Source organism: Anolis carolinensis, chromosome 2 (assembly GCF_035594765.1).
Source record: "Anolis carolinensis isolate JA03-04 chromosome 2, rAnoCar3.1.pri, whole genome shotgun sequence".
Lineage (NCBI taxonomy): Eukaryota > Metazoa > Chordata > Lepidosauria > Squamata > Dactyloidae > Anolis > Anolis carolinensis.
The window spans coordinates 257,589,891-257,734,069 of record NC_085842.1 but is presented as its reverse complement, the minus strand read 5'-3'; the positions used below and the strand labels follow the sequence as shown (position 1 = coordinate 257,734,069).

The following is a 144,179-nucleotide window of genomic DNA, read 5'->3' as shown; positions in this document are numbered from 1 at the left end:
ATAATAATAAAAATAGAGTAAAATAAATGTAATAGTAGCAACAATAATATGAAAAATAATAAATGTAATAATACCAATAATAATAGAGAAAAATAATAAATGTACCATATATTCTTGAGTATAAGCTGACCCAAATATAAGCCAACCAGGACCCTCACCTGAGTATAAGCTGAGGGGGGCTTTTTCAGTCTTAAACAAAGGGCTGAAAAACTAGGCTTATACTCAAGTATATACAGTAAATGGTCAGTGTAGATGGTTCCTGTATTCAATGACAAACATGACAGAGATGAAGGTTACTCGTTCAAGTCTTTCTGTGGTGTAAGAATTAGACATAAATGCAGTACCCTACATCAAAGAAGAAACTGTTCCAGTTGCCAGAATTCTCAGCGTACCTATGTGGCCAGAGAGAAAGAAGCTAGAAGCACTTGAAATAAATAGGGGTATGAGAAGGGAAAATTTGAGGAAAAGAGAGTATGGAAAGAAGAGTACTATAATCATTGTAGCGGGGAAAAGGAGAGTTGAAATGTTAAAAGATGATGTAACATTGTGTGTCTCAGTGTGCATGTGTGTGTGTGTGTGTGAGAGAGAGAGAGAGAGAGAGAGAGAGAGAGAAAGAGAGAGAGAGCCAAGTTTGAATAGGAACCTGAACGAGTGTACACAATTTGCCACATTTGATAGTATCTTGCTTATTCCCATTAAAGAGAAACCCACATATATACCATGCAGCTGTGGACAAGTCTACATAGGAACCACCTAATGCAGCACCCAGATACGAATAAAAAAAAAAATGAAAGGCACTGCAGACTAATTCAGCCAAAGAAGTCAGCTATAGCAGAGCACTTGATGAACCAACCTGGACACAGAATATTATTTGAGAACACAGAAATGCTGGATTAATCTGACAACCATCATGTCAGACTACACAGAGAAGCCATTGAAATCCACAAGCATGTGGACAATTTCAACAGAAAGGAGGAAACAATGAAAATGAACAAAATCTTGCTACCAGTATTTAAAAAAACACTAGGATCAAGAGAGGAAATAAAGAACACCACCCAGAAACAGGGGAATTCCAGACAGCTAACAACAAAATGCCAGTTAAACAAAGGATGCCTCCAGGCAAACAACAGCCAGGCTACCTCTATGCAAATACACTCCACTGGCTACAGATGCAGGTGAAAAATCAAGATAGAAAGCTACTAGAACATGGCCTTACAGCTCAAAAAACTCACAGCAACCCAAAACTCATATACTCTGCAAGTGATGCACCTTTTAGTGTAGGGCTGCTGTTGCCGGTCAGCTAATGTTGCCAAAAGAACTATTAAACAAAAAGACATTGCATAAATCAGTTCCATTTAGATTGCAGTATCATATCCTGTGTGTAAATCCTACTGAACTCTGGGATGTACTTATAATTAGATACATATAGGATAGCATTATAACAGTGCAAGAATGGTATTTGGTAGAAGCCAAAATATAATACAAGACTGAAAAGTAATTAGTCTGCATAACTTCATAGTTCTCTCCATGACTAGCAGAATTTGGTAAGGCATACGTATATACAATTTTGCACAATACATTCACTTTATGCAATTCAACATTGGGCAAAGAATTTGAGTAAGCTTGGCTGAAGGTTTTGACTTCCTGCTGACTACAGAGTATACATAGCTATAAATACGTTTTAGTCTGTCAGTTTCATCTATATAAGAGGCAGTTATATATCTTTGGTATATGCTTTGTTTTTTAAAAATGTGATAATCCTGCTATTATTTCAGCCAGCCCCTTTTAAACAGTCTGTTATGGTTGAACCTTCTGGCTCCGGTACTGGGAGACGGGGTCGTAAGACTCCTCGAGAGTCAGACTCTTTTGAGGAGCGTGAAAGGAAACGGCTCCGGGACTTATTTGCAGAACCAACAGATGAAGACTCATTTGAGGGTTTTACCGAGGGAATGGAGGAAGAGATGGTTAGCTCAGAGGAGGATGACATGGAGTGGACTCGTGTGAGGGAGGATTTGGGTGTCACCGGCAATGATAGCATGGGAGGCGATTGGCGGGTTGCAGAATCAGACCCATGGACGGGCTGGAGGGATGGAGCGGGATCCGCAGCTGGGGATGCTGTGGGGCGTAGTCAAAGGTGTTTTAGCTCTGATGAGGATGATGATGATGAGGCACCTGGAATTAGGATAGCAGCTGACAGCGATGAGGAGTTATGAACTGGGATAAAATGGGGTTTAGGATCAATGGCTAATTGCGTTGGGCAAGGTAATCTGGACGAACGCTTGGGCTCTTGTTGGGGAACTTCCTGAAGACGGGTGTGATTTGTTGCTGGATACGTAAGTTACCAAGGACACTGGGCATAGACGGCGGGAGGAACTGTGTGGGGTTTTTCTGTGCAACTTGTGTTTAATCTTGATAGCTTGGACCTCCGTCGTCTTTTTGACGGACATTAATTACCTACTCTGGATTGACGCTGGACTGACTGACTGACTACGACCTTGGACTATCCCTTCTGTGGCTATCGGTGGAACTCGTGGAACTTTAGACGCCCGCACTTGGCTTTCGACCGCGGACCGGACTGGGACCCTGCTGACCGCCATGATCCTGATTGATGTGCCTGGACCCGGATTTCGCTCGTTGCACGGAGGAGTAACAGCCTGAGTTACTCATCTGTAGCCTTTTGGTAGCAGAGAGGAATCTGCTGCCAGCTTTTGATGTTCATTTTGACCTTTGTTTACCAGCTTTTGTTTGTTTAAACTGCCAGGCTGAAGTAAGCACTTTTTAGTTAATCCGGATTAAACTCCTGTTTAATCCGGTTTATTCCTTCGAACCGTTTTAGTTCAAACGGAACTGTTTCTGTTATTTTTCACACTGAAGACAAGTGTTTGCCTAGTCCTTTGTTTTCTACGGGCAATTTTGTGTTCTGTAACTTTAATAAACTGTGTTGTATTCTATTTGGTGGCGTTCTGTCTATGACACAGTCTTTACCATGGTTCTTGAGACAGAATTCAGATCTGACTATATGCCAGCATGCGGCTTTCTTGATAAATGAAAAACATCATAAATGGGGGGGGGGGGTTACCCTCCCTTCCTCTTCTCCCCCTTCCTCCCCGTCATTGTATGAATCATTCTGGATTGACAACACGTCTGAGACTGAGATCCTGCGAAGATTATATTAGCAACTTTGCTTGCCCACAAGCATTATTAAATGCGACAATATTAGATACATATGTAGAGCGTTCATTCTTCCCCTGCCACCACTCAAGGGGAAATCAAAGGAAAGGAAAAGTGTTTTGTGGTTTATTGGAACAAGCCCTGGGCCTTTGCAGCAGATGCTCATCCAGCCACGCAGTGGGGATGATTTCATAGATGAGGTGAGCTTATTCACCAATCACACACATTGCTTCTCCCTCCCCTTTCAGCACTGAGTCATCACTCCTTGACAGTATGTTTTTCAGTGGCAAAAAACTAGAATACTATACATTTGCTCATGACCTTTCTTGTCGTTAACAAAAGTGCTTTTGCTATGTCTCCGTTCCCAGTTTGTACTTTTTCAAATGTGGGGTTATTTTTTATAATTTTGATAGCTGTCATCAAAAGAAAGTTGCTATCTTTTAAGATGAAAAACAGATTAACTCACATGCAGCATTTCTTTCTCAAGTAATCCTGCTGTTTAAATGCAAATCAAAACAGCAAAATGCAAAAGCAAGCAAACAGAAATCTCTTTCTATTAAAATACGATAATAGGGGCCTCTTCCTCTCACTCTTGCTTATTTATTGTTTGCATTTTTCAAGAGATAAGAAATGAATTTGCATCAAAATCAAAGCAACAAGCATGACATAACAACCTGTAGTGAAATTCCAGACTTTGCAACAGAATCCTTTCTTCAGAATGGCCAGTGTGGGCGTGTCCGGCTGAGTGATTATATACATACATACATACATACATACATACATACATACATATAATCGTGTGTATATCTGCATAAGAAAACTTCATTAAAGTCACTGGGGATAAGTCCTAGAAATAAGGTTCAGATCATAGGATTAAATTATTTTATTTATTCTATATTAAACAATAGGAACCTACATCAACAAGGTCATTATAAAAGCAACACTATGAAAACAGGGGAAATAAAGTCTCTAAAACAGAATCAAAATCCCATTCAATTTGTTTCCAGCCTCATGAGTTTGATTTCTGATAACATGCAGTAGAAGGCACTGATTCTGCATGGTTTGGAAGGGAAGCAAAACAACAGGAGCCACAAGCCAATTTGGATCCTTTCTTCAGTCAAAATGAGAGGATGGAAATTGTTGAACTCATCTGTGACACTAGAACAGCATGACACACACAAACTAATCACTGTTCACAGTTGGTGTGTGATGATGTATGTTGTTTGCTTCTGTGTCTGCCTTCTGCCGAGCTGTGATCTGGGTCAAGTGGTTTAATCAGGATGGATTGATGTCCGAAGGATGCTGTTCTGGGGCCAGTGGTCAGTGACCTTCTTCCACCTTGCTGCTTCTGCTTGTTCTATGATGCATGCTTTCTCTATATGTAGAGAGAGGGGGAGGGGGGAGAGAGAGAATCCCAGCTGGGAAGGAGTTGTTGCACAATATCTGAATGTGTGTTTTGTATCTTAAAATATTAGCGTCATTACCTAGAATATCAGGCCCAAATCAGATGTGACCTTAGGAGCACAGTAGATGACATGTGACCAGCAGCGAATCTTGTGGTTCTTAAGAACAAATCAGCTTTATTTGGCACACGGTTTGATGGAGTATGGCCCATTTCAGTAGGATGAAAGCTCATGTTAAAAAATAGCATTCATCTCAAAGTTGCCATGAGGGTGTAACCCTTTCTTATATTCTCTGCAACAGATGGATATCTTTTTGGTAATGTTAATACGTGGACCACTTGAGTTTTATATCTGCAGACTGTGAACCAAGGTTCATACTCTCCCACTGTCTTTTGTCACCCCACATTTTCATTCATTTTTCAGCTTCTTTGGTTTCTCTCTCCTCCTCCTTCTCTTTTCCACGTTTATCCTCAGTTTATTCTGATTTCTGCAAACTGAGTTTAAAGTACAAAAGTAACTTTCTGCATAGGTAACTCAGTTAACATGCCCACAAAGGGTGAATCTAGATGACTCACCAGTCTGTTGTAAACAACTTGTTTGGCATTTTGCAGATAAATTGTTCAGATCCGCTCTAGCTTGAATGCTATCATTATTACAGATCCAGTGGATGTAAGTTGTCCAATGTTTATGGATACTTTCAATTTGCACAGCTTGGTGATGCGGACAGGAGTCTTTGAGAGGCGAGAGCAATGCCGTGTGGGTTACCTTAGATCCTTTCCCTTCCTGGCTTATTTTTTAAAAGCACGAGGGGACTGTCTGGATAGAGGGACTGGTTCATGTCCTACTAAAACAAGGAAGAGTTCCAGTATTCTTAGAGAAGAGGTTATTAAGTTATTACTTAAAAAGTCCTCCCTGGATTCCACCATTTTGAATTATGAACTGCATTTTCTCCAATATTCTATTTCAGAACAGGATATTGGGATATGTGTTATCTCAGCTCCATGGATTCCTGGATGAGACAGATTATCCATATCTATTTAAATCTCGTTTCAAGACAGCCTATGGGATAGGGACAGCTTTGGCCACCTTAGTGGACAACCTACACTGGGACCTAGAACAGAGAAGCGTGTCCCTGTTAGTTTTGCTGGTCCTCTCAGCATCGTTCAATATCTTTTTTGGCCACTTTACTGAAATGGGACTTGGAAGCATTGTTTTACAGTGACTCCATTTCTTCATTGAGGGGGAAATCTGAAAGTTGGTGCTTGGAGAATGGAATTGGAGATCTAATGTCATTAGTATACCGGTAACAAATATCTCTACTCGTCCTTCCCATTTCAATCCAAGGAGGTTGTCCTGCTTCTAAATCAGTGCCTGTTACCAGTAATGGACTGGAGAAAACAAACCAATTGAACTGTATTCTACACAAGGCAGAGATTGGGTCAGTCAAAAGGTAGATCTGGAAATAAGGTTTTAGACTGTGCTGGATGGGGTTACTCTCCTTAAAGGTACAGATTCATAGCTTGGCTGTCCTACTGGACTCAGCCCTGCCCCTTAAGTTTGGGTTTCAGTGGTGTCCAGGAGTGCCTTTGCACAGTGAAGGCATGTGCACCAGCTGCACCCATTCCTAGAGACGTCAGATCTGGCCTTGGTGACACATGCTTTAATTATACCCATTTGAATTGCTGTATCAAGCTTTACGTGGAGGCGCCTTTGAAGAGTGTTTGGAAATTTCAGCTTGTCCAAAGATCTGCAGCCAGATTGTAAACTAGGGTTGGCTACAAGAAGCACAAAACTCCCTTGTTGTAACAACTTCACAGGCTGCTGGTTTGTACTGGTATTATCTTTAAAGCCATATATGACTCAAGCCTAGGTTATCTGAAAGACTCTATTCTCTTGTATCAACCTGCCTGAGAGCCTTCTCTCCCCTACCACCTTCACAGGTATACAGGAGAGGGCCTTCTGGTTGGGCGTTCCTAGACTTTGAAACTTCCTTCCAAGAAAGGTTAGACTAGCAACTTCCTTATTACCTTTTTCTCAGGAAGACTACATTGGTTTGTTTTTTTAAAAAAAAAAAAATTAGCAGGCATTTAGAGACTGAACGTTAAAGGGGACTAAGCCTTACAAAATTGTGCCTAACATCATTATATTTCTATTTTTAAAATTGCTGGATGTCAAATTGGGGAAAAGACAAGATACAAATAAATATAACTATTACTATTATCACTCAGTGGAGGTAGATGGCAGGAAGGAGTGGAATCTTTCCCTTCTCTGTAGACCAGTGGTTCTCAACCTGTAGGTCCCCAGGTGTTTTGGCCTACAACTTCCAGAAATCCCAGCCAGTTTACCAGCTGTTAGGATTTCTGGAAGTTGAAGGCCAAAACTTCTGGGGACACACAGGTTGAGAACCACTGCTGTAGACTCAGGCAAAAGCAAACTGCTGCAGCATGTGTTCTTCACTAACAATCTTTGCAATCTTGATCTTTGCCATATTGTTGCTTCACCACCTATATTCTAGTTTTAATCTGTGAAATATTGGAGGTATGCCAGTTTTACTACTACGATGCAACCCCTCCCACTTCTAAGGGCAATGCTAGCATAAGGGTCTTCCATATGATAACAGCATTTAAACATGTTGTTCCTGAGTTACAAACAAAATAGTGTCCCACCCACACAAAACCTATTTCCTAAGGCTACCATGCCATCAATGTCATATTGGTATTTGCAGAGCAACAGCATTTCCTCCGGGAGCTAGTTTCTCCCTATCTCAGTTTCTGCTTTCAGGTCACGTGTTCATCCCTCAAGCATTATGGGCAGATTTGTTTCAAAAGCCTAGATTAGATTAACCACAGATCTGGCACAGTATAATGCAAATGCACATAATTGGGGCAAATGAATTTAATTGTTCTACTTTCATCCGCCCTCAGCAGCTTCCTGCTTGTGGCCTATAGATTACCTGACTTGTTTGGCAGAAACTGTGGTTTTGTGTGCTACCGCTTAACTCTAACTCAGGTGGTTTGTGGCCTATAGTAAAACTCTTATTGAGCAGGGCCAGCATAAGACAGTTTCCTCCCATCCACACTGCAGAATTGTAGCATGATGACAACAGTTTAACTGGTCTAGAATTCCTATGGAATTCTGTATTTTATAGTTTGTTGTGGCACCAGAGCTCTCTGATGGAGAAGGCTATATATCTTTAATACTACATATCCCAGAATTCCATAACACTGAGCCATGGCAGTTAATGTGGTGTCAAAGTGCTATAATTTTGCAGTATGGATACAGTCTTTGTCAAAAGACAACATAGCATTTCATGTTTCATATACAGAGAGACCAGTTGAACCAGCAATTGAATCATGGTGACAGTGCAACAGGCGACAGAGAACTCATTGCTGGTCATATGTTGCACTCTACTTTTCCCTCTAATACCTTGCTACTGACGCCCATCCCCAAGTATGAGAACACAGAAGTCTATGTTGTTTCTATGGGAGATTATTTATCAGTAGCAGATAACATCTGTGTCTCTTGAAAATGAAACTTCAAGATCACACAGTTTCAGTAACCATGTTTCTAATAATGAATACTTTTTAGGTATCTCTTTAACAATACTGAAGAACTTCCAAAAAGTAGTAGGCAATGAAATCTCTGCAATTGCCAATGCAGATGTCCATCCATAATAAGATGTACCTCTGGGCCCAACTTGCATGTTCATTGCTTTCAGTGCACGGCAACAACTGAACGTGGGTTGAGATGTTATTCTTAGTGTGGTTTCTGTGGTATGGATCTTTGCAACAAACAATGAGGGCACCGACACTTTGCATGGTTTATTGAGCACAATGCAAGGATTATTTCAATGAGAACAGTAATGACATTGCAACAAGTTATGTACAGATTAGCCTTGAGATCCAATGTCCTTCTCTATGTATAGGTGCTTCATCTGAAAAATGTTCTTTTCTGGCCCATTCAGCATGACTAATTCAGGCCCACCAAACTAGCCTATGCACTGCTTCCTTTCTCCCTCTCCACTCACAGAAAGCCCAAGCCCTTGCTGAGGTTAACGACATTGCTAAGACTTAAATAGACTTATCCTAGCACCTTATCACTGTAGAGTGTAAAAATTGCATCTTGTGAGGATTACCTACACAGACATACAAACTTCAATTTATAAGACATAAACTGCACACCATGTGGAATTCCTTCTTAATGCTGGTGCTTAATACAGCATAGGGAGAAGCTGTTCGGTTATTGGGTACAACCTTTCCCTTCCCTCCCGATAAGAACTCGGGTACTCTCTTCCCCTGGAGAATTTGAATAAGACTTGTTCTGGAATGTCTTCTAAATCTCAGTCTGCACTTTTTGTAACTCTGCTGTAATGTAGCTCATTTCTAGTTAGAGTTGCATTGCTTCTATTTTTAAAAATTTTGGTGCTATGTGAAGCATGTTGTTCTGAGAAGCTGTACAAATACCCTCCTATTTGTTTGAGGTTATTATGACATCAATAATGTTCAATGCTCTACTTGCTCTTTTCTGTGTCATGGAGATTAGATTGGTTGCATTCAAAGCTTGTTTGTTCTGTGCTGATTCACTAAAGAGGTGAAAAAATTGTAAAAAGAAATTCAAGAAATCAATTCTGAATGACAGTATCTTCCTTCACTAAAAGCAAAAGTTGTATAAGATGGACCTGAGCAGAGTATTAAAAATTAGTAGAACTAGTTTTATAACCCACATTTAGACACATCTCAAACCACCCTAATCAGTAGGATAGTTTTTCAATATATGTGTGTGCTATGAGTAGCAATTGAATAACAGTGACTAACAATTTCTGGTGACTTCATATGACTTTTAAAGAGCATTTTAACTTCATTTTCAGATCTGTTTGAGCTAACTTCAACCTTTACCACCTTCCCAAAATGACATATTGCAAAATTTCCTTTGCATTATTATTAATGATCAATGAGATTTTGGAGCTTTATACCTCTAGAATTACTTTTTAAAAGTAAATGTACAGGTTCTAGTTTCCTATTTTTTGAGAAAAGAAACAAATGCATAGAAAAGAGGTTTATTTCTTTAGTCCTGAAAACAAACGCACATGCAACATGTCCCAAAAGACCCTGTCTTGAAAATAAAGGGAGCCATTATAAGAAATGGTTGATCACATGGCTTCGAACTACGCCCGTCCTGGACAACACTCTCCACATAGTCTTCAGGTCCATGTGAAGAGTGGAACACATAGTGGAACAGCTTCTATGCTTAGGTGATATTCTTCATTTTACATATTGTTACATCAAACTGCTTGGCTTCAGTGCAGTTGTTTAGTTATAACACACCCTGACTTCATAATTCATAAAGGAAAGGGGCCAAGAAGTGTTCCTTATAAGATCCTCTTCAGAATCATAATTTCATTTTCTTCTGTGTTCTTGGATCCACCCATCCCACAAAAAGAAAAATTGGAAGTGTAACAGCTATAGAACACATAGATGTTTTAATTATCATACAGTGGAAAAACAGGTACAAGATCCATGGGTGTTGTGTACATTCTCATATGCTATACTTTCCTGCCATGTAGTTTTGGTTCCTTTGTCCCTTAAAAAGAAGTAAGGAGCTCCTTCCCCTTATTACAGTATTAAGTTTGGATGGCAGCAACTGCATTGCTACAGATAGCAGCCCTGGTAGCCTTCGTATCTGTTGGACCATTATGCTTCCAGTGCTCATGATGGGTGGGGATGATGAGACTTGTAGTTGATGACATTCTGTTTGAATAGGAGGTGTCCCACACCTATCCTGTTCCCCTAAGATAACAGGTGTGATTTGGAGCATTTGCCGAAGAAGTAGTACATGTTGTAAGCATACCCAGAACAGGCTGATCCTGACAGAAGCCTATTGATAATGGCAGCATATGGCAATTTAAATTATACCGCTAAATTTGTGGATCTCTGGAGAAAAACTGAAAGGTGCTGATGAACATCTGGTTCAAAACTGCTCATCCATTAGGAACGACGTTCTTAAATGCTCTGTGTCCTCTGGCAAGGAACACATAGAAATAAAGGGGAACTAAAGTGTCAAAGAGAAAATTACACACCGAGGGGGCATTTAATGAAGCATAACATATTTAGGTGTTTATATGCAAATATCAGAATGGCAGGATGAGTAAGCTAAACGTCTGGTGTATATAGCCTGGTGATAAAGTGGAAATAAACTAACTTGAAAAATGAGACACTGTCATCTGTTGTGTAACAGGTAAATGCTGAACTGGGAGATCTAGGACTCTGATTCCACCTAAACTCCCATGGCTCAATCCTATGAAATCCTGGGATTTGCAGTTTAGAGAGGGGACCCTAGAATTCTTAGTCAAAGAGCTCTAGTGTTTCATCAAACTACAACCCCACCAGATTCTGTATGATGTAGCCATGGGAATAAAAGTGGAATCACAGTATTACAAATGTGTAGTGTAGATCAAGGTTTGAGTTCACATGACATTGGCCAGTCACTTTCTCTCAAGCTGTCCTATTTATCAAGGTTATTGTCAGGATTAAGAAGAGAATAGAGGAATTCCTCTAAATTTCCTGATCTTCTGGGAGAAAAGGCAGGGTATAAATGTAACAAACAAATAAATAAAAATACTGAATGTGAGCTCTACAGAAAAGTAAGATTCACTGTATTTAACACACACACACACACACACACACACACACACAAACCCCAAAGGGAATGTAAGATTGGATCCAACCTTTGCAATGTATAAAATGAACCAATTGAAATAAATGGGACCTATGTAAGTCAGTGAGGGCCTAATAGAGTCAAGGCACTAGGTCCCATCTGATCTTGAAAGTTAGGCAGGGTCAGCCTTGTATAGTTCTTTGATGGGAGACCAACAATGAATACTAGGTTCTGCAGGTTATATTTCAAAGGAAGGAATTGACAATATTCCTCACCTAAGAAAATTCTGTAAAATCTATGGGATTGGCACACAAGTCTGCAGGTGACTTAAAGGTGTGCACACACATAAGACACATTAAAATTCATTCAGTTCACTGGATTCATTCTAAACACATGAAACTCTCAATCAAACCCAGTGTTTCCAAAACATTTGATTTTTTTCAAGAAAAAAATAACCGAAGAAGCTACAACCTCACATTAAGTTGGACTTAATTAAGTCTGCTAAAAATGTTGAGCCTAAATAAGACTAACTCAAATGGATTGTGACCAAAAAATATATTTTTAAGATGCAGGAAATTACTTTGGAGGAATAGTTTACTTTCAAATTGTCACCAAAATCCTATAAAATATAATAAACAAGTGGATACAGAACCCACTTAGTTAAGAAGGTGAAAACCCTTCAAGAAGTAAGGGAGTGAATTTTGTAACAAAAGTACAATATGCCATAATGTAGTCTTTGACCCTCCAAATATTTTAGCCAGGAAGTCCGTAAGCGCAGCATGACTAATGAAAAGGGTTTGTGAGTGTTAGAAAAAAAAATATTTGGAGAGCAAAAGTTTATCCCAGACATGTCTTCAGCTAGTTGAAGTCCATTTCTCAGAGATACTCTCTATGACTGCTTTGTGAGGATCCTGTCCCAACTAATTTCAAACTCTCACTTCATATGGAGTCCTGACCATCTGTCTATTATTTTCAAGGGGCTAAAGAAGGTGCTCAAAAGAGTAGCCAGGGAAGTGTGCTTCTTTCAAACTAATCATCTATGCATAAATCTGAATCTGATTTAATATTTATTCTCAAAAGTGGAATTTTACCTAAATTTTTAAAAGAGCTCAGATCTGTTTTACAGTATTTACTCATATCCTTTTGTCAGTTCTCCATTTGATAATAATCCTTTTGTGCCACTAAAAACATTCCCAGACTTTGTGTGGATGCGTATTTATTTATCATGTCAGAAGCAAACCGAGGGTACAGTTGTAACGTATTTGAAAAGACAAACAAAGCTAAAAACTTGGCAGTATACGAAATGTCCTTTGACCAGTAGCTGGCCACTTGGAGTGTCTCTGGTGTTGCTGTTAGAAGGTCCTCCATTGTGCATGTGGCAGGGCTCAGACTACATTGCAATAGGTGGTCAGTGGTTTGCTCTTCTCCACACTCGCATGTTGTGAACTCCACTTTGAAGCCCCATTTCTTAAGGATGGTTCTGCATCTCATGGTGCCAGAGCTCAGTCTGTTCAGTTCCTTCCAAGTCGACCAGTCTTCTGTGTGCTCAGGAGGGAAGACCTAAAGAGGACCTAGAGATAACATTTTAAATTGGATGTATTTGGATCCAGCAAATCCAGTGGATTGTCCTATTTTCTGAAATGCCTTCAGGTGTATCATTTTGTTTCCCTCCTAGAGTCTCCTGGCCCATGCTCTACTAGTTTTTATGTTGGCATGAATGGTCTGATGGGGGCCTTGAATTGCCCTTGAGCTGTCCCTCACCCGATTTGGATTGTCTTTGTGCATGAATCATTCCACAGCTTCATAGGTGAGTTCATTTTGAATCTTCAGCTAATTTCCAACTGGGACTTATTAATGTGTCAATCAATTTTCAAACATTCTGTCTTTTGTCAGCTCTCCAATTGAGAATGGTTCTTATGTGCCACCAGAAACAAACATTTTCATTGGACGTGATCCCGCTAGTTGGCTCTTGTGTTTTTAGGAACTTAGAAAAGGTATATTTAGGAAAGGTAGCTGGTTTACAAACAGCAGGGCACATGAATTTCGATTCAGAACATTGATTTATTGAAGAGTATATAAAGAACACAGTATGTAACACAGATTATGCAGTCACTGTGCTACGGAGGATTTTTCTTTCTTCTCTTCTCACTGAGTCAACCACAATGTTTCCCCAATGACTTTATAATAAGAGGTAAAAGTTTACTTACATAATGGTTACTTAAAACTGAGGTAAATGAACTTTATTCTAAATTTGGCACTTGTCGTGTTTTCACTGCAAATGAGCAAATGAACTGCCAAGTATGTACTTGGGAGCAAATGCACTAAAGATCGTTAGCAAAAAAAATCCTACCTATCTATAAGGCTGCTTTGGTTATATGGCCTTGCCACTGACAAATCATTTTAAAAATCAATATGTTTTGATCTAGATCCTCCACTTAATATAACACTTATAAGTAAGGGAGGTGTATGGCATCTATTCATGGGAGTAAGTAAAGCATTTTATCCTTTCTTTGGGTCTGGCTTACCTGAACAATAAACAAGATAGTATTTGCTTCTTGGTTTACAAAGTAACCAAAGTATATTTTAACAGTGTGTTACACTTAGAATGGGAGCTTTCTCACTGGAATAAATTGTGTTTATGTTATGCTTTTCAAGATTTTTATGCATTTTGTTACTTTGGAGAACTTTTGTTTACTGCAATGCAAGCTATAAAACTATAAAGAGGGTTTATTAATAGAAATCCACCAGGAATATTAGAAGGGAAAACAGGAACTCAGTGTAAAAAATTGGCGTTAATGCATATTTCAAATAAGATGGGCTCAATGTGTCAATGCTCCTTCTTTATCACTAATCTTATGTGAATGATGATACATCTCACAGCACTGAATTTGTAATGGTCTGGTATCTTTCCATTTCTAGTCCCAGTACTCCCTGTGAGTCACATATTGAAGGAAATGGGGTGGTGCTACATAGCCAGCAAAAAAACTGAACAAAATTGCATGAATCAGATAACCCTTAAAAAAAACCCTCAAGTCTGCCAGACTTTTTCTGGATCTATAGCAGCTCTCTTCTCATTTTCAATCACATTGAAGCTTATTTATTTATTTATTTATTTTTAAAAAATTATTGTCAGGAGCAACTGGAGTTGCTCCTGGTGTGAGAGAATTGGCCATCTGCAAGGACATTGCCCAGGGGACGCCCAGATGTCTGATGTTTTACCATCCTTGTGGGAGGCTTCTCTCATGTCCCCGCAAGGAGCTGGAGCTGATAGAGGGAGCTCATCTGCGCTCTCCCCGGGTGGTATTCGAACCTGGCAGCCTTCAGGTCAGCAACCCAACCTTCAAGTCACAAGGCTTTTATCCCCTAGGCCACTGGAGGCTCGCTATTTATTTATTTATTTATTTACTTCACTTGTATACTGCTTTTCTCACTCTAGATGGGGGACTCAAAGCTGTTTCCAAACATATGCCTATTCAAATTCAATGTCTACACAGCAATAATAAAATACAACTATTGATTGGATCATAAAAATGCAATAACATTAACATTAAAACATAGAGTTAAAATTTTATTTATTTATGATATTTCTTTCAGAAATATCCGATATTTCTTTCAGAAAAACATATTAATTTAAACATTAAAATCACATAATCCAAAAATCAAAGCCCAGGGCCGTTCCAATATCAATCTCTATTGCACATAATCTCTGATCATTCCTTTTATTGCTTATTGCCCAAAGTCCTGGTCCCATAGCCAAGTTTTTACCTTTCTTCTAAAGGCCAGAAGGGAGCGCGCTGATCTAATTTCATAGGGGAGGGAGTTGCACAAGTCAGGAGCCACCACTGAGAAGGCTCTGTCTCTCATCCCCACCAGTCGTGCCTGTGAAGGAGGTGGGACTGACAGCAGAGCCTCTCCGGACAATTTAAACCTCTGAGCTGCTTCATTGAGGGAGATAGGTTCGGACAGGTTAACTGGGCCAGTACGGTTTTGCCTTCTGTTTTTATTCAGTTAACTCTCTGTCCTCCTTCGAGCGTTTCCCCCAGACTGATTTCTTTAGAAATTCAGCATTGTAGCTTCACCCAATCTTTCTACTTGAATTCATCTTATCCTGTTCCACGTACTCTGGCTCTTCCATTACTAGTCTCCTTTGTGAACTGCAAACTGTTTTTGGAAAGGATTGCACTAATTGTTCTAGCTACAGTGAAGTACAGCACTGATGTTTAAAAAGAAAAAAGCATGACATCTTGACTATCTAGAAGTCATGCTCTCTCTTCCATAATCAGAGGACTCATGGGTATTCATTCTGTATATAAACCTCAATGTGATTTCTTATTTGTTATTCATCCTCTCTTACAAAACTGCTTTCTTTTCACTGAAAAACAAGTTCATAGAGGGTGGTTATAAAGAGCTCTGAGTCAGACTAAGCTCTGCTTGTTCAATACAGTAAGTATAAAATCTAAGAAAAGTTTGTTATATCTGTAGTGCCATTTCAAATGGAAACAGAGTGACTCATTTAATACTAGCCCAGTTTGGATAACTTAACCGTGTATATGAATGAGATGGAAGGCCCAGGAAGAGAGCAAATTGTAGCACGACCGTTGCCTAGATCTGCAATGTACAGTTTCTGATGAGTATTTTGATGGCACGGGGGACGGGGACTGGGCACTATGTTGTCTTTGATAAATATAAATTCTAAAATGAACTGGCTAAAGTTCAACACAGTACAGAAGGAAGTTTGCAATGGTGAGTAATATTCCCATGTTTATGATTGAATTAGGTTGATCTAAAAAATAGGAATGTGAAGGATGAATACTATTTATTGGTTTCCTTCCTGTGAAATGCAGTAACATGAGTTGGGTGTAACGTCAACATTTTCCAGGGTGTTGGCACTTTATGACATGCATGAACAATTTGTTTCTACTGACATTTTTTCAGACTTTTAACTAAAAGTAAATATGAATATGGGACAGAGACAATGGCCATTCGCCCCACCATGAATAAGAATATATAAATAATGTTGATGTGGATAGTTTAATATGACATATCTTAATGCTAAGTTGAGTCTTTCTGCCCTTGTGTTTATATAGCCAAAACCCACACCATGCATTAGTATTTTGCAACAGAAATAGCATAAATCTGAGTTTTGTAGAATGTTAAGACATTTGCAAAAACAAAGCAAGCAAAAATCCAAGGGGTGTAAAAAAGATAAATGAAACCATTCAAACAAATACATAATGTACTGAATGTGCTAAGGAATGGAAGGAGCATGAGTGAGAGAAAGGGGGGGAGGAATAGAGTGGCTAGAACAGGAGGACACACATCAATGTAGACAGAATTGTTATCTGAAATTACTACCGCCTGGTTGAACAGAAGGTTTATCAGTATGGGGATGGAAATGGGAACTGTCAATAGAATCAATACAGAAACCCAAGGTTTTCGTGTAGCATGTCACGCTCCAGCATGTCTGACCCACATCTAATTCCTCACAAAAGGTAAGAGTAACTAGAAGATAATAAGGAAATTTCCCACTAAATTGTGTTCATGGCTCTCAGTGAAGTTTAATAACCAATTGCTTTGCTATTCATTGTGTGAACTGAATTCTAAACAAATGTTATAAACAGTTTGCTCTTTAACATGTCTCAAACAGTGTCATTAGGCAAATTCCTTTTCACACTTTGGTGGTCAAGAATAAGAGAAATCCAAACATTTTGGTGTGTTAGGAGCACACCTTTATTCATAGGGATAATCATTCATAATTCCCCAAGGTGGTTTATGTGGCTGGACCAAACTAAATGAAGACATGCACAGATAATCAGACACACATCAAGTAGCCTTCCCTAACCTAATTATTTTTCATTTATTTTTTGAACGTATATCCTTTCTCTCAAGAATTTAAGTCAGCTTAATTCAAAGAGGTATGTGTTAACCTGCAACTCTTGCCTTCAGAAGGAAAGTAAAAACTTGGCTCTGGGATCAGGCTTTTGGTGATTAGTACAGTGCAATAATAGACTTGGACTTATGGAGAATTGACAATGGAACGGCCTTGGACTACGATTTTCAGATGATGTGATTTTAATATTGAATGTAATGTTTTAAATGTTCAATGTGTATTAATTTCAAATTTAACTGATTTTAAGTCTCTGTTTGAATGTATTTTAAGGCATCTAAAGGTTGCCATATGTAAGCCACCTTGAGTCCCCTTTGGGGTAGAGAAAGGCGGGGTAGAAATAAAATAAATAAATAAAATAATTATCTCTAATTAGCATGGCCAATGAATATCAGTTTGTGGAAGGAAGACTCATTGGTGCAGGTGACATTAGTCACAGGGTTGTTTATTTCCTGTGGAAAGAAAGAAAGGCAGATATAAAGGCCAGTTCTGAGAAATAGGGTTTCATTGATGAAAGGTTAACACCAAATTGCTAAATACTGAGCAATATCCTCCAAAGTTTCACATATTTGTGCATGTGAGATTAACCTCTGCCTATGTGTAAAAAACTTTAAAAGGCAAGCTTCAGTCTTTAAATCAACTGAGTGGCTTGAAGCGATTAATTGGTGAGGGTCCATTTTATTTTGCAGCTCTATGGATTGCTTGTTCTTTGAGACTAAAATATCACAAGCCAACAAAATCAAACTTTTTGTAATCATCAGAAATGAGAGTAACAGTTTAAATCAATTTTATGCTGATTTTAAACATGTCTTTATTTTTTTCCATCACATCAACTTTTAAAAATATGGTGAATGGTACATTATTGTGGACTACTGTCAAGTCTGCACATTTCACATTATATTTTTGTAATACAAGCCAACAAGTATTTTTCATCAGATATAACTTTAGGTCTTTCTTATAGAGTTTTTGTGCTGATTTCAAATCTGTTTATTTTTTCTCTATCACGTGTAGTTTTTGTGATGAGGCTAATCAAATGATTAATGCATTTTCGCACTGATATCAATAGAATCTAATTAACTAATTACAATCCAAACAGAGTGTTAAAACATAAACAGTACAACAGCAGTGTGCTTGAAAGTTCCAATGTCAGTCAATAGGCTTAAACTATCTATGTTTGATCAGAAATGTTTTGCAGATGATTTTCTGGTGTATATGATTTCCCAGTCTTCACAGTACAACATCCAGCAGTAGTCCCTCATCATGCTTGCATTCCATGAACCTTGGTAGCGCCGCTCCATCAACTGAAGATCTTGGTGGAAGCATTCTCCCTGGTCATCGCTTACCATGCCAAGATTTTCATGAAAGAATTCCAGGTGGGAGTGCAAGAAATGCTTTTTCAGTGACATATTACAACCCAGTTTCTGGTGAGTGTCAAGCAGATTCTGAACTCCTTCTTTGTATGCTGAAGACCTGTGGTTACCAAGAAAGTTTCCACAAAGCTACTTGAATGTTGTCCAAGGCAAAACTGAAGGTAAAGTATCTAGTCTGCAGCGAGTTATATATAACTATATCTGCTTACTCAGCATTTCACAATCAGTAGTAAGCTATTATGCAATCGAGTTCCTATTGGTTGTTGGGTATTGCACAACAGGTATGCAATCATCATTCTAGACCTACTCCTGGCTGGAGTAAGATAATATGCTAACATATGCAACTTACTTAGGCAGGCATATAATTAGTTAATTATACAGGATTAATGAAAGTCCTATACAATATGATACATTACAAAACATAAAAGCAGACATTATTGAGATCAGTGCATAAATGCATTAATTATTTGATTAGCCTCATCAAAAAACTACACATGATAGAGAAAAAAATAATCACAAATCTAAATTCAGCACAAAAAGTCTATAAGAATGACTTAAAATTATATCTGATGAAAAGTATTTGTTGGCCTGTGTATCCTTTTCTCCTAACAATGAGTTAAAACTTGCAGAACTGTCAGTGGTATTAATACCTTCTTCAGTAACATCGTCAGAAATACATCTCTATAAAGGTTTTAGTAATATATAAATTTGCTTTAATGTCGTGAAGATCTTGGGATGACTTCTGCAAGTCCGGACCACTCCATTAAGTCCGTTTTGTAGTTTTTTTATGGTTTCACTTAAGAACAGGCATCACTTCTTTGAAAGAAATTCAACTTTTTATCTAAATGTGACCCTAAAGTAAGGTGTAGAACATATAGCTACAACTAATCATCTTAACAGGAACAACATAACAATTATATATCCTGTTTCCATTCCTGTGAAAGCCAAATGATAACTTCTGCAATCTTAAGTTTAAATTCCACATAATAGTGTTTCATGTGCCAACCTTTATTAGACTGCTTCTCACATTCAATGAAACATCAAAGATTTGGGGTGGAGAACTTAGTGCCACTGCAAGCCAGTCAGTGCTGTCAGTTGAGGTATTACTTCACAACAACATATCAACGGGATTGCAATTTTCTAGGAGGAACATTGACATTAAAACTTTTAACTGTGAACATCTATTCCATTAAGACCACACAGAATTTCTATGAGCTAGGAAAAATGAAACTACAAAGTATAAAAGAGATTTTTTTCCCCTCTTCATTTTAACAGTGCCAATACAACACTATGTGAGAAGATGAGCAATGAATTAGACATCACTAAACTTATGCACCTAACACAGTAATCAAATGGTAAACATTTGTCATTCCTGATCTGCATTGGGAAATGACTTACAAAACTGAAGGTGTTTACAGCATAAATTCATTTAACACACAATCTTTTACGCAATTAATAAAATATGGAAATTATTCACACATGGAACCCTATGGTGGAAGTCAGGAGGATAAATGAATCATTCACCAAATGCAAAAAGATGCAGAAGCAAAATCAATTATAGATTTGCAGTTACCTTGATATACTACAGTTTGCTAAAAGTGATAGAGAAACCGTACACTGAGAACTCAGGGCACTTCCAGATAGTGCCAAAATGTGGGACAAAGACGTGGGTTTTTTAAATGCGGGACCTCAAAGGGAGTCCCATCACAGACTTGTCAATCCCAATGTATAGTTCCCCGCAATCCACATGGCTGGTTTTTCTGAAGTGGATTAAGATGGAGGGTGGACGGGGATCATCCAGCAGAAGTTTTAAAAAAAAAGTTCCACTTCAGAGATGCACATATGTGCATATGAGGTCCAGCACATAACGGAGCAATTCTAAAAAACTTCCCTCGGATCTCTGTCTTCCCTTAATTGTTAATTCAAGCTCTGTTTAACATTACAAAGTGTAAAAGACAGAATTTGAGAGAGTTGTATTTGCTTTCCCCTTGTGCTTCCCTGAGCCACCTATGTCTTCGTTTGACAGCAAATCAGCTGATCAACTGTTTTGGGTTTTTCAGAAACACATTGGAGAAGTCCACACAGTGGGGAGGGAAGGAAAGCATGTATTTTTCATGACTGCTGGGATACACGGGCATGGAAAGGTGTGCGTATCTCAGGAAGAACTGGGTTTAAAAGGCACCTTTTAAACAGGTGTTTTCCAGCTCTTAATCCTATTCCCCCTGCAATTTGGCTAAACGTCATTTAACCACCCCTCCCCCATTTTAACTCACTTCATCTCAGGTATTAATGCATGTGTAGAAAGGCCCTTAGACACACTAAGATAATTGATTCCCAGGTAAGTAAGCATACAATTGCACTTTTAAAAAGAATATCGGGAACAAACAACCAGCAGGGTCCCAGAACCCACACTGGTCAACTCTCAGAATATGGAAGACAACATTTTGAAAAACGTGTAGCCCAAAATTCTCAGGGAAAGTTTTCACTATTCCCCCCCCCCCCCCCCCGCCGTTGCCCTTTTAGGTTCTTTTTTGAAACAGGAATTGGAAGTCAACTTCTACTTGTCTTCCCATTTCCAAAATGGTATATTCTGGGATTAATGGCTTGTGAGGGCCTCTAGTCATTACATTTTCTTTTTTAAAAGAATGGAGAGTGCAAAGAAGCCTGGGGGCATAAAAATGGCTATTAGGTTATACTTTCCCTACATCTGCTTTTTATATGAAATAGGCAATTAGATTGCACCAGACATTTTTGGTCTTGTTTTTTAAAGAAATACATAAAATAGAACAAGACATAATAGCATAGAGGTAAACAAAATGTTTACATTTAATTCAAGGTTTTCCCTTAAAGCTTAGTCATTGGAAAATTGGATATACACTTATTTAACGACAGCAACAAACTGAGATGAATATATAGATACTTTTCATCTTAATTTTGGGTGCTCTATTTGGTCTTTGTGCCAAATAACCTCATTTTCCATTCTTCTCCTCTTTTACAATTCCTCTGACCTCCGTGATCACTATCTCTACTCTGACATAAAATTCTTTAATCTCAACAATGTCCTCCAAAACCACACTCTTCTCTCTGATATTAAATCCCTTGATCTCAGCAGGTTTCACTAGATCCTTTTCCAAATTCCAACATGGTTCCTCTTCTTTCATCCCTGTGACTATGGAGCTATCAAAATCATATTCCATCTCAGAAACTGTTATTACAGCTTGAAGTTCCATATTTTCCAGCTCCTCATCTTTCTGGTCAGAATCTCCAACAGTTTACACCTCAATTTCTCCCCCAAACCGCCCTCCATTCTCCTTTTGTCAGTATCTGGTTTAATTCTTCACCTAACAACTTCACATTCTTTTATATTTTCTCAAACATTACCTGATCATTTACTTTTTTTCTTCCAGAGTACTTTTATTAATTTATTTGAGCACAGACATCTTTAATATCCAGAACATTGTTTTGTATAATCAAAACATTAGTTTCAGTTATACACTTCACCAGCATTATTTGATATTCTGTTGGACTACCAATACAATGAATCCCTTTATCAAAAGGATTTCCCATGAGAATTCTCAGACTTTAGCAACAATCCAGCATATTTCAACCAAAAAGGAGGGAAATGCCAGACTTCCAATTTTAATATACTGTGACCTTAATCTATTTAAGTAATTACATTACCATCCTATTAAACTTTTTTTGTGTTTTCAGTACCATATTTCCAATCTCTCTTTTGAATCCAGGAAGAAGGTAATTCACCAAGGTAATGGGGTCACTGCAGAATCCAAATTCCCTTAAATTATAATCCATAAATTCCAGATGTTACATGAAAAGGTCTTTAAAGAAAGCAAGGTGGCAGGTTTTCCTTGTCCTTAAGCTTGTTCTTAGTTATGTGAACATGATGGTATCCTGTGCCCTTTTATGTAAAGAGAGATTTACCATCTGGAACTTGTCTCCATGATTGTGATTGTTGTTGCCAAAGCTTCCCCTCATATGGAGCCCCATGGAAGAGAATCAATGCACTGATGAACATTAAAGGCCATTTTTGAGTGCTTTTGTGGAAGTTTGTTGTCTGGCTGCTATAGTATGAAGCTAGCTTTGAATTTCATTAAATGGCCAGTATAGATGGGGCCTAGGAGACAGAAAGTGTGACTAAGAACATGGGTTCCCCACCTTACTGATATGGCTAGATACATGAGATATGAAGCACTGGCAGAGCAATTTACACTTATGTGCATTGCCAAGTTTAGAATCAAACCTGTCAGGTCTTTAGCATCATTGTGAGTTTGCACATTTGTGACATCTTATATGTATAAACCTCGTCTTACGAAACTCATATGGTGCCTGATATCATTTTGATGCTATGCAAGCTTTCAACATGTCTTTTGCAAGCAACTATCCTTTTCTTCTTTCCCATTTTATTTATTCAGCATTGAAAGCCAGCTCATTATTTTGTGGTTGAGCAAAGGTGAATGGGTGAGTGAGCATTTTACTGAGTGTTTTATGAGGGAAGCAGACTTTGAAAACGTACTCTTCTTCTCCACCTTAAGTCAGAGATGAAACACAAATTCACCATTACTTTTATTCTGACACCTTTTTGTGTTTGACAATGGGCTTGGATCAGCTGCAAAAGCTTTTGGTTTATCTTTGTGCCCATTGGAACACCAGTACGTTTAAGGTAGAAATGAAGTCCATAAGTGTCCCACCTTGATATCACAAATGTTAGCAACCTTATGCAACTTGCTTAGCAAAAATGGCAGGGAGGCTGTAAAAAAAAAAGGAAAAAAAGGACTGACACCATTTAAGCTTTTGCTCCACCTGTTGCCTTCTCTCTTTTCCTTCCTACAGAAATCACTTTTCTTTCCCCTCTGAATTTCCCTGCACTGCACAATCTTATTAGCTTCTTTCCTTTATCATGAATCATAATAATCAGACACCCTCCAGAGATGCACATTATGCATATCACTTTTGCAGCCTCCATGGTCATTTTTGCAGTCCCTCAAGCCTCTTGAAAATCATACTGATAAATGTGAGTGACAAGAAAGCATAACCATTAAACAAACTTGCATGTATTTTTCCCAGTTTGCCAGATAAATTTGAAGGTGTTAACATTTGTTTTAATAATTACTCTTGCTTTGCTATATTCAATCTTGCCAAAAAAAATCCCCACAAGAGGTTTGCCTTAGGATTGCCATCAGTCCAAAACAACTTGAAAGCATACAACAACAATAACAACCACGACCACAATCACAACAAATGTATCTACTTCCTGCCAATTGAGAAATGTAATGTAATTATCAGAAAATAATGACACAGGAGCACCTTGCATTGTGGCTTTGGGCAATTACTACTTGAGATAAACATTTCTTTTGCACAACGGGAAACAAATCAAGTTTTTCCCACCAAGGTGTTGTCCACACATGTGAATAAATCAAAGTGAGAGCGATGTTACAAGTTACAAATTGTCCACATGCTTGGACACAAACTAATTCAACCAGAGAAGTCAGCCATAGCAGAGCACTTGCTGTGTCCAGGTTGGTTCATCATATTATTTGAGAACACAGAAATGGTGAGTCACTCTAACAACTGCCATGTCAGACTACACGGAGGAGACATTGAAATCCACAAGCATATAGACAATTTCAACGGAAATGAGGAAACTATGAAAATGAACAAAATCTGGCTACCAGTATTTTAAAAAACTCTAAAAACAGGACAGTACATAAAGAACAACACTCTGAAAACAGGGGGATTCCAGACAAGAAACCATCAGGGCTAGCTAACACCTCCCAACAAAGGATTCCCCCAGGCAGAAAGCAGCCAGGTTTTGAAGCTGCAAGGTTTTTTAATGCTAATCAAGGTGATTAATTGCAACATTCACACTTGCATCCAACAGACAAGAGTTTTTTCTCCCACCCTGTTCATCATTCCACAGATATATAAACCTCACTTGCCTAGTTTGCAATATAACTCACAATCTCTGAGGATGCCTGCCATAGATGTGGACAAAATGTCAGGAGAGGATGCTTCTGGAACATGGCCATACAGCCCGAAAAACTCACAGCAGCCCATAGGTCTTCAGTTGTTTTAAAAATCCTCTTTCAACCAATTCCACTTTCTGACAGTGATTTGGTCCCTCACCCATCATATAAATGGGGCTTCCTGCACCCATTTTCCACACTTACCCACTCCAGATGATTGAGACATTTACACTATGTAAAGTGTGACACCCCCTTATCTACTATGGCTCAATGCTATGGAAGTTTGAGATCTGTTGTTTTGAGGAGGCATGGGTAGCCTTGGACAGAGAAGACTAAAATATAACTCACAACCTCTGAGGATGCCTACCATGGATGTGGGTGAAACGTAAGGAGAGAATGCTTCTGGAACATGGCCGTACAGCCCGGAATACACACACCACCCTGTGATTCTGGCCATGAAAGCCTTCGACAAGACTAAAAATCTTTGCAAAACCACAGCTGTAATGATTCTATAGCAGTTAAAAATGCTGTGAAACCTGTCATGGTTTGCAAAGGCATTGAGTTGTGTGTGTTAACTGGAAAATAAAGTGCATAGGCCTGCAAAGACCTGGGGATTTATTTTGATACTGTTTCTGTTCTGCTGCTGCAGAACCAGTTTGGACAAGTATTTCAGTTGCTGTCTGAGTACTGCTGGGAAGAGAGCATTTGCACTCAGAGAGGCCTTGCTATTTTGAGGCCCTGTTTGCTGCTGGTGAAAGGAAGCAGATTTGTGGACTGAGAAAGGACTATTTATGACTGTAGACGTCTGTAAGTGATCAGAGGAACCATTGTAAATACTACTGTTTTTTTATCTCTTGGAATCAGTAAAGTTTCTGTATTTTTGTTCTGCAAACCTGAGTGGCATGTTATTGTTCTGCGGGTGACTCTGGACACGTAAGAGCTTCCATTTATCATCAATCTGTAACAAAATTGTGTTCTTTCTACAACCATAATAATGTTCCACGTACCTCACCAAAGTATGATATCCTTTCCCCCATTCCCTCATTTCCAAAGAGAGTTTTCACCTTGCATGGGGCTAACCATTTCTCCTGCCAAAGCTCTAGCCAAGGGGGAAGAGTTAGGGGTCCAACCCCCTCCCCCTGAAAATTTTCAGGTTAAAAAAACAAACTGGTTTACTCATGAATTTTAACTGGTTAACCAAATGACCATGAGTGTCCATTGAAGTTTATCTGTCTTGAGCATGGGTCCTCCAACATATTAAGCAGAGGGCTTATCTACCATCCTTCAGACTGTTGAGGGGCCAAATTATCATTTGAAAAAAATATATGAACAACTTCCTATGCACACTACACATGTCTTATTTGTAGTGCACAAAAACCAACAACAACAATGAAAGACTTATAAAATAAAACACTTTTAACAAACATAAACCTATCAGGATTTCATTGGGAAGTGTGGGCCTGCTTCTGGCCAATGATATAGTCAAGTGAATTAGGATTGTTGTTGTTGTGTGCCTTCAAGTCATTTCAGACTTTGGGCGAACCTAAGTCTAAAACTTAGACAAAACTGTGCCCTGGTGGCACAGTGTGTTAAAGTGCTGAGCTGCTGAGCTTGGGGACCAAAAGGTCCCAGGTTCAAATCCTGGGAGCGGAGTGAGCGCCCGCTGTTAGCCCCAGCTCCTGCCAACCTAGCAGTTCGAAAACATGCAAATGTGAGTAGATCAATAGGTACTGCTCCGGCAGGAAGGTAATGGCGCTCCATGCAGTCATGACCTGGAGATGTTTATGGACAATGCCGGCTCTTCGGCTTAGAAATGGAGATGAGCACCAACCCCCAGAGTCGGTCACGACTGGACTTAACGTCAGGTGAAACCTTTACCTTTACCTTTAAGCCTAAAACTGAGGGTGGGGGCCAGATAAATGACCTTGGAGGGACCCATCCTTAGTTTGGGGACCTCTGGTCTTGAGTGTCCATTGAAGTTTATAACGCAGCCTGAATTCTAAATTATTTTGCGTTATGAAACTACTCTTCATGATCTGGTAAAAAAACCCAAAACTCCCCCGCTCCGAATATTTTTTCTGGCTATGGCCCTGTCCCCTGCCATAACAATAATACACACTGCGGTTTTAAGCACGCAAAGAACTGGTACAGTAGAGTCTCACTTATCCAAGCTAAACGGGCCGGCAGAAGCTTGGATAAGCGAATATCTTGGATAATAAGGATGGATTAAGGAAAAGCCTATTAAACCTCAAATTAGGTTATGATTTTACAAATTAAGCACCAAAACATCATGTTTTACAACAAATTTGACAGAAAAAGCAGTTCAATATGCAGTCATGTTATGTTGTAATTACTGCATTTACGAATTTAGCACCAAAATATCACGATATATTGAAAACATTGACTACAAAAATGGCTTGGATAATCCAATCCAGAAATTTGGATAAGCGAGGCTTGGATAAGTGAGACTCTACTGTAATATTAAACGTACATTTCTAATGTGATGGTTACCTTGTGTTATGGAACTGCTCTTCATGATTTGGTTAAAAAAAAAATCCCTCCCCCGCTCCGAATATTTTTTCTGGCTATGGCCCTGTCCCCTGCCATAACAATAATACAACACTGCGGTTTTAAGCACGTAAAGAACAGGGATCTGCTTCTGACGCAGATGCAAAGATTTCAATTTTTTTCCAAGTCTCTCGCCCTTCTGCAAAAGTGGGCGGGGACGAAGCAGCGAACCCCTCCTTTTCCCCCCTCCCCTTTTCCAAATCCGCGTCGTTGTTTTGGTGTTTCGTTTTAGGGCCCGCCTGTGACGTCACTCCGCCCAGATGACTCCTCAGTGCGGGAGCGAGCGAGCGCGCGCGCGAGGGTAGAGAGAAAGAGAGGAGGGGGCGTGCGTGCGCGTTCCCGTACTGAGAGGAGGCGGTGACGTCAATGCCAGCAACAGCAGCAGCAGCCTTCTCTTTCTTTGCTTTCCTCCTCCTTGCTTTGCTTCGTTATGCAATAGCCAGCTCTTACATCTACCTACTGTACCACACACACACACACACAGTGGGAGGAGGAGAGGGAGCGAGGGAATGAAGGAAAGGGTCCAATTCAAGCCTTAGTCCTGCCCCCTTTCCCCCCCTCTCCCTTCTGGAAGCCTCCATTGGCTGCCTCTCGGAGCCCTGATTGGTCCCGAGCCGCCGCCAGTCAGCGCCCAAAGGCTGGCATGAGGTTTGTGCGTTGCGAGGAGAGGAGTGTACAGTATTGACCTACTAACACACATCTCTCGCTCTCTCTGTGTGTGTTGGGAAAGGCGGCGGCGACGGCGGCAGGAGGGGACGCGTTTCTCTCTCTCTCTCTCGTCTCCGAAGCCTTCCATAGAGACTGCCTGTCTTTGGAGCCACTCTTCAGCCCTTTCCACCTCATTCGCCTCTCTCGCGTCCGCTCCCTCCGAAGGCAGAGGCTGCAACGAGGAGAAGCTACCCAAAAGGAGAGCCAGAGAAGGAAGCTGGGCAAGGTAAGAAAAGAAAAGCCAAACCCTTCTCTAAACCCATCCCTTTCCCCTTCGGTGGGCTTTCTCTCCCTCCTCTCGGTGCCTCCCTTCTCTCGCTGTGATTTGCGCTTTAGTTGACCCAGGGTGCATCTACATTGTAGGATTAACGCGGGCGAGACACCGCTTGAAATCGCCTGTGGCGGAATGTTATGGAGTCCCCGGAGTCCTGGCGAAGAGGACAAACAACCACTCCAATCCCATCGCAAGCTGCATTCATTCCAGGTATGGGCAAACTTGGGCCCTCCGGGTGTTTTGGACTACAACTCCCACAATTCCTAACAGCCGGTAGGCTGTTAGGAATTGTGGGAGTTGTAGTCCAAAACACCCGGAGGGCCCAAGTTTGCCCGTGCCTGGTGTAGATAGATTTCTGATTTGCACCCTAAGACTTTTGATTCGTGCCTTAACATATCTACACGTGTCTTTGAAAGAAAACAACCCTCAATACACACCCCTAATAAGCGATCGAGCAACTTGTTGGCAACGCAGGGACTTCCTTCATCAGAGTGTTTATTTTCAGTGATTATTTTCTTAATGGGATATTGATGGTTTACTGCTTCAACACAGCCCTATATCCCAGAGTAAGATAATGTGGGACTTTTCTGCCTTGATATTCTGGGATATAGGGCTGTTTAAACTCATCGGGACGGAGGGGGGTTGGTTGGCTCTGTTCCTTCATGGCTACCAACAATCCAGACCTGCTGGGCCCATAACCCATTTCAGGTAATTGAGATAAAGCGATCGTAAATCAGCTGCCTGATATCTCAATTACCTGACAGGCTCTGGGGACCCATCCACACAGCCCTATAACCCAAAATATCAAGGCAGAAAATCCCCCAATAGCTGCTTTGAACTGGAATATATGGCAGTGTGGACTCAGATAACCCAGTTCAAAGCAGTTATTGGGGTTTGTCTGCTTTGTGGAAGGGCCCTGGGCTCTTGGTTGTTGTTGCATAATCCGACTCCGAAATCGGTCTTTTGGGAGAGAGAAAAGAGGCAACCCTAGAAGGGTGTGGAGTTGAGGTAGGCAAAGACTAGCAAAGGGGATATTTTTGTCTTCCCGGATGATTGGCATCCAGAGACAAGTCTCAAGAAATCGTGGATAGAGATCAGTTTGCTTGGAAGTTGCTCCGGATTTCAGGAGAGTTTTCTGCTTCAGATCCACACCCACATAGCCGGAGGGGAAATGGCTAAAACTGGTTCGCTTTCACAGATTGCATAATAATCCGTCCCGTGTGAATGCTCAGGATAGGTAGGGCGCAAAGGGACCTTTTTGGTGCAGCCTTGTCACTAAGTGACATGTTACATCGGATAGAAAAGGGGCTTTTTGTGCCCCTCCCCTCAAAAGCAAAGCAATGCTGCAGGCGAGATCCTTTTTGTAACATTTTCCTGACATTCCATTTTCAGATGTATGATAGAAAATAGGGTTGGTTGTTGTCTAAATCATTGGAGTCTCCTTCCTCCCAAACTAGTGATTGGGTAGAAACTGTTGCAGGAAAGAGAGAGATTCCCTTTCTAATAGTCCACTTTGAAAGAAGATGCCTGATGAGAAAATAGAGCTTGGGTGAATCATCCCCTTCCCTCCAAAGGAAAGGATTGTTGAGGCTGCTACAGGAGAGATCCCCTTTCTTGAAAGCCCACTGCACTATTGAAAAGAAGACATGTAACAATGTGTTGTCGAATGGCCGGAATCATGTGAGTTATGAGGGCTGTATGGCCATGTTCCAGAAGCATTCTCTTCTGATGTTTTGCCCACATCTGTGGCAGGCATCCGCAGACTTGTGAGGTCTGTTGGAAACTAGGCAAGTGGGGTTTATATATCTGTGGAATGTCCAGGGTGGGAGAAAGAACTCTTGTTTGTTTTAAATGTATTTCTGTGATTGTATTTTATTGTGTCTTGCTGGGCTTGGTCCCCATGTGAGCCTCCCCGAGTCCCTTCGGGGAGATGGGGCGGGATATAAGAAGAAAGTTATTATTTATTATTATTGATTAGCATTGAATAGCCTTGCAGCTTCAAAGTCTATCTGCTTCCTGCCTAGGGGAATCCTTTGTTGGGAGGTGTTAGCTAGCCATGATTGTTTCCAGTTTGGAATTCCTCTGTTTTCTTTATTTACTGTCCTGATTTTAGATTTTTTTTAAAAATACTGGTAACCAATTTTGTTCCTTTTCATGGTTTCCTCCTTTCTGTTGACATTGTCCACATGCTTGTGGATTTCAATGGCTTCTCTGTGTAGTCTGACATGGTGGTTGTGAGAGTGGTCCAGGATTCTGTGTTCTCAAATAATCTACTGTGTCCAGGCTGGTTCATCAAGCGCTCTGCTCTGGCTGACTTCTCTGGTTGAGTTAGTCTGCAGTGCCTTTCCTGTTCCTTGATTCGTGTTTGGACAATGCTGCGTTTGGTGGACCCTATGTAGACACGTAACACATTTATACGTCTATATGTTTAGTACTGAAGAAGGTAGCTTTCAAGCGCTGCTGCTGCTTTGCCTTTTCCCGACACCGTTCCTGGAAATGTTGCATTATGTAACCACGGCTGAAGTCAGGCTAGGAATATAGGAAGCTCTTTTTTATATATATACATACAAAGAAACTAAAACGCTGCTTTTGTCAAACGTCAAGCAATTCCTGGGGGAGAGGGGGCCTAGCTCCTCCCTAAAGAGAGGGAAAAGAGCGGATCCGTGGGTCCTTGTCCCTTAAAATGAGAATCACGCGCGACTATATTTAGCCTCGGAGCGATTGTGGCTTCCAAAGAGGCTATTTCTGGCCCGGTTCGGTTTTTTTTTCCTTTCTCTCTCTGCGCAAACAGACGTTCAAGGACGTTGGCTCGCGTTTTGAACTCTCCACGCCTTCGGAGACGGGTGGCGGTGGTGTTTTTTGTTTTTTTTTCATGATAAGGCGGGTATTTTTAGGAAAGGCATTTCGCCCAGACATCGAAGGCTTTTCTCCGTAGGTGTTGCCTTTCATGGATGCCTTTCTTTCCCCCTTCCCACTCTTAGAGGGAGGGCAAAAAAGAAAAAAAAACGAAAGCCTTTTCGCAAATTGTTCACGCTTCGTGTTAATCATTACCCTGCAAAAGCAGGCTGGCCAAGGGAGTGGAAAGGGCGGTCTTTCCAGCCCGAGTACGTGTGTTATATATATACAATCTGGGCTGACATTAAAAACACACACATAACCAAATCTAGGTCAGTATTCCATGCCAAATGCCCGCTGAAAAGCAGCGTTTGCTCTCCTTCCTCACCCTTAACTCCCCGAGCTTTGCAACGCGATGAATCTTTTTTTTTTTTAAAGGGGAAAAGGGAACATGGACCCCCGATCCTAAACCGAAGGCTGTAGGAAGAAGGTAGTTAAACTCCACTTTGAACTGAGCGCTATGGAAAGAAGAGAGTTGTGCTTTTGGTGAGGCGCCAGCACTCTTGGGCAGGGGAGAAAGGCTAAAGACCTTGTGAAACTACATCTTCCGGGTTTCCATAGCATCGGGCCAGGGCAATTAAAGTGGGGTCAAACTGTGACAATGTAGACGCGTCCTTAACGCATTTGTTCCCCGATGCATTGAATCTATAGTGTAGATGTCCATGCCTGAGTCACTTTAGGAGTCCCCTGAGGAGCGTTGTCAGCCTTGTCAGGGGCGGGGAGGGAAAAGTATGTGTGACTATATATATGTGTGTGTGTGCCAATACACACATACATATATGTATCTCCCCTTCTCGTCCTTCCCCCGCCATATATATCCTTCTACTCCTCCCCTCCATATATATGGAGCCAAAATGTGTGTGTGCGTATAGTAAATATAGATAGATAGATACCTCCTTCTACTCCATATATAACGGCGCTCCATGCAGTCATGCCGGCCACATGACCTTGGAGGTGTCTACGGACAACGCCGGCTCTTCGGCTTAGAACTGGAGATGAGCATCACAACTCCCAGAGTCAGACATGACTGGACTTAACATCAGGGGAAACCTTTACCTTACTCCATATATATAGATAGAGGCAAAACCTATATATGTGTGTGCGTATAAGGGTGTGTATGTGTGTGTGTGTATATATATATATCCTATATACACACACATATATAGGTTTTGCCTCTCTCTCTCTCTATATATATATATCCTTCTACTCCATATATATAGAGAGACAGAGAAAGAGAGAGAGAGGCAAAACCTGTGTGTGTGCCTCCTCCTGACGTGTGTGTGCGTATAAGGTGTATATATATCCTTCCTTCTACATACACAGAGAGAGAGAGGTTTTGGCTTCGACATATGTCTCTTTTCTTAGCTCTTTCCAGCCTTTCTGCTCCGTCCTCGGGGTCCCCTTAATGCCCCCCCCCCCCCCCCCAGGAACCTTCCCCAATTCCTCAAATGTCCCTCCGGGGGAGGTGCCACCCCGCTCCCTTTTGTGCGCCCTGCCCACCCTCCTTTTTGGTCTCCCGAGTGGAGCGGGGTGTGAGCTCAGGTGGGGTGCCTTTCGAGGGCGGAGGGGGCCCGGCTGGCGTCTCCGCATTCCTTTGTTCTGAGGCGGGGAAGGGAGAAGAGGGGGGAGTGGGAGCAGGCCGAGGTAGCGCTCCAGCACGGGGTGTTTGTCTGTGGAAAAAAAGAGCCGAGGGGAGTAAATAAAGCCGCCTCGCAGTTGTTTTGTACTGGCGGGGAGCGAGAGGAGAACAAGCTGGCCGGAGGGAGGGATGCGTCTCCAGTCACGTAGTGGGTGTACTCGGCCCAGGAGCAAGAGGAGGAGGGGGGAGGGCAGGCTTATTCGCTCCCCCTTCCCCTCTCTCTGCCTCCTGGCTCAGGGACGGGGCCGTGTCAAGCCAGTCAGGCGGCCCTCACGTTCCCGCCGGAGCCAACCAGAGGGACGCCTGGAAGGCCGCCTTGCTCCCTTCTTCCTCAGCAGCAATTGCGGGTCGAGGAGGAGGGCAGGGAGCCTGCATGGCCTAGCTTCTCAAAGCCTTCGGGGGTGGGGGGGGGGGGGTGCGCCTAGCATACACACACACATATATGGAGCCTCCGATGGCCTAGGGGATAAAAGCCTTGACTTGAAGGTTGGGTTGCTGACCTGAAAGCTGCCAGGTTCGAATCCCACCCGGGGAGAGCGCGGGTGAGCTCCCTCTTTCAGCTCCAGCTCCATGCGGGGACATGAGAGAAGCCTCTCACAAGCATGGTAAAAACATCCAAACATCCGGGCGTCCCCTGGGCAACGTCCTTGCAGACGGCCAGTTCTCTCCAGAAGCAACTCCGGTTGCTCCTGACACGAAGAAAAAAACCCCCACACATATATGTGTTCTCTGTTTGTGTACACACAAGCACATATATACACATACAGAGGGAGGGAGAAAGGGGGATCTATGTGGCTGAAATGAACTTCAGCCTCTCTTCCAGACCTACAATTCTGTGACTGCCATATATACAGATATAGATATACAGTAGAGTCTCACTTAGCCAAGCTAAATGGGCAGCAGAAGCAAAATCTTGGATAATAAGGAGGGATTAAGGAAAAGCCTATTAAACATCAAATTAGGTTATGATTTTACAAATTAAGCACCAAAACATCATGTTATACAACAAATCTGACAGAAAAAGTAGTTCAATACGCAGTAATGTTATGTTGTAATTAATGTATTTACGAATTTAGCACCAAAATATCACGATATATTGAAAACATTGACTACAAAAATGGCTTGGATAATCCAGAGGCTTGGATAAGTGAGATTCTACTGTATATGTGTTCTCTATTTGTATACACTTGTGTGTACACACAAGCACATACAGAGGGAGGGAGAAAGGGGGATCTATATTGCTGAATGAACTTCAGCCTCGCTTCCAGTCCTACAATTCTGTGACTGCCATATATATAGATATAGATATATACTGTATACACACACATAAAAGGTAAAGGTTTCCCCTGATGTTAAGTCCAGTCATGTCTGACTCTGGGGGTTGATGCTCATCTCCGTTTCTGTCTGTAGACACCTCCAAGGTCATGTGGCCAGCATGACTGCATGGAGCGCCGTTACCTTCCCGCCGGAGCGGTACCTATTGATCTACTCACATTTGCATGTTTTCGAACTGCTAGGTTGGCAGATATACACACACATACACACACACACATATATCCACTTCTTCCCCCCCCCCCCCCCCCGCCGCCATATACTGTATATGGGAAGAGGGAGGACTAGGTTGAAATGAATCTTGAGTTAACTTCCAACTCTACTCTCTCTCTACAGTATAGTCTCACTTATCCAACATAAACAGGGCTGGCTGAACATTGGATAAAGCAAAAATGTTGGATAATAAGGAGGGATTAAGGAAAAGCCTATTAAATATCAAATTACGTTATGATGTTACAAATTGAGTACCAAAGCATCATTTTTTACAAAAATCTACATAAAAAGCAGTTCAGTACACGGTAATGTTGTGTAGTAATTACTGTATTTATGAATTTAGCACCAAAACATCGCAATGTATTGAAAACATTGACTACGAAGACACTGGCTACTAACAAATTGACTACAAATAAAGATAGAATTGCTTAAAATGGATTTACAATAACAACATTATCAGAAGTTAAATCCATAAGAAGTTCAGTCTTTGCTGCCTAGGGAAACAGCTGTGGATCGGGCGGGAGGCAGACTGCATTGGATAATCCAGAACGTTGGATAAGCAAATGTTGGATGTGAGACTCTACTATACACACACACACAGTATATATAGTATATGTGTGTGTGTGCGCACACACATATATATACACATACAGAGGGAGGGAGAAGGGGGGCCTACATGCCTGAAATGATCTTTGGCCTCCCTTCCAATCTTACAATTCTATGACATATACATGCATACACACACAGTCATATACAGAGAGTTGGAAGGAGAAAAGGAGAAACCAGTTGGCTGAAATGAGCCTTGACCTCGCTTCAAACCCTATAGGTTTATGGTTGTGTTCTCTCTCTCATTTTATGTCTGAAATTAACTTTGCCCTCCCTCCCAATCTGAAGGTTCTGTGACTGCTGTGACACAGTTACTTCTGAGTGGAAACAAACAAAATCCCCAGGCTGTAGCCTTTCCCCATGGATTCCAAAATTGTACTTACTGGCAGGCATGCTGTTGTTTTAGTTCCAAGTCATTAGAGGCATGTGTGTGAAATATTCTTTCTTGTTAGAAATGTGTACAGTACAAGTTGAGCAGTCCTTATTCTCAAATCCAAAATATTCCAAAAATCATCCACATAGATGGCAGCGATAGCAATACCTTTGCTTTCTGATAGTTTGATGTACACAAAATTTGTGTCATGCATTGCAAATATTGTGTACAATTAACTTCAGGCTAGATCTGTAAGGTGTATATGAAATATATGTGGAGTTTGTGTTTAGATTTGGGTCCCATCTCCAAGATATCTCATTATGTATATGCAAATATAGGTATTTCAGACACCACCCCCCCCCAAATCCAAAACATGTCTGGCCCCAAGCTTTTTTCCATGCTGGATAACCAAGCTGTGCTTGAGGAGCACCAAATGTATTATTTGGAGTTAATATGAAAATAAATCTGAGTGAGATGGCCGCAGTCATTACCAGATCCCTCCAGTGATGAATATGTAGGTGGCATTTACAGAGCAGAAAAGATTAACTGCTGCCAATTGGTTCCATATATAGAAGACTGTTGAGTTTTCCTCCACAGTTATAATTTAATTGGTATCCCACTGCTATTAACTGCTACCTGAGATTTTTTTTTAACCAGCCAGTACAATTCAATTTCTGTTTATTCCAAAGTAAACTATACTGTATAGAGTGGGACTGGTAGTCCTATCCTACTTTGTGAAGACATGTTTACTTGGAAGATAATCCCACCATGTTCAGTGAAGTTTATTCCTGTGCAAAAGGTAGATAGGAAAGCAGTCTAAAATCACAGAGATCAGTCCCAGAGCCTAAACATGGTGGCAGTTACTAACTATGCTGTGGCACAAGTAAGCATATGTGTATGACTTAAAAATAAACATGTTCCACTGGTGGGAAAAGAGAACAATACTGGGGGTAAATGTTTATGCAGCTAACATTAATGGATTACTTCAGGAGTTATTTCACAAGCTATCTTAACCCTTGTAGCTCCGAAGTGATTGTGACCACACATGGAAAGAAAATAGCAGTACCTGGCAGTTTATATAACTGAGAATATAACTAATAATAATATTTGAAAATATCACCACCACAATACTAATAAATTTTGTATGCATATATTTACACAAACGCCTATTTGCAGGTACAGATTAACACACATATGTCTCTGGAGGGGGGAGAGAGCAATGATTTGCCTTCTCCAATTTGATGTTCTACAGATGGATTGGAGTAAAATTAACATCATCCCCTTTCAGCATTCAAAATGATGGAGGCCATCAATTGGCAAAAAGTGCTGTTTATTTTTCCCCCTATGGTTAGATCTCTCTGACTGTTGTAGATGTTTGTGGGGACTGAAATGTGAGTACGTCAGTAATCTTGAAAAGAAGTTTAGGAGGTAGTGACTTATTTTAAAAAGCCTTGTTCTTGTTGACCCTGGGATGAACCGACCACCTAAAAATGGAGTAGGTCACTTCATTGTTGATTTCATTGCTTGTCTATATTTAGAAAATTTACTTTTTTAACATGATCTCTTATTTGAGCCTGGGGTGGGTCTCCAAAAAGGAATTTTTCTGCACTCTGTTTTCTGCTGACCCCCAAGGCTACAATGAATGAATGCTAAAGCATGCTATTTTTGAAAAGCTTTGGGATTAAGGAAATTAGAATGGAGAACATTTCCAGTGCTATTGGACTGCTAGAAGAAATGCTGACCAACAAAATCTGGAGGGCTATATGTTCTTCATCCCTGTTTTAGGCTTCTTTTCCCAACCTTTTGGAATTATGAGAGAGAAATTATTATTCAAGATTTCTAGATTAGAATCACATAAATGTTATATTGAAAAGTTCAACTTCATGTAATCTGCAAATGTGATATTTCATGTATTGCCAAATCCAAGGATTAGGAAAACCACAATTTATTAGATTATATTGTTTGGTAGGTGTTTAAAAATGACTTGGATGGAGGTTTCCAGGGCAGAAAATGCTGAGTCCAGAACCAGTTTAGCTGAAGGCAAGAATTGTGAGAACCTCTTCCAACTCCACACTGATTTGGGATAGAGTCTATTTAATAATACTCATAGCAGCCTTTCATTCCTGTATGAGACTCTCAAATGGTTTGAGATAATAGAATTTGAGAACTCGGTCATGACGCTAATTGTTTTTTGGCCAGTCATCATTTGTCATGAATTTTCTTGTCCATTGCTCTTCTGCGTACATGGGCAAACTTTACCAGATACTGAGGGTTTGTTTGTTTGCATGTATTCATTAGAAAAGGAATTGTCAGGTATAAGAATTGTCCTGAATAGAAGACATAAATGATAAATGAATTAAATTAGGTTCCTATTTAGAGAAAGATAATATCTGTCTGGTCTTTATACAAGTTTTGAAATGAAACTATTGGCCTCTACATTTCAGAAGAAACAACTGGCAGAATCACCTTTGAGTATTCCTGACCTAAAAAAAAAAATCTATGAAATTCATGGGTTTTCCATAAGGTGACAGGTGACTTGAAGGCATATACACTTACACATATGTTGGGATTTACAGAAGTGTGTTTCTGTTCCTTCCATCTTGCACCCCAAAATCATACTCCAGAATGTTTCATTCCCTTGGAACAGGTTTTCAGGAACTTGCCAGGGCTGTAGTGAGAAAGGAATGTTGCTATTCCCAGTTCTGCTGACAGAAGCAATTTCCTCTGCAGGCGCCTCCTACTAGATCTAGGCCACTGTCAATTATGTTGTAATGATTTCACATATTTTCTAAAGTTCACAGTCAATCTGGGTAAACAGAAGGGACATACCTTAACGTTTTGTGTCATCTGGAGTTCTTGGAACCACAAGCATTAAACAAAAAACTAAAGATTTTACACTTACACATGCATACTTGTCCCTTGGAAATACATTACAAAATACTTAACACTTAGTAATGTTACTTTGGCTCATTCCTTTTCTCCGGGCTTTGTGAAATGTTAATCTTGTTATCAGTTCAGCTGGTAATGAGCTGTGAGTATAGATGTGATATTAAGTAGTACAGTGTCAAATGAATTTTGTTATTACAAAATGTTATTACAAAATGGCTTTATTCCTGGAGAGATCATGCACATATGGTTGCTCACACAAAACTATTCTGGGTTGTGGGTTATCGGTGTGCTCCTACTTGTTAAATTCTGTGTTAACATCATCTTTAAATTTAGCCTATATAACATTGGTCTCCATGCTTGCCAAATTGTTAATAAAATAGCTCACTTCATAATTCATCAAGTAATTCATAGTCTCTTGTGTATCAACCACAGTAAGCTTGTTTGGGATGGTGATGATGACAATAATAATAATTTTATTTCTTACCCACCTCTCCTCATGGCTCGAGGCGAGTAAGATGGGAATTGTAATCCAGTTTGTGTGTGTGTGTGTGTATGTGTGTGTGTGTGTGTGTGTCAGGAGCGACTTGAGAAACGAAAGTCGCTTCTGGTGAATTGGCCGTCTGCAACGACATTGCCCAGGGGATGCCCAGATGTTTTGATGTTTTTACCATCCTTTTAAAAACATCAAAAACACCAGAAGCCACTTGCAGTTTCTCAAGTCGCTCCTGACATGAAAAAAAAACCATCCTTGTGGGAGGCTTTTCTCATGTCCCTGCATGGAGCTGAGAGAGGGAGCTCATCCACGCTCTCCCCGGGTTGGATTCGAACCAGCAACCTTCAGGTCAGCAACCCAACCTTCAAGTCAGCACTAGCTCAGTGGAATACTTTAATAAAAGATAGTATGTGCTGAAAGCCTTTGCTTGTAAAGGGCATTGAAACATACTAAATTTAATCTTTCCCAACTTCTGACAGTTAACTGTTGTCAAATAACTACGGTGATGTAAAGTAAAGATAACTCATAAGACTAACAATAAACCACAATTTGGTTAAGCCATAAATATGTAGTTACACAGATTATTTTACATTACAGTTAGTGGAATAAAAATCAGAGTTGAGAAATATGCAAGTCATGCAAATTTATTCATTCAAATATATTTCTGCACCATCCCTAATATAAAATGTAAGAGAACACAAATTTAAGAAAGCACAACAAGAAGAAAACAGCAAGTAACTATCTAAAAGTTGCTCAATACTAACAATGGGGATGTGCCACCAGTCACCCTTTCAGCCTTCCCACACAGAGAGTTGTGAGGATAAAGTAAAGAGAAAATGAGTAAATAATCAGTTGCATTAAGGGTGCGACTACATTGTCAAATGAATGCTGTTTGATAAAGTTGTGTCAAACTGCATTAATTCTACAGTGTTGCTGCACCCTAAGTCACAGACCCGAACCTTATGTGTGCCAATTGACTACTACCTACTTTGTTCTAGTTTATATTCACCATGCATTTTCAAGATTGTTTTTTCTACCGTTGTTATTCCATAAGAGCCATTCATTATTTGATCATAAATATTTATAGTTTTCCTGAGTTAGCTCTTCAGTTGACTTTTGTTCCAATATTTAAATAGTTCAGACATTTTATTTAGAAGCCTGTAGTGTATGTGTTTTCATGTGTGTGTGTGTGTGTATATATATATACAGTAGAGTCTCATCCAACACTCACTTATCCAACGTTCTGGATTATCCAACGCATTTTTGTAGTCAATGTTTTCAATACATCGTGATATTTTGGTGCTAAATTCGTAAATACAGTAATTACTACATAGCATTACTATGTATTGAACTACTTTTTCTGTCAAATTTGTTGTATAACATGATGTTTTGGTGCTTAATTTGTAAAATCATGATGTAATTTGATGTTTAATAGGATTTTCCTTAATCCCTCCTTATTATCCAACATACTTGCTTATCCAACATTCTGCTGGCCTGTTTATGTTGGATAAGTGAAACTCTACTCTGTGTGTGTGTGTGTGTGTGTGTGTGTGTGTGTGTGTGTGTGTGCATGCACATCTTCAAGTCGCCTGTTGCCTTGTGGTGACTCCATCGATTTTAAATGGTTTCTTAGGCAAGGAATATTCAAGAGTTGATTTTTCACTCTTTACTAAATACTTACAAATGTTTATTTTATTTAATTGTCACAAACATCAGGCCCGGGGTTTTGTACATGTTTCCGAAACACTATGGCCACTTTCGGAGTTTATCAAGGTGGGGAAAAATAGATCCCACTTTTAAAGCCAATCCTTCATTGTCCCAATTGTGACCAACTGAGTCACATACTACCCAGTGTTGATTAATGAATGCCTGCTAGGAGTCTGCCTTTGACTGGTCATTAATTTGCTGACAGATTTCACCATAATTATTATTTCCTTTTCATTTTAAATTGCCACCTATTTTTAATCTTGATTCACCAGAGGGCTCCAAAACAATTTTCATGTACTTCAGCTTTATGGATTTGGTTTTACAGTTTCAGATTTATGTTGGAATTGATTTCTGCTTTGTTTTCTTTTTTGTTGTAAATGCAATGGTTAGAGATTTGTTTAAAAGCTTACAGGCTCTCCATGAGCAATGTAAGCTTACTCAGGCTTCTTGCAGTTTATCTTCTCCTGCAAAGAAAAATAGTGTTAGCAGTGCATGTATAATCTCTACAGGACATCAATCACTGTGGTGTGTTTTTATCTTGAAACAAAACACAAACCTTTAGCTTATTTAAGACTAGTCTTATTCTACTAAAGGTTGTGCAAACTTCATTTACGTAACAATGTTCTTTTCCCAGATGGTTGGCTTGTTACATTATTGTTCTGATCTGTGGTTATTATAACATCTCTGATGCAATAATCTGAACAATGTAATGCTTTGTTTTTGGGTTATTGCGTGTTCTTGAGCAACAGATCTGACTCATCGGCTTAGCAGATTCTTCTAGATGTCCTTGCTATGGCTGTGCAGACTTTTGTGACAGACAAAATCCTGCAGATCCTCGGGCAAAATCTGAAATGATTTCCAACCAAATTATATATTCAGTTTTAACCTCAGTTTGTAGAAATATTTCAAATGCAGTATATGTAGCTGTAACAGACACCAGTGGCAGGTTTGACAAGCAAAAAATAGTGAGTGAACCAGTGAAATTACATTTGACTTTTGTTCAGACTGCTGGGGAAACTAACTGATTCTTCAAAAACTACTGTAGAAAACCTTTGTATTCTTTTTAAAAAGAATCTGCCACATTTAATTAGCATTCCTACAGTGTTTGATATAACTTTGTTTTTCCAAAGAGCACTTTTCTTGGACTTTGTCCAACACAGCATTACAGTAATGCTTGGCATGGGTATTATGTAAGAGACCTTTGCTCTAGAAACGGGCAGTTTTTACAGTATTTCACTGTTGGAAGTGGATTATATTATGAAACACAATGCCAGTTATCCTGCACCCACCCACTCCAAATTACTTAACAACTAGAAAACATTTTTAAAAAATTAAATACAGTTTTTCATTTTCATACAATGATGAAGCATGCTTGAGATAATTGTGAATTTTGCATATTTTATTTTGGAGCCTGACAGTAATTAAAACTTGAGTACATTTTTGCTGAGTTAAAGCTGCAGTCCTTTACAAATTTACCCAGAATTATGGTTCATTACGCTCAGAGGATTTTGCTCTTGCATGGATATGCATGGCATTATCACTGTGCAGAAAAAGTCCCTTTGCCTCCTCCCCCTAACATTCCAGGAACCAGCACTACATTCTTATGCATTTATTACAACCCCCACCCCCTTCCTGGAAACACTATGGACCAGGAGCTAATATCTCACAGTGTGGCATCATCCCACAGACCACGTTGAGTATTACTGTTTCTAAGAGTCTTGTGTGATCTCCAGTTTTAATGGGATGTGTGAAACAGATACTTGATGGTAGAATTAAGTTATCAACCTTTTTACATTTTGATTTAGACACTTAAGTCTACAAATGCATACACTACCAACTTCTTTGTCTCAAGTTAGTCTCAAAGGTGGTTACAAAATCCCTTCGTGTAATTCTCCCACAAAGTCTGTTATCAAGCTTGTTTTCCACGTTTGATTTATGCGGAACTTCCAGCCATAACCCTGAAATGATGATATTCCCCCCCCCTCCCAAAAGTATGACTAATTGTTGTCCCTGAAATGTGAACATTTTGGGATGATTCTTGGCAAAGTGTATATATACATACCTCTTCATGTAACCCTTGCGATGGGTGGGGTGGCAGTACAATATTTGTACCTGATTGTGAAATTTCCTTGCCTTAGAAGTCTGGTGCCAACATTGGTTTCTTTTCAGTGCCAGGTTGAATTGTGGTTTTTCATGTAAGCCTTTGGGCTTTAACGTTTTTTTTCCCCAAGCCCATCCAGGTTTTAAATTATTAAATCCTGCAATAGGAATGTTCAGATTATTCCACAAAAGCTTGTTCTGACATCTTATCATAGTAAGGAAGTAATAGTGGTTCTCTCAAATACTGTGCTAGAGGAGATTGGTAGGACTTTGAATAGGACCTTAGTGTGGATTTAATGCCTGGTGTCTGAGGAACAATTTCCTTGAGTTTGGAAAGACTTGTTACTTGAAAGTTGAAGGGTGGCAGATTTTCCACAACCGCTATCTGTACAAAGATGACGTCAAACAGTTTTGCAAGTTTGAGTTATGTACCTACATATTCTCCTGTTGTCAGGGTAATGTGACCTCTGGGACATGTATGACTGATCAATCTTAGGACAGTTTCACATTAAGTAGACTTCACCAGGAACTAACATTGAATCAGTCAGATTTGACAACTGAACAATTTGCCTTCAGGAAATTTGAAATGAAAATGACTCAGAAGTTATACATAACCAACAATCTGAGTTGAGTTTCTTATGCACAGAGGTAGTTCTCACAGGTAGGTCTCCTTTGCCTATATAACTTCAGTATATGATTCATAAGTCCTGTTGCTGCTTTTCCATTTAGCATGTATTAAAAGAAAATTGTTTTTAGCTTTGTATATATAATTACTTTAATGTGGCCATTGTGGGGAAGGTGTCCCTTCCAGAAAAACGCCATGGAAATCCTCTGGAACAATATCAGTGGTTGGTTTATTACACTAAGCTTGGCCTTTTGAGCTGGTGGACACATACTGAGATTAATCCAGCGGTGAGCCATTTGTTTTAAATAGAATAGAAACATTATTCGAGGTGCAGATTTAGATTTCCATCATCCTTTTACATGCCTTTGAGAATGCATGCAACAACACCGAAATGTCCAAACTATTTCCTAAAGGTCTTATTGGCAAATAATTATAAATGCCAAAAAAATAGGAAAATATATCTATATAAAGAACATAGAGTAAGAGTAAGTATTTATTAAGTTCAATAGGAAGTACTCCTGAATAAATATGTACAAGGTTGAAAATTGAATTGGACTTCTCATATTACTGGAAAATAGGTCACATATGAGCCCACAGATCTTAGCTGCTTTAGAATACTGTTTAGATGTGTAATTTCCATAACATAGCTTTTAGAGAATAGCTGAATTTCAGTTCGTGAATTATTAGAAAAGACAGTAACTTGTTTACTCGTAATGATCAAAGAAATGATAGTACATCAATTTCTGAAGTTTACTGGTAAAATATAAGTATGGAGGAGCTGTTCGCATAGGCTTTTTTCATTTATATTTAAATGACTGAAAAAGTAATTGTGAATTCTCTATATATTATTCATTTATTAAAATATGTATATGCCATGTTTTATCTTATAATACCAGTGGTATACCAAATGCAATTTCAAAAAATATACAATGAAAAGAAATAACAATGTGCATCAAAACCAACAAAACAACAAAGTTGATTAAAATAAATACTGTGACTTCTGGAAGAAGCCATTAGGGGGATTTTGGGCGAACTGGGCCTCCACACTTTATGAATATGATTATAATCCCATTTATATTTTAAAGTACTGGTGGACAACTGTGGGAAAAGTGATCCTTCAGATATATAGGTTTCTGCCTTGCATGTTTTCTATATTACCTCCTAGATAGTCAGTAGAAAAGAAATGTATTATATGTTATGCAAACATAGAAATTAATTTTAGGCAGGTCCTGTAATCTTTGAACACATAAAAGTTACATTTAAGGTTTCGGGAGCAGGCTTCCATTCACCCAAGAAAGATCTTTCTTACGTTCTTACCCTTGCTGCCCTTCCATGTCTCTCAGACCAGCCCTTCCCCATTATCATAATTATTTTATCCTGTCTTTTTCACCATAAGGACTCTGTATGTCAAGAGTACATGTACACATTATTAGTCTCTAAAGTGGAGCAATTTCTTTCCTTCAAAGTTTGGGGCCTGGTACTATAGTATTCATTTGGGCTTAATACTAAGTGTTTGATTTTGATATAAAATGAAACTACTCACATGCTTAGAAAGGAACTGCACTGTCACAGTGAAATTGCTGTGTGCCTTGTGGGACTTAGAAGAAGTTGCAAGGTCAGTTCTGTTTATAGTGTGTATTAGAAAAAGCCCTAGCGCTCAGATATTTCTGAGCCGAGGTTGATCTTCTATTCCAATTTGTTTTAGCACAGGTTTTGTACAATTGTACACACAATCAATCTACTAGGGTATTATCTAAACCTTGAAATGCTACTTTTTGGACTAAGACTTCCTCAAACCACGAAGTCAGTGGTCACAATTGGCATGGGGATTCTGAAATCTGTAACTTTCAGAAGTAACGTGAGTAACTTCTTGAGAAACTTTTCCAGTCTCTCAAAAATGACATAGGTAAAGCATAGGTTCTCTAATTACACTTGCATGAGGAGTGGGTAGGATAAAAGGCAACAACATTAAAAGCGAGTGGATCAGTGCCAATAACTTGCCAATGTCGAAACTTCAAACAATAGATTATTGCAAATGTACAGGAGCAGATGTGTATTGTATGATTGTTTATTTTTGGTTGCCCTGGTTCAAACAGCAAAGTGTCTTGAGCCAGTCCTGATTGTCTTTTATTTGGCTTTTGTCACAGAGAATTAGTATGTGGGACTCACTGACTGAGCTACAGTATGGCTTGCTGGTTAACCAACAGTAAACCATATGGAGCTATGTTGAATAACCTCTAATGGCCAACCGGTGTTGGAATTTGCACCCTTAGCAGGCCCAAGGGTTGGAGGAAGTTTGGATATGGCATAACATGGTTTCACCATCACTCCACCTATTCTTTGCCCACCGCTTGTGTCTTCTGCTGGCAGAAAAGTTGTGTTGGCAGATCACCATCTCTCCCATATACTTCCTACAATAACAAATCATTCCGTGATGCAGCTGTCTCATTCTAATGATAAGATATCCCTGGTGATCCCTCAAAGCAAATTTTATTGTAGCCACAGAAATTCTAAATTTCATCCACTACACCCATCTCTGCCATTGCTGCCTGGGCAATCCTAACTGGTCAAGATGACCATGGGCCAGCTTAACCAACAGTAAACTATATGGAGCTATGTTGAATAACCTCTAATGGCCAACGGGTTTTGGAATTTGCACCCTTAGCAGGCACAAGGCTTGGAGGAAGTTTGGATATGGCATAACATGGTTTCGCCATCACTCCACCTATTCTTTGCCCACTGTTTGGGTCTTTTGCTGGCGGAACAGTTGTGTTGCCAGATCATTTTGCTGGCTGATATTTGAGATCAGCTGGCACAAATGGGTTGTGGCAGGTTAAGACCAGTTCAGCCAGCAGGAAGCCAGTTCAACAAGGAGAAGAAGCTTCTGCCTAATCATCTCTATCTACTGACAGCCAATCTTTGAGTTAGGTTTGCATTGCTTGTCTTGGATGGAATCAGATCCCTGTCCAAAGGCTTTAGGCAGTATACTTTTCTAGTCACAAACAAGGTTATTGCTATCTTAAAATAAATCTGTTTGTCTGTGGGTCAGCTAATAACATTGAACAGGCTAAGTATTGATTGTTACATTGCTAAACCCGACAGTTGGCACTGCAAACAACTTTTAAGTATTTTTTTAAAAGCCCTGATCTTTCAAGAGTGACTAAGACATTTGGGTTTAGACCATTTTATGAGGGAGTGTTAAAGTACTTGCAAAATTAATCATAAGGGGAAATTGCAGAATTGAACTACATTAATAAGAGTTCATTGGTTAATGTGTAAATCTTAATGTTTTCCAGTGAAATTCTATGAAATAGCCAAGGTGAAAATAACTTGCTTTATTAAGAAAGTGTTTGTCATTATTACCAGGTAGAATTCAGACTGATAGAAGAAGGAACAGGCAAACTGAGCAAGAGAGAGAGGCTGTATGCCTTTGCTATTGCAATAACATATGGATAGCAATTTTTATGATCCATTCTATTTTATTTTAATCTGATTTTAGTTGTTAACTGAGTTTTGATGGTCTATTGCATTGTTTTGCTTAAGGTAACTGTTTGTATAATTGTCGATTTTACTGTATTTTTATTGTAATATGTTTTAACTGTTCTACCTGTGTGTATTTTCGGGCTTTCGTCTGTGTTAGCCGCCCCGAGTCCCAGCTGGGAAATGGAGGCGGGATAGAAAAATAAAGTTACTTACTTACTTACTTATGGTAGATATTCAAAATGACTCAGTCAAGGAAGCCACGGCCCTGATTCTGCAATACCTCAGCTGGGCTGCTGCTGATAGGGTGATGGAGGTTTTTCATTCATGGGGTTGCCATAAATGGAAGTACTACTTGATGGCAGTTAACAACAGGCTATTCCAAGATTGCAGAGTTTCAGTAAATTCACCAATAGAATGAAGTGCAGAATAATGACTCTTTAAAATAATACAATGTGAGAAGCAAAACCACTTTAGTATTGTGGTTAGTAGAAATATTAAGTTTGTTATCAGAAAAATAATCCATCTCTGACCTCAAAAATACTTTTTTCACTGACAGAGGAAGTGACACTTCATCTACCATTTCCTCAATGCTACTTTTGAATATGTACATTGCATGCTTAATTTCTCTCTCTCATATACAGTAAATACACACACACACACATACATATGAGAGAGAGAAAAATAAAGAATGCAGTATACATATTCAAAAGTAGTCCTCTTAGAAGCAGTGTTGAACATGCGTTTCAGTGTTTTCACTGCTGTAATAGTTATTAGGCAATCTTTCCATTAAAAATTCCATGCAGGTATATACAACTACCATAGTCTTAAACAGCTACTTGATGAATAAGAATAAGATCAAATGTCAAATTTAATTCAAAACTGTGGTTCAGATAATATCTGTAGTTCATGGTCTGTTTCTATCTTGAACCCACTGTGAGTAGAATGTGCAGATGCCTTTCACCTGTGTAGTTGTGTCTCATCACAGTGCCTCCACATGATGTGACACTATTATTCTGGGTACATTGTATTCATCCTCTTGATATTCTGCCATCACCTGGGCCTCCATATGTAGATCTGCTCTTTTTCTGAAAACAGTTGAGTGTCTGGAACTGATAAAAGGACTGAGTTGTTGATGGTGCCTTAAATTGTGTCAAAGATAGTCGCATGTGGTGAGCCTGCTAAGATATGCATAATTTGTGTTTGGTACAACTGTTGAATGTTGAGGACAAAAATGCCCTGTTAAATTAGAGGAAAGTTACGTTGGCCTTGTCTACACCTGCTGTGTTTGCACTGGAGGTAGTTTTCCTTAGCCCCGGTTAGGGACAGCTGGTGGATCTCTAGCCATGAAATTGGTCAATTTTTTCTGGATTTTACCACTGCTCTTTCTGTAGTTGACCTGAGTTGAATTGGTGCTCTTCTAGTGCTGGATTTTTGCCCTTTGGGTTTTGGCATCAGCAGAGCTCTAGTTTAACTCAGAGCAGCGGTGGGAAGATTAAGTAGTAAAATCCAGAGTGAATTTGTTGCCAACTCAGTGCTAGATCCATACACTGCCTCTCAGCACTACATTAGATCCTCACTTCCATTTCAATTTAAAGTTTCTGATACAAACTTCTTAATGTATGCTTATCATTATGACATCAATAATTTTGTTGGCAGACTGTAATCTCACTACTAATTACTTAGCAACTATGTCTGTTACACAAAATGAGCCAACTCTTAGGTGTATATATAATGTATTAATATATTGTGTTAATTGTATTAATTAGATATGAGTTGATTGATGCCTCTTGTGCATGTTTGGGTTTTGCTCCAGCTGTTGAAAATGAAATGAAATGAATTCGAAAATGAATTCGAAATGAGAGCTTTGAAAACTAAAGCATTTAATAGTAGAAGTAGCAAAGCTGGTTGATTAACTGAAAAGAATATTGGGTGTTGATCTGGATATCATAACGATTTCACATTTATGGTTAGCCAGAAACGCATTGGCAAATTGCTGTATCTCAAATATTTGTTTGAAAATAGCAATTAATAGGGAAAAGTATGAGAACTGGACTTAGACTATATTTTGTATCTGCATTGTCACAGTAATATCAGTGCAAAACCAATAGAATTTTATCCTATTTTGGAAAATTCTGCTGGTCTAGATATTACAGGATGTTTTTCTAGGGACATCTTTGCTGATGTAGCATGTTCTAGAAGTACAGTATCCAACATAAATGGGCCAGCAGAATGTTGGATAAGTGAAAATGTTGGATAATAAGGAGGGATTAAGGAAAAGCCTATTAAATGTCAAATTACATTATGATTTTACAAATGAAGCACCAAAACATCAGATTTTACAATAAATCGACAGAAAAAGCAGTTCAGTACACAGTAATGTTATGTAGTAATTACTGTATTTACGAATTTAGCACCAAAACATCGCAATGTATTGAAAACATTGACTACTAAAACATTGGCTACTAATAAATTGACTACAAATAAAGATAGAATTACATAAAATGAACTTGCAGTAACAGCATTGTAGGAAGTTAAATCCGTAAAAAGTTCAGTCTTTGCTGCCTAGAGAAACAGTTGTGGATCCATGTGGGAGGCAGACTGCGTTGGATAATCCAGAATGTTGGATAAGGAAAGGTTGGATAAGTGGGAATCTACTGTAACTATAAAAATATTGGGTGAATTATTAATAATGTCTACCTTTAGAAAAAATTCTGAAGTTACTGCAGAGCAATGTGCTACAATAATGCTTTTAGATCAGTAAAGTATATTTCCCCTCTAAAACCCAACTATTGTTACTGCTGCTGAGGTTGTCAGAAGAGTAGTAGAACAACAAATTACATTATTCTCACAGTAAAGATGCCCCAGAGATGTTCCAGAAAGCTTAGGTCACTTGTACATCTAGTACTCATTGATGTGGGCAAGTAAATCAGGTTTCTTGCAGAGACAAATTTTGTATTCCTTTCTTAATGGAATTGACTTTTCACACTGCAGTTTACAATACTATGTGAGTACAGTGATCCAAAGCAGCAGCATGAGCCTTACCAAGTACAAAGCAAAGAATATTAACACGAGTCTCTTTCAACCCTTTAATTCTATTAAATATTCCAAACTAAGAAATTCAAAATCCAAAAAAGCTTTTGGTCAATATATAGTATGAGTTCATTGCTAATAATTGCTGGGAAACTTTAAAATAGATTATTTGTGGCAAATTCTGTCTTATTTAAAATTGTGATATCATTATATATTGAAAGTATCATTAATTGAAATGAAACTATAATAAAGGCTGAATGGACAGGGATTTAGGAGGCTTGCATGGGGTCTTCTGCACACAGTGGTTATGCTTGTGTTAAAAGAAAAGTGGGAAAGGTGAGAACACAGCTAAGTATGCAAAAAGAAATATTAACATATCAGACCTCTAGAAAGCAAACTTTCTCTCTGACCCTGTTGCAAGTAGACATACTGGTTGTGTTCCAAGGAAATCATGAATCAGCAGACAGGGAAACTGACCTACTTCCCCAATTAAGCAAACTCACAGAGGCTTTTCCCATAAGAGGCAGGATCTTTCCAGGTGTGGGTGTGTAGGATGAACTAATTTTATGAGCCTTTGTAACACACAGGGAGAGCTCAGTGAGGAAAGTGACTAAACCTACTTAGCTCAGAATGCAAAGGATACTGACATAGATGTTTGGAACTGTAACAGAAGTTCAAAAAAAATTCAAAAGTGCTTCAATAGACTCAATCATCCATGTCTTGAATTTTTTTTTTAAAAAAAAGAACAAATTATAATGTTTTCATTTTATATCAACACCATTGTATTACACCACTGAATATAATGGGATTTGAGCAGCCACAGATTTTGGTATCCATGAGGGATCCTGGGCCAAACCGCTGTGGATATTAAGGGCACAATATACAATATGGGAACTGTGGCCAATTCAAGTGTGGGTAGAGTTACTTTGTCTTTATAATCTATCTCACTAGTGCAGATCTTGTTATGTGCCTCCAATTCATCTCCATCTTACAATGGCCCTGTCACAGGATTTTCTTGGCAAGATTGAATAATTGCTCAATTTTGAATATATCCACTGTGAAGCAAAGTACTATCGAGTTAAATTAACTTTCTAGTAAATACACTTAACATAGCAACATTAGTGAACCTGTTCAAACTCTGTGTAGAACTAGAGCTTGGTTTTGTCTTTTTAGGATATAAGAGAATATATCCTGCTAGGATTATTTTAATTCTTTTCAGACATGCAAGTAATATATCTGTTGATCTAATTATATCCAGTAAGATACAGTGGTTCTGTGATTTATGATTCCCCTTCTTTATGGGATTTAATCACTAAAAGATATTTTAAAATATTTTTAAAATGTGTGTAATATTAATAACTGAATAATTATTCTTTTGTCTACCCCAGGTTTGTTGAAAGAAGATTTCCATTTTCATTCTGAAGCAGATTTGACCAAGCCATCTTGATGCCCAAGACCATGGAACAAATGGAAGGATGCTTATGGATTTAAAGTTACTGTATTTACCCAGTTGTTATGATTCAAGAAGTTCTGGAAGATTAATTAACCTTGTTACTATTTGCCTACCTACTAAAATTGCTTCTGATGCAGCTGAGAAAAATGCAGTCCATTAAAACGGAACAGGCATCTGCTGATACAAGTAGCAATGTGGGCAAAATTATGGTACTTAATTCTGCATTAACAGATGTATCTGATGACTTAACTACCGGTGACGAAATGCTACTCTCTGAAGAAAGTATTGCAAAAAACAAGTCTTCGGCCTGCCGAAGAAAACGAGAATTCATTCCTGATGAAAAGAAAGATGCTATGTATTGGGAAAAACGGCGAAAAAATAATGAAGCTGCCAAAAGGTCTCGTGAAAAGCGGAGACTGAACGACCTTGTGTTGGAGAACAAACTAATTGCACTGGGAGAAGAAAATGCCACTTTAAAAGCTGAGTTACTTTCACTAAAGCTAAAGTTTGGTTTAATTAGCTCTTCAGCATATGCCCAAGAGGTCCAGAAACTCAGCAATGCAACAGCTGTTTATTTTCAGGAGTATCAGAATTCCAAATCAAGTATTAACTCTTTCATTGATGAACATGAACCAAGCATGGTGGGCAGCACTTGTATATCTGTTATTAAGCATTCACCACAAAGCTCTTTGTCGGATGTATCTGAAGTGTCATCTGTAGAGCATACTCATGCAAGTCCTATACAAAATAATTGCAGAGATCCAGAAAATAAGTTCCAGCTCATAAAGCAAGAGCCTATGGAATTGGAAAATTATGCAAGAGATTCACGAGATGAAAGAGGCTCCTATACAACATCCATCTATCAAAACTTCATGGGAAGTAACTTTAGTGGCTATTCACATTCCCCTCCACTGTTGCAAGTTAACAGATCCTCCAGTAATTCTCCAAGAACTTCAGAGGCTGATGATGGTGTTGTAGGAAAGTCATCAGATGGAGAAGATGAGCAGCAAGTTCCTAAAGGTCCAATCCATTCCCCCGTTGAACTTAAAAATACACATGCTACAGTTAAAGTTCCAGAGGTGAGCTCTTCTGCACTGCCTCATAAACTGAGAATTAAGGCAAAAGCGATGCAAATCAAAATGGAGTCACCGGAGAATGAATATGATGCTACCCAGAAATTATCATCACCAATAGATATGTCATCTAAAAGACATTTTGAAGTTGAAAAGCACAATGCACAAAATTTGGTACAAGCTTCTCATACTCCTTTCTCTGTTCAAGTGACTAATATCCAGGACTGGTCTTTGAAGCCAGAACATTGGCACAATCAAAAAGAACTCACTGAAAAAATTCCAAGTGGCTGCAAAAATGCAATAGCTGAGGTTAAAGACAATTCCTACAAAATATCAGAGACAGAGAACTTATATTTGAAGCAGGGAATCGCAAATTTGTCTGCAGAGGTTGCTTCCCTTAAAAGACTTATAACTACACAACACACCTCTCCTTCAGACTCTGGCTAGGTGACTACTGAATAATTGTTTGAAAGGATGTAATTTGCAGTAGATTGATATGTTTTGTATTATGCTGATTTTTCACTGGACTTGTGATGTCATTTCACTGTAATGTTCACATAATGTCTAATGGATGGTGTCTTTTTTGTGCACAGATTACTATGGAGACTAGACTGTCGTGATCACTATGCCTTGTGTATAGTTAAGTAGCCTGTGCAAAGGCTGTATATAGTGAACATTATTTTTATGTCGTTCTGTTACTACGAAGTGTGGAAGTTGCCAGTTCCAATAAACAATTGGTGACAAGCACAGAGGCTGTATGTTGTCGGTCCATTTCTATTTATTATTATGATTATGTTTAAGTATGCCCTACCTTTTCTCTCCAGAAGGAAACTTGTAACAAGTACAAATTCATCACAGACCTAAGAACCCTTTTTCTTATGAGAAAACATTTTTTTCAAATACAACCCTTGATGTGCTGCAGGACAAACTCCTTTTAAAATTCAGAGTTTAAAAGGTGGTTTTAAAGGAGACATGACAGCAGCAGCTACATAAAAAAAGATATGCATTAGTCTTTGGGTCAGCACAACGGGTCTTTCTGGATCATGGTCACATGCAATGGGCTAGTTTTCTAAATTATTATATTTCTCTGATCACAGAACAGCTGGCTAAAAGAATAAACAAAAATGAAGTGTGGTTTATCATATTCGGAGACAGGATACTCTGAAATCACTTTTTCTCCCTCACAGAGACTTGATAAAGAGATTGGAGACTATTAAAATCTGTCTGGCTGAAGTGGTGTGCCAAATATCCAATATCTACAAGAAAAGATGTGGACACAGCTGATTCATTAGTTAATATGTCTGCAACTATTTCCCCAAAGGATTAGAGGTCTCATTACTCCAAGATACTGTGAGACCCAAATACATGAATGATACATATCTTAGTGAGTGAGCCTCCATGGCTCTTTAAAGGGATTAGTAATAAAATACACTCATCATAACCAAACAAGTAAGTGTAACTTGAACTTACCTCTTGTAATAAAGGGGGGAAGAAGGGTGTGGTGGGACGGGGCACCAACATTTAAAATGAAATCTCCAGTACTTTTAGTAGCTTCTTTAAACCAAACATTTTCCCTCTATAGCAGGCATGTCTTTGTATAGATCAGGATGGGAAAATTGCAGCACTCCAGATTTTACTGCACCAAAATCTCTTGTTAGCCTTAGGCAGAGTAGCCAATACAGTTTAACAACATCTGGAGGCCTACACTTTACCCACTCTTGATGCCCATATTAGTGCTAGCATATTTTTATATCCCTTTGATTTCAGCCAGACATTCTGTCCCCCCCCCCCCCCCGCTTAGTTAATACTTTTGTTTTCTTCACTAAATACAGATTTTCATTCAATTTGCAGCTGCTGTTTATCAAAGAGGTTGCCCTTTGTAACTAATGAAGCAGACAACTTGTTTCTTCCTGGATACTATATTGTAAATCTTATCATCACTCACTATTGGCTATTCTGCATTGGACTGATGGGTGTTGCAGTATAACAATATCTGGAACGCACACAACTTGTTAATCCTCAACTAAAGGATTTTATTTATTTCATGTTCTTTGACACATAGTCTATTATAAAGCTGTTTCAACAAGAATTTGACTTAAACATAATATGGATTACAGCTTCATCAAGAGCACATCAGACTTAATACTTGGTTTGGCAGGGTATTCTGGTTTTAAATATTTATAATCTTCTGAGCCATATAATTTTTAAAAATAGTTCATCATTGATCTAGCATCTCTCATATACACCTTTTTTCAAGAGATAAAATAAACACTGCAAATGTTCAAATTAATTTTAAGTAATCAGTCTGGATGAGAGGAAAAATATATGGCAGGGAAAATTCCTTATCACCTTTACTTTTACTGTGTGATGATCCATAATGATTTAGTATAGTCAACGAATAACTTTGATTTTAATGATAATATGCTAAAAGTAGATTTGCACACAATGATTTCTGGATGTCTTGTACTAGTAAATAATGCCAATAATGTATGTTATCTGTACTTAATGTGCTTTGGACTTCACTAATTAGATTGAATGAATTCGAACACTTCATAAAAAGATTGATTGTATTACGTTTTGCACCACATTCCTTAATGCTAACAGTGGTTGTTGAAACTTTTCAAATTTTTAACATCTTCCTGCTCCTTCTCTACCAATGACCTTATAGTTTTTAATCCTGTGAAAAGAGTAATATGGGGATGTGGCTGAAATAGTTTTACCAGTAGGTATCTCATATCATTTCGAGTTTATATGCTTTCCTTTTCCTTTTTCCTGTTTCTTTGTATTTCAAAAATAACACATTCATGACTTCCCCTTTCTATGTTTATGTCCCAGTAGAGTTAGCATCAAGGAGCTATTTCACACATGATAATTGTAACACCAAGCTTTAATTTGCGTAAGTGGAATGAACCACAGATATTGCAACACCAAACTCAGAACATTTGTATCCTCTTACATCATGTCAAACACAATAATTTTAATAGAATCATTTACTGTAACCCTCATGGTAGATAACTTATCAAACAGTGAAATGCATACCACTTTTGGTATCTGTCAATCAGCTGTGATTAAAAATTAGATAAACGAAGCCTGACTTGAAAACATTATGGATTATGATTACTGATGTACCTAAAGTGTGAAAATGAATTCAGTATTCCCAGATCTGGAACTGCTGGATTAATAAGTAAAACCTAAACTTTCCGGAAGTTCAGTTTCATTTTTTAATGAATGGGTGTGCCTTCTACATTCTTTTGAAAGGGCTGAACAGAGCCCTGAGGTTGTCCATGAACATCATCTAGAAAAAAAAAAAAGCACAGGTCACTGTATCAAAACCATTTGCACTATGGTGAGATATATTACACATCTCTACACTACTGTATTTATTGTCAAATGTGCATCTGCACTTATTTATTGTATGCCCCAATTTTGCTGAAACTTTCCAATTTTTTCTGCTATGTTTGAATCCATGTGAATACAAAGGGCCTACTGTGGCTGATTTTTATCTACATGCATTGATGTCTGTATATGTGCTTAAGGAAGTGCTTATCCCTAAAAACACATGTTACGAAAGTCTCAGTCATGTTTTACACATGTGTAGGGGACTCATGGAGCCCCCGGCTTAAAAATGGAGATGAGCACCAACCCACAGAGTCGGACACGACTAGACAGTGTCAGAGGAAAATCTTTACCTTTACCTTAGAAGATTCATATATTGAACTAGGGATGTAGCTGTGCTCCTGGCCTCATTCATTATATTGTATGCTTGGGATAAAGATGCATGTCCTTTACCATCCACAGTAAAAATACCCCAAGCATTGCAGTGGTAGCATTGTGGCCAGCTGTACGGCACCATTACTGTTCCACATATAAATGACCCAATCCTGTGTAATATGAATACAGTTGAAGGGAAGGGAGACTGTTGCTGAACGTAAGATCTCCATATTGATTTCCCCAACCCCCTTTGCCCCTATAATATATGTCAGGAGGTTACTCCATATTGTAATCACATTGTTGCATCTGCCACCATTCACGTCACTGGAAGAGAGTGAAAAGCTTACATGATAGAATCTCACCAAGGAAAGTGTGGGACTACACTTCCTAGTAAATAAATATATCTAAGGATATCATGGAGAGGAGTTTGGGGAGCACAATGTCTCAGAATAATGTTCAGTTTTCCATACACTGATTTTTTAAATCTGATTTAAAATAATTTTATGACAACTATGAATTATAAGGAGGTTGTGTAACCTTGTGTAAGAGTGATATTTGGTCCCTCATGCAAACCTTTATAGCTGGTAGGCAAGAGAGACTGAAGAATCGAATGCAGTAAATGTAGCTTAAGTGGAAGAAACAAACATTCCAGTTTTAATCATATGTTGCTCTGTAACAAACTACATTTCAAGCAGTTGTGAGGTTTTTTGTGTGTGTTTAGCATTGAGATACCCACGATCTCAGTACATACACATTATTGCAAAAGAAATCCTAAGTAGTTTTTTTAATTTAAATTGTATAATATTTTAAAATTTCACTCAACTTTTTGATAATGATATATAATTAGGGATTTTGAAAAAAAAAGGAGGACGTGCTTGACTGGTCAGCAAAATTAGTGAAGTTCTATGGTAAAATATTACTATTTATTATAGCCAGATTGTTTTAAAAATAGTTTTTACAGCTCATTGCACAACATAAGCCAAGAAACCACATGATTACAACAAAACAATTTTCATTGCAAAAGCTGAAGTAGCGTAAATGTTCTAGGGACAGAACATCACGTCCAAGGGAAAAGGCTATACAGCCAAGCGATGAGATCCTTATTTAACATACAATTATTGGGCTCTGATTGCAAGAAAACATGAGCTCTCAGCTTTCTTTTCTAGCACAGAGCTAACACTTGGTTGTTTGTTTGTTTTTTTTAAAAAAAACAGACCGAAGTGTGAGAAGGAGAGGGAGAGTGCCAATCTGTAATTTTATACAGAGCGTGAAGGTTTGAACTTAATGACCTCAAAGATCCATTACAGAGCTATGTGAAAGAAGAGATATAGTAAAAGATTAAGCCTGGGGCATCACTGCAGAGCCATGAGAGGGCAAAAGCTACTACTGCATGAAAGCTACAGTCTTAAACGTCCTATGGAGAATGCTTACTGAAGAAACGGGACCAACTTTTAAGAAATCGTATCCAAAATTTAGCTGACCATGCTCTCAGTGGAGAAGAATTATGCAAATTGAAAGATACTTCTGGGAAGACATCTGAAATCTAACAAGCATTGTGAAAGCCATGCCAGAAGCTGGCTATTCCTTGTTTGGTAAAAATGTGATTGCTAATTAGATCACTGGAATTAAGTGATGTTAAAAAAAGCACAGCTTTATACTCTCATAAAATATATTACTCAGATCTTCTGGCAAATGCCCACTGACATTTTGCATCTATGTGCTCATAATAGTAATACATATTATTCTATGATTTATTTCATAGTTGGGCAGGCTACAGACTTTTGGGTTAAGTTTTTAATTATAATCACCAAACCCAGCAATAGGAACCCTGTGCAAAAGAATTTATCAATTTTGCACTTAGTGTTTAAGAGTTCTAAGCCAAGGAATTTATTTCAAGTACTAAAAGTGAATTGGAACTCATCGTTATATCACTAAAATGCATTTTGGTTGTCAAAACCATTCTCATTTCAACAATATAATTTAAGAGAGATTACACATCCATGCTATTGCTGAAATGCCCTTTGATCCAATCTACAGAAAATTACCCAAGCTGTAAAAGAAGATTCAGATCTAATCTGTATCCATTCCCTACTTATTTCATCTAATAGGTCAAAGTACACATAATTTAACAATATGTCTATAAAACAATTATTCCCATGGTCAGTGCTCTAGCTTATTTGTCCGTCTGTCTTCAGAAAGTCCCAGTTTCAGTTTCAGGAATAGCCAGGCTGAACTGGGAATGATCCGGAAGATTGCCACCAATTGGGCACAGACAACAGTGAACTAGATGAAGGCCACTCAAGAGGCCCGGGCAGGTAATGGCATGCTGCATCTCACTATATGGACACATATAGTGACAGACACTTCTTTGGTACCTCCTATTTCTCCATTGGCCACTAAGGGCACATCTACATGGGCCATAAACTCTGGATCAGGTCAGAAGTCACTCCTGAATGTCCAGATAACGTTTAAGGTCTTTTGGCCTCTAACGGTGAATAAACATGGTTAACCTGAAACTCTGGAGCAGCCCTGCACTTTGGACCTGGTGTGAACAGCTGGGCCAGTTCTAATTTAGTTCCACTGTTCACATGGGCCAGTACTGCTGTTCTGTTTCTCCAGCACTTCACGGCAGATGGAAAAGGAGATGACCTTTATTTTTAGCATTGTTTGTCACTGCAGCAGTGGCCATGTAGCTTTAGAGAGTTCCTGGCCATTGCTAGACAACTTTGCCAATATCAGCAAAAATGCCAATGCGACTTGAAGAGTAGAGGATGATTGCTCCACTCCGTGCACCAAGTCACATAGGCGCCTTTGCTGACATTGGCAAAGGCACTGAGTAATGGCCAGGAGCGGCAGAGTTCTGTAGCCACTGCTGACTAAACAAATGACGCAAAAAGTAAGGTTGACTGTCCAGTGGGGGGAAATCAAATTTGGTGTCACTAGATAATAATGACTTCACTCCCACCATGGTTCAAAAGCAGAGAAGTGTTAACATCTCCACAAAATCTGTGGCCATTCCAAAGTAGCAGTGTTTTGATCTGGCCATGGATTTAGTTGACCATGTAATAATAATAATAAAACTTTATTTATATACTGCCCTATCTCCTCAAGGGACTCAGGGTGGTTTCAACATAGCAGGAAACCATACAGCAGCGTAAAACCATACAACAACTAAACATAGTACAATAATGAACATAAATATCACAAGACATACAAATCAATCAGTTAACACGGGCTAAGGACTAATGACAAAATACTCCATCAGGGGCCAAGGTACATGCACAGGAGCCCTAAGTGTTTCTTAAGGCAGGGCTGCAGCAGCAAGAAGGTGAGTCCTGGAGGACATGAAAGGGGAGAAACATTGCAGTTCCATCTGTATGGAATATGCCTTCTGATGCAAGAGCTTGTCCACTTAATGAAAATTCTCTACAAGAGTACCAAAGCAAGGAGGACATATGTGCTATGGCCACAGTGAAAACTAAAAGTTTAATGATGTGGAGGAGCTAAAACAAAAATGAACTTATGACACTACAGAATTTAACTACGTCAATCTATTCCATTTTGGAATTTGCTCATATTAATGTTGTAGGGTTTTTTTCATATGTTACTATTCCTATTCATGATATAGAAGAGTTTTTCTGTCAAATCAGTTCTCCTTATATCAGTGGTTCCCAACCTGTGGGCCAGGTCCATTGGTGGGCCGTGAGACATGTGGGGGAAAGTGCAACTTTGCATACACTGGGAGTGTGTGCTGCTGTTGGAGTGTGAAAGACAGAGAAGGAGAAAAGGGAGGGAGGGAGGGAGAGAAAAGACGCCATTAGTACCAAAAGGGTTACAAATCAGTTTTTGTCAATTTTAGATTCGGTTTGGTTATTTGGGATGCTAATTCAGAAAATTGCATTGGATAGACCACATCAGCTCTAAATTATCAAATATGGTTTTCTGTGGGTGAGCAGATGACGATTACTGGATGTTCTGTATCAGAAACTAGAGCTGATGTGGTCTATTCAATGCAATTTTCTGAATCAGCACACCAAATAACCAAATTGAATCTAAAGTTGACCAAAAACTGATTTGTAACTCTTTTGGTACTAATGTTGGAGAGTGGCCCCTGGTCAACGTGGTCCCTGGTCAAGTGGTCCCTGGTCAAAAAAGGTTAGGAACCACTGCCTTATATAGACCATATCACACACTGCAGTCTGCGGAGGAGACCGTGCTCTCAGTTAAACCCTCGTCTCAAGCATGGTTGTTGGGAACGAGAGGGGAGCCTTCTCCATGATTGCTCCCCACTTCTGGAACTCCCTTCCTAAAGAAATAAAAGGCTCCCACCCTCCTCGCCTTTAAAAAACTTTTGAAAATACACTTATGCACTTTAGCGTATGGAGAGGAGGAGGGCTAGAACATTTTAAGCCAATCCTACTGGGATGCTGGCAAATTTCTTACATCTTATGGGCTGCTACAGTACATTTAAAATATATATTAATTATATATTTGGCACTATTGTGTATTTTAGTTTTTTTAACTTTTCAGTGCACATATGTCATATGTGTAATTATGCTTTATTTAAATATTAGTTTTTATTTGAGTTTACTGATGTTATTCTGTATTGTTTTGATCTGTGTGTATTTGTTGACTATAGCATAGAATGTCTGCCTTTTTTGTATGTAAACTGCTCTGAGTCCCCTCAGGGAGAGAGGATGGTCTACAAATAAAATATTTATTATTATTTATTATTAAAAAGGAAAGAAGTGTTCTGGCCGTGTTTCCAAACACCATTGACTAAACAGCATCCAAAGGTGATCCAAGTAGTATGCTTCTTATACTGATAATATGTATGTTCATAAATTTATAAAGATGGGGTAAGACCTCTGAGACCTTTGCGATACAGAAAGGTAATTCTGAAGCAAACAGTAGAAATGAGCATTTGTGCTAAGGGTTGACATTACATTTCCATACAAAAAACGATGGCACCTCTGGCGAAAATATTCTGTTCTGGAAAAGAGGGAACCAAGAAACACTACTTGAACAGTTTTATTTCTTGAACAGTAATATCATTAAGATAAAGGTAAAGGTTTTCCCCTGACGTTAAGTCCAGTCATGTCTGACTCTGGGGGTTGGTGCTCATCTCCATTTCTAAGCCAAAGAGCCAGCGTTGTCCGTAGACACCTCCAAGGTCATGTGGCCAGCATGACTGCAAGGAGAGCTGTTACCTTCCCACCGGAGCAGTACCTATTAATTTACTCAAATTGGCATGTTTTCGAACTGCTAGGTTGGCAGAAGCTGGAGCAAAAGCAGGTGCTCACTCCGCTCCTGGGATTTGAACCTGGAACCTTTCGGTCTGCAAGTTCAGCAGCTCAGTGCTTTAACACACTTCGCAACAATGAATAAAAAGAAAAAAATGAGGAAAATGCTACTTCTTTAAATATGGATGAGTTAGCAGTAGCGATGTTGGGGAGATAATACTCTATGATAAGGAAGGTGGCAATTCATTGTATAATGAAGTGCTTTTCTTGGAAAGGTTGTGGTCTTCTTAGATATTGGTTTATTTATATCTAGAAACATGACATTTCCCTCCATACAAATAAGTATATTGTCTAAATTGGAAATGCAAAATAAGCAAGATCACCAAAAAGAATTTAAAATAAATGCAAGTTGGGGGGGGGGAGCCTCTTGGGACTGATGAGGCATTTTGATGACATTATAAATATGTACAGAACTGTTTTAAACATTTGATCCAGTATGTTTTGCTATAGGTTTGCAGTAATATATGAATTTTGGAGTATATTTCTGTGAGGGAACCAGCTGTTATTCTCCCCTCTTTCCCCAGCCCCAGGCCCCAATCCCACTGAAAACGTTCTGCTGTTTATTTTATGTCTTAGCACAATTCCCCAATTTCCACCAGTGTAATGGAAATTCTTCTGTTCTGGTGACTGACTAATTCTGGCACTCAAAGGTTATGGGAACTAACATTTAACTCAGGGTAAATGGCAAAAAAAATTACAATGAAATCAAAGGAATTTCTCCCAGCAGATGAACTGCTAAGTCAACAGCGAGTCATGGGAAAAACTCTATGAGGGAGAATGGCTAGATATGGTTTCTGCAAAATTCTGTCTAATGCCTTTTTATTGAAAACTGTCGAGTTTTGTAACTGGAACTGACCTGTTCAAACTGAAAGCACAACCACTTGCAGCAAGGAAAGAGAAGGAGATTACAGGGAAGGGAAGACATATTTAACATTTATGGCAGATATGCCAGAAGATGGACTTTGCTTTGCTGTTTAGAATGCTGTCAAAACATTAGGAAGAAACCATTTTTGATCACCTGCCAAATGTTGCACAACCATTTTTATAAATATATAATCCCCTGGGACAGGATATGTCCTTTCCCCCCACAATTGTTTGTTTCACAGATATTTCTGCAAGACTATAAATCTGTAATACCAGACCAACCAAAGGATAAATGTGTCAAAATCATTCCAGAAATCTCAACAAAATGAAACCAAATCTGATGAATTTTACTAGTAAATCAAATCTGAGAACTGAGGCTCTTGAACAAAATTTTCCCTTTCCATGTATGCTGCTTTGAGTCTCATTCGTGGGAGAAAAGTGGGAGAAAAGTAAATATATTATTATTATTATTATTATTATTATTATTATTAGTAATAATTAATAATAATAATAATAATAATAATAATAATAATAATAATAATAATAATAATAGCTGTTAGTGTTATAGGGTTTCCATCTCCTAGTTTGCAATGAAATCCTGTGAGCTCCACAGGTTCATGCGAACACCAATTATCTTGAGATGGGCTATTTATTTCAACAAAACATTGCTTCTAGTGATGACTAGGGCTGGGAATAATATTTGAGAAAAATTAAAATGGTAGAAAATGATGTTATTTGTGTGTCAAATCCTAACAAGAAGAATCCTGGACTGATGTGCATCTTCACAGCTTGGTACTTTTTCTGCACAAAATTCACATGGTTTGTGTAGAAACGGTATTTTCTGTGTTGGAAACTGCATTTTCATGCATGGAAAATGATACTTTTGCATGATACTTCCATGTAAAATGCTGTAACTGATAATTTCTTCTGCATAAAACTTGCACATGTTTGATTTGCAGAGAAAACAGCATTTTCTGCACTGGAATTAATATTCCTGCATTAAAGTATTATTATCCATCCTGTATATGCTGTTTTCTGTGCAAAACGACTATGTGCAAAGGTTGTGCAGACTGCAGAATAAGACCCAAACTGCATGGTTTTCTAAGACTTTCTCATTATGGAACAAAAATTGTTAAATTACTGATGGTGACTTTTAACAAGAACCTTAGTGAAAAAATACATCCTATTATCATTTTATATCAGGATAATGATTATCATTTTGCTCAATTTTTAAGTAGGAAAGAAAGATGCTTTTATTACTATTGAAGACCATGGTGAGTGTGGAACCAGTGATAGGCCCAAAACCCAGCTTTGAAAGGTGACTTCTTTAATACAGCTGTAATGCTGTTGGATTGTGGTTCATATGATCTCTTGCTATCGGTCTGGCTCTGCTGCTAGAACGGTTGCAGATTGCAATTCAATAGCACATTTGAAAGAGCAGCAGTTGTTCATTTCTGCTTTAATAATACCACTGTCTAGTTTTGACCTTGAAGTACTCAACTGTGGCATGTTCAAACTAAGTAGGATATGCCAAAAGCACAGATTTCTAGCACTGATGATCTAGTAGTCTGTACTCTAAGGAAGCCAATCCAATGTATTCAGTTGGCAGCAGGGAATCTTCAGTTTAAGCCCACCATACTTCTATCTATAATGCATTATATTATTTTATTTATTTAAATTCTACCTTTCTCCCAGCACAGGACCTAAAGGGGGGATGATAAGTATTTAAATGTAATTTTAATTGTATTTATTGAATCTTAATTGTATTTCAATGGATATGCAAGCAGCACTAATATATAATTGTTTTTTTTAATATTTGCATTTGTTTTGTTTTACATTTTTTATTAAATTGTGTGGTTACTAACTGCCTTGAATCCCTATGTGGAGAAGGAGGGGCTATAAATAAAGATGATGGTGATGGTGCTAATGCTGTTTCTACCCGAAATAATCTTTTTTGCAAGAAGGGAGTATGATTGGGATTTTTGGAACAAATGTGGAGTTTTCAATGCATTTTATTTAAACATTTAATGCTTTTAAGGGCACAATTGGCTTAATTTTTTATATTTAATGCATTTATGTTGTTTTAATTTGCATTGCAATATAGAGAGTCATTTGTCTTGACTCCCTATATTGGGAGAAAGATAAATTTAAAATAAAATGAAGATAAAAATAAGTGCCCTTTGTAATGTTTTTGCATTCAGTAGATTTATCCTGCATTGTTATTGTTGTTTCCCAAGACCTAGAAACCATTGCAAGGGAATTTATATGGATAGCTCTGGGGTTGCAAGCAACATTTAAAACCATAGTACTGCTATTCCTTTTCATATCTTCTAGGCCCAAAGTTTAGTCTCTGATAGCTTGATCTGAAAATGGTTTTTTTCTGGGATCAGTTAATATATTGCAGCAAATGAAAATTGCAGAATATAGTTTTAGCTTGATACATTATACAGGTAACACTGGGATAGGTTTGACTCTTGATGTCTCTCAAATGTGGAAATAAAACAGAGTTAAGCTGATAAAAGTGGTACTTCTAAGGCAGACTGTGAAAACCTAAGCTGTGGGACAAAGAATTCTTTTAAAAGCACATTAAGTGTGACTCATCTTCCTAATAATGTGTGAATCTCTCAAAGTGTAAACTGAGAAGTTTATTTTAATAAAAAAATGAACTTCTGAAGTATTTGCAATTTTCTGAGTTCATTATTTTAAAGAGCATGTTATCTTGGGCAAATGGTTGAAATTCCGCAGCATGAATCATAGAAATACGAGGACAAAACTAATTAGGGTTCATTTTCTTGAGCAGAGCTGGAAGTTTTTGCTGTTGAGTGAGAGTAACATGCATTTTTTCTCCCTTCTTCAGCTAGCCTGACCACAAGCCCACAGGACTTAGTCACCAGCAGTTTTTCTGAAGAAACAACTAGTTCAGTGTTCTCTGTGGTCTTTTCTTTATGAATAAAAGGTTCCAGGACCTCCTGTATCAGCTTTACATAGTAGTTTATTAGAGCTAAACATGGCCTCATGTGTTTATTCTAGTTAAATATGTGTCCATTAGGAAGCTATCATGCCTAAAAGCTTGATCAGTGTTTTGCAAGGTTATTTTTGAATTAGAAATCCCCAGATTATTAAACAGGGATTTGAGATGAAAAGTGCACACAGATACCCATTAAGAAAAAAATATAAGTTTGTATTTCTTCCTGTGAAGTAAGCACAATGCTTTGGGCCAGGAATGAAGAAAGTGTGATCTGAGGATTGTATGCAGCTCCAACCTCATTTTCCTGACTCTCAAACCATCACTTCTCTCCCCCTCTTGTTTTATTTTGAGGGGTAGATAATCTCCTGAAATGCATCCAAACTGTGATCAGGACCTCCCAAATGTAAAAGCATGGCTTAATTTTCTTCCATAATCCAAGCTCCCATAAGAGAAAGATTAATCCAAAAATCAATGTAAATCAAACCTGGAAGTGTTTTTTCCTGCCCAGTAATGTTGAGGTGCCCTGTGGGAGCTGCATGGGAGCAAATGCTGTCCGCTACCTCAAAATAGTTCCTCTTCCTTGCACTTGACAGTACAGTATAACCCTTGCATCCATAGGGAATACATTCCCGTCCTTACCGCAATTAGCAAAAAGTGAAGATAATAGGAAAACCCTTTGAATGTACGTCTGGCAGAAGCATAGTATAGAGCAGGAGTCTGCAAACTTTTATAATGATATTTATTTATTTATTCAAATAGGTATACATTTATACGTGTTTGTTACATACAGTGCAATAGTTCCCAGCCATTAATGTTCTATAATCATTTCTCAGATAATATATATATATTTTAAGGAGGTCACAATCTTCTTTTTAAATAGTACATATAAAGGTATCATAGGGTCCAAACGAATATCCATTTCTTCCTTGTCTACAGTTTTATAGGTAAAGGTAAAGGTTTTCCCCTGACGTTAAGTCCAGTCATGTCTGACTCTGGGGGTTGGTGCTCATCTCCATTTCTAAGCCGAAGAGCCGGCGTTGTCCGTAGACACCTCCAAGGTCATGTGGCCGGCATGACTGCATGGAGCACCATTACCTTCCCGCTGGAGCGGTACCTATTGATCTACTCACATTGGCATGTTTTCAAACTGCTAGGTTGGCAGGAGCTGGAGCTAACAGTGGCCGCTCACGCCACTCCCGGGGTTTGAACCTGGGACCTTTTGGTCTCCAGCTCAGTGCTTTAACACACTTCTACACTGAGATGTCAGATCATTGGTTGCCAGTCATTAACAAAGTTCTCTAAAGGTTCTCCTCTTAAGAGTACAGTTATTTTATCCATTATCAACAAATCTGTAATGTATTTTTCCCATTCTTCTAAGGGAGGTACCTCTGAGGTTTTCCAATATTTGGCATATACCACTCAAGCTGCCACTGTCATGTAAAACAATTTTTTTCTGAATTTCCTTTCTAGTTCTTCATCGGGCATGTTCAAAAGGTACATTTGTGGTGTCATTTTGAAATTTGTGTTGAATATTTTTTCGAGATATACATTGAACTGTTTCCAGTAGTTGTTTACTTTGTTACATGACCACTACATGTGGTAAAAATGTGCCTTTTTCTTTCCCACATTTCCAACATTTGTCAGTGCAATTGTACATTTTTGCTAATCTCTCTGGAGGGAGATACCATCACAGGTGCATTTTGTAGACATTTTCTTTTAGATTTTGACATGCCGTGTACTTAATTCTTCTCTTCCATGTCTTTTACCATTGAGCTATTTTTATCTTTTGGCCTATGCTTTGAGCCCTTCTAACCATTGAGTCTTTTAGGGATCTGCAAATTTTTAAAGCTGAGAGCTGATTCATGAACCCTCAGACTGATTTTTTTTTGGGAGGGGGGGGAGCGGACTTACAGTACTTGAACAAATTCCTATGTACACTGCACACATCTTATTTGTAGTGTAAAACACCTAAAAGGACAATACAATATTCAAAATGAAGAGCAGTTTGAACAAACATTAACTTCACAATATTTCAGTTGGAAGTGTGGGCCTGCATTTGGCTGAGATAGTAGCCAGTTCCATATTTGTAACAAGTGGCAGCCATAACAAGTGATGCAAGTGTGTCAACTTTTTTCCTTGACATAATTGTTTCCTAGTGATACAAAATGACTATTAATTCTCTAAGATGGGCACATGCAGCTATCACCTCTGCTACTGTTGTGTAGGCAGCTAGGAACTGAGGGAGAGTAGGGGGCCTACCTCTCAATATCCCCATGGCTCTTTTTGTGGCCTTTTCCTTCCTTCCCTCCTTTTTCTTCCTTTCTTTCCCTATGGCAAGGGTCCCGGTGGCTGTAAGCAAAAGGGGTGGAGGCTGGGAAGATTGCCTTCAGGGGCCAGATCCAGACCGCAGGGAACTCCTATAGCAGGGAACTCGTGCTATAGAGTTTCCTCAGAGGACCTAGGAAATGCCTAGAGAGTACACCCTTCTAAGCAATCATTAAACCCTGCAATGTGACTCCATGGTGAAGCATATCAAGGTTATGGTGCAGAATCTAAAAAAAAAAAGTCAAGGGAAGACATATATTTTGAAACAGCAAAATAAAACAAATAGGAACTACCAAAACTACACACCTACATACTATAAACTACAACCAAGTAACTGCTGTATTTCATTGATTCTATGCACAGCTGCATAAAATCCACATAGAACTGGATTATATGACAGTGCGGACTCATATAACCCAGTTCAAAGCAGATATTGTGGATTATCTGACTTGATATTCTGTGTTATATAGCTGTGTGGAAGGGCCCTTTTCTAGCTGATACTGACTGGCTCATCCAGTTATGGTTGTGCCTCCTTTTCACAAATACACAGTGTTCCCCTTATACATTTATTTCACAATGTATTATTGGTTAGTTCATATTATATAGAATCTAACTGCTTCTACAGATTCTATTTAAAGGGAAATTTTTGTGAAATTGCTTTAAAATGATACATAAACACTGTGTCAACAATAGGCTACACAGAAAGTAAAAGCTTGCATCAAAGCATAATGTCAAAACTGATTAATTTATTACTTACAGTCTTCATTAACTTAATGAGGTGTTTGGATGTCTAAATCATATTTGCCAACTGCTGCTAGATCCAAGAAAGTACAAGATCTAATTTCTTACAAAGCAGATAGAATGTCCTTTTCCCTGTCAACTGAACAAATTTGGCAGTTGTACTTCCTAGACAAAGGACTGTAGATGCAAACTGTATACTGCAATGGCATATGAACAGATGCTATGTGAAAAGTAAAACTGTACTAGTAGGTTGTCTAGATGACACTAAATTTTTTTGTTCCCAATTCAATTTTAGTATTAAGCAAAAAATAAAGCAAAACAAAATAAAATTTATTGCACTTAATTGCATAGTTGTACAGAACATCTGGATTTTTTTTACTTGTTGCCAGTTCTCCAGTTGGTGCAGTTCATTGTGCAGTTGGGAAGAGGAGTTTGTGGTGGGTGCAACTAGTTGGAGGGAGGTGATCCACCTGGAAGTGCTTCTGTCCCAACGTAATTTGTTCTAGTACATGTGTGCAAATACTTGCAATATTAGCACAATTTAACTGAAAATAAATGTATCAGTGTGCATGATGGGGAAAAGGTGAGTGGCTTTGGTCTAAAATGATACATAGGATTAGAAATAAGGATCTTCTCCTAAGAGCGTTTTGGGTTTGTTAGTGGGGAATATGTGGCCAGTTTATGGTGATCTCAATATGATGTATGTAGTGTTAACAGGGTCAGAACAGACCAGGAAAATACGGTGCCAAACATATATATTTTGTTTGTCAGTGTAGACAAGTCCTACGAATCCTGAAATGTTTTGCAAATTTTAAAGTACTTTCCTTGACAAAATAATCTCAGGGTCCTGGCACTTTCCATACCAGTTAAGTATAGCTCTGTTAATATAAACACTGCATGACACAGTAAAAATGCAAACACATTTTCATGACTCTATCCTGACATTTCACTTGTGAATATTTTCCTGCATAATGTAACACGTTCTTAAAAAATAGCTCTACAAGCGCTTTTCAATTTAAAATGAAGACATGAACAATTCGGTAAATGTGATTTTAAAGTTCATGGCATCTCCTGGAACCTATTTACTCATCGTGGGCTCCATAATAAGCTATAAGTATATTGTTGAAGCAAGGTCATGAGCCAAGGAAAGTGTAATTATGCCACAGTGCAGGTTAACACATGGCTTAAATACCCAAAAGGCACAAGATCCAGTCTGATTTTGGAAGCTAAGCAGAGTCAGCTCTGGTAAGTATTTGGATAAGAGATCATTGACACATATCAGATGCTGCAATCTATATTTCAGAGGAAGAAACTGGCAAAATCACCTCTGAATAATGCCTGGTCTAGGGTCCTTCCAGACAGGGCCCATATCCCCGGCCCTGTAGGATTTTTACCTGAGGGAAGTAATTCCAGACAAAGCAGATAAATCCTGCTTTGTCCTGAATTACTTTGATGCTCCATTAGACTTGGGGTGTGGGGACTTAAACCTGCTTTGGAGAGGGTTTAATTTATGTCTGGAAGCATCCTAGGAAAGCCCTATGAAATTCATGGGACTGCCAGACATTAATAGGCTATTTGAAGGTACATATTCTTTAACACAAGCAGGAACATTGCTATTCAATTTAATTCCAATATAAAATTATATCCAGGAAACACTATCTAGAAGTCACATCTAAATCTTTTGAGGGTAGGGTTACCAGAGTAAATAGTGGAGAGTTTCTGAACCCTTAATGACTATATAAAAATAGCAATTTAAGAAGATGTTGCTTCTCATGCCACATATTAATGATAGCTGCATCAGGAATAAACCTAAATATGAAATGCAAACATTTTTATAATTTCTGGTGCCTTTCTTTTTAAAAAGCAATTTTGAAAGGCTTACCGAACACTTTTTATCTCTATTGACAAATTGAACACTTTCATTTCTATTTTTTTCCCATTCAGACATTGCTTTTTCTCATGGTAGATGCAAATAGTGAAATGGCAGCGGTTTCCTTGGATGGTGCCTATTCTGACGAGTATGTCCTTTTCCCAGCAGAGGTCTTCCCACAGTGTGGCCAAGACAGTTGCTATTAGGGTTGTGCATGGATCTGTTTCGGCCAGCCATAATGGCACAGACTCCGCCAACATTTTTTTCTGGCCGCAACAGACCATGTGGCTGATGAAAATAACTATTTTCTGTTTCTTTTGGCTACACATGGAGCGCGGAGGTTTCCCTGTGAGCACCTGCACGGGGTTTCCCTGTGAGCCCTGCCTATTGAGTCAATCAAAACAGAAGAAAGTCATGATGTGTCTTTTAGCCAAGATGAACTTCCATTTTTCTTTTGCAAGCAGGCTTCTGAGACTGACAGATCGGTGATCTAAATTCTCAGTGCTGCTCACAACTCTGGATGGCCTGGCTTGCTTTTTGACTCAAATAGCAATAAATAAGCAGTTTACTTTCTACACCCTTAAGAAACTGCTACCAATGGTGCCCTTCACATGAGGCAAGCTTCAAATGTGGGGTAGAGGACTTATCTTACAATTTCTGAAGCCACCATAAAATGAGGATGTAATTTACATTTTTTTAAAAGAATGGCTAATGCTCCTTCAGGCGGTGTTTAAAAAGGGTCCCTCCCTTAACTCAGCTTCATTGAAAAGGTGTTGAAGGCAAATGATCCCAAAGGTTGGTTTCTTAAGTCTGATGCCTTTAACCCGGGTCTTATTGAAGGATATAAGGAGAAAGGATTCCAGAAAGGATGGGAGGATTCCCATCTTTCCATGTGTTGAGCTGGCTTAAAGAGGCTTCCACCCATGTGCTAGCTGCCTCTGGCAATGTGAAACCTAGGCTGAGGAAAGAAGGGAGAGTGGAGGGAGAAATATCCAGGTCTCCCTTAAAACCTGAACTCAGCTGGTTTGACGCAGGAAGGGAAAAATAGCTAGGTCTCTTCTCCCTTCAAACTTGAATCCAGCCAGCTTGGGGATTGAAGCAGCTTAGGAAAGAAGAGTGAGCAAAAGAGAAATAGCCGTGTCTCCCTTTTTAAAGCCTGAACCCAGCCAGCTGGCTGAGGCTTAGGCTTTCCTCTGTGTGATGAGAGGCATGTGGGGGAAGCCTGGATGGTGCAGGTTGAGGGGCAAGGTCCAAGGAGAAAGGGGAGCCTCATAAGATTCCCATTACCACCAATGGGCCAGAGCTTCCTGGATCTTTTGGTTGCCAGATCAAAAAACAGATTTTTTCCCAACCGAATTCGAGAGGCTCTCGAAAAACAGATCTGGGGGTCCACCGAATTCCGGATATCGAAAACAGAATGGGGTATAACTGAATTGCACAGCCCTAGTTGCTATTACAAAAGAATGCCTGAAATCTGTGTAAAATAATTCTAGAAAATCAATTTCATCTACAATTGCTTCACCAAAAGGATAAGCCTTTCAGTAAAACTATGTGGATGGTCCTCTTCTGTACTTGCCCATTTCTCTCTTGATATATATTGTTACCCATTCCCACAACTAAATAACCTGCAATAGGGAAATATGCCATCCTAGAATCTACTATATATTTGGAAACTAAACCTTATACTTATTTCCTTTTAAAATCAATGGAACTGGTTTCCAGATGGCAAGTTTAAGCCTAGTATGTGAATAAAGTTTTATCATTTTCATTTAATTAGTTGTTGTTGTTGTTGTTGTTGTTTGCCTTCAAGTTGCATCTGCCTTACGGATTCTTGGTCTCCAGAGTGAAAGGGCACATCTACACTATATAATTGATGAGGTTTGACGCCACTTTAGCTGTGATGTTTCAATGCAATGTAATCCTGGGAGACTTTGCAGAACTACAACTCCCATGATTCCATAGCATGGAGCCATGGCAGCTAAAGTGGTATCAAACTGCATTAATTCTATAGTGTAGATTAATCCTGAGTCCAATGCTCAAACCAGAAAATTAACACCAGTATTATGTTTCAGGGATAAACAGGCTTAAAAGGATAGAAATCCTAAAGAAAAAAAAGTGTTCTAATCAATGCATGGTTATTTATCCTTTGAAACTCAATACCATCCTAAACAAAGAGAATAGACAATTTGAGGAAACAGATGCCTTTGAAATAAACTGAAGAGGCAGAGTGCCAAAGGCGGAATGCCATGTGTGCTGCTTGCTTTATAAATGATTGATAACAATTAGGGAATATGTTTGTGTCACAGCATTGTTTAAACAAAGAACACGGGGGAGACATTTAAATAACCCTAAAACAGGACTGAGAATATAACTGAACTCAACAATAAAAACCCTTCACTTTTATTCTACACTTTAATAGCAAAGAATTGACTATATTTATTACAAAAAAGTTCTAGATAGGTGGCGTGAAACTGAGAACTTTCATAAACATACCAGCAGTCAAGAAGCAGCCCCTGGAGTCTCCTGTTAATAAGAAAAAGTATGAAGAAACCACAGTTTTAAAAAGGCTTTGAATTTATGCATTGTGAGATATGCATGAATGCCTTCAACTGAATAGAAGGAACTATGAGTCAGGAAATAAGCATTTCCAGCTATAACACATTTAAGAAACCCTTTCCCATCTTCGGTGTTTATTAACATAACAAGTGTTCATTAAAAGGAAGAATTACAGTGCTGCAAGACCAAAACATCTTTTAATGGAAGGAAAAAAGGTATATAGAGAGAAAAGACAAAAAGCAAGTGGTTTTGCTTGCTTGCCTATTTCCCCCAGATTTTATAAAATCTAAAAATTCCAATGGTGCAACTACACTGTAGAATTGGTTCAGTTTGACACCACTCTAACTGCCATGATTCAGTGTTATGGATTTGTAACTTGGTTAGACACCAACACTCTTTGGCAGAGAAGGCTAAAGATCCTATATGAAACTACAACTCCCATGATTCCATAGCATCGAGCCATGGCAGTTAAAGTGGGGGCCAAACTGCATTGATTCTATGGTGTAGATGAACCCCAAGACAGGACTATGGGTTTCCTCAAAGAAACCTTTTGATTTGGAAATAACAATTTCCCTTACAAACTGCCACCACGTTTTCCTATCAAACTCGTCATCCTGTGCCTCAGGGATCACATGAAATATATATTTTAGTGGCTTTGTCCACCGAGCAGCATTTGAAAAGCAAGGATCTAGTTTGCAGCCCTCAAGAAATCAGATCAGAGCAGCATTAAACAGAGGAAGGGAAGGAAATTGAAGTACCTGGCATTTATTGTACCATAAGTTTTCATGGATATAAACCCACTTCTTCAGGTGCACTACGGAGTGATATTAAAGTCTCAGGTTATAAAGCATACAATTGTGAGAATGGGAAATAGGAATCAATGGAATGGAAATAGGGATCAATAGGAAAGAAAAGCATACATTTGACAAATTAAGATTATAGACTGAGGACGCATTCCTACAATTCCAAAAAAATCCAACAGTAGAAAATAAGACAAACCGGAAAGAAAAAAAAAGCAATTGGAGAATTTAGATAAAATAGAGACCACAAAAAAATACTTATGGGTTAAAAATGATTATCAAATCAATTCAATTAATAATTCGAAGAGATTGGCCAGAGTCCTAAAATCAAAACAAGCTAGAAACAGAATACTTAAGTTGAAAGATGATAGAGGACATTTGAGATCTACAGAGGAGGAAATCAGGGAGATTATGGCTCATTACTATGAAAAACTTTACGAAGGTAAAGAGTCAATCAAACAAGTAGGCCTCTTGGAAAAAATAATAAATTCACAGGCAAAATCTAATCTAAATAGTACAATAACTAAAACAGAAATTGAACAAACAATAGAAAGTCTAAAAATAAATTCATCACCTGGGCCAGATGGCTTTACAACAAACTTTTATAAAATATTTAAGGACGATATTACCCCCAACCTTGTTACACTGTTTAATGAAATAATGGAGAAACAAAATGTACCAAATACCTGGAAATTTTCGGAAATTCTCACAATCCTAAAACCAAATAAGGATGAAACTGATCCTAACTCTTATAGACCAATATCCCTAAGCAATGTGGACTACAAAATATTTACTAAAATATTAGCAAAAAGACTGAGAGATATAATACCGGATATAATTAACAAAGATCAATACGGATTTGTAAAAAACAGGAAATTAGCGGACCCTATAAGGAATATTTTGAACATTTTGAACCATGCCACAGAAAAAAAATCTAAAGTACTTATATTAAAATTGGACGTTTGCAAAGCATTCGACTCAATAGATCACAAATATTTGAACAGACTCTGCGAGGAATGTAATATGGGGGGGAAAGTGTGCAAGGTAATAAAAGAACTATATAGTGAAAACAAAGCAACTATCTCAGTAAATGGGACACAAACCAGACAAATAAATATTAATAGAGGAACTAAACAAGGATGCCCCCTTTCCCCGGCCCTATTTTCATTAGCCATTGAACCCTTAGCAAACTTAGTAAGGAATAACCCGGTCATTAAAGGCTATAAGGTGGGCAAGGAAGACATTAAGATTAATTTATATGCTGATGATGTTATGATAATTTTAGGGGAGGTGGAGGAATCACTACAATCATTAGGCAAAACAGTTAAAGACTTTGGAAAAACTTCAGGCCTCACAATAAATTTAGGCAAATCAGAGATATTACACAAAAATTTAACATGGGAAGAGCTCAAGAAGGTTCAAAACATTATGGGAGTAAAATTGGGGAAAAAGAAGATGAAATACCTAGGAGTGGATATACCAAAAAACATCAACAATATCATACAAATGAACTATAATCACCTATGGAAAAATATAAGCAAACAAATTATTACAAAGAAATTCCGAGACATATCTACAAGGCTAAAAATCTATAAGATGAAGATCTTGCCCAAATTTTTATTCTTGTTCCAAACCCTCCCGGTGAATATTCCTACCAATTTGTTGAAGAAGTGGGATAACTCTATCAAACAATGGGTAGTGGGAGGAAACAAAAATAGAATTGCCAACTTTTTATACTATAGTAAACAAGAAATGGGTGGTTGGGGAGCTCCCTCGTTGGGAATATACTACGAGGCAAGCCAGTTAGCGAGGCTATTAGAATTCGAATTGGAAGGGTCAAAAAAATGGGTGCAAATAGAAAAGGAAGCAAATAATTGGCAAAGGGGAACATTATTGGGAGAGAGAATTGATAGAAAAGACTTAAAGAATTTAAAAGCGGGCCCTTGTTTTTCAATGTTGTTAATCTGGAAAAAATGGCAAAATAAATTACAAATAAATAAAATTGACCCTTTCCCACTAGAAACATTGGAAAATAAGGACAAGACATTCACAAATCTAATTAGGGCACTGAAGGAAAACGGTTTCAAAAGGATTGGGGACATCATGAATCCCAAAGGAGAAATACAGTTGAAGTGGTTGGATCCTTAGGGGCAAGTGACCATGTGCTCCTGCAGTTTGCAATACAAAGGAATGCTGAAACTAAGACAAGTCAAACACGCATTCTGGACTTTAAGAGAGCTGACTTCCAAAAAATGAAGGAATTACTGAGCGGCATTCCATGGACGCCGATATTAAAAAACAAGGGAGTTAAGGATGGATGGGAGTTTTTCAAAAGTGAAATACTCAAGGCGCAAATGCAAACAGTGCCAACAAAGAAGAAAAATAAGACAAGTGCAAAGAAGCCAGAATGGATGTCCAAAGAACTTCTAACTGAGCTAAAGCTCAAAAGTGACATGCACAAGAAGTGGAAAAGAGGAGAAATCACCAAAGAAGAATTCAAACGTATAGCCAACACCTGTAGGGAAAAGGTTCGCAAGGCTAAAGCGCAAAATGAGCTCAGGCTTGCCAGGGACATAAAAAACAACAAAAAAGGCTTTTTTGCTTATGTTGGTAGAAAAAGGAAGAAAAAGGAGGTGATAGGGCCATTGCAAGGAGAAGATGGGGTGATGGCGACAGGGGACAGGGAAAAGGCAGAACTACTTAATGCCTTCTTTGCCTCGGTCTTCTCAGAAAAAGAAAGCCATCTTCAACCTCAGCAACACGGAATGGACGAAGGATTGGGGGAAATCCAACCCCAAATAGGGAAACAAGTTGTCCAGGAACACTTGGGCTCTCTAAACGAATTCAAGTCCCCAGGGCCAGATCAGCTACACCCAAGAGTACTGAAGGAACTAGCGGAAGTTATTTCAGAACCACTGGCAATTATCTTCGAGAGTTCTTGGAGAACGGGAGAAGTCCCAGCAGATTGGAGGAGGGCGAATGTGGTCCCTATCTTCAAGAAGGGAAAAAAGAACGACCCAAACAATTACCGTCTGGTCAGCCTCACATCAATACCAGGCAAAATTCTGGAAAAGATCATTAAGGAAGTGGTCTGCGAACACTTAGAAACAAATGCGGTCATTGCTAATAGTCAACACGGATTTACCAAAAACAAGTCATGCCAGACTAATCTGATCTCTTTTTTCGATAGAGTTACGAGTTGGGTCGATACAGGGAATGCTGTGGATGTAGCGTACCTGGATTTCAGTAAGGCCTTCGACAAAGTCCCCCACGACCTTCTGGCAAACAAACTAGTAAAATGTGGGCTAGACAAAACTACGGTTAGGTGGATCTGTAATTGGCTAAGCGAACGAACCCAAAGGGTGCTCACCAATGCGTCGTCTTCATCATGGAAAGAAGTGACAAGTGGAGTGCCGCAGGGCTCCGTCCTGGGCCCGGTTCTGTTCAACATCTTTATTAACGACTTAGACGAAGGGTTAGAAGGCACGATCATCAAGTTTGCAGACGACACAAAACTGGGAGGGATAGCTAACAGTCCAGAAGACAGGAGCAGAATTCAAAACGATCTTGACAGACTAGAGAGATGGGCCAAAACTAACAAAATGAAGTTCAACAGGGACAAATGCAAGATACTTCACTTCGGCAGAAAAAATGGAAATCAAAGATACAGAATGGGGGACGCCTGGCTTGACAGCAGTGTGTGCGAAAAAGACCTTGGAGTCCTCGTGGACAACAAGTTAAACATGAGCGAACAATGTGATGCGGCTGCTAAAAAAGCCAATGGGATTCTGGCCTGCATCAAGAGGGGAATAGCGTCTAGATCCAGGGAAGTTATGCTCCCCCTCTATTCTGCCTTGGTCAGACTACACCTGGAATACTGTGTCCAATTTTGGGCACCACAGTTGAAGGGAGATGTTGACAAGCTGGAAAGCGTCCAGAGGAGGGCGACTAAAATGATTAAGGGTCTAGAGAACAAGCCCTATGAGGAGCGGCTTAAAGAGCTGGGCATGTTTAGCCTGCAGAAGAGAAGGCTGAGAGGAGACATGATAGCCATGTACAAATACGTGAAGGGAAGTCATAGGGAGGAGGGAGCAAGCTTGTTTTCTGCTGCCCTGCAGACTAGGACACGGAACAATGGCTTCAAACTACAGGAAAGGAGATTCCACCTGAACATCAGGAAGAACTTCCTCACTGTGAGGGCTGTTCGACAGTGGAACTCTCTCCCCGGGGCCGTGGTGGAGGCTCCTTCCTTGGAGGCTTTTAAGCAGAGGCTGGATGGCCATCTGTCGGGGGTGCTTTGAATGCGATTTCCTGCTTCTTAGCAGGGGGTTGGACTAGATGGCCCATGTGGTCTCTTCCAACTCTACTATTCTATGATTCTATGATTCTATGATTCTATGAAATACTAAAGTGGGATAAAATAAAAGATAAATGTGGTCAAGGGAACTGGATAGCATGGTTAGGTCTGTCCAGTAAAGCCCAGGCCATGAAAAGAAGAGAAGTAGTTGAAACCCCACTGGATAGAATAATTAAAAGGAAAATAGAAATAGATAAAGGAATAACTGGGCTATTGTATGATGTACTAATCACATTAACTTACAATACAAAAATAACCATTATAGATAATTGGAAACAGGAAAAAAACTTCACTGAGAAATTAATTGGGACTTGGATTGACAATATTCATAAAATTAAGCATATAAGGATTAAACACAAAGGAAAATAATATCTAAATGGTATAGAACCCCACTCCAAGTAGCACATATAACGGGAAATACTTCAAATAAGTGTTGGCATAACTGTGGGGAAATAGGTACATTTTCCCACATGTGGTGGGACTGTAGAAAAATTCAGAACTTCTATAGAAAAATAAGAAAAATAATGTAAGAAATAATAGGGAAAGAATTAATATGGGACAAAGCTAGATACATGTCTCTCACAGTAAAGGTAAGGGAAGATAACAATAATTGGACAGAGATTCTAAAATATATGACAGCCGCAATACAAGCCACGATAACCCGAGGATGGAGGGATGATACAAAATGGGATGTAGAAACCTGGTGGGCTTATATATCAGAATATATAATTAACGATTTCATCATTCAAAAGAAATATATATATACAAATAGCCTAAAAGATCAAGACTGGTTAAGGAAATGGACTGTTCTAATCGACAAAATAGACGGAGACGAAAGACCAGGCGTTCCACACGATTAAACTGATGTATTGACAATATTGAAGGGCTGTTCCAGGGGGGTGGGGGTATGGGGGGAGGGTGGGGGTGGAGGGTGATACATTTCTAAGAACTGTTTAAAATGTCATTTAAGAAATAGTTACCTTTGGAACGATGTATACTGAAATAAGTTATGTATGGCAAAGATAGTTAATTGTTAATTGTTATGATGTATCAAAAAGAAAATTAAAAAAACAAAAAAAACAAAAACAAAAACAAAATTGTGAGAATGGGGTAGACTTTAATGGGATCCAGAAAGATGCCAACCATGTCCATTGCCCTCAATTTTCAAAGAACCGAGTGAGGTCTATGGAATTCAATCCCATTCCCACATCTGTATAAATATACTTGCTAATCTGAGGCTTTAATATAATCAAAGAAGTGGGTTTATATCCATGAAAGCTCATGTTAAAATAAAAACCAATAGTTTTAAAGGTGCTGCTACATTAGTTTGTCTCTCCTTTCTCCCCTTTTTAACTGCAATAGTCTAACACCGTAACACCTTTGAAAACCACTGCAATAGTGCATTTTAATAAGTATTTTATATAAATACATTTTAATATGGATCTTTTATACAAATATGTGTATTGAAATTTTACAATGTTATGTGTTTTGATTATTCTGTAACCTGCCTCGAGTCACAAAGAGAGGTGGGTAAGAAACAAAATAATAATAATAATAAGTCCTGATAAAATAAAACTTGAACATCTAAAGCAGAATCTTAAATGTGCTACTTAATTTGTGGGACTACTTTTGTCCTGTTTGTATTTGTTGATGTATTGTTTGCATAAATTGCTTTAACTTAGAGGTTTCTTGATAGGGCATCTCAAATTGGGTTGGAACGGGATGTTATAAATATATTCATTAACACATAAATAATATAAATGCATTGTGGACTTTTGACCGTAAGGACAAAATAGCCAATGCTTCATTAGCTGGAAGTGATGTCCTGCTCAGTGGCTCAACACATTTCAAAAATTCTAATTTAACAGAGCAGAATGGGAGAAGGGAGAGTGACAGCTGGAAAAAAAATATAAATGACATTTCAGAGGTTCTAACAATATCTTCCTGTTACTATAGCAATGTGACCTGAACCACTGAATACCATCTTTCCAAAACAATTAAACACTTTCTTGGGTCAGGAGTTAGAAAATGGGCACCTGTTTCAAATCAATTTCTACAACTTCAGAAATATCTGCAATAGATTCATCTTCCATTCTGTTTGCTCTTCTGGCTCATAATATGAGTGGGATGAAGCAAAATGCAGTGAACAATGAAGGAGTTCTGTATATGGAAAACTTTGCTTTCATCCAAATCTTCTGACTCATATTTGAAATGCCAGTGCAACGGGAGGAGTCCCTGGGTATTTTGAAAACTGCATGGTGACACTAAAAACAGGAACATAGAGCAGATTTTCTCAGTTTTCTATGACAAAGAAAGGCATTATTTAAAGAATGTACATTGTTATCAAAAATGATATGCAAACACAAAATATTATGTATAAACATGTTAAAATTATATTTATATATAAATTACACATTTAATAATTTCCTATGGCTTTCACTGGTTTTCTCTTCCAGCAAGTCCCCACATACCCTAATAACTCCAGTATGCTGTGTCCAGGTTGGTTCAAATGCTCTACTATGGCTGACTTCTCTGGTTGAGTTAGTGTGCAGTGCCTTTCATGTTCCTTGATTCGTGATTAGCATCAAATCGCCTTGCAGCTTCAAAGCCGGGATAATTCCTGCCAGGGGGGATCCTTTGTTGGGAGATGTTATCTGGCCCCGATTGTTTCATGTCTGGAATTCCCCTGTTTTCAGAGTGTTGTTCTTTATTTACTGTCCTGATTTTGGCTACCAGTATTAAAAAAACTCTAAAATCATGACAGTAAATAAAGAACAACACTCTGAAAACAGGGGAATTCCTGACATGAAACAATCGGGGCCAGCTAATCACCTCCCTACAAGGGATTCACTCAGGCAGGAAGCAGCCAGGCTTTGCAGCTGCAAGACTTTTGAATGCTAATCAAGCCGACCAATTGCAACATTCACACTTGTCTCAAACAGGTTCTTTCTCCCATAAATATATAAACCTCACCGACCTAGGGCCTCATCACACTTGAGCATTTGTCCACTTTAAATCTGGTTTCTCCCTCCTGCAGAATTCTGGAGTTTATAGTTTGGTGAGGCCCAGGATCTGTCTGGCTAAGCTGTTTAAAGGCTCCTCCTTAAAGTGGATTTAAAGCGGATCCAAACTCTTGTGCAGGCATCCTCAAACTCCGGCCCTCCAGCTGTTTGGGCCTCCAATTCCCAGCTTGTTCAATGGTTAGGAATTCTGGGAGTTGGAGGCCCAAACAGCTGGAGGGTCAGAGTTTGAGGATGCCTGCTCTAGTGTGATGAAGCAGCTAGTTTTCAATATACCTCGCAACCTCTGAGGATGCCTGCCACTGATGTGGGCGAAACATGAGGAGATAATGCTTCTGGCACATGGCCATACAGGCCAGAAAATTCACAGCAACCTGGAGGGGAAGTCACGTGATGCTACGCTCGCGAAAGCGGAAGGAGGGAGGGGGGAGTTCGGCTCGGTTCGGCGCGCTTGTAAACAGGCAACATGGCGGCGGCAGCGAAAGCAATGAGGGCAGCGGCCAACCTCTTCCAGCGTCGAGGGCTTACGGCTGCGGGGGCTGCCGCCATCGCAGGCCCATCTTCTTCACCCCCTACTATTCTGGGACTCTTATCTTCGAGGGGTTTGGCGCCAGGGCGCTGCTCGGCCTTGTTCTCCGCTGCCAGAGGTTATAGTTCTGAGGCGAAAGGTGGGGAGGAAGAGCTGCGGGTCCGCTATTTGGACGATGAGCATAAAGGTAACGCCAGGGTTGTGCGTGGGAGACACACACACAGAGATAACTCCCGCTCGAAGGCACGATAGGCAGCCCCTTCCCCGGGGGAGGTGGCATCGAGGACTCCTCCCTGCTGAAAGGAAGGCGCTGGTTCCCGCGCGTCGCCGGTTGCCCGGGCTCCTGGACATGACGCGCTCGCGCTCTGTCGAATCAGCTGTCCACGAAACGAGGATGCGGCCCTGTCAATGCCCTCTCGTGTTCATGTGATGCTGAGGAAAGGGATCTTGCGCATTGGCGGCCTCTCTAACGTGCAAGTTACCGAGGGGGGAATCTGCATTGACACTGACAGAACATCCATGGCTTAATGCTATGCAGGCCTGGGAGGTGTAGTGCTATAAAGCAGGCATGGGCCAACTTGGGCCCTCCAGGGTTTTTGGACTTCAACTCCCACCATTCCTAACAGCCTCAGGCCCCTTCCTTTTCCCCCTCAGCCGCTAAGGGGCCTGAGGCTGTTAGGAATGGTGGGAGTTGAAATCCAAAACACCTGGAGGGCCCAAGTTGGCCCATGCCTGCTATAAAGCCTTTATCCGTCTTCCAAGAGTGCTGGTGTTCCATCAAACTACAACTCCATAGCATTGAGCTAAAACACGTAAAGTCATGTCAAAAGTGCGCCAATGCTACAATTTAAACGCATCCTCGGATTTGGTGTTAAAACTGCACTTGCTCTTTAGTGTAAATGCACCCTGAGTTAGTCAATAACCCTATGATGTATTAACACCAGCATGCTTTGCCAGGAAAAGCTAAAGCCAGTGGTTCTCAACCTGTGGGTCCTCAGCTCCCAGAAATTTTAACAGCTAGTAAACTGGCTGGGATTTCTGGGAGTTTGCCAAAACACCTGGGGACCCACAGGTTGAGAACCACAAAGACCCTGTAAAACTGGAACTCCCAGGATTCCATACCATTGAGCCATGTTGGTTAAGGTGATGTCAAACTGCATTCATTGAACAGTATGTCCATTTTCAAAATCAGGATGTCAAATAGAATCAGAGTTGGAAGAGACCTCATGGGCCATCCAGTCCAACCCCCTGCCAAGAAACAGGAAAATCGCATTCAAAACACCCCTGACAGATGGTCATCCAGGCTCTGTTTAAAAGCCTCCACTGAAGGAGCCTCCACCACACTCCGGGGCAGAGAGCTTTCACAGCAAGGAAGTTCTTCCTAATGTTCAGGGTAGAATCTCCTTTCCTGTAGTTTAAAGCCATTGTCCGGTCCTAGTCTCCAGGGCAGCAGAAAGCAAGCTTGCTCCCTCCTCCCTATGACTTCCCCTTACATATTTATACATGGCTATCATGTCTCCTCTCAGCCTTCTTTTCTGCAGGCTAAACATGCCCAGCTCTTTAAGGGCTTGTTCTCCAGACCCTTAATCGTTTTAGTCGCTCTCCTCTGGACATTTTCAGATACCTTACTTTTTTCTTTTTCATGTCTAAAATCTTGGGACAGGGGTGTCCTTATGTGAGGGACAACACGAGGAATATAGCCTCAAATATGAAGTCTATCTCTCAAAATGAATTTTTCTTTCAGTCCCCAAATCTCTAACATTGTAGAGATTGAAAGTTGTTCTCAATATTTGCTGTATTCACATTCTCTTGGTAACTTTGCCTGCCCCTTTTCTTAGAGGCTACTGTACTGCTAACATTCAACTGAAGTTCCAAAATACTAGAACTTTCGGATCAGAGAGAAACTTTCATGGGATGAATGCAGAATTTTTATTTGAAGGTGCAGTGCCCTCATTTTGCCTTCCTCTCACCATAAACACCCCCCTGGTCTGAGGGAAACTCAGGATCAAGTCCACATACATTGCAAAATGAGATATTAAGCTCCTGTTAAATTCCATGGAGATAGACAAAAAAGAAATATGCATGTTTATTTGCCCTGTATACTATAAGTAAAAAGCAGAACAAAAAGTAAGGTTATCTTGGATCACGCATTTGATGTGGACTAGTCCGTATTTCAAACTTCGGGGTTATAATATTGGCTCTACTTTGTGAGAGCTTGCCACTTGGAATTTGGTGGGATTTACTTCTGAGTTAACTGAATATGCCTGGCCTAAGAAAAACCTGTGAAATACATGGGATTGCCATAGGTTAACAGACAACTTGAGGACACATACAAATATGTGTTAAAAATCATATCACATTCATGGTGTTGCCATAAGTCAACAAACTACTTGAAGACTCATTAACACACACATACACACACAATCATGTCTAGGGCTATGCTTATATTTCACATGTGAAAATCTGCCTAGGGTTTTTCCATAATTAGGGACAACTGAAAATTTGGTTTAGTTTATTCAGCATGCAAATCAATCTGAGCTGCTCTTCCTAGAGCAATCTGATTGCATCCACCTTGCTCTTTTCAAATGTTTCCAAATCTTGTAGTATAGCTCTTGAGTTAAAAACTAAATAGTGTGTTTTAAAATAAAGCTACATTTAGAAATGTATAGTTTAGTTTGTTTTTAGAATAGCAAATATTAAATGACAAATTTTACCTTCAGAGATATTCTGATGGTGCTCTCTTTACAATTGGAGCTAAACTTTTTAATTGGGGGAATATATCTGGAAAAACAGGCATTCCCCTGAGTTACAAACATCTGATGTATATATTTCTCCTACCAGTAGTACAAATACAGGTGAGACAACAGGAAGTGCGATAAAATCTAGGAAGGTAAATTCAATCCTATAAGAGTTATGGGGAAAAGGTGTCTCTTCTGAAACTTTATCACCATTCCTTGTTTCCATGACAATCCAAATTTTTCAAAATCCAATTGTCACAGGGACAGAAAGTGAGGTGAAATCTTCTGAACACAGGCACAGATAACAAAATAAACTGGGTCCCCTTGGGGGAGAAGAGCAGTATATAAATTAAATAATAAATAAATAAATAAACAAATATTACAGCGGTGCTAACCCCTCCCTGAGCTATCCAAAACTTTAAAAACTGTTTTTGGCTGGAGTTACCTGTTCTGACTTACATGCAAATTCAATATAAGAATAAACATACAGGACCTATCTTCGTTGTAAGTTGCTCAAGGACTGCCTGTACTCTGTACTGTCCACTTGGGTAACATCACAACTAGAGACTTCATAGTTTTAAAAGGCAGCATTGTTGAGATGTATTGTGGTAGCAGCCATAATAAGGGGTTGTCATTGTTATTTTCTATGGGGAGATAACAAGGAAACTTGTCATTAATTATATTGATATGGTGGTTAGTGCCGTTGTATAATATCTGTCCTTTAAAATAATTATATTTTGTAATGGATTGTAGCCTTAATGTGCCCAGCTATGTCACTGTTACTTTCATACCAAGTGACTATATCGTAATGTATGGAGTACCTAGTTTTGAAATTTCCCAACTAATTCCCAAAAGAAATTGCTATATAATTAATATTCAGATATTACAAATTTATTTCTAATAATTGCATATTCTTATTTTTTTTCAGTAATAAGGTATGCTTTTTTCCTTCAAACTGTTACTACTAGAAATCTATGCATGCATTCATGATGCATCTTTAGGAAGAACTGTTCAAATAAACTAGACTCCATTTTTGTCAATGAATAGAAATGTAGAAAACAAAATGTAGCAATAAACTTTTATTAAAGACTGATTCCTCTTATTTCTTCTTTTTATAGGAATCGTCGTACTTGGGTTGAACAGAGAACATGCAAAAAATGCACTTAATAAACATGTTGTAAAAATGGTAAGTAGTGGACTCATTAATCTTCTGTCAATCTAAAATGCTGGTAGTAAGTGTTGATAACTTGCGCACCTTTTTTCTGTAGATATCAAAAGTTATGGAAGCTTTGAAAACTGACAAAAAAGTACGGACGGTTATATTCCGAAGTGAAGTTCCTGGGGTATTTTGTGCTGGTATGCAAATTTAATTTTTTTCTATGCTTTTAGAAATCCATAATTTATCAAAACTCAGTAGAGAAGACTGAGAAGCTAAAATTTATTTCAGTAAATAAATATAGACAACTTATAGACTTACACTTTTTAAAGCCACAGAAAAAGGTCAGAAAATCTGTTGTCGAAGGCTTTCATGGCCGGGATCACAGGGTTGTTGTATGTCTTTCGGGCTGTGTGGCCATGTTCCAGAAGTATTCTCTGCTGACGTTTCGCCCACATCTATGGCAGGCATCCTCAGAGGTTGTGAGGTACCTCACAACCTCTGAGGATGCCTGCCATAGATGTGGGCGAAACGTCAGCAGAGAATACTTCTGGAACATGGCCACACAGCCCGAAAGACATACAACAACCCGGTCAGAAAATCCTTTTGCAAGCTTCTGAGCCCTTGAGTCTAGAACCATAATTGACTAAGAAATTTTAAAATGTGGAAGGATGAAAGAATAAAGTTTTAAACCATGGAACCTGGTTTTGGTTATATTGTTGGCCTGCTGTTTCCATAAGTTCCATGAATTGTCCATTGCAGATTCACATAAACACAATACTGTACATTTTAATCTGTGGTGGTCAGCAGAACAGCTGCCTAATTCTGCCTTTGAGGCAAAAGGGTTCCTTCACAAGGAAGAAATGGGCAATTGGCATGGCTTGCTGCCATCTCTGCTATGGCCCTGCATAATTTTTAAAATAAACACATTTCCAGTTTCTCTGCAAGCTAAAGAACTCATTAGCTCTGCAAGGCTTTCAGAGAGGCCAAAACGTTCAATTAAAACTGGGATAGGGTAGCAGTGGTGGCAGAATTCTTCTATAGGCCAATGCAGAGCAGTGCAGAGGTTGTGAGTGGTCATTCTGTTTGCTGAGTCTTTAAAAGGCTGTCTTGTGTGTGTGTGTTGTTTGGGGAATAGCTGGCTGACCATTCATCAGGCAAGGGGCTGTACGTAACTGAGCTTGGCTACTAACGGAGTAAGTGCACAAGTGGCACTTGGAATTGCCATTGGCACAGACCAGAGCATACTGAGCTCTATCCCATTCCTGGCCTAGTTTGGCTTTCAACCCACCCACCACTAGCAGCAGTGTAGTAGCAGCGGCAGAGACTTTGCAGAATCAGCAAACAGAATGGTTGCTGCTTTGTTCTGGCTTGGGGAAGAATTCCAGGAAATTTTGCCTTCACTGCTGCCCTAAGCCAGTTTTAATGGAAATTTAACCACACATTTTTTTGTTATCTGCAGGGGTCCTGGAACCAATTTCCTGTAGATATCAAGGGCCCACTTAATCTGGAAAGTGGGAGGATGCCATAAATGTTAGATTTTGCTTTCCTTGCTTATTTCTTCCCAATATCCTTTGGGAGAGTCCCAAGTTTTCTAAAAAGCTCTTCCTACTTTACATATAGAATCAGCTGTTGATTTTTTATTTTTTCCTTTTTGTCAGACCCAGCTTCCTTTATATTTCCTATATTTTAAATAATCTCCACTGCTTAAAAAAATCCAGAATGGCTTTATAGGATGAAGCACTTTTCATCAATGAGTGTGTGTGTGTGTGTGTGTGTGTGTTTATTTTTAAAAAATGTTATGATAACCAAGGTTATGTTTGGCAATATGTTTAGAAAACACAGTAATTTTTAATCTTAAATAATCATTTTTGATAATATGAAATATACTACATCTGAAATCAGTTCAAGTAAAAAGTTTCACTTACACAGTTCATATTGTCTAAGATTGAAACAGTTCAAGGAAAGGTGGATGGAGTTAGAAGAACCTGACCTCAGTCTTTGCTTCTTTATCTTTTTCTCTACTGAAGTCGATGGAATGGCAACTACAATTAGATTGTTGAAATATAGTAGTGTGTCTAAGCAGAACTCTTGGAATGTCTTGTTTCCCTGCTCCTGATGGACATAAAATAAATGTGTGCTAAGAAAATTGTTCATTTCTGTGTATGTAGTTGTCACCATGACATTATATAATTCTTTGAAACTTGAAGAAAGTTGAGTTGTATGTCCAGTAGGGATGGAAAATGTACCCCAAAATATTCTTTTCTTTACAAAAAAGAAAGGGTGTCTTAACAAATAGAAAAATATATTCCCCATCAAATGAATTACTGTAATTTTATTCTTCATTTTGGGACTTTTTGAAAAAACATAAGAAAATGTAGCTTTTGGACAAAGTTTTAGCAAAAATGCAGAAATTAAAAATCTAAAATATGAAAAATTATTTCCACAAAATGTGCAAAAAATATATTTAGTATTTCAGTGGTTCCGATTTTCATCTAAAGAACAGTGCTGTGATCGCCACATGTCTCTGTATATAAAGTGCATTATATTTAGTTATGGATAGTGGAAGAAATTTTCATACTCCTCTAAAGTCTTTCTGTATTAACCAAATTTTCTCCAGAGGGTTGGGGAAAAGTCTCCTGCCAAGTTTAAGGATGGTATGGGGCTGCACAGGGAGGAAGGGAAAAGAAACTCCCATCACTTGAATGAAAATCTATTTAGGTAACATTTGATTTTAGCTTCTATGTTGGAATAGGCAGATGCTCACCTGCGTCAGTTGCTATGCTTTGGCAGTGCCATTTTTATTGTTGATCAGAAGCAGAGGATTCATAGTCTTTTGTAGGATTAATCTGAAGTTAATCTTCTTGTTCTGAACTTTCATGAAGGTGGAAGTGTGTGTTACTGCTTGCTCCATGAAATCTTTCCTATGGGATTTTACAGTGCCAATCTGTTCATTCCTCAATTGAGTTGGACACAGAGCAGCTGATGTTTCAAGTATTAGGATATCCTTCTTTAGCTTCTCATCTATTGTGCATTCAGTTTCAGGTCACAGTAGGAAACCAAATTTGACCTAGTTCGCAGTTAATCTAGCCATCACCCAAGTAAAGATGAATGACAAGATAAGAAGTGGGTTGTTTTCATTGTTTGGATTCACAGCATATGGAGTAGATTTGCTATGGTATGAATGGTTAGCTTTTTCTGTTTTATTTTTAATGTTTTTTTTTAAAACAATACCCACTCAAGCTCCTAATGCGGGTATGATGCGTTATTGAAAAACCATTTTAAAACTTTTTATTCAAGCTCTGAAAACATGGCTTTAGTTTTATTTTAATTTTTTCACTTGTTAAGCATGCTTTTTATGTTTTCTTGGCAAAAGAAAAGCATACTAAGTACATCACCAGATTTTTGTCATCTTTGGCTTTTAATATATGTCTTAGCTATTTCTGTAACATGAGTGGGATGATTATATGAAACATTTGAGTCATATTTAATTATGCATACACGTGCGTTTGGTCTACAAAGCATAAACCCCCCTACTCTTTTTTGCCGACAAGTGGTTTGTTTTTAGACTAGGTAAGAAGACTTAAATAGCTGGCTTTAATTTTAGTGTTTTTTTCTCCTCGTCACATTTGTTCTAGATGCAGTAGTCTGTAAAAGCAGACCTGGAGTGTTCTCCCTGATGCTTAAATATAAATTTTTAAATAAAGCTGTTCAAATATTGGATATCACCTGCAATTTTGACACATACATTCATTGATGAGGCCGTGCTCTTTTCTATCTCAGTGTTACATTCCTGAAACTGCAGTCATGTTTGTACCACCAAAATATTTTATATGATAAACATAAAAACAACCTGTGAATCCTTGGTGTTATAAACATGACTATATATTTTTATTGAGTTAATAAATTCAAGATAATAATCTTGACAAAAAAGCAAGGTGTTCATATTGGATTTATTTTGTTGTGGTGTGGGTTATAGTTGTTTCAGGCTTATGGTGACCCTAAGGAGAACCTATTGTGGGGTTTTCTTAGCAAGATTTATTCAAGATTTACTCAAGTCACCGACTGGGTTTCCATGGGTGAGCAAAAATTCAAACCCTGGATTTCAGAATTGTAATCCAGTGCTCAAACCCCTACAGTATAGTAACTACACCACACTGGTATTGTTATTTCTCCTTTTTTTGGAACCTACTGTTGTACAGACTGTGAACAGTTGCAGACTGTTCTGTTTGCATAATTTGTTAACTTTCATGCTGTAAGATTAAAACAAATAAAAACATCACTGGGGATTATCTGAATTATGGGATATTTTCTGGCATTCCCCCCCCCCCCCCCCATTGACAATTTCAGCTTCACCATGGAAGAAATGTCAATTACTCTAGCATGGGACCAATTTCCTGACAGTGAAGAATCATGTGTGAACCTTTTTGCCGCATCATAATTTGAACACCATTTGTCTCAATATATTACATTGGCTGAGATCAAAAAGGTAGCTCAGTGGCAAAAATCTGTTGAGACATATTTGTTCTATCCACTTTCTTGTTTCTTTGTTTGCAGAGAAAATAAATCTGTACACATCAAGGGGCTGAAATTTGGGTGCACTGTCTATAGCTATTCAGCTGACAATGCCATAGAATTCCTACACTTTTGAGGTGGGGGGACATATTCCATTTTCCACTCTGTGCCTGCCTGAAGGATCATGGCATCATTCCCTGCTGCCATTATGGCATTTTCTTTTAAAAAGTATTTAGCTGACAGCGGGAGAGTTTGGAAGGTAATGGGAAGCAAACTGCTGTGGTTTGAACTCATTTTGGGTGGGGGTCTTTGGATGGACAACCCAAAACAACCCACCTCATTTGTTTAAAAATGAATATAGGGGCTTTATGGGCTGCACTTAGGAATCTGAAGGACTGCAGGGAGCCACAGCTTGCATTTTATCCACCTGTTGTCTACACTGTATATTTAGTTCTGTATAGATGACAACAAAACTGGGCAGAGGAATTAAAATTTGCCTTTCTCCTTTTAGGGCAAAATGCATAACCCAACCAAATATTAGTCTGCTTACTGAGTTTTACTTTGTTAAACTGGTATGTTTACCTTCCATCTCATTTTCTATCCAGGAAATGTTTAAATATGTACATATTTGTTTAGTCTTTGCCCAAATGGTGTCTTCTCAGTTCTTTTTTTTAGTCTAGTGTTGACAACCTCTTGAGATCCTTGGTTGTAATCTCTGATTTTAAGCAAATCCTGACTAGTATTTCCCTCTTTGAAGTACTTACCCTCCACTGTGATTTCCTTCAGAAAGGAAAGGAATGAATGAATATACTTATGAAGTTGCAATGGATAGAGGGAGGGCACTAGCCCTTTGTAAGTTAGATGTTTTCTTAGGTTGTCCCTTTTAAGATCTCTGTGAAGCATTTAATATGTTTTAAATGCTTGTCTAATTATCTATATAAGTATTTATTAACACAATATGCAGAATTTTGTCAAATTAACAGTCCTGATCTTGGGGCTAGGCATGTACTTAAGTTTTGTGGGAAATGTTTGCATTCTTTTTATTGAAAGTATGCGTTGTTGTTGTTATTGGTATTATCATCATAATCTTAAATGGGTGCTGCTTTTTGTAAAATTTGAATATAAATATAACAAGAACATATCACTTGCAGGTGCTGATCTTAAAGAAAGAGCCAAAATGCACTCTAGTGAAGTAAGCTCTTTTGTCTCAAAAGCAAGAGCAACTATTAATGAAATAGGTAAGTGGAATTTTTATTGTTTGTAAGTGTTATAAGTGTAAAATTTATTATGGACTAATTTGCAATAGCCTTTGTGATGTGATGTGTAATTTCCTTTGTGAAATATTATTAGGTTATTAAAGTCAGATATATTATTTCCATCTAGTAAGGGTAAATTAATGGAATGTGGAATCCAGAAGTCTTTCTTTCTCCTTTTTGTGGGGTGTTTCTCAGTTGAACCTTTCCACTTTTCATCATATTCTTGGAGGTTCTCATTTCCATCAGACTACGTAACTGGTTTTAAAAAGTGAACATTAGGCAACTGTGATGAATGGATCAGAAGCATAATCTAAAATTTTATAGGAGAATTTAGAGTTGTTTTCTGCGACACAGATTCTCTGAAGGCACCATTTCACATTCTGTCCTAGAGACCATCTACGCTTGTCACAAATGGTGATGCTGTGTTAGTCATTACTTGTTGCCTGTAGCCAAAGTGAAGAACCAATGTGAGAGAGCACAGGAGAAAAAGAAGAACCATTCCCTCTTTCCCCCCTTTCCTTCTCCAACCACTTTATCATTCCAGCTAGCATCACTATAGGCAATGAGCAGTGACTACTACCAGTTTCGTGCTCAGTGGTTGCTGCTATTCTCAGAACAATGCGGAAGGCAAGTGCCATCCCCTGGCCCCAAGACTGCTGAAGTCTGGGGAAAGCACAATGGCTGTGGAATTGTAGGCAAACTCTGGGGCTTCAGCATCAGAGCATCCTGCAACCTTCTAAAATGTGGGACGAGACTGCATTAAGTGATCTTCTCTTGCATTAAGGAGAATTAATCCCATGCATCGTGTGGGTGCCATGGAAACCATCCACCCAAACATCAACTCCTTTGGCCTATATAGATGCATGCCTAGAAGTCTTAATTCTTCTTAATTCTTATCCATGATTTTATCATTATGTATTGTATGTGGTTTTATAACTTGTTTTATTGTTGTTTGATTTGTTTTACTGCTTGTTTTTATATTGTTGATGACCGGGCTTGGCCCCATGTAAGCCGCCCCGAGTCCCTTTAGGAAAATGGGGCGGGGTATAAGAATAATTTATTATTATTAATATTATTATTATTGTTATTGTTATTTCTAATGTCAGATTTGTATTCATGTATTATTTTTTATAAAGAAAATGGCATATTAATCTTTTGAATGCAGTGGGATATTTATTGGCAACTAATGGGGTATTTATAATAAATATCAGATGTCTATGTATCTAAAATGAATAGTAAAGGAAACTCTGTTCAGTTGAAAGACATAGTTTTTTTTGCAATAATGTACAGCTAATGTAACCCACGTATATTAAGAATTCTTCTATTTTAAGAGATTATGATTAAACATTTACTTTTACGTATGTACTTCTAGGTTATTTGATGATATACACGGTCCCACTTGGGGTAATAAAATTACTGTTGTAGCAATATATACACAAATCCAAAACTGCACCTAAATAGAGCAAGGGGTTATTCTGATGAAAACTAAACAGTCAGATTAAAAGTGATAAATATGTATCTTGAATGTCAGACTCACTGTGCCATTTAATTTTCCATCATCATTCATTTTCTAACTGTCAAAGAAGTCTGTGGACATGTGAGATGTATTGGAAAAAGCACAACAAAGTAATTTGCCCACAGAAAATAATTTCACTGAATCAATTTTATGCCAGAAAAATTGCCCTGAGGGTTGAGTGAAATGTATTGAGTAAAATGACTTCTCTATCTTCATGGTGCTAATTGTTTTTTCTCATTCAGCTAATCTTCCAGTACCAACTATTGCTGCAATAGACGGCATTGCATTAGGTGGTGGCCTAGAATTGGCTCTAGCCTGTGACATACGAGTGGCAGGTAAGGTTTAGTCATATTTGTATAATTGTTACCAAATGTTTATTTAGGAAAGTGATTTTTTAATTTTTTTAATATTCTATTTAAGGTATCATCTACACCTAAGTTAGTGACATGTTATCGCTATATATTTATGCTGGCTTCATATAATATAATACTTTATAATAATACTTTATTTTTCTATCCTGCCACCATCTCCCGGAGAGACTCGGGGCGGCTAACATGGGGCCGAGCCCAAAACAGAAACAAAGTATAACAATTTAAAACCCATATCAATAAGTAAATACAAATATACAACAATCAAATAAAAATCGATTAAAAACATAACATACAATAAAACATATAAACTATAGATCCTTGGCTGGGGAGGAAGGTTTACAAACAAATGCAACTTAAGAACAAACCTACAGAATCCATCTTGTTCGTAAGTTGGGGATTGCCTGTACTGGTAGTTTTTATTTTGTCACTACAGGGATTAACAGGTGTGAGGTTCAAGTGTATCTCAGCCAACAGAGTAGATGTTTTCCTGGGCATTCTATCTTTAACAATAAATCTGGCATCAGAGGCAAAAATAACAGAGAATGAATTGATAGATTCCTACACCTTAAACAGAAAAAGCTGTTCAATGTGTTTAATTAATTTTTGCATCCAAAACTAATGATGTGCACATGTGACATGAAACAACCGGATAAGCTCAACTTTGCATAAGTAGATAGTAAAGAAAAATGTTTATAATTCCCAAGAGACCACTTGAAAGCTTTTTTCAAAGTGCATCCATCTTTTTTTTTTCTTTTATTAGCTTCCTCTTCTGCTTATGATTGCTATTTTAATGGTCAAATGTCTACATCTATGCAATTTGAAAATTGTGGAAGTAGCTGGTTAGGCAGACTTACCTGCATTTGCTTTTCCCTATGGTTTCGTGTTCAACATATTCCTTACGGGATTCTGGATACTCCGGCTATTAAGATCACCTGTTATAGGCTATAGTAGGATAAGCTGGAGGAGGATCCCATTATTACCCAACTCATTCTTTTATTGCATTGTTTATTGCAAATACAGAGTTGCAACCGGACATTGAAGGTCCATGTTCTCCAGTCTTTCTTTACTATGCTAATGTTGCTAAAATCTTCCAGCTACATAGAGAACAAAGAAGAAAAGGGGGGAGGGCTGGGAAAAGATAAAAAGGCTTTGTAAAAAAGAGGTTCTTTGCCTATACTTACTTAGGAAATGCCTTTTCTGAGGCAGTAGTCAATTGGATTTACCACAGAATAATTAGTATGCCCCTGAGTTTTTAAAATATTTTTCAGATTTCTAAAAGGATAAAAATATGTCTAATCGTGCAGATCACAATTCCTGTTTACATAGCTGAGACCAATCAATTCTTTTTGCCAAGACAAAGACATCCCCATCACTGCTTTTTGTCCATCATTGATATTATGTTCTATTCCACGACCATACCTCGAAAAATCTGACTGGGCCACGGTAGTCCACGCTTTGGTTACCTCCAGATTGAATTACTGCAATGCACTCTACGTGGGGCCGCCCTTGAAGACGGCACGGACATTTCCACTGGTTCAAAGGTCAGCAGCCAGGCTCCTAATGGGAGTTAACTATAGGAAATGCACAACACCGGTCTTAATTCAAGATGCAGGTACTGGTCTATAAAGCCCTATATGGCTCAGGCCCTGCTTATCTCCGTGATCGCACCTGCCCCTATGAATCAGCGCAGGCCTTAAGATCTGCCAGGGATTCCCTCCTCTCGCTCCCACCACCATCGCAAGTGCAGCTGGTGGGGATGAAGGAGAGGGCCTTCTTGGTGATGGTCCCCTGGCTCTGGAGCACCCTCCCCAGAGAGATCAGGCAAGCTCCTACATTGTCCTCTTTCTGCAAGGAACTGAAAACCTGGTGGTTCCTGCAGGTCCCCCCCCCCTCCCCGATTGTCAATTAAGACCCTGCTCTGCACTATCTATTCCCTGGCCCTATGATATTCTGATGCACTAATTTTACCTATCCCTTATAATTATAATTGACCATGTCCACCTTGAAGTTCTGTTTACTGGTATTTAAATCCTTGATGAAGTATACTGATTACTTTGTCTTATGATGTTGATTGTTATGTGTATTATGTTGAATTTTGTTGTTTGGTTTTTTTTGACAATTGAATGTATGTTCATGTTGGAATCCGCCCTGAGTCCTCTTGAGGAGATAGACCGGAATATAAATAAAGTTCTTGTATTATTATTATTCCATTGTAACAGTGTTTTGTGACCATGTACTCAATTATAATTGAGTCTTGTAGGAATAATATGAACTTAACTCTAACTTGTATTTTGTATGTTCAGAGATAAAGGGAACATGAGAAAATTCTATGTGTAGAAAGACATCTATTTGAAAAAGAATGAGGCAGAGAAATTTGAATAAGTGGGTTTTTATTTGTTATCTTGTATTTCCATTTTTTTCCCCTTGATATGCTTCCTTAAATCGTTTATAACTATTTGGATTGGGGGGAAACATTACACATTTGTGAATAAAAAAATTACAAAGAAATTTCTTTAGCTTGTCTTAACTTTGCAAAATAGGACTGACAGTGGACTAAATCCTGTTTTAATCCCAACAGGAATAACAGTAAATTTAGGCTGGCTGTATACTGTAAAATTAAGGCACTATGGCCCAGTTTAACTTCTATGGCTCAGTGCTATGGAATCCTGGAATTTATAGTTCAGAGGGGCCTTGCACTCTGGCAGAGAAGGCTAAAGACTTTGAAAACTACAACTCCCATGATTCCATAGTATTGAGCCATGGCCTCAGTGAATAGGACTTGCCTATTAACACAAACCAATATAAAAAAGATACATGAAGATGCTATAAGATAATGTTTATTTTTTCAGCCTGTTAATAAAATTTAAAGTATTGTTGAGGGAGACAGAAAACAGTCTGTATAAATACATGAGGAAAAGCATATTTTATGCAAATTACTGGCTGTTTAATATATTTACCCGAAAAGCTTATCTGATCCTGTGTGTTTTAGTGAATTCAAGAACAAAAGGTTTTTATTTTTATCTTAAACAGGTCAAGTGCATCAATAATTTTTACATAAGTTCCTGTTTATTTAATTAAAGCAATTTATAGATTTCACAAGAACTAACTTCTTCTTCTTTTTTAGCCACTTCTGCAAAGATGGGTTTAGTTGAAACAAAGTTAGCAATAATTCCTGGTGCAGGTATGAACATTTTTTTTTATAATAATGTAATAGTTCTGGTATTTCTGATTTTTCTGTTCACTACATTGCTGTAATGAGGCACCCTGGTTGTTGGTCATTTGAGGATATCTTTGCCTGGAATTAAAAACAGAATGATGATTATGTTAGTTTACTGTTTTCCCTGCTGCTTGGCAACCCCCATGGATCTGACAGAGTAGTCTCTGAAGTGGTGTTGGAACTCTTGGTCTTTCCTTTTGTTTTGCTTTTGAGCATTCATACCCTAGCATGTCTCAGCTGTTTTTTGTTGAACCATGATATAGGAACAACATGCTTTTTTACTTTAAAGCAATGGAAACAAACTGTTCTATTTCTGGATTCTGCTTAGGTTCTGCCTTTTTCTTTCCCACATTTCCAACATTTATTGGCACATTTTAACACCTGTGGTGGTCATGCTACAAAGTAAACAACTACTGGAAACAGATTCATGTACATTTAGAAAAGATAATAAATACAGATTTCAAAATGACACCACAAATATACCTTTTGAACATGCCCGAAGAAGAATTGGAAAGGAAATATGGAAGAATTTTGTTTTATGTGACAGTGGCAGCTCGGATAGTATACGCTAGATATTGGAAAACCTCTGAGGTACCTCCCTTAGCAGAACTGGAACAATATATTACAGAGTTGCTGATAATGGACAAAATAACTGTACACTTAAGAGGGGAACCTTTAGATAACTTTGTTAATGAATGGCAACCAATGATCCAATATCTCAATGTAAAATTAATTTAAAAATGTACCTAGAGGAAGCTAATAGACTGAAGGCAAGGAGGAAACGGATATTAATTTGGAACTTACAATATCTTTATATGTACTATTCAAATAGAAGACTGTAACCCCTTATTGAAAATATATTGTCTGAGAAATGATTATGAAAGACTAATAGATGAAAGTATTGCACTGTATTCAACAAACATTTGCAATGTATTTATATTTGAATGAATTAAAATAAATAAATATTAAGGAAAAAAGAAAAGAGAAGAAGAATAAATAAGGCAGGCAACATTGGTGATTGGGAACCTTGGGCTCAATGCTGGAGGAAGTGAACATCCCAAGTTCACTCAATTCTGAAATGCCATAGGGGTTGAAAAGAAAAAGTGACACATTCTGCATTCTTTACTTCCGAATTGCATGAGGTGATTTTGTGAGGTTGTAGAGCTGAGGTATTAGTTTCTTTTAGTCCTTTCACATAATGATTGAGGAACTTTTGGGGAGGAAGAAGGAAAAGAGGAACTGACAGAATCAGGAAAGAGAAGGGGAGAAATACTTTTCATTTTCTCTTTAACCTTGTTTCCTTGCAAGTTCCTTGGAAGTCACACTGTTATCATGTGTTGAATTGAATAGTTTTCTCCTAAAAGACCAGTTAGTCTTATAATTGCTATAGATTCGAGCTTTCTTGAATCTATTTATATTAATGTTTGAAGTCTGTTGAAGGGTAGGGTAGGGAAGGGGATATTTGCCTTAAAAGCAGTAGCTGAATGACCAGGTGGCCTCTGAATTGCAAAATGGTTTGGACAGAATTAGTCTTACCTTTCTTTAGGGTTTCACTACAGATAATTTTTTTGCTTGCTTTCATATTCTCTTTGAGAAGCGTTTCAAAATCTTCTGTTTATGTCTGTGTCCTATGGGAACTGCTGAAAAATACAAAAACATCTTCCTTTCTCTTTCCCACCAAAGTTTATAATCTTAGTCTAAAATTTATGGTAAAGGTAATATCAGATTTATGATCTTAGAAAACATAAGAAACTGCCTTATTTTGAGTCAGACCATTGGTTTACCTTAGGCTCCTTCCACAAAGCTATATAAAATCCAACATTAGCTGCTTTGAACTGGGTTATATGGTAGTGTGGACTCAGATAACCCAGTTCAAGGCAGATATTTGGCTAGGGAAAGCTTTTAATGGTATTTGTCGTAAGTTATTGTTGTATATGGGGTGTTTAAATTGTTTTTTTTAAAATTGGTGTATGATGTTTTTAGTTAGTTATGTATTTTATGAATTGATGTACCGTGTTTCCCCTAAAATAAGATAGTGTCTTATATTAATTTTTGCTCCCGAAGATGTGCTAGGTCTTATTTTCAGGGGATGTCTTATTTTTTCATGAAGAAGAATTCACATTTATTGTTGAACAAAAAAATGAACATTTATTATATACTGTACAGTAGTTGTCATCATAAACCAGCATAATCAGACAAACTGAATCCTATCAAGAATTTCTTGTTACTACCAATATTTCCATGTACAACACTTTATGGTACGTACATTTCTGGTGTTCTGTTTGGCGGACATGCTTCCAAACAAAAACTTTGCTAGGTCTTACTTTTGGGGGAGGCCTTATATTTAGCAATTCAGCAAAACCTCTACTAGGTCTTATTTTCTGGGGATGTCTTATTTTAGGGGAAACAGGGTATATGTATTCGTGTTTTTAAACTTTTGTACGCCACTTTGAATACCACACATGGGGAAAAGCGGGATAGAAATGAATAATAATAATAATAATAATAATAATAATAATGTGGATTATCGGCCTTGATATTATATGGCTGTTTGGAAGGGCCCTTAGTCTAGTACTGCCAACCCTGACTAGAAGCAGCTCTCCACAGATGTTCATACAGAAGTCTTTCTCAGGGCACATCCAGACAGCTTCTGCACCTTTACCTGGGATGTCCAAACAACGCCTCAGGTAAAAACGATTTAATTAAGCACAAAGCAGGAAAATCCTACTTTGTGCTGAATTAATTAAGTACTGAATTAGATCCGGGTCTTCCTAATCCAGTATGACAGCTGTCTGGACTGCACAGCCCTTTTGCAATTTCTGGGCTGTTACCCCCACCCCCACCCCAAAGCCTTAACAACTAAAAATTACTACCCGTTACCTTGCTGCTGGCCCTCTCCTGGTGCATACGTAGAAATTGCGATTTTCCTCCCCCCCCCCCCAAAGTGTTAAGATGCATGCCTAGAAGTCTTAATTCTTCTTAATTCTTATCCATGATTTTATCATTATGTATTGTATGTGGTTTTATAACTTGTTTTATTGTTGTTTGATTTGTTTTACTGCTTGTTTTTATATTGTTGATGACTGGGCTTGGCCCCATGTAAGCCGCCCCTTCGGGGAGATGGGGCGGGGTATAAGAATAAAATTATTATTATTATTATTATTATTATTATTATTATTATTATTATTATTATTATTATTATTATTATTGTCTCTACATGCCAGGAAAGGGCCAACAGCAGGGTAATGATGACCAGGTAAGTAATTTTTAGTTTTTAAGGCTTTTCTGGGGAGTTTTTCTTGGTGCCTGGAACGTCCGGCAGGGCATCTGGACACCTCCCCCCCCAGGAAGGCACGTTTTCTGCTATGTGGGGGGTGTGGGGACAGAAGTCCAGCAGCCATCAGATTGGACTTTTCCTCTGTGTGGAACCGATGTCAGCTCTATCTGAAGATTTCAGGTGTTGCTGGTAGTTTGCAATTCAATTTTTAACCAGGGCAAATACTAGTTGGCTTCTGAAGTCTGATAATATCAGGTGTGTTCATTAACACAAATCTCTTCCCCCCCTTTCATTTTCACATGATGGCAGCAGTCTATCAACTCAAAATTTATATTTAATATGCAAAACATAAATAACTGCAGTAAATGTGGGTTTCTCTCAAAATCAATTGAACACTTAGGATTAATTTGAAGGCTTGCTTTTGTAAGCAAAATATTCCTCACCATTACTAGTCTGTTGAAAACTTTGCGTTATTTGCATTTAATAATATTTTATAATGTTTGCTTTATGTTTCTTTTTAAATAAATAGCCTCAAGAGAAATTGTTAATAGCACAGAAAGCAGATGTTTGAACAGCCACTCTTGCTTCCAAGTAATTAAACAAAGTATGTAGAGTGTTAATGAGAATAGGTGGATTAGTTCTGCTTCTGTAAATTAGGGTGAATTGTGGTGTGTAGATGCTTCCTGCTGCTTTTTTAAAAAGCAAGAACAAGTCTTAATTCAAATGAGTTTTTTTGTAATTGGCTTGATAAATATTTAAGTGATAATGCTTCTCAGGCAAATATGCAAATATTATACAACAATTTTCAGAGCCTTTTCAAATTACTTTTATATTTTAGAAAGTCTAATCTGACAACAAATATTATGATGTTATGTAGGTTGGTATACTGGATTCTTTGTATATGTGGATTGTTTTTTAGAAAACATATGTTTAGTTATTTAATGTATATCCAATATGACACCCATGGTGGCTTACAATAAAAGTTAAAATAAAATACAAGTAAAACAATCTATAATACACCATCTTATAATCTACTTGTTAAATATAATTTCAAACATTTTAAAAGAAATTTAAAACATAAAGATCAAAATCCAGCGAACACAAGCCATTTCAATGTCTTTTCTGCTACAACCAGTTTAAAGTCAAAGGCTTGCCAAAAAGAGAGTAGAGTGAAGGAAAACCAAACCTTGTGTTCTTAGTTTAGAAATAAGGGAGGCTTTGGTCTCTTGTCTCACTTATTTCACCACTGGAAGCTCCCTAGTAAGCCAGGAAGCTTCTTGGTTCCAGTTCATGGAAGGGGGGAGAGTTAGCCCTGACCGTTCGTTCATTCCAGAATTCAACCAACTCTTCAACAGAATTGCCTGCTAAGGTAACAGACAACTGTCAGTGAAAGTGGAAAATGTGAATAAAAAACCTTATATATTTGACTGTGAGAGAACACATCTATGAATCTGTAGGCTTCACATGATGACTCTGTGATTAACTCCAGCTGTTACTAGGCTATAGTGCTGAACTGGAAGATCTAGAGATTCCTAGAGAGCTCATATAAATCAAATCTGTGAATAATCAAATCCACAAATGTTATACCTGAAATTGTGGATGGTCTACTATGTAATATAGCACATATAATGTAACTTTCATGAATCAACATGTCAAGACATTCAAAACATCACAATTCAAAAAGGAAGTCACATTTCAGGTGATATGCAAAAGAATTGCTGGGTCCAAATGCCCTTGATGATTGCTTATTTTAGAGGTAAAGATCTTCATACATCTTAATCTGGTAAACAGTAAAAGCTTAGTCAAAATAATGTTCATTGTAGAGTATTTGGTCAATTACCTGGATCCCCCAATAAGATAACATAAGGTTTGAATACCAAGATGTTAAATCCATGGAAATAAAGATTCCTGTATCCACTTCTCTGTATTCCACATATTTCACGAGAGTCTCCAGCTTTGTGGAGATACATTTTGGAAGGATTCGTTTGAAACAAAGATCAGGAAACTTTTCCCCTATGAAGTTACTTAGCTTAATTTATTTGAACATCCAAGCAAATACTATATCCATAGATTTGTGCAAATTTGACCCAAAATGAAATCCATGTGAACAGTATTATACGCAAACATATATTTATAAAAACACTCCCTGTTTTGTTTTAGAAAGTAAGAAAATATAGTGGGGGAAGCAAAAAATCTGTACATAAAACTGTGTTTACCCAGAGTTTAGAAAGAAACTGAAAAAAATTGTGTTACTACGAGATTTGTCTGTGTAGATACTTGTGAATGTGGCTTTTCATTTACTTGGATGTATTAGTTACTATATTCTTTGAAGCATTCTTCCATGTAATTGGGTACAGGATTTCAATTTAAGGTTAATGTTTATTTTCTGAGTGACTGAAAATGCTAAATTTTGGCATAAAAAAGAAAAGAAAGGATCTAGAATTTGATCTCTATAGGAAGGGTGATACATTTAATTCACTTTCTGATTACATTAAGGTGTGGGAGTGCATCAAATGTGTTACGAACATTTATAAATCAATCCAGCATAGGTACTTTAATTTGCTTTTATTGTCAAATCAGATTAAATTTATGAAAGTAACAAGGTTTTATTTTGGGTAAAATATGTTGGGAGAGAAATCTGTAGCACATCAAAATGTATGATAATGGTCTTGTTACGCATATAAAGGTATGATCTCTAGAACTCATTTATAAGTTAGACTCTTATAAATACACTGTCCTTGAGTTATCATGTTTGTTGCTATTGAAGTTGTTAACACTTTATTTGTATTGAAATGGAGGCTGAGGGTTTTTCAATCCAAGAAGTTTTATCAGTATTGCTGCATACTGATCTTAAATGCGAGAGTGAAATACATGCAAAAACACATTTCTTAAAAAAGATATTCTGATTAAAAGAATTTTTAAGTATTTACTTTCTGAGACTGAATTTTATATATTGCTTAATAAAGTAACAGTAAGAACACTTTTTTGTGTGCTTTATGCCATCGTGAGGTAAAGGTTTTTCTTTTTGTCCTTATTTTGTTTACAGGCTTCAAGTATTTTCCTACATAAAATTGTTCAGCTAATTTATTCTCATAGGACTATTTGCCTTTCTTTTCCCATCCCATTTAAACTAGGTCACTGATTCGAGGCACTGGTCCAAGCTGTGAGAGTTATCTGATGGTCAAAACATAGTCATAGAAATAATGATGCACTGTCAGCAAGGCCACTTCTTCTTTCATGCACATAAATTAAAATACCCTAAAATTAATTTAACCAATGACCTGTTACTAACTACAGCCCATCATTCTATACTGTATAAAGTTTCAAAAAGTATCTGGAAACACATTCTCCATGTTAGGTGATTATATACAGCTTTGTGTACTCTGTTATATGTAGCATCTATAGCATGTTTTCTTTATTCTTTTAAAAATTGAAATACATATTTAAGTTGTCAGAGAGAGGGGGCGAAATATAAATAAAGTATTATTATCATCATTATTATTATTAGTACTGCTAATTTGTTTTAATCATTTCACCTGTGTTATAAAAACAAAAGCTCCCAAATAACAAACACAAATTTAAATAAACCAGGGACAATAAAAATGGAGTAAAACAGAGAAGGTATAGTATGAGTATGTAACTGGATTTACATTATAAACATTTTAATAATTTAAATAAAACTGCACGTCACAAAAAATTAGATACATGAAAAACCATTTACATTTTTGATGCCACAAAAATTCAGACATGGTGCCAGGAAAACCTTCTGATGAAACTATGTGTGGAAGGCCCACTGTGAACATATTAGTATGTTCAATGTGATAGATTCTTGGGGGAGTCTGGAAAAAAACTGGTATCTATTTAGATTTTTGAACTTTTGCAGTGTTTTAAACAGTAACATTGCTGAGGTAAGTCCTATATTTTTGGCCTGAAATTCAGAGGCAATATCACAACCCCAGTGGCTCAGTGTGTTAAAGCACTGAGCTGCTGAACTTACGGACCAAAAGTTTGCAGGTTCAAATCCGGGGAGTGGAATGAGCGCCCGCTGTTAGCCCCAGCTTCTGCCAACCTAGCAGTTCAAAAACATGCAAATGTGAGTAGATCAATAGGCGGGAAGGTAACAGCGCTCCATGCAGTCATGCTGGCCACATGACCTTGGAGGTGTCTATACCTACCTACTTACTTAGGTGATCCCTCGTAGGTTGAGGACGATTGTCTTCCATTTCTGGTGTCTTGGGGGTGGGTCTGTAGGTGGCTGAAGAGACCTATTCTTGACCCGCATGTTCTCCCGCAGTGAGGGCATTGGTTTCCAGGTGGAAGGCGGTCCCGGTCAGGGTTGGCTTGACGCTCCTTCCTCTTGTCACATTTCTCCCTTAAGCCCTCCATTCGTGCCTCTTCGAACTCCGCAGCAGTGCTGGACAACACTGGCTCTTTGGCTTAGAAATTGAGATGAGCACCAACCCCCAGAGTCGGATACGACTGGATTTAACATCAGCGGAAACCTTTACCTTTACTATCGCAACTTGAGTACATTAGTAAGCCAAAGGGAATCTTACCAATGTGGTGCATGCCTTAGTTACATCCTGTCTGGATTCTATAACGTGCTCTATGTGGGGCTGTCTCTGAAGAGTGCTTGGAAACTTCACTTGGTCCAAAGAGCTTCAGGCAGGTTGCTGACTGGGACTGGCTACAGGGAGCAGACAACCCCCTTGTTGCAGCAGCTCCATAGACTGCCAGTCTTTTTTCGGGCGCTATTCAAAGTGCTAGTTATGACCTTTAAAGCCCTAGATGGCTCAGGTCCAGGCTGTTTGGCTAACCACATCCCCTTGTACAAATCTGCCAGGGCCCTGAGATCTTCAGGAAAAATCCTTCTCTCAGTCCCACCTCTATCTCAAACTTGGTTGGTGGGTACGAGAGAGAGGGCCTTCTTGGTGGCTGCCCCTGGACTCTGGAACTCCCTGCTCAGGGAAGCCAGAATGGCCATCTCCCTGCTTTCAGTGACAAGCTAAAACCTTTTTATTCAGGCAAACTTTTAAAGATGAAGGTATTTAAGATCAATTTAGGAGGTACTATGGTTTTTAACTCTGAATTTGTTTTAATGGTTTATAACTGGATTTTTTAAAATGCTGATTATATTTAATCCTGTTTTATTGTTTGTATATTTGTATATTTTTAATGGTTATGCTGATGCTTTTGTTAAGCCGCTTTATCTCCCATCGGGAGATAAAGCAGGATATTAATGATGATGATGATGATGATGATGATGATGTATGATCAATATAGCCACTTGGAATTTCAAAAGTAGATATAAGGCTACATACAAGATCATTTGGAGTATAAATACAAAATTCAGCTGAATGTCTTTTTTGTGTTGGAGGAACTGTTGAATTTTCCATCTTCAAGACTGCATATTTTACTCAGATTTTGAAAATAACTTGTTGTTTAGCTTCTTAAGTTCACCATTTTCCTAGTAATTTCACCTAGTTTTCTAGATTCTTCAATTAACATTGAAGTAAAAATGTGCTGTAGTTAATTATGTTGTGAGAATTCATTAGAATTTGTTTGGCCTATGCAGTGGTCCAGTCTTTTGTTTATTAAATTTTAGTTGATTCTTTTATAATTGGTTCACTTGCAGAGAAGAAATGTGTTGAATACTTGGTTTTCATCACAATAGAGTCTGAAAATCTCCTTAATGCAGCCCTCTTGTCATGAAAATATCAGTCAACTTGCAAGTAAAGGCATGACTGAAATTACTATTAGGTTTTGTAACTACCTTAAGCTACCTTAATTACAAGCATGGAACTTAAATTGGTTTAACAAAAATAGAGATTGGGAAAATGAATGGATTTATGAATTAATTTAACAAGTTTCGAATATAATATAAGGTATACTAAATATAGCACTTCTATTCCAGTTTGACTGCTATGGCTGCATTTTGTGGAATCCTGGGGTTTGTTGTTTATTAAGACCTGAGAACCCTCTGGCTGATCATTCTAAATGCTCTTTCATAATTTACAGATTCCAGCAATGGTAGTTAAAGTACAATAATAATACTGTGATAGGAACCTATGCAAAATATAAATCTGATTACATTCCAGTGATTTCTATCAGTCCTCTAGATTGCAACACAAGCCAGTGATTATAGAATAGTGGTGACCATTTTCATTACAAAAACCACAGTTCAAGCGAATCAAATGTTTTCTAAAAACTCACATCATTCACATGCCATTTGAATAAGATATTAAATATTTCCATATGCTTAGTACTCCCTTTACCTTTCTTGTGGCACGTCTCTTTGTCTTTCAAGAACAAAGTGTTCGATGGCACTGCCTTTGGCCTTGCATCCTTATAAATTGTTTGCCTGCTGACTCAAAAAGTGTACAGTGAGATACTTCAGTCTCTGTGTCACTTCACTATCTGATTTAATAGTGACATTGCTTGAAATTTTGATCTATTTCTTTGTAGCTTTTGTTACCTTTGAATGTTTTCCTGATTGATATTTTAATTCACCCTTTAAATTCTTTTCCAAAACTAGTAAGAATATCTTTGTAAGCAACTCAGATTTGCTGAAACTTTCTTAAAAAGTATTTTATATGTGAATATCACAATGATAAACATGCTATATTATTCTAAAAGTACAAGGATATCCACCAGACCTTTATTTAGACATCCCAAATCTTTTAAATTACCTATCATTCCTATTAAAGGTTGAACATCCAAAATCTGAATATCTTCCCACCCAAACTTCTTGCTGCCAGACACCTGCTTCCACTTTATTTTCTCCTCTTCTTCTGTCTGCCTGTCACAGGAAGAAAGGAGCACCTCACCTCACTTTATTGCTATGTCTGCTACACTCCCTCTTCTGATTCCGTCCCGCTCTCAGGATCATTGGCGGTATCCCCATGAAGCTACCACACTGGTGGCTCTGGCAGAAGTGAGAGTAGGACTCTTCCACATTCCTGACAGTGGTGCCCCGCTAAGGTGATAATGGCAGGAGTGATGGCATTACAAAACCAGTAGCTTTGCTTCCTTGCTAGCTTTCCTGCCAGGGCTACTTTTCCTCCTCACCAGGAGGAACAGCCGAAGCAAGATCTGCCAAGGGTACAAGAATGCAGAGGAAATGTGTGGAGAGAGAATGTGGGAACTGTGGATAGTGTCAGCATCAGTGGTAGTATTCCCACTGTCATCACAGGACAGAAAGAGGCCTCTCCTCACACACCTGTTGCACCTCACATTTACTTTCCTTAATCTCTGCCCCCCCCCCCCCCCCCAAGATGAGCAGGTGTGCATGTGGCTGTGAGGAGAATGCAGCCATGGCTTTGAAATACCTGTGAGAGTTCAGGAATGTGCAAGTGATGTAAGCTGGTCATTGAAGCACATTGAGGTATATTTTTTAATTATATGCAAGTACAAATTTCCAGAATTCAAAACAATCCAAAATGCTTTTGGTTCCAAGCATTTTGAACAAGAGGTCTGTAACATCAGTACAAAGAGACTGTTGAAAACTACTCCTGTTACTAAAGGATTTGCCACTATGGGCTGAGAGTGACTGTATCTATCAGTTATTATTAGCTGTTTCATTTAATCGGAAGTGGTAAAAAAGCCAAAGGCTCTTTTTATTTGATGAGTAATTAAGAAAGATTCTTCTGTTTGAAAGTTTTTTGTACAGTTGTTTTTGGCCTTATGGTACTGCTGTTTTTATATCATTTGCATTGTTTGCAGTTTAAGCTGGAAAATCTTATGTCAGTACGGTGGTGAATCCACTCCAGGTTTTTGTCCACATTTTAAAAGAGCTCTCCAATGAACTGATATACCTTTGGGTAAACTCAGAGTAGATTTACTGTCCACTGATATCTAAGCGGCCAAAATGTACTGCTTCTTTGTTAGTGCAGTAGTTCAGCAATAGTACGGAAAAAGTTAGATAATGGTGAAAAATGTTATTACAAAATCTGTTTTGGTAATTGATATCATATGGTACATCTTTCTATAACTCTTGTAAGATTGGGAAGTTTTGAACCATGTTTAATAAAAACTATATGTGAGCTTTTTATAAAGAGGTCCTGAATGAAGAGAGCAATTCAGGAGATTATGGGTTTTTGTTAATTAGTTTTGTTTGTTTCATTGAAGCTTCTAGTGTACTGAAAGGTGTAAGAAAAATAAAACAAGATAAAAACACCAAAAGAGGAAAAATGAAACAATTTAGTTGAATGAAATGTTTTGAAATAATAATTTATATTTCATGTAGGAGATAATAGTCATAAAATATTTTGATAAAATGATTGGACTGGTATGACAAAGAAGGAGGAAAGAACTATTAAAGAGAGCTTTGAAAGAGACATAAGTTTTGGACAGGAAAAGGCAGCAGAGAAGGAAATGAGTTTGGGCAGACAGAGCTATTCTCTTCTCCTTCTATAGTTGTTGACCGATTTTAATAGGCCTTCAGCTGACCTCGTAAGGGGATGTATTTCCTATTCCAGTCCACGAGATATAGAACACAGACAATAATTTGGAAATATTTACAAATATCTCATATTAATTTTTGCTCCCAAACATGTGTGAAGAGAGCCCAAATTGTACTCAACTCAGGCAGGAGGAAATCCTTTTTGAATCCCACCGCTGCCTCCAATTGAGGAGATGTGTGCGCGTGTGAGAGGGAGGGATGGAGGATGTGTGAGTGTATGACAGGGAGGATTTAGGGGATAAGGAAGGATAACCGAACTGATGGGTTTAAATGAGTAAAGATGGTAACTTATATATAAAAGTACGGTAACTTATATAGACAGCTACAGTAACTGCCACCAACGTGAGGTAACAGGCTTACAGAGAGGCAAGGAGACTTATCTTTATGAACAATAACAAAATTCAAGTTTATTTGTACATAAGCGTATGGTTCCAATACATAAACGTTTCAGGATCTTAAGTTACAATGCCGTCTTGTTTGAATGGATATTTCTTAAATAACTTCTCTTCAAAACAGTATACTAAACTCCCGGTCAACTTATATTCCCAGCCTTTCCCCTGAGTGACCATAAGCTGCCGTCCTTAGCTGATTTCCACAGCTCCTAATCTTTCCAAAACCTAACAGCCACTGCTCCTCTCAAAACCTTATGCGCCACTCCTTTTAAAAAAGGGAATATTCTCTGTCAACTTAGCCACGCCCCTTTTTTCTCCCAAGGGAAGCTGTGTTACCATGGCAACCTACCAAATGCTGCTTCCAGCTAGTTTCCATGTTAGGCTTTTCCTTGCTAATATATAACTCCCTTTTCCCTTAACAAACAAATAAATAAAATCATATCAATAATCTCTGTTTAACACAAAACCTCTCTACAATGTGCTAGGTCTTATTTTCAGAGGATGTCTTATTTTTCCATGAAGAAGAATTCACATTTATAGTTGAACAAAAAAAAAGAAAGAACATTTATCATATACTATACAGTAGTTGTCATCATAAACCAGCATAACCAGACAAACTGTGAATCCTATCAAGAATTTCTTGTTACTACCATTATTTCCATGTACAACAAACTAGGGTATGTACATTTACCAATCCTGCATGTTCTGATTTTCTGTTTGGCGAGCATGTTTCCAAACAAAAACTTTGCTAGGTCTTACTTTCGGGGAGGCCTTATATTAAGTGATTCAGCAAAACCTCTACTAGGTCTTATTTTCAGGGGATGTCTTATTTTCAGGGAATCAGGTGATGAAGTGAACAAGTTTTGAAGAAACATACATGAAAGAATCCAAAAAATATTAAAATTAAAATTCCCAATGAAACCAGAATGTTTATTTATTTATTTATTTATTTACATCGCTTTTACCCCGCCCTCCTCACCCGTAGGGACTCAGGGTGGCTTACAACAGTCGGCAATTTACATTGCCCAGAACACATTCAATAAAACAATAACAAAATCAATAAACATTACAACAATACCACATCAATTAAAAACTATTAAACTCTATTAAAGCGTGAATTATAAAATTTTAAACCGCATAGGTAGTATAATACTTTTTAATTAGTTTATAACAGATTCAATTTTTAATAAAAATCAAGACAAATTATTTACATACTTTACTACAGCAGCCAGAATAGAATATGCAAAAAAATGGAAAATTAAAGAAATACCTAATATGGAAGATTGGATTATAAAAGTCATGGATATGATGAATATGGACATTTTAACATATCACCTAAAAAACAATCAAGCTCATTTAATTAAAAAAAACTGATTGGACATGTTTTAAAGATTACATAAACTCAGAGAACAGTAAAACATTCATTTAAATACGTAGGAGTTGTGAAGAGAGACCAGGCAAAGAAGGAAGAATATCAAGCCTATATCCCAAGAGGAAAAGATTAGAAGTCAACAATTTTCCTTGTTCGTTTGATTCCTTTTGTTTTTCCCCCTTATTTCTTTCCCCCCTTTTTTCCTCTTCTCTCTATGCTTTTATTCCTATTGTTCTAAAATTGAATTGTTCCACCACTTTCAGTGTAAAAAAGAAAAATAGCACATTATTTCTATTTTTAATTATTCTTTTTTTTTAATTTTTTTTGTTTTTATTCTTTGCTATTACCTTATTCTAAATGAAAATGATTTTTTTAAAAAAAACAAACCAAATCTCAGGAGACCAAGCCACTTGCCACATCGGACCTTCGTCTCCTATCCTGGAAGGTGTCCTTTCTGATGTCCATCACCTTAGCGCACTGCCCTTTGGAATTGGCGGCACTCAGGGTTGATTAGCCCTACCTCATCTTTCATAGGGGACGGGTCGTATTTCGCACTGACATCATCTTTCTTCCAAAAGTGGTATCTGCTTTCCATACTAGCCAGGTGGTCATTGTCACAGCCTCTTTTCAGTCTTCCGCTTCACCTTTGGAGAGGTGCTTGCACCTACTAGACGTCAGGAGGGCTCTTCCTTTCTATAGAGAACAAACCCAATCTATCAGAAAATTCTTATGCCCCAGACAAACTGGGTAATTCTGTTTCCTTCCAACGTCTGTCCCATGGGATTGCCTTGGCAATCCCATGGGACAGAATGGAATTAATTATATATATGTTTTTAAGGTTTTTATAATGTGTTTTAACAATGTTATTAACAGATCTGTTTATATTGTTTTGTTTTTATGATTGCAATTTGGGCATTAAATTTTGCCAATTTTTGTAAGCCGCCCTGAGTCCCCTCGGGTGAGAAGGGCGGGGTATAAATGTTGTAAATAAATAAATAATCCAACTTTTCTATCAACTAGCTCGCCAACCTCCCCCAACCTCAGTTCAGCCTCAAGCCATGAGAGGCCTGGCTGCCTCTACATCCTTCCTTTGAGGAATCCCACTGGATGCTATCTGCAGGGCCGCCATATGTGCCAACCCAATGACATTTGTGTCTCATTGCAGACTTGACTCGAGATCTCACTCAGACAATGCATTTAGTAAATCAATCCTTTCCTCTGGTTTGGCTTAACTCACTGACACTGGTTCCACCTATGCAGCATTTTAATATTAATAATAATTGAAACTTGCAAAAAAAATTAAAAGGACTAGTAGCCACTTTAAAGATTAGGTGCAACCTCCTTCCACTGGTTGTGGGTGACAGGAAGTATACATTTCTTTAATATTATCATTGCAAAATATTTATCAGCAATGGTACACTATCAGTTCTTGCTAGGAGTTGATGTTTAACTGATACAACTTAGTGGTCTGTTGGTTAATCTGAACTAGAATCGCTGTTATCTATTGGGCTTAGTACCAGCTTCAATGTTTCTTTTAAAATTAGTAATTAAATTATTTATGTGATGAAAAACCAAAATGTGAATTGATACAGAGAGCTTACATGCATTACTGATGAATGTTAGGTGGACTGAGTGAAAAAAGACTTCTACGAATCAGGACTTTTTTGTGTGTGATCATGTTAGTTTTCAGTGTATCTCCAACGTATGGCCACTTTAAGACAAACCTGTCACAGGATTATTATTTTTTTGGCAAGATTTGTTCAGAGTGTGGGTTGCCTTTGCCTTCCTTTGAGGCTGAGAGAGTTGATATGCCCAAGTTCACCTAGTGTGATCCCATGACCAGCAAGGGGGGCACATGTGCAAATTGTTTGTTTGGATTCAAAGCTTGCTGAAACATGTTGAACTCTTCTCTTTTATAGAAGTCTATCCCTATTAATTCCATCTTATTTTTATCTCATTTTCTGTTAAAGAAATAATACTGTGGGACACATCTACTTCATTAATTGAGATATACCTATACTGCTGAATCAGTTTTTCCATTTTCTTCCTCCCCCCCTTCCCTAAATTATAGGAGGAACTCAAAGACTACCTCGTACAGTTGGAGTGTCTCTAGCAAAAGAACTAATATTTTCTGCACGAGTACTTGATGGCGAAGAAGCAAAATCAATAGGATTGGTTAGTCATGTGGTGGAACAGAATGAAGCTGGGGATGCTGCCTATAGAAGAGCTTTAGCCCTGGCAAGAGAATTTTTATCTCAGGTACAATCAAAGTGTGCAATTTAACCTCTCATATCATTTGCAGTGAGGAAAATGAATAAATAACAAAGGAAGGAATTGTGAAAGCTAATCAAAGTTATAAATAAAGTTTGTTCTGATTAAATAAGCTAAAAATAGACCCCTTATTTATTGATTATAAGTGACTCTTGAGGACAGTCATCTCTTGCTCCATGTTATATCTGTATTTTGAATCCATCTGTATTTTGTTTGCTGTAACTTAATGTTATAACAATGTGAGCTAAAAATGGCTTTTCCATTGTTAAAGGTAAGCCTTCCAGATATGCAATCTAGGCCTCTAGTTCACTTTTGGAAGGAGTGAATGGATGAGGCTATCTTGAAAAGATTGCATTTATTGAATTCTCACATTGGTGAATTTTGTATTTTTTTGCCTCTAGACCTCCCAATTCAAATTGCAAACTATAATCTACAGATTCTCTGCATGAACAAAAAGTATTGAACAGGCATTTTGTAGTTGGAGACCCGAATTCTAAACACAAGCAAATTCCATTAAGTGATGGGATTTGTATGCATGTAAAAGTGTTTTGGTATGTAGCTTTATATACTCTTAAAATAAATGTCATCAGTAAATGTTTATCGTGCTTGGTATTTTTGAGGGGTAACCATCTATTGTCAGGCTCACTTCAAAGGACCAGTCTGAACGCAGATCAAAGATAGCTGCTCTCAAATCCAATCTTTATTGAAGAATACATGACTTTGGAAAAGTCGAGAATGACCTAATGTTTACATACATCCATTTTTATCACCTCTGATGCAACGTAACACCACACGCAAATATCATCATCAAACCCCACCCTCTGGATCACATTACTACTATTCCCACACACTATACCAATTATAATTGTTTATACTTTCAACCCTGAGTTCCCAGGCTCATACTATCTTCTCCCGCCAGGTGCTTTCAGGGTTATTTATGTTATGACGCCAGGTCCAGGGCTCGGAAATTCAGCCCTGGGATCTGGCTCCATGACATGGCGCCCTCGTTTTCTTCATCCTCCTCTTCGGTTCTTCTTTCATCACAATCCTGAAATAAATCAAACAATAACTCTATGTGTCCATTTTGTCCAAAGTCCCCATATACTTTTTCAGTAAGTTGCGATGGAATACTGGGTGTATTTTCCCTAAACTCTTTGGCAATGCCAACTGGAAAGTTACTTCATTGATAACACCCTGTATTCTGAATGGTCCAATATATTTGGGGCCCAATTTTCTCGAAGGTATCCCCAATTTGATGTTTTGGGTACTTAACCACACTAGATCTCCCTTCCCTAATTTATCGCCTTCCACTCTTTTTCTGTCTGCGAACGTTTTATACTTTTTATGTGCCTCCTTTAAGGATGCAGTCACTTGACTCCAGCATTCTAGCATTTGAGCTTTCCATTTCCCTGCCCCTGTTTCTTCATCCTCTGTCCATTTTGGCAACTGGGGCAAAGGCTGTATTTCATACCCGTAAACTACTTCAAAGGGAGTTTTATTTGTTGCTGAATGTATAGTCGAATTAAAAGCTAGTTCCGCAAAAGCCAGCCACCTAGACCAGTCATTTTGTCTCATGTTAGAGTACATTCGAAGGAACTGCCCCAGTGTCTGTTGAGTACGTTCTACTGCCCCGTTTGTCATGGGGTGAAAAGCAGAACTTAGACTCCTTTCTGCTCCTAGCATTTCCAAGAATTTTTCCCAAAATTTTGCTGTGAATTGAACTCCTCTGTCACTGACCACTCTACTGGGACATCCATGAAGTTTGTAAATATGGTTTATGTATAATTCAGCTAGTTTCTCTGCCGATGGTAATTTCGTCAGTGCTATAAAGTGGGCCTGTTTAGAAAACAGGTCTAATACTGTCCAAATATAACGATGTCCTTTGCTAACCGGCAGTTCCCCCACAAAATCCATAGCTACACATTCCCAAGGTCTGGTAGGTTCCGCTACTGTTTGTAATAATCCCATTGGCTTCCCTCCTCTCGATTTATTTCTGGCACAATCGTCACATTGAACAACATGATTCTTTATGTCCTTCCTCATTCCTGGCCACCAGCAATGTTTTGCTATTGCCTTTGTTGTTTTTGTAATTCCTGTATGACCAGCGCTCTGGTTATTGTGAAAACGATGCAAAATCTTAATCCTTAATATTGCTGGGATATACAGTTTCTTGTTCACAAACCAAAATCCCCCCTTCTGCTCCCCCTTTTCTGCGTTGGATGCGATCCACTGATCTCCTTCATAAGACTGTTTCAGTTCTTTTCCCCAACTATTTTCCCCGTCGATTTCAACAATAGCAGTGTTCTCTTTTTGGGTTTGCGCTCTTGTCCTGACAACTAAGCCCCATTGTTTATCAGAGAATATTGTTCCCTCTATGGCTGTGGTTACGCCTTCGTGTTGAGGCATGCGTGAAAGAGCATCTGCCAAGACATTCTGCTTCCCTTGGAAAAATTTTAATTGGAAATCGAACCTGCTGAAGTATTGTGCCCATCTAATTTGTTTGGGGGACAATTTCCGAGGCGATTTTAAATACTGGAGGTTCTTATGGTCAGACCAAATTTCAAATGGGATTCCGCTTCCTTCGAGGAAGTGTTGCCAGCATTCTAAGGCTTTTAATATGGCTAATGCCTCCTTTTCCCATATGGGCCAACATTTTTCAGTTTCACTGAACTTCCGGGACAAATATCCACAAGGTTTTAAGTTCCCATTTTGATCCTTTTGCAATAGTACTGCCCCGTATGCACAGTCTGAAGCATCGCAATGAATTATGAAAGGGCTCCTTATATCGGGGTGTTTTAGGATGGGTTCTTTTGTGAAGCATCCTTTTAGGGTTTCAAATGCCTTTTGGCATTCTGGCGTCCAACTCAGTTTGGCGCCAGGAGCTTTCACTTTTGCTGTCTCCCCTTTCCCTTTTGTTTTTAAAAGTTCAGTAAGGGGCGCGGTTATTTGCGCGAAGCCTTTTATGAAGGATCTATAAAAATTTGCAAACCCCAGAAATGATTGCAATTGCCTCCTAGTTTGAGGTACTCCCCATTCCTTTACGTCTGATACTTTAGACGGATCCATAGCTAACCCTTCTGGAGATATCCGATACCCCAGAAAGTCAATTTGAGTTTTATTAAATTCACATTTGGACAGTTTTGCGTACAGCTTTGCTTCCCTTAGTCTCTGCAAAACTTCCCGGACCAATTCCACGTGCTTTTCTTTATCTTCGCTCACGATCAAGATATCATCAAGGAATATGAATACCCCTCGGTACAACAATGGGTGTAGTATTTCATTTATAAGCTGCATAAAGCAACCGCCGCCATTTTTTAATCCAAATGGCAAAATTTTATATTCAAAATGGCCGAATGCGCAGGAAAATGCAGTTTTCCAAGTATCCTCAGGTTTGATTCTTAATTTATGATATGCTTCAATTAAATCAAGTTTAGTAAATATGCTCCCTTTCTTCAATACGGTGATTAAATCCTTTACTAAGGGCATAGGGTATTTATTGTCCTTAGTAATTGCATTTAAATTTCGATAATCAATGCACAATCTTAGGGAGTTGTCTTTCTTTCTCCTAAATAACACTGGGGCTCCGAGAGGAGAATTGGATGGCTTAATGAAGCCTCGCGCCAGGTTCTTATCGATATATTTCCTCAATTCCTCCTTCTCCTGAACAGACATGGGATACACTTTTGGTTTTGGTAAGTTTGCTCCTGGGGTTATTTCAATTTCTACTTCTATATTCCTCTTGGGAGGTAATTTACTTGCCTCTTTCTGATTGAAAACATCCACAAAGTCTCTGTATTCAGGTGGCAATAGCTGTGGGTCTATTTCACCTGCTTCATCTCCCTCGTCCTCCTCTCCTGCAATTTTGCTTATCTCCCATTGCGTCTGTTGTTCTTTAAATGCTAGGCTCTTTCCTCTCCAATCTACTTCAGGATTTGCCTGTTCGAGCCACGGTATCCCTAATATTACGTGGTATGTGGCGATAGGGGCTATCACAAAGGATATTCTTCCTTCCCATTTGCCTATTTTACATGGGACCCCCCGTATTTCCTTTGTAGATACTTCCCCAGCCGCAACTGATCCATCTAGCTGCGAAAATGCAATTGGGGAGTCAAGCAACATCTGCTGGCATTTCAGCGCTCCTGCTAGTTCCGGAGTTATAATGTTCCTAGAACAACCACAATCCACGAATGCCCTGCAGGTGGCCCGGTTCTCTAGCCCCGATAGGCAAATTGGCACTACTAGCATGCGTTTGTCTCGACTCACCAGCCTTTCCGAAGATTTTGGGGCTTGCACCTCCTCCTCCGCACGCCTCCCGGTTGCTGGCTTGGGCTTTGAGGGTTTTGGCGGCTCCCCCTTCCGGGCCCAACATTCTGCTGCTCGATGACCCGTCTTCCCACACACAAAGCATCCCGGTTTGGGTTTGTTGTCATCTCCTCTGAAGGGGATCCCCGGCCTCCCTCCGGGCTTTTCTTGCTTCCTCATTTCTCCTCGACCTCTCGCCACCGGTCTTTGCTGGCCGCCGCTGCCCCTGAAGCGCTTTACTTGGGCCAGGGTGGATTCAACGCGCCCCGCTAGTTGGATCCAGCCCTGGAGTGTTTCGGGGTCATCTCTGTGCGCTGCCCAGCTAAAAACCTCGGGGCGTAGTCCCTCTTTAAATATCTCCACTTTGGTCACTTCAGACCACTCTGGTACCCTTTCCGCGAGGTGGAGGAATTCCTCTGCGTACTCGGGCACCGTTTTGTCCCTCTGCTTTATTCCTTTAAGCTGGTCTCGAGCCCTCAGTTGCTCTAGCCGGTCTCTGAACCGGTTTTCTAGTGCGGCGAGGAAGCGGGGCACTGACCTCAGGCATGGGTCGCGTCTGGCATGTAGTTGTACATACCAGCTGGCAGCTCCTCTCTTTAGTGTGTTGCCGATGGCTCGAACCATGCTTGCTTCGGAGGGGAATGTGTGTGCATTATCTTCCATGTATCCTCTGATGCTAATGAGAAAAAAGTTCAATTCAGATGATTCCCCTCCGTATTCTAGTTTGAGATCTTCCCTCCTTTGCATCCACTCTGCGGCCCGTTGATGCTGTCTGGGGGGCATGGGGAAGGGTTGCATCGGGTTTCCTTGGGCGGCCCCTTTGAACACGCCGCGCCCCACTCCGGTAGTCGTTCTGCGCGGCTCCCGACATTCTGCCGCTGCTGTCGGCCCTTCCACCCATCCGAATGCGGGCCTCGCTGTAGTCCCCGCACCTCGCCTTTCCTCGTCGTACGGCACATCCTCCTCCTCTTCCTGGATCTCCGGCTCCTCTCCGCCTTCGTCTGCTAATCCACTGGACCCGATCCCTGGCCCCAGTGGCCTTTCCACCCCGACACCCATTCGGGGGGTTGGAAGTTCTGTTGGAGTTGGCGGCCTCAGAGTTCCCAGAGCTTGCTGGCGCTCCATTTCGCGGGCCATTCTGTCTCGGAACTCCAGCTCCCGCCAGTATTCCTCATCTCCCTCGTCCCTCGCCGCCACGGGACTCTGCGTTGATGCGCGCTGGCCCCTCTGGCTCCAATCTCCTTCTTTACTTGGCTCTCTCTCGGCGCCATATCGGATGGGCTCTTTTTGGAGATTCTCTTCCAATAGTGGGACCAACCTCCCCACGGTTTCCGACAGCCTGGATAAATTAGTTTCCAGGATGGATAACCGCAGGGCTACGGTCTCTGGCATGCTTCCTCCAGATCCCCAACTGGTTTCTGCAGCCGCAGAGACGCCTCTTCCTCCTCTGGGAATCCTCTGAGTCACGCCGTTCGGCCTGGGGTACCCCGTAGAGGAAGCTACGGCTTGCAACGTCTCTTCTCCCAACGGCCGGGCCCCTGCTCCATTTGGGCTTTGATCTCCTTCTCCACTCATTATCACTTCACTGCGAATCCGCAGGAGGGTGAGAACGGGATTCTCGACTTAAATGTCAGGCTCACTTCAAAGGACCAGTCTGAACGCAGATCAAAGATAGCTGCTCTCAAATCCAATCTTTATTGAAGAATACATGACTTTGGAAAAGTCGAGAATGACCTAATGTTTACATACATCCATTTTTATCACCTCTGATGCAACGTAACACCACACGCAAATATCATCATCAAACCCCACCCTCTGGATCACATTACTACTATTCCCACACACTATACCAATTATAATTGTTTATACTTTCAACCCTGAGTTCCCAGGCTCATACTATCTTCTCCCGCCAGGTGCTTTCAGGGTTATTTATGTTATGACGCCAGGTCCAGGGCTCGGAAATTCAGCCCTGGGATCTGGCTCCATGACAATCTATTGTGAACTTATTTGGCTTGTATCCAGTTATTCAATCACAGGTACCAAGTGGAACCAATAGTTGTCTCAGGATGTAATTTGCAAAATGCACGTGGGCTTTTTTCTGCTATTCGTTGTCCAGTAGAATTTTATGAAATGTTGTGTTACTGTTCGGACATATTTTATCAGACATGGATAAATGAAACCGTAGATACCAATACTGCCGATACGGGGGGTCATACTGTACTTTTATTCCATAGATAGTTATAAACAGGATATAACTAGCAGAATGAGATTGTTGCAAGCTAGGACAACATTCTGGTGATATAATACAACTCACTTTTATATGCCCACCTACCTCCTTCCAGCAGTTCTTATGTACCAAGAACCTCCACATTTGTTCATGCATGTGGAGATTTTCAAGCATTTACCTGTCCAAAAATAACCTTATTCTGTTCCTTCGCAGATTTTGAATCAGCATGCTTCCATTAATGCTTTTTAAAGTGTTGCTAAATTTCATACATCTGTTTCTTTGTAGCAGTAATTCTTTAACTGTGGTTCACTACTCACTAGGAGTTTAAGGTCTTGACATTATCAAGTTAAAATTAACCTTCAACACTTCAGTACAAACTTCTGAACAGAAAAATTAAGGGAATGGGCAAATGCTTATATCTGAAAAAAAGAGTGTATCTAACACAGATGAAAGAGTTTAAATTCTTTTGAACAGCTTCCTGTGTAGTAGTTGTAACCATAAAGAAAAATGGTGGTAAAAATAGAAACAAAGAAGCCAAAATGGTAGTAACTATTCTGAATATTAAATAGTGCAAGTTGTTTGAAGGTTCTCTCAGGAATACCTCCATTATGCTCCTCAGGGGCCCTGTTCTGTGGGCCCTCATCAAATGAAGTCAGGGAGGTAATGGCACCTTAGATGTGGAAAAATTGCCTGAGACAGGGTTCAGTTGTGACTATCTTTCTGGTTTTTTTTTTTTTGGTTGAAGAAGAATTTTTGTCTAGGACTTTTGAACAATGTGTGTTTAAAAAAACACTCCAAGAAAATATATATTATGGGGCAACAATGCAAAGTTAGTTATGTTAAACAAAAAGGATTGTGTCATCTAATAATCTTGCTATAGGAATCAACAAGCATTTCTGCAATAGTGGCCTTTAATGTTGGAAACTAAGAAATAGGACACTGTAACACAATTTGGGCATGGTTGATGTCTTAACGTAATTCCCAGACTGAAGTCTGATTGTTTTAACTTAGCAATTTTGTCATGCCTTAAATTCTATAACCATATTTTCTGTGTGTCTATCAATAAATTATTAAAAGCCAATAAGTTGCTTTACTGTAAGTTCTAATTCAGGTTTTACTTTGTAAGGACCTCTGAGGAGTGCACGTCTCCTTCCTTCATTTTCAGTCTTGTATTTTGAAGGAGCATGCATTTCAGTGCTTGTGGGAAGCACTAGTAAAAGAACATGTATAAGTATATACAAATATTTTGCAGAAAATACATTCAACATTCTGGACTGTTGTATTCAAGCTGTTTTTTTTATGTTGAGCATGCAAAAATTCTGTTTAAAGATTAAAGCTTAAAATCTTTTATATGGTTTTGTGTTTCATGGTCTTTTCCCAGATAGAAGTATTGTTTCTGTGTTGATAAATAGCACCATCAGATACTATGAATGTTACAATGCAATGCATACTTTTTAACATTTTAAATCACAAATCTTTTTTTTTTATTTAAACGTATCACAAAACTTGATTACAAAACTTATATCTCTCTTTTTAATTTTAGGGACCAGTAGCAATGAGAGTTGCAAAATTGGCCATCAATCAAGGAATGGAAGTAAGGAAACCTGTTTTTCCTGCTATCTAAACATACTCTTTAAAGAACAAAGCAGATGTTGAGAACAGTGCAACTTGGGTTTTTATCAAATTCTGTAAAGCAGAGGCTGTAAGGATTATTTAAAGCTGGGGGGGGGGAGTTATGAGTGCTGAATCTCTCCTCTGAAATTGTTTCTCTCTCTAAGCATTATTCCCTTCTTGGTGTTGCTTCATGTCTCAGAGCACCACTGTGACAAGCATTGGCTAGAAAGAAATGTTATTTTAGGGTTGAACTCTATTTTGTGCTGTTTTCGAGTTTCTCCAGTGTTAATAGTTTTTCATTTTTTTTTGTTTCACAGGTTGATCTTCTAACAGGTTTAGCAATTGAAGAGGCATGTTATGCTCAGGTATGTAATTGTGCCCCTTCAAAGCCCCCCCCCCACACACACACAGACTTCCTCGTGTGTTATGTCAGTATTTCTTCCATCTCTGAATATAAATAATCTGTGATGTTTATTTTAATTGCTATATCCTGAATATTAAACTAATTAGCACTATTTTTAGTGCATAAGTTTGCTAGCAGCATCTAGAGATATGTCATTTGAGAATTTGTTCTTATATTATGCTTCATCCTTTTAGGATCTTTCTAGTGAAATAAATAGGCAGTATTCTATGATTAGGTAGGATGCTTTATTAGCATCTTTGAGAATGCAGTAGTATTGCCAAAGCCCAGAAAAAAAAGGATTCTAATAGTATCTCAGAAGATAAGCGAAGCCACAGCTCTTAATCTTGGGATTCTGTAAAATGGTCCAACATTCGTCCCTATCTCCAGGTACTTGAGGGGCAGGAAACAAGGAAAGGAAGGGCTACTGTTGGGGAAAGATCCACCTTTCTTTGTAGTCTGATGCTATCATTAGCTTGGAATGGACTTCAGCTTCGAACAAGCCAATTAGGTTGTTTGCTGAATTTAGTTCATAATAGCTTACTTTATGCAACCACATTTAAAAATAAGCCTGAAAATATTCATTCCTTGCTAGTCAGGTGCTGTCTGTCTTTACTTTGTTGAAAGTGCTAGATTGAGGAAGAGACAAAAGCTTCCTAATCTGCTTACTTTTGACCAAATAAACAAGTTATTATATAAGTTCTTATTTATTTTCACTCAAATGGAACTCAAAGCAATTATATTTATCTTCATGGATATGGTCTCAATGTGGAAGGGGCATTGTATGTGAAACTGTTTTCAGTGTTTTAGTCCTTCCAGTGACACTCAACAAAACTTTGACTATAGGGGAGTATGACTGATTTATAGCAGCTGCGTAGTAGTTTATAATTATGGCTCAATATAGTGTTTCCGAACTTGCTTTCTGTAAATTACTCCTAAAATGTAACATGCAAATGGAGAGTCAATGTTTGCATGGAATTGTGACTGACTTGTAATGTGGGCACTGAAAATGATTTTCTTTATTTTAGACTATCCCAACAAAAGACAGAATTGAAGGCCTTCTTGCTTTTAAAGAAAAAAGACCCCCTCGCTACAAGGGAGAGTAGGGGGGGGGGGAACCAGATGCCTTTTAAAATGCAAATGAAATTGACATACTGCTGGAAGGAATTCCAGCTGTCTTTTTGCCTCACAATATGGAATATTGCAACCATGAAAGTAAATGTAATTTCCCATACGTTTATCGCTGTAATGTACTTAAATATGTATTTAGCCTTAAAGATTCTGAAGGCTTCTTTGTGTATTTGCAAAATCATTGATCTGTTCAGCACTTTATTCCATATGTTTGAATTTGCATACCTTGTCCGTTAAATACATAAATGCATAATATACACAAAACTAAAAGTGACCATTAAATGTCTAAGTCTTCTGCTCTTGTGATGAAATAATTTTATTTTGCACACAAAAAATGTGACATATAGAATTTCTAAATGAATCATGTTTCTTCTAATGGTGAATGTATAAATTTAATAATAAAGGTAACTGAATTGAGAAGAATGAGTGATGAAGCAATCGTATTCTAATGATACATAAAATTAACCTGGAAACTATTGCAACTGTTCTTTTCAGTGGTTTTTCATTGTTACATATTATCCCCAGCTAGGACATAGAATGACTCCTGCCTGACCATCACTTGGAGGACCACCATCAGTGAGAATTTATAACAGTGGGTTAGATGGTCTAATAGTCTGATCCAGTATGAGTCATGTGCTCTTGCATCATCCTAATGATATACAGGGTTAGAACCCATCTAAGACCCTCTGTAACAGCTGCATGACGTACATAGCTGACTTGGGTTAATGTGGCCTTGAATTGTGTTAACAAAAGTTGCAGGAAACTCCAGAGCTTCCCTATGTTTTGAATGAACGTAAATAGTTATGCTATGCATGAAAATGGCAGTATGTTTTGCTCAATGGTTGAAGTAACACTAGCTGGAGCAACGAGGCAATCAAGGAAAGGGAGAAGGAGGGAGTGACAGTGGTAAGTGGCCTTGAAATGATATTGTTCAAAGACTATTAACATGTATATAGTAATATAATAATGATGATGATGATGATGATGATGATGATGATGATGATGATGTTGATAAGAAGAAGAAGTTTATTTGTATCCCGCCTCCATCTCCCCCGAAGGGGACTCGGGGCGGGTCACAGAAATATCAGATACAAAAACAATAACGATATACAATAAATCAACAAACAATAATATATACACGCTGTCTACTGCAATGTACATTTTTTTTATTGTTCACTGGTGCTTTAAAAGACACTGCTGTCTTTTTTCTTGCTAATTGAGCCATGTCTCCACAGGAATTTGTGCAGAGGGTTATAGAATTTTCTTATGCAGCAAATGTCTTTTCATTTCTTATAATTATAGCTTGCTGGTCTGAAAAGTTTCGCAACTGTTTTTTTTCCGGTAATACTGGTAGGAGATTAAGTAAGAGCTTCTCGCTCATATTATTGCTCAACAACTTCAAACACCATTGTTATGGGCTGAGATTCGATGTGCCATGCATTCCTTTGGCTGTCTTTGTTCCTTTGACCTTTATACTAGTTTGGCTCATCAAGCGATCTTGTAAAAATGAATGTGTTTTCTCTTGCAAACAATGCCAGGAACCACTTGACTTGCATTTTTGATTCCAGCTTTAATAGCAGGCGTACATAATGAACAACAGGAATAATGAACAAACTTTGCCATGATTATGTTTACTGTATCAGAAAGCAAGAACTTCAGAACTGCTTCTTAAAACTCGAAGACAAGTGTATCTTCCTTGATATCAAGCTTAATAAGAGTTGGCAAGAACTGCTGATCACATGGGTTCATTCCCGTCTTAGGAAAGGTCAGCATATGGTACAAACACTTCTTCTGTATTATGTAGCCTTGTACTCTGATCACATAACACATGTTTTAGAATACATTATGCAATGTTATGCTTCTGATTAATGACTGCTTACACAAGAAGTTTTTCATTAGCCCAAATCTTCCTGTTCTGGGAATGATTAACTTTGTGACATAACTCTCATCACATAAATATGAAAGACTCCAACTTGACTTCAAACTCATGTTTCAGGAATAACTGAACAAATGTGATTAACATATGGCTTCAGCTTCAGAGTTGAAAACAGATCTTTGCATTTGAGAAAAGATTAAAGATGACTTATTGTTTTGTGGTCAAATTGTCAACCATTATTAATTTTCCGAAATAGTGACAGCAGCAATTCATTTAGCACTTCCTGTGACTCCCAACCATATAAGGATTTACAAGTGGTAAAACTGTTAAAATTTTATCTTAAAAAGTCAACTGTTCTTTGCTCAACAATGATGGTTCAGAATTTTCATCTGGCATTCACTATTCAAATATCATTTCTTTGCAGAATTTGTATAGTGCCTTTCTTCAAAAGGGGACTCAAGGCAGCTAACAATAATGGAGGAAGAAGAAGGAAGGAAAATCAATTATTAAAAGATAATTAAATTAAAAGCCCTCTTGAAAATTTATTTATTTATTATTTATTTATTTGCGACATTTATATACCGCCCTTCTCACCCCGAAGGGGACTCAGGGCAGTTTACAAGTATATATACATACAATATATTATATTATACAACTATATCGCAATATTATTAGTAATATTGCATGTAATATAAATATACAATTATAATAGTGAATTATAATTATTATTACATTGTATTACAATGCCACACCAAGAAACATCCTGCAGAGGTAGCTGGTATCAAGTCAGCAGCTGGCCAATGGCCAAAGAATTAGCTGAATGAAGAATATATTTTTAACTGCTAGTGGAAGAACAAAAAGAAAAGAGCCAGGTTAGACATACCCAGCCAGGAGTTCTAGGCTGGGCATCCTATTAATGGAACACTCAGGTATAATTCAACCTGAAACTGCATGTGTTGTTGCAGAGGTTACTGCTAGTCTCCTCCTTCCCTCCACATAATCAAAGTTGCTATAATCATTTCATGTCTGGCTCTAGGGACACAGATGTTTTTTCCAGTATCGCTCTCCATTCACCACCGGTCATGGAACATTTGTGGGAAGGTGGCACAGTGGTTCTGCAAGAGGTACAGTGCATGCAAAGGGATCTTGTAGCACTTTAGAGAGAGAATGAAGCAGACTATGCTACACTGAACAATATAAGATTCCTCCCCTATTGTCTGAGCAGTCAGCCAGAAAGCCCTCCCTCCTATCCCCACCAAATGTGATCTTGAATGTGGTCAAACCTAAAGAGAGGTTTCTGAAGACTGGGAACGTAGTCATAGGAGAAGATAGGCTGTCTGACAGCCTGCACCCGACCTATGTAGCACTTTGAATTGCACTTAGAAATCACTGTATCCAGTTTTCAGTTTAGTGCTGTTTTAAATTGTTTCAAAGAAGGGTTGGTAAAGGTCCAGAGATCAGTCCCCAACCTTAGATCCTATTGTGAGACACACATATCTCAAAATCAGAAATGGTTAGATGTCTATTTTCAGATTTATAAAACTCCTTATTGGTTTTGGGGAATAAGATAAGGCATGGGAGAGAATCACTACTGGAGCTATTAGGATGTATATTTATAGTTGTAAATATACCTTAGAGGGTAGACAGAGTATGTAAATATTAAATATCTAAAATTGAAAGCAAAGGTTTAGTTTCTCCGTACTGAGAATGATTCTTTACATCTGATTTTAATTTTTGGTAAAACGCTAAATGCAGTAAAAAAACAGTAAATGACACTAGCTGAGGCGTTAATAGTGCAGAAATAGATTTGCACACTCTGAAGAGTAGTCCATATGCAGTGCACCCATGTTTCATTTTATATCTGATTCCTCTTAAGAAAGGGTTGTGTGCCTTCAAGTCATTTCCTACTTATGGCAACACGTGGTTTTCTGGACAAGATTTGTTCAGAGGGGCTTGCCTTTGCATTCCTCTGAGACGGAGAGAGTATAAGTTACCCAAAGCCACCCAATGCGTTTCAAATCTTATTCTCCAGGGCCATAGTCCAGTGCTGAAACCACTACAACATACTGACTCTCAATCTCAAGAATTGGCAAAATAGTATGTGATGAGAATAAATTTATAGAAGTTGTACTAGAAGTCTAGTCCACTGAAAATTGCCAATGTGTTACACGGAATGAATGAGCTATATGCATGTGTGTGTGTGTTTGGTTGTACCGCCTTTATAAGCCTCAAAATTCAACTTTTTAGTTGTAATGCATATTTTACTATTGAAGCTTCAGGTCAAATGTTTTATCTTCACATTGTATTGTGAATGCCTTCACAATTCACATTAGACTATCTTCCAGGGTGGGGATTTTACGGCCCTCCAGGAATTGCAGGACTGCAACACCTAGTTTTCCTCACTATTGCCTATACTGGCTACAGATGCTGGGATGAGCAATCCAAGAAAAGTCACACCTTTTGTTTGTGAAAATGAGCACAATCCACTATCTATTAACATAGGAAGGAGAGTCCTACATTTATCTCACTGCCCAAGGAGATACGCATCTTTTCTTCACATTTGTATCAGAAACGTCAGCACCACTTTTAGCCTAAATGACGTTGTGCTCTTCGTTTCTGATTAAATGTTTGTCTGGTCTGGAGAACTGTCTGCTCCAACAACTGTCACTGCAGTGAGTAAGACTTACTCATGAGAATTGTCCATCAAGCAGCTATTTATGAAAAGGATAAATGATTTGTATAAGAAACTCAAGATCTAGCAACCATATTCTGCTGGGAGAGGCGGTTTAGGAATGCTCCCATGTTACCTTATGTGTTCCATTCCACAGAGTAAGCACAGCCAAAAGCAGATAAAAAAGTTAAACATTGACTTCAAGTGTGTTCTCAAGCGCTTGGGCAATGCCTGTCTCTGCATTCTGGTTCCAGCAAGCCGTAACAGCAGTGGACAGAAAAGCAGGCAATTCTTTTGCTACCCTCTGCAGCTCTCTTTATAGCGAAGGGTCTCTCCCCCGCCTGCCGCCTTTGCCCTGAGTCTACGTGCAGAGCCAGTTCTGGTCTTTCAACAACGATGACGAAATGTCATGCCTTTCTTCCTGGAATAGTATGCCGATAAGAGCCCACTTGTTATGCTGTGGTTTGAGATGAACTCCAGGAAGGGTTTCAAAACACAGTGTCACAATTCGTTCGGGTTTCTCTAGCAACCAAGTCATTACAGAAGCCTTTGAGATAAAAAGAGAAGGGATGATAATATTTTCCCCCTTCGTTGTGGGTTAGCTGTTTTCCTCTTACCAGGATATGACTACCTAGACCTTTAACTTTTACATAATCTCAGATTATTGTGGTTATAATGGCCTAGTAATGCTGTTCCTGCCTATCTGTATGAAAAACAACCACTTGTGTGGTAGAGAATCATCAGGCTGCTGTACTCTACTGTAAAAAGGTGGATTTTTTTAATCATTTGAGGTCCTTTTTAAAAAGACTGGGAGAAAGCTATGTCCTGTTAAATTGAAAGGTATAGTGTGCCCCTTCTACACAGCTGTATACAATCCAGATTATCTGCTTTGAAGTGGATTAAAAAGATAATCTACTTCAAAGCAGATAATCTGGATTATCTGCCTTGATATTTCAGATTATATGGCAGTGTGGAAGGGCCCACAGTGAACATTCTAAATATTATATGAAAATACTTTCTATTGCTTTAATCAGTAATAGCCATGATCTCTGAACTGTTGCTGGCTAATATAATTAATAATAATTATAATAATAAGCTTTATGCCACCTTTCTCTCAAAATGGCTTGCATAAATAGTACATTTAAAAGTATTTAATGTAAAGCTTACAAGCATTTTCAGAAAACATCTTAAAATCAATTTAAAATATACAAAAATGAAAAAGATCAATAAACCACCCTCAATCCTGTACGCACACACAGTTTACACATTAAGAGTCCCTTTGAACAAAAATGTCTTTGCCTGGCAAAAGGAGAGCAAGAAGGGGGCCAGCCATAGCCTTCCATGAAAGGGAGTTCCAAAAGGTAAGAGCAGACACTGAGAAGGCTCTTGTGTCCTCACCTGGTTACCCTGTGAATGTGATAGAAGCACAAGCAAAAGAAAGACTTCCTCTGAAAATCTCTACTGGTTTGTATCAGAAGATATAATCTTTCTGATAATCTGAACCCAAGTTTCCAGGAAAGGAAAAGGAAAGAAATTGTAGTCAAATGGATAAAAATATGGTGCTGGTCACTAGACACTTTAGGAGAATATACAACAGTGCTCCATATCAGGTAGCCTGAGCAGCACTGGTTTAAACCATTTAAACACATTTCAGCTGTAAGGTGAATGACCCAAGAAACTAGCTTCCTTTACAAAGAAAGAAGAGGAAGACACTTGATCCTGGCCAGTCTTTTGCTAGATTTGCCTCTTGCTAAATTTGAGCCGCTGCCAAGGACTCTTAAGCAATCATACACTTTAATCTGAAAGCAATTGCTTAACATACAGCCTATCAGTACAGAACAGCTTCCTGTTTGTAAAACAGGTCGGGTTAGTACAGTGGTAAAGAGCCCTCCCACCCCATCTTAGCGGAAAAATATTGCCATCAAGATGGGCATGCCATATCCTGTGAGTAGCACAAATAGGCAACCGAGAAAAGCAATTCCTATTCATAGAGTTCTTTCAGGGGAACCATGCAGGCTTGTCAATTCATACCTACACTTTATCAGTCACCTCATGTTTACAATATTTATATGGTGCACCTTACCCAGTCTATTTTTACAACCTCTCCGTTTTAATCCATGTTTTTATTAGTTCTTGTCATTTGTTTTTAATGCCTAATGTTTAAATTTTTATAATTGTGCGTGTCTTTTGTCTATTGTTGTGTTTTATATTGCTATTGTTTTTATTCGGGCTTGGCCCCATGTAAGCCGCCCTGAGTCCCCTTTGGGGAGATAGAGGCAGGGTATAAAAATAAAGTTGTTGTTATTATTATTATTATTATTATTATTATTATTATTATTATTATTATTATTATTACAACTTGCAAACATTTCCTTCCAGCAGTGAGGATTGATTTTAGAAGGGACACACACTCTAAATTTAGTCCCCCCAATCTTGGCTACTTAGTCCAGGGGTTCTCAAACTTTTTCAACCATGGAGCCCTTTTAGAAGCAAAAGTTTTTCATGGAGTCCCAATGAATGTTTATATATTATATAATGTATTATATAATATATCATGTATAATATATCAGGCATTGGCAATTTTAACCAACATAAACAACAGTATTTCAGTGGAAGACTCCAGGGGCCATCCAGTTCAACCCCCCTTTGCCATGCAGGAAAAGCACAATCAAAGCATCCTGAATGGTGAGAGGGCTATACATTTTTGGAAGGGGGAAAAGATCTGGGTGGCTGTCTGACAGACTGTTTCTCCCTATATGAGTCCACCTGGACCTTGAGATTCAAAGGAAAGTCCCTTCTCTCAGTCCCAACACCTTTCCAGATGAAATTGGTGGGAACATTAGACAGGGCTTTCTCAGTGGCTGTCCCAGCCTTTGGAATTCCTTCTCTTGGGAGGCTAGAAGCACAGCTCCCCCAACCCCCCGGGTGGTAGTAGTAGTGACCTTTGTGCCTGCTGTATTTTGTATCGTATAAATGAAGTACAGGTAGATCAGATCCATTGAATCAACACTAGGATTCAAGCAGGCCCATAGCCAGAAAAAAAATAGGGGATGCGGAGTTGGTTGAAACTTTTTTTTGCAAATGTACGTTCATAACACAAAAACATTTACCAAATTATATGATTCATTCTATATTGTATATAGGTATATAGATTTAATTAAATCAAATTTCTATTTTAGTTACAAAGTTTCAAGTCTTTAAAAAACTGAAAATGACTCTTAATTGGTAATTAATGGTTACAAAGAATACCACAACATCTGTTGGAAACACTTGAAAACTGTCAATACACTTTGACAGAAATCAGACTTCATGAATAAACTTCGGTGAACATACAAGAGTGCAAATCCGGTCAGTCTTTCTTTCAGCCAGATATTCAAACATTTGATTCTCCATAAGCTTGAGAGCATATGTACGTTTTAGTTGTTTTCTGAAAGAGGGGAGCACGGGGACCATTCAAATCTCCTTCAGGAGAGAGTTCCAGAGGCAGGGGGCAGCTGCAGAAAAGCCCCCCCCCCCTCTCTCTTGCTTAGTGCAGCCACCCAAACCTCCAGCCCTTACACTCTGCTGGGAAATCCCTACCAATAAATGCCAAGGGCAGAAGCTGCCCAAATTGTAGGGTGAATCCATGGGGCAAAGGCATCACAATGGGAACCCTATTATCCTCTGGAAAACGAGAGGGGAGGGAGCAAGGAAGGAAAGTTGTAATTCCCCATTAGGAACCTGACTCCTACCTCTAGCTAAAGCAAAAAGCAAAGTGGGGTGGGGGGGGGGCAGAGCAGCCTTAAATCGTATTCAGCTCCACCCCGTCAACCACCCTCACCAAGTCTGAATCCCTAAAGCCCCCCCCCCCCCCCCCCGGCCGCTACAGGCCTGGATTCAAGCCTCAGTATTCTGTCCTGGTAGTGTTGATGGAAAATTTCAGTTTTATGGTTTTTCATTATTAAACCATTTGGCCAAGGATGCCTTCAAATACAGCCCAAATTAGCAGTTTATTTGTTGTCCTTGTTGTTATGTGCTTACAAGTTTATTCCTATTTATGGTAACCACAGTTAAAAGAGTTTCTTGGAAAGATTTGTTCAGAGGAGGTTTGCCAGTGCTTTGTCAACTTGGAGCCTATGAAAAACCTGCATAGAGGAACATGAATGCAAGAGCATTCATACTAATGCTTCCAACTGACTGGTACTCAGAGGTATTCTATTTCTCTCTGTGTGTGTGTACACATTTCTAACTTAGCAACATTACAGCAAAACTATCAGCATTTTCTTGACAAGATGTGTTCAGAGGAGGTTTGCTATTGCCTTTCTCTGAGACTGTGGGCACATCTATACCAACCACTTAAGTCAGTTTCAATCTGGTATTGAAGAAAGTGGTTTCACTATGCAGATGATTATAGTATATAGGAAATCCTGGAAGCAGAGTCCTGAATTGTGATTACACAAACCACAGGGCATTGATGGACATTATGGGCTTTCTTTCGCACACCTTTGTGGGAGCTTGTTGTCTAGCCACCACATTTTGAAGCTAGCTTTGAACTACATTAAATGGTTAGTATAGATGGGGCCTAAGAGTGTATGACTTCTCCAAGTCATCTGGTGGCCCAATTCAAACCCTAGTATCCCTGAGTCCTAGTCCAAGATTCAGACCAGTACACCATACTGACTCTCCTATTCATTGATTGGCAGATTGGCTTTTAATTCTGTATCCTTAAATTCCACCTGAAGGAAAACAGGTTGGATTAACAATCTCATTAAAATGTACCAACTGCTATGAAGGCACAGACTCAACTGAGAAAGGTCAAACTGCATGCCTGGGTTCCTCCTACCTCAACATCCACTTTCCTTTCCTTGTTCTTTGCTGCAGACCACGTACGAACAATGATCCTGCCAAGAAAGACAAAAAGATTCTAGGTCCCCCTCCAGACCACCAATCTCCTTTAATTTGCAATGGCATCCATTCTATTCCCTCAGCCTTGGCTTCAACAGACTATCCTGGCAATCTGTCTGACCATTGTCTATGTCTATAGACATAGAGAAGGAACCCCGGTGGTGAAGTGTGTTAAAGCACTGAGCTGCTGAACTTGCAGACCAAAAGATCCCAAGTTCAAACCCCGGGAGTGGCGGGAGCGGATGCTGTTAGCTCCAGCTTCTGCCAACCGAGCAGTTCGAAAACATGCCAATGTGAGTAGATCAATAGGTACCACTCCGGCGGGAAGGTAACAGCGCTCCATGCAGTCATGCTGGCCACATGACCTTGGAGGTGTCTACGGACAATGCTGGCTCTTCGGCTTAGAAATGGAGATGAGAACCAACCCCCAGAGTCAGACGTGACTGGACTTAACGTCAGGGGAAACCTTTACCTTTACCTATGACATAAATAGGTCCAGTATGAACAAGCTGCCACTATCTGCATATATGGCAATAACAACTACATTTATTTAGTTTCAGCCTAAAAAATGTACATTTAACTAACTCAGCATCAAATGACAGATTTGATGTAATTTAAAGGAGAGTAGTAAAATAACGTGCTTTCTTGGTTTTTTTATTCAAAGAGAAACATGGACATTCAAATAGATTAGACGCTTGAACTAAAGAAAGAGTTTTGGTTAAGGATGATGATGATGATGAAGATGATGATGATGATGATGACGATGACGACAAGTTTATTATTTTTTCTTTAGTTGTCTGATTCTGGATTAACCAGTAAAACAACCACACATTTTTGGGGGTCATTTAATATTTTATAGATGCTGTTTCTCTCCTTTTGAACTTAGGGAGCTGGCATGGTTCGTAACTGTTCTTTAGTGGTGCAAACAATTCAGTAACATTAAAGCATGTCAGTTGATGTTTCTAGTTATTTTATTAACGCATGGATTCCCAAGTCAGCAGTCAAAAATAACAACCTGTACAAGGCCTTTGGAGCCAACATGACATAGTGCTTTGAGCATTGGACTAAGATTCTGGAGAGCAAAGTTATCGGCTCAAGCATGGGAACCCAGTGGGTGACCTTGGGCAAATCACATACCCTCAACTTCAGAAAACTCTGTTTGGATTTAACAGTATGTCAACGTAATATGAAGGAAGGTTTGATTAAATTGGGAGATCTTGGAATATTTGAAGTCAAAGAATTTATCTTTTACATAAATTCCGGAGCAATTTGATTCAAAGCTATTTTAATATACAATCAAAAAATATACATTTGAATTATGTATACAAATCTTGAGTCAGAATAAATAGCTTTGTCAAAGATGTTCATTGATGCAAAGCTGTAACATTTACTCAAAAGTTAATTCTGCCAGGTCCAGTGCAATTTGTTCATTAGTAAGCATTGCAGCCTAAACATTTTAATGCTGGCACATTATTTTTGTGCTTCATTAGGCATGTATACTATGTGGTTTCTCTTTGGCTCTCCTGATTGGACTGGATGGCCCTTGTGATCTTCTCTAACTCTATGATTCTGTGGCTAAGCTGATAAAATCAACATATGCGTGCATTTTCCAATCACCCTTAGTCATTTGGACTCAATGGCCCTGATCAAAAAGAAAACAAAGCAAAATCTTGAAACAAGTTGTGGTGTATGATATGCTCATATTACCGACCACAGTCATCTAACAGTTCATACAGTTCAGGCAATGAAAACAGTCAAGATCCAGATGGTGTTTTCAAACCTAACTAATGTCAACTCAGAATCCAGAGCATTAGTATACGTAAATGAATATTGCCAACATTTCTGTTGTGGGCTTTATGGGACATTGTTCTGAGCTAGTATGAGCAGGTTGCTCTAAATCTGTTCCAAATTTTATACAGTTCATTGCTGTGAGATATGCTTTATTGGTGGCAAAGGATGCAGCACATAGTAAATGATGCAGCAGAAGAATCACCCCAATTCTACAACAGCTGCACTGGCTACCGATTGAGTACCGGATTACTTTCAAGATACTGGTACTAACCTTTAAGGCCTTACATGGTTTGGGGCCGGCGTACCTGAGGGCCCGCTTATCCCCCTACCAACCCCAGAGATTACTTCGGTCCGAAGACCAAAATTTGCTTGAAGTCCCTAACTTATCATTTGTCTTCTACTAGGCAGAGAGCCTACTCGATTGTAGCCCCTCATTTATGGAATGCCTTGCCAGTTGAAACTCGAACTATCCGAGACCTACTTGCCTTTTGGAAAGCCTGCAAAACCTTGCTCTTCCGACAAGCTTTCGATGGGTGAAAAACTCGAGGCTATGTCTGTTTTTATTGTTGTTTTTATTGTTGTTTTTATTGTTATTTTAAAGCTAAGTGTATTGTTTTAATCTATTTCTGTAAACCGCTCCGAGCCAAACTGGGAGTAGCAGTATACAAGTCTAATAAATAAATAAATATATATATAAATAAAACATTCCAGACCTTTAGTTTGTAGGTGTCAGTATCCTCTCATTGCAGGTATTATAATTGAGGCAGTTAAATAATGGTTTCTACTTGGATCATTCTGGAACCAACATTTCAGATCTCTGTGGCTGGCTAACAGGTCTACTGACCTGGGATATATATACGCACCTAGCAAGACCTCTGGAAGGATCACTAGAGTGACAAAGGGAAAACCCAGCACAGGAAATTGAAGTGTGCAGGAGTGATTTGTCTCCCATCTTAATAGTAGATAAGAAAAAAATTAAGCAAGTTTCCAAAAGGAAAGTTTGCTCTGCTTGTCTGTCTCCAGCTTTGGACTACCAGACTAAAGTGAAACTTTCTAGCAGGGACTGCTAAATACAAAGCAATAATATACTACTAAAGAACGGTTACCAATTAGCCATGATGCCAGAACCTATTTGCCTGGTGAGAGGGGTCACATCAAAGGAGAAAGTTATGAGCACAGAAGTCAACTGGTGAGGGAATCACAGAATGGAGCTGGAAGAAATCACAAGGGCTATCCAGTCCAGTTTCCTGCCATGCATGGCCACCCAATCAAAGCACTTCCTGCAATAATGAGAATGAATTCATGTGATTGACAATGGACAGGTCTTGGACTGAGATTTGAATTTGTGTGATTTTAATTGATGTTTTAATAATTGATGTTTTAATTGTCTGGATTTTAATTGTAATTGTTTATTTTGGAATTGTGTGTTGTTTGCATTGAATTGTCGCCTGTTGTAAGACCACCCTGAGTCCCCTTCGGGATGAAAAGGGCAGGATACAAATGTGGGAAATAAATAATAAATAAATAAAATGGCATCCAACTTATGTTTAAAAACTTTCAGCAATTGAGACTTCAAAACAACCTAGGAAAGTATATTTCACCATCAAACAGTCAGAATGTTTTTCCTAATGTAGAGGTGGACGCTCTTTCCTGCAATTTGAATCCATTATTTCATATTCAGTTTCTGGAGCAGCAGAAAACAAATAGCTCCCTCCTAAATGTGTCACCCTTTCAAATAGTTAAACATGGCTATCATGTCCCCTCGTAATCTTTTCTTCTCCAAGCTAAACATACCCAGCTCCTCAAGCTACTTCCAGGCCTTTAAACCTTTTGGTCACTTTTCCCTGTATACATTCCAGCTTGTCAATATCCTTCTTGCATTCCGGTGCCCAGAATGGGACTCCATATGAGGCCTAGCCAAAGCAGAATAGAGTGATACTATTACTTCTCTCGATCGAGATAGATACATTCCTGTTGATGCAACCTAGAATTACATTGGCTTTTCTAGCTGCCATATCACATTGTTCACTTAGGTGGTCTATCAGGACTCCTAGATTCCTTTCACATGTATTGTTTTCAAGCCAGGTACCACCCATCCTATATCTGCACATTTCATTTGTTCTGCCAAAATAACCTTACATTTCTCCCTTTTGAAATTCATTTTGTTAGTTTTGGCCTAGCTCTCTAATCTGTTACGGTCATTTTGAATTCTGATAAATAAAATCAGAAGGATTCTGCTAGATCCATAGTTTCCAAATGACAAACTTCCTGCCTGAGCACAATAAGGAAAGCTTAGAAGCTGAATTTGGAAGGATTGGGACCTGATCCCAGAGGAAGTGCGGGGGACAGGAATGTGATGCCACTAGCATGCAAGAAAGGGAGATGGCTGCAAAATAGAATTGTTTCTGTCGCCCAGATAGAACACAGCTTATCGCCTTTACTATGTTGGGATATTTTAAACAACTATGGAAACTAATAATACAATTTTATATTCTTACACTTATAAAATAATTGCTGTTAACCTCAGTGGGAATTACTTCAAAATAAGGGGAAACAACACTGGCCTAAAAACCAATTGTACATAGCTTTTCAGAATTAATTTATTCAGGGATTGGAAAAGTTACTTTTTGGATAATATTCTGGAATGCCCCAGCTGACATGATCACTGGCCATCTGAACTTGACCCATAATGATAAGCATGACCTTATAGTAGTTCTAAATTAAGCTAAAAAGGGTACTTTTAGATTCTCTGATAATTGGGGCCCCCTAAGCCTAAATGCAACTGGCCACAATCCTTTTGACCTGCAGGTGGAACAAACATTTCTGCCAATAGAGTTATGCTAGTGTTAGGGGGCAACAGCTATATCTTCTTTCTTGGGTGCTCAAAATTTGATATGAAACTCATCTATAACTGGCAGTTTAGCCAGTTGTAAATCTGGCAAGTAGCAGCTGTGGATTCAGTATTTACATGATGAATCCGAGGCTACTGTTCAGACAGCCTAAAACTGCATCTTTTCCGTGCATCTACCCAGCAATGGAGCTCTGTCTGAACTCCTGGCCATCATGAACACCTCTACTGATATCAGAACAGGGTGGTTGCATGACCAGCAAGAAGGATGGTGATGATGGTAGTGTCTGCTTGGATAGTGGATCAGATTGAATTGAGGCAAAGTTAGTTTCAGGCACACACAAAACAACATCAACCCTCCCAATGCTCACCAGAAGCCACTGTGCATTTTGGGAACACCTAGAAGTCTATTTGCAGTGAAAATGGGAACAGTTGTAGACAAGCCCATAGACTCTCAGGTGGAACTCTACTGCCCCAGGCACTGATCGACCCTGGGGTGCAACTAAGAATCACCTGATTCCCTTTGCACACTCTGAGAAGTAGATACAGCCAATTTCTATAGACAAGGACAGAATGTGCTATTTTTCTCCTGAGTGTGCAAGGATTGCTACACGACTCCTGGCTGTAGCTTCCCAGTTAGTCAGGAGATGAGTGGGATGAAATAGAAGTACACCCAGGAGCCTCTGAATGCCTCTGCTCACATGGTACAAAGGTGTTGCACAACGAGTCACTGAATACTACTCTGAACAACATATTTAAAAATGATTACTCTGCCATAACTTTCCATCTTTAGAAGACATTCTGGCATATTGGGTCCTTTGAAACTTGATATATTTTATGACCCTGGGATGTCCTAATCCAGGCCAACCTGATGAGGAGCAGCCAAATTTTCATGAAAACACAAACCATTTTTAACATTAAGCTCAATACTAACTTAAACATTAATGTATTTCCATTTGATTTTTGCAGATGACCCTTTGTCAAAGAGCAAAGTCAAATGTGTTGCAATTTATTATAGACAGAAGATGGATATCACTTCATTATTGTTCTTTTGTGCATGCAACCCATTCTTCTGAGCACAGTTTTATTAGTAGAAGCAGATGGGCTTTTTTTAAAGCAACTCCACATTACTATTTTTGTCCTATTATTTAAAGGAGTATAACAAATAGTCTGAAGTTACGATACTCAACAAAAATACACTCTCAGCACATTTCTTTCCTCAACTAAAATAAACCTGTCAGCAATTTCTTTATGTTATAAGTACACGTGCTTGCTTTCTTTAGATACTTTTCTTCAAATAAAGTGCCTTTGTAACAGAGTCCATTTAAAGTGTTAAGTGTCAACAAATTGCCATCTGTCCTGTAAAAGCTCTTTGTCATCTTGATGTCAGCTCTCCCGCTTGAGGAGCAGTGATACAAATTAAGCTTCCAAGTCAGAAGAATCTGAACATGATGTCTAAAAGATAGATGTAAAAGACTTGTAAACCCAAGCTCCATAAATTAGGCTTTTAAGAAAATCCTTGCTCAATCATCTTCACTGTTTTTACTCAATGAGTTTAATTTAGCAGATTAGATGGATTTGCTATGCCGAAACATAAGATCTAGTACTTCAGAATGGTATAGCTGGCATGAAGGGAGGCAAATAGTTGCATAGTTGTCAATACTAAAATACTGTAGGCAGCATTTTGAGGGGATACTTTTTCTTCCAGAGCTGTGGATGGGAGGGGATTTTGATTCCAAGTGCTGCTCCTTACTAAGGTGTAGGCAGAGCCGGCCCTAGGTATTTTTCAAGTGTAGGCGAACAGAATTTTGGCGCCCCCCCCCCCCCAAACCAATCACTGAAAAATAAAAGCGTTGGATAAGCGAAAATGTTGGATAATAAGGAAAGATAAAGGAAAAGCCTATTAAACATCAAATTACATTATGATTTTACAAATTAAGCACCAAAACATCATGTTTTACAACAAATCAATAGAAAAAGCAGTTCAATACATGGTAATGTTATGTAGGAATTACTATATTTGCGAATTTAGCACTAAACATTGAACAGGGATATAGGGCAGTGTGGACTTAGATAACCCAGATAGCCCTCAGTATTAAAAAAACTCTAAAATCAGGACAATAAATAAAGAACAACGCTCTGAAAACAGAAGAAATCCAGACAGTAAACAATCAGGGACAGCTAACACCTCCCAAAAAAAGATTCTCCCAGGCAAGAAGAAGCCAGGCCTTGAAGCCACAGGGCCATTAAATGCTAATCAAGGTGATTAATTACAACATTACAAAAGTTCTTTCTCCCACCCTGGACCTTCTACAGATATATAAACCCCACATACCTAGCTTCCAAGTTCCCACAGACCTCACAATCTCTGAAGGCCCCAAAGGTGGGCTCCCGTGGTGTGAAGGTGGGTCTGCACCGGCCGGAAGGCCCAGCACGGGCACCGGGAGGCCCAGCGTGGCCGCCGGAAGGCCCAAAAGAGAAGGAGGTGGAGAGTGGTGCCCTCCTCCCAGGACGATGGCGCCCCTGGGACGATGGTGCCACAGGCAAGTGCCTAGTTCGCCTTATGGTTGGACTGCCTCTGGGTGTAGGATAGCTACCTGCTGTACAATGCTATAAAGAACAAAAGGAAATCTGGACTACCTGATTTTATGTGGAGATGGGTTTGAATATATATCATGAGTGGGTGATTAATGGCAGTCCATTTAGCTCCAAAAAGTAGAACTACCAAAACTGTAAACTGGCAGACCAGGAACACCAAGACAGAATTCCTATGTGGAAAAAGTAAGAAAAGTTCAGGTCTTTGAAAGTCACAGCACCAACAAGAATGGCTGGGCTATGGCGCAGCTGGTTAGTAGCCAGCTGCAATAAATCACTAAATCACGATCATGAGATTGAAGCCCGGGTCAGATTAAGCCCCCAACCATAATAGCCTAGCTCACTGTTGACCTAAGCTGCCTGAAAAAAAGTTGCATCTGTCAAGTAGGAAATTTAGGTACCGCTAATTTAGGCTAATTTAACTAATTTACAACAACAACAAAATTGCCAGCAGCATGTGGAAAGGAATGAGGAAGTAATACCATCAAGGACTCGGTGTCACAAGTGGACGGTGAAGCAGCAGCTCCCCGTGGCTGGAATCGAGCATACCCTCATGAAGCCAGAAGCTGAAAAATGTTAAATTGCCTCTGTGTGTGTCTATATGTCATATGTGTAACGGCATTGAATGTTTGCCATGTATATGTGTATTGTAATCCGCCCTAAGTCCCCTTCAGGGTAAGAAGGGCGGAATATAAATACTATAAATAAATAAATTTAAAAAAATACAAGGATCAAAAAAATCGGAGAATTATTTCAGTCATTTGCTTTTAGTTCCAATCCCCACCCCCCATCCTAAAGTGTAAATCTTCCTATTGTGTTAGGTAGGCAAGTTCAAACATGGGGTGTATACTCCACATGCTGCTTGAGATGGTAGAAACTCTTACAAATACTCTGTATTAATTCTCATTCTCACATTCTTAAAGTTCATATCGTTCTATGTTGCGTGACTGATTGAAACTTCCTTGTCCATCAAAATGATGGAGGAATTTTATTTATGCAGCTAAAGGGGTCTAGTCTGGGTCTACATGTACAGCCACAGCTATTCAGGAAATATTCAGAACAGATTAGGGGAGTAAACTTTATATAGGGTACTTCAGATACCTACCCTTCATGGTCTAGTGTATCATATACATTGGTGTCTTATACACACTAATCATATCTGCTTAATGAGTATTTCATCTCTTGCATCAGCACAAACCTTAGGCTGGAACTGATGTAGCACAGATTTATCATGCCGAAAATTGGAAAGGTTAATTGTTCACCGCTACAATTTGGAATGCTCTAAGATATACACAAAAGAAAAGATTTGCACTGTTCCTAGGAAACTAATCATCTCAACTCTTACAGTGAGCAGGTTCTAGCCTTGTGCCCTCTCTTTGCTGCCACAGAGGAGAGCCTTATTTGGTGCAAAACATCTTATAATGAAAACACAGTGAGATGTGTTATACTTGGGTCTTAACCCAAGATGCCTCATCTTGCTGTTTGGATACATTCCTTTCTAAATGTACAAAGAAATGGTGGTGCTTTTCTCAGAGAATAATCACGTCCATCTGGCAAGGATGGTCCCGATTCATCCTTTTAATGTTACACTTTTCAGCTGTTTTAAAAATGTTCCAGTTTCTCTTCCCTGGTCTCATGTTTTCCTTTCCCCCCAGTAATCATGTCAATTGCTGCAAACTGAATTCAAAGTGCAGAAGTAGTTTTCACTCTGTTAACTCAGCAGTGGGGTGAGGAGGAAAAGAGGGGGCAGAAATGTGTTTTTCCCAGTAGGCTCAGGAAAAGGTAAACTGCTGCAGCCTCTCCTATTTTGTGACTTCTTCCTCATTAATACGTTTTGCTTTCTTGACCATGCTCTGATATTGCTTGACCACATCTGTATCAGTTATCACTTGGGAAATATTGAAGAGTATATATTAAAAAGGGACCCCCCAGTGGCGTAGCGGGTTAAGCCACTGAGCTGCTGAACTTGCTGACTGAAAGGTCAGCAGTTCAAATCCAGGGATCAGGGTGAGCTCCCACTGTTACCCCCAGTTTCTGCTAACCTAGCAGTTCAAAAATATGCAAATTGAGTAGATCAATAGGTACTGCTCTGGCGGGAAGGTAATGGCGCGCCATGCAGTCATGCCGGCCACATGACCTTGAAGGTGTCTACAGACAATGCCAGCTCTCCAGCATAGAAATGGAGATGAGCACCAGCCCCCGGAGTTGAACACGACTAGACTTAATGTCAGGGGAAAACCTTTATCTTTACTATATGTTAAAAAGAGACTATGACCCAAACAAAGTACATGGTATATTTGAGTCCCGCTGCTTTTCAGATTTAGACCTAAAAGTAATTGCTAGTTCCAACTTTGGTAGTCCTACATAATTAATGAAACTAATATATTTACAGAGCCATGAAGAGAGGCCGGTAACAAATATATTATGATTTAGGCCTCATTCTACTAGTTATTTGTCCCTATACTAGTAAGCAGAGAGGAGAAACTGTGAATTAGAAAAAAACGTTGTCATGGTTATACAGAGTTTTCTTTTTCTTTTACAATACATCTTTGGTGAAACATCCATGAAAAATTGATAGTCATTTTGGTGTCACCCCCCTTTAAGGTGTCATTCTACCTGAGTGATGGCACTGTTAAAAACAGGAGGTAATATAGGCCATTCTATCAATTAATTGTGCCCCATAATTAGCAATATTAATTGGCAATTTTATGATCAATCTGAATGGTAGAAAGAGTCATATCATCCTGAATGAGATACCAAGCAGAAAGCAGTTGGGATTTGTCATCAAAACAGCAACTTTTCCAAGTTCTACTTTTATAACATCACCCAATTGGGATGGAACAGAAGGCAGCAATTTCCCCTCCAATTTGACCCAGGTCATGTCCAAAATTTTCCCTCCAGCACATGCAGCCTGGGGAGTGTTCTGCCCAATTATTATTTCTCTTAGTATGTATTTTTCTCTGTAATTTACTGTGCCTTTTTTCTAAAAAGGAGTTTCTGCAAACTCATACAGTTCCCAGAGTGTATTATTATGGGAACCAGCAGGCATGCTACATTGCATAATCTTGTGTTGCAAAAGCATTTCGCTGCCAATGCAGTTTGTATTATTTCATAATAAGGAAAAGGAATTATACATAATGCATTTGCCCTGAAAGGAATGTTTCTCTCTGAAGAACGTAACAAAGTATAGGTGTCAATTAATTGAAAGTAAGTCAAGGTTATGATGCGTCTTAGAAAATCTCTTTTGTAACAGCTGATTTTTTGTGTTGGCATTACAATTATAGTAGGGCACACAACAACGACAAACTGAAAACATCCATGGGTAGATTTTAATTCCAGTACCATGGCTTCTTTCATACTATACATTTAATAGAACTTTGATATTACCTTTATTACCTGGGTTCCATCCTAGGGAGTCATGGGATTTGCAGTTTAGCGAGGCTCTAAAGCTCTCTAGCAAAGAATTCTACATACGTTGTAGAGCTAATATCCCAGGGTTCTTTGGAAGCTGTCATCACAGTTAAAGTGGGATAGAACTTCTATAAGTGTACAGTGTGACAGAGACCAATGTTTATGAAAGAAGCCAAAAAGAAAGTACTATAATTTCATTAACTGTAATGATGTGAAGTGGAACAGTATAAGTAGGATTATCACATACCTATCTTTGGAACAGTGGCTAAATCCAAGACAATGTCTATGCTGTTGAAGAGTGGGGTCAGCAGGAATGTGTCTTACTATTTTTTATAGCTGGATGTGATGTAACAGACATCCACATGGACCCTCAGGGCTCCTTGTAGGTTGTTGCAGATGATGTCTTTGGAGCTCATTTAATTACAGGAAAATAGCTAGACACATTGCACTGATCCACCTGTTCTCCAACAACACAGAAATGATTGTGTTGGGAAGTGGGGTCTGAAATGCTCTCAAGATAGTTTTTGGGGAGAAATTTTAGTCATTATGTTTGGAACAGAATTCTGACCTGCACAACAACTGAAAAAGTGAGCAGCAGTGGTTTAAGTCCAAAGCATGTAAATAGAATCATGGATCTGGAAGGCAAGATAGTTCAACTTTCTTGGGTTTGGGAATTGTAGCATCATCAACCAACAACTTTTCATTGACCAGTACATCTAATTCAGAAACAGAGAGAAAGTTGCAGGACATAATACATATTTATTTAAACACTTATTTGCAGCTGTTTTATACAGTTGTTCTGCCAAAGCATACATCTGGAAAAACAAGATACATAGTGTAGGATCACGGCCAGTCTTACCTGGAAGAAAATGTATTCACTCTGACAATGGTGTTCTATCAGACCCAAAACACAAGTAAAGCATATCTTGCAAGTTGGTGTGGAGGAATTTTAATTGAGTCTCACTTCCCACCTACATTTGCAATTTACTAGTTGTGTTGCAATTTCTGTTGCCTCAGTATAAGCCAAGTTTAACTTTTCTTCACCACTGTGAACTACAGGGAAGGAAATCATATGGTTCTTTATATGAATTGATCCATATCTTTCTCCAAAGTATTTTACTGCAAACATTTTGATCCAGATCTGAACCCAATGGTTAGCCCCAACTAGAGTAGACCAATTCAATTAGTGTAACATACATAAACAATGGTTTATCAAGTTCCCATTGTTCTATTGAGCTTACTATAGACCAACAATTGGATTTTGGTCTTCTTTGTTGACAATTCTCAAAACCTTGCATGTAATGTTGTGCTTTTTATTGTCTGAATGTTAGATCATAATTGCCCCAGTTGAGAAACTCCAGCTTGCATAAGAAACTCCAGCTTGCCTATAGTTATTGCCTATTCAATACAGTAAACTCAGGGCTGAATTTCTTGTAGACAGGCATCAGTTCTCTATGATATCCCTATGGGTTTCACTATCTCTACAGCAAGTCCCATACCTCAGGGTCCTTCCATACAGCCATATAACCCAGAATACCAAGGAAGAAAATCCCACAATATCTGCTTTGAACTGGGTTATCACAGTCCACACTGCCATATATTCTAGTTCAAAGCAGATAATATGGGATTTTATTCAGCTGTGTGGAAGGGGCCTCAGTTTTCCTCTGCAGTCCTTCTCAAAATGGTGAATTGAGAAGTTATTCTGGCTTCCTCCCTTTAAGAGAAGGATTGCGGAGGAAAATATCAGTATTTGGGACATGGTGTTCTGGAGTGCTTGGAGTGGTGGAGGATTTCATGCATAGGGGGACTTTCTATGTTTGGAAGTTGTATTTTTTTTAAAAAAAATATGGAGAGAGGGGGTGAGAGGCATCAGAGACCACAATATTTTGGCACTAGTATTTCCATATTGCAATTTATGTGAGGGGAGAAAAGATTTTAACCTAGAGAGTAACACACCTTATTTGCATTTGTTATAGTACACACAAGTTGCCTTATCCAGCCAAGTAGCTCATATACTCTTCCATATTTTTTTCTGGGGGATCATTAAGATTCTGCCAGTGATTATATAAGAATCCAGTTTAGAAGAAGCTGAACCACTGCTTTACCAAGTCCCCCTGTCAGCTCCAGCTTTCCATGCAGGGACATGAGAGAAGCCTCCCACAGGATGGTAAAACATCAAACATCCGGCGTCCCCCGGGCATTATCCTTGCAGACAGCCAATTCTCTCACACCAGAAGTGACTTGCAGCTTCTCAAGTCTCTCCTGACACAGAAAAAAAAAACCAAGTCCCATACACTGACTGGTACTAGCTATTGCACAGCTTAGATATGCATCTACGAGTCTTTCTATACACCATGGATGGAAATCCTGTAGCCTTCCAGATGCTGCTAGTCTATAGCAAACATCAATCTTAGCTACCATAGACAGTGGTGAAGGATTATAGGAGCTACCATCCAAGAGCATCTGTAGGGCCATGTGATTCCCACTCTTCATGCATACTTTTTTTGCCTAGAGTTTAAAGAGACCACCAGGGACATTCAGCCCATCCCCCTTCCATGCAGGAATAAACATTCTTCAACATGATATCCTTTCACATATTTAGCCATGGCTTTCATGTCACCTCTTAATTTTTTCTTCTCTAAGCTCAACCCTGAAATTAGAAATGGGCTCAACCCTGCCATTAGGTAAAATATGGTAGTAATCTGTAGAAGCTGAGAAGTAGAAACAAGGTATTCAAATTGATGGTTTATGGCATTCAACCTGTACTGCATCCCTAAGCTAACTTTTTACCTTCAGTGGATTATATCCCATTGTTAATTTTGAAGAAACATTCAATGGGCCTTTTCTGTTAGCTTTTGTATGTTAAAGAGGGGAGGGTATCATGTTGCTCTTTGGCCAGGAAATAAAATGGCTTGT

General features: G+C 38.8%; 2 protein-coding genes across 4 annotated transcripts; both read left to right on the top strand.

Annotated features, from left to right (window-relative positions):
• Positions 1–27,829: 27,829 nt before the first annotated feature.
• nfil3 (nuclear factor, interleukin 3 regulated) lies at positions 27,830–52,674 on the top strand. Its single transcript, XM_003216416.4, has 2 exons — positions 27,830–27,968; positions 50,790–52,674. Exon 2 carries the CDS (start codon positions 50,986–50,988, stop codon positions 52,372–52,374), a length of 1,389 nt encoding a protein of 462 aa, XP_003216464.1. The 5' UTR covers positions 27,830–27,968; positions 50,790–50,985; the 3' UTR covers positions 52,375–52,674.
• On the top strand, positions 27,834–122,324 carry auh (AU RNA binding methylglutaconyl-CoA hydratase). Of its 3 annotated transcripts, none has more exons than XM_016990773.2 (10): positions 27,834–27,968; positions 84,828–84,895; positions 84,978–85,065; positions 90,532–90,618; positions 92,395–92,487; positions 95,648–95,704; positions 111,314–111,501; positions 119,586–119,636; positions 119,974–120,021; positions 121,085–122,324. In XM_016990773.2, exons 2-10 carry the CDS (start codon positions 84,893–84,895, stop codon positions 121,160–121,162), a joined length of 693 nt encoding a protein of 230 aa, XP_016846262.2. In that variant the 5' UTR covers positions 27,834–27,968; positions 84,828–84,892; the 3' UTR covers positions 121,163–122,324. The 3 variants fall into 3 exon arrangements, with proteins under 3 accessions (XP_016846262.2, XP_062828186.1, XP_062828185.1); XM_062972115.1 differs by lacking the exon at positions 27,834–27,968 and adding an exon at positions 80,854–81,158; XM_062972116.1 differs by lacking the exons at positions 27,834–27,968; positions 95,648–95,704 and adding an exon at positions 80,851–81,158.
• Positions 122,325–144,179: the final 21,855 nt, after the last annotated feature.

What these genes read in the sequence shown, in the direction of transcription:
- nfil3 (XM_003216416.4), top strand. Translation starts at nt 50,986, where the DNA reads ATGCAGCTGAGAAAAATGCAGTCCATTAAAACGGAACAGGCATCTGCT.
- auh (XM_062972115.1), top strand. Translation starts at nt 80,909, where the DNA reads ATGGCGGCGGCAGCGAAAGCAATGAGGGCAGCGGCCAACCTCTTCCAG. An exon ending in TCCTGGGGTATTTTGTGCTG is followed by an intron (nt 85,066 to 90,531) that starts GTATGCAAATTT and finishes TATCACTTGCAG; the next exon opens with GTGCTGATCTTAAAGAAAGA. An exon ending in AAGAGGCATGTTATGCTCAG is followed by an intron (nt 120,022 to 121,084) that starts GTATGTAATTGT and finishes TCTTTATTTTAG; the next exon opens with ACTATCCCAACAAAAGACAG.